Consider the following 142,622-nt stretch of genomic DNA (forward strand, 5'->3'; position numbering starts at 1 on the left):
GGAGAACCCCACATAGAATGATGGTATTGTTGAGCTAAGGAAACAGAAATTTGAGTTTCAAGAAACTAAGGTGGTTTGAATTTTTGGGACAGTACACAAAGAGGAGAAAGGTATGTGGAGAACTCCAGAAATTTGTATAGGGATTCCCTAAAGTCTGACTGAATACTAAGTTTCACATGTATAACGAGAGACTCCAAGAGGTCAGGAAAAGAACTCCCAGAAAAAGACTCCTGGGGAGCTGTAAAATTACCAAGTACCAGAGCTCACACAGGCTTGGGAGACATTTGAGTTCTGACCTGCCAGAGAGGAAAGAAAGACCTTGCTGAACACCTGGGGCATTCAGGAGAAACCCCTGAAAGCCTTGCCTCAGTAGGTTAGCAAAAAAAAAAAAAAAAGTAGCCTTAGAGATTAACAAAAAAATAGATAAAAGAATTACTACGTAATGAGTATTTTGGGAACAATTCTTTTTAAGTTCAGAAAAAAATTACCTTAGATTCTACACATAGCAACAAATTCCAGATGGGTTAAAGACTTAACAGAACAAAACAGAATAATATACATATTCTGGCTTTTGGTGGGTAAATACATTCAGAATATTGAAGATAAAAGAAATACTCTAAGAGAATATATTTCTGAATATATAAAAACTTAAAAAAGCTTTTCTACAAGAAAATGTTGAAATCAAGCAACAGAGTGGAGAAAAATTATAACATAGTAAGCTAATAATAAGGAAATGTTTGCTTTCTAATATATTTAGTAAATACTTGCATACACACATATATGTATGTGTGTATATATACATACAGATATAGACATAAATACATCTATACATAAGTATATAAATATGTGGTATATACATATATAAATATAAATTTTAAGATATAGTCTATACTCAGATCTAGATGATCCTTTGTTAAGGAAGAAATATTGAAGAAAATACAAACATACAAACACACGGCATTGTCATAGGGAAAAACATAACATCCCCTGGGCAAATATATTAATTCAAAAATGTACTGCACTTAGTAAAAAAATGCAAGAAACTTGCAAGAAAAATGCAAGAGCCTAATTTTGGTAGACAAGTGGCAAAAAGGTTACAAACATATTGCTAATAGGCTTGAAATGTCACTTCCAGGCCTGCGGCGATGAATTTCCCCGCGCTTGGGATTCGGATACACGGGGTTCAAACCCTTGTGGGTACAGCGCCGGACTGAAGGTAAAGACTCAGTCCTAGGGCAGACCTCTCCTGGGTCTGCTCTCTGCTAGTCCTTATGTGTTTCCAGATGGGATCATTCCTGATATTTTTACTTTTCAGCTCAAACTAACTTCTGCATTTAGGCTCAGTACAGGTCCCGTGATGTGGCTGCAATCGATTACTCAATCGCCCACTTGGAATCATTTGCAAACAGGGTCTTCATTTCTGTCATGAGACTTCAAAAGGCGTGGTGTATGCGTGCGTTTTAACGAACCTGAACAATTTGGAATTTATGATTTCTCTGGAAAGATGAAAGAAACTGGGGTATGCCAACTCGGGTAGGAAGTCTGTCTTTAAAATGAAAGCATGGAGGGGAGGGGCGGGGAGGCTCTGGAGCTTTGCCGAGGTCGATTCAATACAAAGGAAGGTAGTGAGATGTAGCAGCTGGACACTTCTGCACATGGACACTTAGATACGTGGACACGTTTTACACACGGACACAGGACATGTTCTGCACGTGGACATATGGGCGCAATTTGCATGCACACATATTTTGCACACGGACGCTGATTTTGCCCGTGGATACTTGGACATGTGGAAATGTTTTGCACACGGACACTTGTTCTGCACCTAGACACGTTTTGCACACTGACACACGGACGCGCTGTGCACATGGACATACGGGCACGTTTTGCATGTGGACATATTTTGCACCTGGACACGTGTTTTGCAGAGGGACGTATGGACATGTTTTGCACACTGACACCCTCTGCACATGGACACACGGCACGGTTTGCACAAGAACAAATATTTTGCACACGAACACGTTTGCCTAGCAAACACTAGCAGCGAGCGCGGAGTCGGACACAGGTGTCTGCGGCTTGGCGCAGGCCCAGAGCTGGGGGAGCCGCGCCGGCCGGGCCTGGAACTACAACTCCCGGCGCGCGCGGCCGCCTCTCCTGGACGCGCGGCGACGCCGACTGGCCCCGCCCAGCGGGCGGTGCTAGTGGCGGGCCGCAGAGCCGGGACGCGTGGAGCCGGTGGCATGGAGACCCGTGCCGCAGACGGCAGCTTCCTGGGCGACTTGGGTATGTGCGGGTTGCCGGGAGTGCGGGGCCGCCTTCGCGGACCGAGAGCTGCATCTGCTGACATTCGCCCCGAGCGGGGACAAACCCGCTCCGAGGGGTTCGTCAGGGGCGTCTGGCTGGGCCCGGGTCGAAGGGCCGTGTCTTTAAAGGAGCAGGTCCGGGGGTCCCATGCAGCTCAGACGCGGTTTCTGCGTCCGGCTCCTGGTCCCCTGCCGGCTGGGTCATCCTTGTGACGTCAGAACCGGAGACCCACCGGAGCGCTGCGCACCCTGGGGAGGATGCGGGACTGTGCGTGGTCATTGCCAGGTTCCGAGGAGAACCTAGTAAATGCCCACGCGGGACCACTCGTAGGGCAGCCCTGGCCCGGGCCCGGGGTGGGAGCTGGACCGTCTTCCAGGAGCCCTGTGGGAAGGTCGTGCGCAGGGTCGTTCGCATGCAACGGATACACCCAGGAATCCAATCCGGAAGGAGCATGTGCCCTTGTCGCACTGTGTGAGACATGCGATCTCGCTTCTTAACTGAACCTTCTTTACCGTTTGGGCAACCCGAGAATAAAATGGATTCGAGGGCAAAAGGCCATTCTTTGGGGAAGCAAACTTTCCCGCCTACGGAGTAATTCTAGGGCAAATGAGCAGTGAAAACACTTCCAAAGCCTGCAAAGAAAAAAATAATCTATAAAGTATTTTTACACTGATAAAAAAATGTAGTGCGAATGAAAGTGAGAAGTCTTAAGGGTTAATTTAGCTTAAGAGGAACTGCAGCCCTAGCAAAGCTATTTTAGTTGATTTTGCAAAACAGCCACCTGCCACAGGATCAAAGGCATTTAATAAGCATCTCTGTTTTTACTTGGCATTCCACCCCAGGCAGGCACAGGACTTTGACCCTGCCCGTGTGTGCTGTGTTTGGTTGGTTCAATTAAATAAGCAATAAACAGCTCACCATGGAAGCCTTTTAAACACATTTTAATATTTTTGTTCATGTACAAGTTTCAATAGCATAGCATCACTTCCGAGTATGTTTTTTATAGTTTAAGGAATGTATCTTTAGAAGAAAAACATATTCTAAACTAATGGACGCACAGTTTCTGGGGTTCGTGGCTATTTTTGACATTGTCATTGTTTTATTTCATATATTTCTCCCAATATACATCCTGCTGACAGTTTTATTCTCAACGCTAATGAATAAGCTCAATGTGTTGAATACAGAGCGACACTGCTATCCCAGCAGAAGTAGAGGCCCATCATAGGAACTTTAACACATTTTATCATTCTGATCTCAAATTCTATATGTGTGGTATACTCTAACCAAACCGTGTAGCTTTATTTTTATTTTTTTAAATTAAAAAAAAATTTTATTGGAGTATAGGTGCTTTACAATGTTGTGTTAGTTTCTACTGTACAGCAAAAGTGAATCAGCTATACGTATACATATATCCCCTTTTTTGGATTTCCTTCCAATTTGGTCACCACAGAACACTGAGTAGAGTTCCCTGTGCTATACAGTAGGTTCTCTGTAGCTTTATTATTCTTTTTTATAAATTTATTTATTTTATTTAATTTTTTTTGGCTGCGTTGGGTCTTCGTTGCTGCGTGCGGGTTTTCTCTAGTTGCGGTAAGCGGGGGCTACTCTTCGTTGTGGTACGTGGGCTTCTCACTGAGGTGGCTTCTCTTGTCGCAGAGCACGGGCTCTAGGTGCACCGGCTAAAGTAGTTGTGGCTCGCGGGTTCTAGAGTGCAGGCTCAGTAGTTGTGGCGCATGGGCTTAGGTTCTCCGCGGCATGTGGGATCTTCCCGGACCAGGGCTCGAACCCGTGTCCCCTGCATTGGCAGGCGGATTCTTAACCACTGCGCCACCAGGGAAGCCCTGTAGCTTTAGTTTTAATATAACACCTCACAGAGGTAAAGGTTGCAGTCTTATAATATGGCCTTATCAATAAGAACCAAGAATTTAGGGCAAGTCACATCCTAAAGTGAATCCAGTGTTTGTTACTTAGCAAATGTAATTCATATCATTATTGACCCTAGGTTGTGTCTATTTGTAAAGTTGAAAACGTGACTCTTGTATTCAGCATCTGTGCTCAAGGGCTTCTGACTTGGAAGCAAGAGGCTGGCAGAAGATGAAAGGGTGCCTTAGGGATCTGGGCTCTAAGCAGGGTGAGCTGCTGGTGTTCTTCAGTTATCCTCAGCCACAAAGTCTAACCAGTTCATTGGCCTCTGGGGTGTTGGGAAGATGGGATGGAGAGAGAAAAGGAGAGGCAGCCCCTGGGACCGTGATGAGAGCCACTGAGCTGCTTGGCCGTGTGCCAGGCGCTGGCCACGAGCCCTGTGACAGCTGCAGGACAGTCATCATTATCGATTAACTTAGAGGTGAAACTGAGTTTGCACAGCTAGGAAGTCACAAAGCTGAGGTTTTAACACAGGTGGTTCTTTTTTGTTTTGTTTCTTTTTGTTTTGCTTGTTTTACGTTAAAAATGCTTATGTCCTTCCTATCAGATAGGTTCATCTGTAATCAATTTGTAGGGCTGCCTGGAGCGCTGAGCTGGTTTTGTGACTGGGATGGATGAGCCATGTCTGCTGTGGGTTCTCAGGGGACTGGGGAGCACTGCTACCACCCATCATCTCTGTACTATAGCACCTTTCGGGCTCTGAGAAATGTCTTTGCCTCCGGGGGTCCACAATCAGGATGGTAGATTGATCTGAGTCCCCGTGCCCGGGAACCTATATCCAAGTTCATCCTTTTGTTGAGTCTGTGGAATTAGATATATATATATATCCCCGACCAGGGATGGAACCTGGGGCCCTGGCAGTAAGAGCAAGGAGTCCTATCCACTGGACTGCCACGGAATTCCAGAATTTGATTTTTTAAACCTAGAATTGTATGGAAAGTACTTTGAGACATCTAGATAATCAGTGCCCTGGCTGGGAGGTCAACTTCCTTAAAATCTTCTCAAATCGTGCTTCTGTTTCTGCCTTAGCGAAAGCTGCATTCTAAAAGTGTCTAGATGTGTCCTTTAGTGGAGAAGCCTCTGGGCACTATACTACGCTGCTAATAAAAACGTTTGAAGGAAATGAGGCTGATTTTAACACCAGCTGGGATTCCGGGTAGTCACTGCGGCCAGGAGTGGCTGCCAACTATAGCAGTACAAGTGAGTTTTGATTTTTTTGGTATAACCCTCCTGCCCTGGTCATCAGCACCGTGGGGTGGGAGGGAGGCAAGGGGAGGGGTTGGGTGGCAGAGAATTGGATGAGCGGTTAGTAGGGGCTGCTGAGTGAGGGCGAGAGTTGGATTCGGGCGTTTCTCATTAAGCATGTTGAGGAAGATCTTTCTTTCCTTTTCCCTCGCTGTCTGCTGCTTCGGGTAACCTCTTCCCACTTTTCTCTTTTGCTTTCACTTATTCTCTTTCACTTTCCTTTTGCCTCTCTTAACTGAGCTTTGACTGTCTTGCCCCTGTAGGAAAGTAAACCTTTTCTCTTTAATTTTTATCCCATTTAACAGATCTTAAAACCACGTTTGCCAACCTCAAGTTTACTGACAAACAGTATTTGGGGTATTCATAATTAAAACGCTGAAATAGAACTTGTTGAAAAATCTCTTCAAGAGTAACAAAATTCTCAGCCCCAATTTCTAAATGTGTTTCTACATATAAAAATGATTTCCATTTTCCCTTAGAATCAAGGTGACTGGTAATATCAAGCTCACTGAACTTTAATTCGGACAGCACGTTAAAGATGGGTGGTCACCACAAAGCATATATTAAGCACCACCTGTGCCAGGCACTTCGCATGTATTGTGTCTTTGGTCCTTACAGCATCCTCTGGAGCAGGTCTGTCATTCTTAGGTGCTGGTTTCTTTGTCCTTGTGGGTTTTTGCCCCTATTTTGTTTTTTCACTCTGTACTATCAGATGGATGGGTACACTTTGCCATGATTTCTAGGTCCTTTTAGCTCTTCAATTTGTTTCTGCTTTGTACACACAAATCCTTGGCCTTCTGGGACCTTGGGGGACAAGTCACTTGGGACCCCTGACTTTCCCGAAAGCTGAGTTTAGCCTGCTGAGAGCGGTGCTCAAAACACCAGCTCCACTGGGGCTTCAGCAGCCGCTCCCAGCGGCTACATCTGCACACAGGTGCCCCGTGGGCATGGATGGGGTATAGGGAGGCTATCCATCATCATTTCAAGAATATTTATTTACTGGGGTATTTGGGGAGAAGGGCTTATTTCAGAGCTGCAGCTGTGGCCGAGAAGGACATGTCTGCAGCGAGGGCCCTGGGCCCCCCCTTCATGACATACCTGGAGCAAGATTCCTGGCCCAAGCAGCATTGAAGGGTGCCTGGTGGATACTGAGCACGTTGGATCCGTTTGTGGTGTAGGTGTTCTCCGTGGCGTTTGGAAAACACTCTTTGTTAGAGCGGGGCTGCTGTGTGGAGGGGCCCCCCAGCTGGGGGAGGAGTGGTCAGGGTCAGGGTCTGCACGGGGGCCAGGTTCTAGACTCTGGACAGGTGGGTGGGGCCGATGAGTGCTCCGCTCTGCATGTGGAACGGGAGCCCGGCAGGCCCTGCACTTCGCAAGGACAGGCTCTCTAGGAGGGCCGGTGGGGCCTTGGCTGAGAGCTGCTGTTTGGGCTCAGAGAGCAGGATTCTGGGCTCTGGATGACTAAGCAGGATGCTGGTAAATTGGCTCTCTGGAGAAAAAAGGAAAAAAAAAAAAAAAAAAAGGAAACCTGATCTGATTTTCTGCTTTCCCTGGTGTAAATACTCACCCCACGCTGATTTCAGCTCCCAGGGGTTTCCGCCTGGCGGAATTGCTGAATATTTAACAGTCGGCCAGGGGAGCTGGTCTGGAACACCCACTGCTGGACACGCGTAGAGAAGGCGGGCGCCAGGGCCAAGGGGCTGGGACTCCATACGGGGGACTCATGCGGGATCCAGATGCTGGAGCCGGCGTCCCAGGTGGGGCTTTGGAACATGAGACAGTAGAACTGGAGGCTGGGACCCAAACAGAACCAGCAGAAATAGAATGATGCTAAAAATCCCATCATGGTCATAGTGTGTGCTGTCGTCGTACACTTGCCTGGCACTGTGCCGGTAATGCCCAGCAGGATTTCACTGTCATTACCGCCACCCCAGGGGAGTAGGCAAAAACATCGCCATTTTATATGAGAGAAAGCTGAGGCTTAAAAAAAATTGATGTGTAATTGAAAACTGAGGCTTTGAGAGGGTAAGTGACGTGCCCCAGGTCACAGGGCTAAGGGACAGACAGGCGTCGGACTCATGAGCTGGGTGGTTCCTGAGGCTCCTCACCATGTATCCTGCTCCCGAGGGAAGGTTGACGCTGAACCACTTGAAGTGTTCAGCTGGGGCTTCTTGATTCCCGAAGGCTGGGCCTGGGCAGGGCAGGGCCAGCCCTCAGACGTGAGAGTGTCAGGGCCCAGCCAAGGTACACAGGGGTGTCGGGCTGGGAGTCAGCCGGTGCACATCTGGGACCCAGGCTGGATCAATCAGGTCAGGTAGGGGTGCAGAAAAGTGGCAAAAATGTTCTCAAGCACCTGTCATTCCTTCTCGGGGTGACCTCGCACTTGTCCGGTAGAAGATCTGTAGGTGGTGTCGGTGAGACTCTAGTTTTGCAGATGATGGTTTTCACTTAGTCCTTCATGAGCTTGGCTTGACAGCAGCCGGTCAGCAGGAGGAGTGACACAGGTTCTCCGTGACCTTGAACCGAAGCACGGGCAAGAGGCAGGAGGGGCCTGGACGCTGCTGTCTGCCCTGTAGCACCAGCGCCCTGGTGCTCTGTCTTCTGGGGACTGCGGCCTGGGCTCTGCTACAACAAACTCCTGTTTAATTGACGCCCTGGCACCTGGCACGGCCGGAGTGGGCAAGGCCAAGGTGTGGCCCAGGTCAGTGTCAGGGCTGGGCAGGCCTGTAAGGGGCCGGTAGTGCGGTGTACTCTGGCGGGGGCAGACCCAACTGCAGTAGAAGTTGTCTGGCAAGTGGAACAGGCTTCTGGAGAGTCTATTTATTTGATACCTGTGTATCAGGCGCTGTGCTGGAACAGGAGGTCGGCGGTTGTGGTCCTGTCCTAAAGATGCTCGTGGAAGGACGGAAGAGGCATGAAATCAGATGCAGCTGTGTGTACAGAGGTGGCTTACAGGAGGGCATGGGTGGGCAGGCTGTACGCTGGAAGGCGTCCTGAAGGCGCTAAGACTCGGTCTCGGTGGGGAGGATGGAGAGTGGGGGGCTGAGTGGGGCACAGCACCCCCGAAGGAACAGGCCCTGGACCACCCGACCCTATGTCAGCTACATGAAGCTCAGCGTAATTGGAGACAAGGGGGTGTGTGTGAGGGTGGTGATGGGAGGGTGTGGGGGGAGACTGGAAAAAGGGGCTGGGACTCCATCCTGGAGGGTCAGTTTGCCTGGCTTGCAAAGGAGTGTGGATGTTTTTCTGGAATCAGGAGTAATCTAAGGGTCCTGAGCAGGCCCCCCATGACCCACTGATGACCTAGCTGCATTAGGGAGGGGATGAGGGGAGGGGGTGCTGGGGCAGGGGAGCACCAGAGGGGGCTGTTGACAGGAGGAAGAGAGGGAGGGTGATGGGAAGGGGGTGCTAGGAGGCCACTTATGTGGCAGGGCTGGGATTTAGGGGAAGGCTCATCCCCGAGGGAACTTGCCAGAGGGAGGGTCTCAGGTTTCCAGGGCGGCCCCTCTCCCAGGGGGGATGGTACAGGGGTGGCGGCATCTGGTCACAAGTGGGGTCCAGGCACAGGGCCAGAAACAAAGCCTGAGGTCAGTGGGTTGACTAAAGTACAGCGTTTTCCTGCCTCTCTTCCCTGCTAGCAGATGTCTTTTTGCTTTAAAGTTGATAAGTACATGTCAGCCGTCCCCCATCCTCTCTCTGGTGGGGGGAGGGGGAGGGGGAGGGGGTCGGGGGTAGGTGCCTCTGAACTTCCCACTGAGGACCAGCGCTCCTTCATGCAGCTGCAGCTCCCTGGGCCACCAGGCACCCCGTGTTCTTTATCTCTGGGGTGGCTCTCCCCTCCCCCTGTGCTTCTCGGGGTCTCCAGAGGCCATTGAGGCTACCACCTCCCCCTGACCCCCACTTCCCACTGTAAAGCTGTCCCCCTGATGACAGCCTGTGATTGGTACCAGCTGTGGGTGACAACCTCCCCCATCTCTGGGGCCTCCTCCATCTTTGTTACTTCTTTAAAAAATAATTTTTAGGGCTTCCCTGGTGGCGCAGCGGTTAAGAATCTGCCTGCCAATGCAGGGGACACGGGTTCGAGCCCTGGTCCGGGAAGATCCCACATGCCGCGGGGCAACTAAGCCCGTGTGCCACAACTACTGAGCCTGCACTCTAGAGCCCGTGAGCCACAACTACTGAGCCCACGTGCCACAACTACTGGAGCCCACACACCTAGAGCCTGTGCTCTGCAACAAGAGAAGCCACTGCAATGAGAAGCCCGCGCACCACAACAAAGAGTAGCCCCTGCTCGCCGCAACTAGAGAAAACCCGCGTGCAGCAATGAAGACCCAACACAGCCAAAAATAAATAAATAAATATATTAAAAATAAAATAAAATAAAATAAAGCCCGTGCTCCGCAACAAGAGAAGCCATCGCAATGAGAAGCCCGCGCACCACAACGAAGAGTAGCCCCCGCTCGCCGCAACTAGAGAAAACCCATGTGCAGCATCGAAGACCCAATGCAGCCAAAAATAAATAAATAAATAAATAAATAAATAAAATTTTTTTTAAAGTGACTTTTTAAAAAAAAAAATTTTTATTTATTTATGGCTGTGTTGGGTCTTCGTTTCTGCGTGAGGGCTTTCTCTAGTTGTGGCAAGCGGGGGCCACTCTTCATCGCGGTGCGTGAGCCTCTCACTATTGCGGCCTCTCTTGTTGCGGAGCACAGGCTCCAGACACGCCGGCTCAGTGATTGTGGCTCACGGGCCCAGTTGCTCCGCGGCATGTGGGATCCTCCCAGACCAGGGCTTGAACCCGTGTCCCCTGCACCGGCAGGCAGATTCTCAACCACTGCGCCACCAGGGATGCCCCAAAAGTGACATTTAAAAAAATAATTTTTAAGGTTTTAATTGTGGCTAAAGTTTTAATTGTGGCTAAAAACATAGAAATGGTTAAGATGGTAAACTTTAAGTGTGCAGTTCAGCAGTATTAAGCACATGCACATTTTGGTACAACAGAGCTCCAGAATTTTTTCATCTTATAACACAGGAAACTCTGCACCTGTTCACCTTCCCATTTCTCCCCTTCCCCACCCCTGGCAGCCACTATTCCATTTTCTGTCTCTACGACTTTGATTCTAGGAACCTCATATAAGTGGAATTGTACAGTATTTGTCTTTTGTGACTTGCTTATTTCACTGAGCATCATGTCCTCAAGGTTCATGTACACTGTAGCCTGTGACAGAATCTCTTTCGTTTTTAAGGCTGAGTAATATTCCATTGTGTGTATATATCACATCTTCTTTATCCATTCATCCCTCCATGGACACTTAGGTTGTTTCCATGTCATGCCTATTGTAAATAATACAGCAGTGAATAGGGGTGCACATATCTTATCGAGTTAGTGTTTGCATTTTCTTAGGATAAAAATTGCTGGATCGTATGGTAGTTCTGTTTTAATTTTTGAGGAACCAGAATACTCTTGTCCAAAGTCCTTGCACCACTTTACATTCCCACCAACAATGCACAAGCGTTCCAATTTCTCCACATCTTTTTTTTTTTTTAATTTTTTTATTTATTGGCTGTGTTGGGTCTTCGGTTCGTGCGAGGGCTTTCTCTAGTTACGGCAAGTGGGGGCCACTCTTCATCGCGGTGCGGGGACCGCTCTTCATCGCGGTGCGCGGGCCTTTCACTATCGCGGCCCCTCCCGTTGCGGGGCACAGGCTCCAGACGCGCAGGCTCAGTAGTTGTGGCTCACGGGCCCAGCTGCTCCGTGGCATGTGGGATCTTCCCAGACCAGGGCTCGAACCCGTGTCCCCTGCATTAGCAGGCAGATTCTCAACCACTGCGCCACCAGGGAAGCCCTCTCCACATCTTTGCCAACATTTATTTTTTGTTTTTTGATAGTAGCCATCCTAATTGGTGTGAGGTGGTATCTCACTGTGGTTTTAATTTGCATTTCTCTGATAATTGGTGATGTTGAGTATCTTTTCGTGTGCCTGTTGACCATTTGTATATCTTTTTTAGAGAAATACCTATTTAAGTCCTTTGTTAATTTTTTAATTGGGTTATTTATGTTGTTGAGTTGTAGGCATTCTTTATATATTCTGATATACATGGTTTACAAATATTCCTCCCCATCCTATAGGTGCCTTTTCACTGTTGCCTATGCTCTTTGATGCACACAAATGCTCTCCTGTGTTATCACACCTGCTGCTTCTGATCTCTGCCCTCAGTTGCTGCTAAGACAACTGCAGCTGATGTTTATTCACTAGAAAATATGGTTCCCAGTAAGTTGCACTTCCTCTATAGACTGGTCATAAAGAGATACAATTAGATTTTCTTTAAAAAATTTTATGTCTACACTTTATAATTCACATTAGTAATTCCTTCCATTCATTCGTCCCTTATGCACTCAACAAGCAAGTGACGTGAGCATCTTTGTTGGGCCTCGCACTGTGCCAGGTGCTGGGAATAGAGCCAAGCCAGTGACGCCTGGCAGGCTCACTGCAGCCCCGCCTCCTCCATGATGCTTTCCTGACGGGCTATCTTGCTTCTAAGTTCCTGTAGCTTGACCTGTTCCACCACTATTGCAGTCGTCCTGTTGTTTTGAATTGTTTCCCCACCCTCCCCCGCCCATGACCATGACCTGCTGATTGCCATGTCCATCCGTCTCTGTGCACCGCGGTGGGAGAGGCTGCATCTACCTGCATGGGCTGCTGAGGGATGCTCAGGCCTTCCCTGCACCGCCTTCCTGAGCTGCACTTTCCTCCTTCCTGCAGGACCCAGGACTCGCCCTGCTCCCCTCTTTTTACTCAGTCTGCCCTTGGGGTTCTGCTCCCCCCAGACTGACTTGAGAGTGATCCACAGCTGCTTTCCACTACCCACCCCGCAAGACAGGCATGCAGGCGGCCATTCATCGCGACTGGGAGACATACTGGGGTCCCCAAGCTTGGCTTACTTACTTACTCCTGGGACAGTAAGTAAGAAGTTCCCCAAGCTTGGCTTTTACATTTGTGGGGATCAGATCTCCCTCTGCGTTCCAGTCCTCCGTTCACTTCCCCGGCCCCCCATGACCCCTGTGCAGTCGCACAGTTAGGTGCAATGAGGGGGTTAAAATACCACAAATAGACTGCATTTATGGAGCACTTACTCTGTGCCCGGCCCAACGCTAAGTGCTTTTACTTTCATTCATTTAATTTTCATAACCCACCGATGAATGAACTATATCATTATCCCAATTTACAGGTGACAAAACTGACAGTCAGGGAAGCTGTTTCTCGCACAAGCTAATAAATGGCCGTGCTGAGTTTTAGCCCTGAGCGGTTTGGCTCTGGAGAACCCTGAGCCACGCACCACACGGCTCCACTGCGGGGGTGGGGTAGGGCTGTAGGTCGGCGGAAATGAGGGGATCTCCAAGAGGGGACAGTCATCAACACATAACCCAGGAGGTTATCCATCTGCCAAGGAAATACATTCACCCCAGATATGGTTCGTGAAAGTGCTTCTGATAAGACTTGGGAACCATGTGGTTGATCAGAAGGTTTTCTAGGGAGATGTGATAATAAAATGTAGTTATAATAAAAGGAAACTGCTTATTATGAAGAGGTGTGTAATGTGGTCGTCTGCCGAAGTTGGGGCTTGACAATAAGGATGTGTCAGCATAATCCAGCACTGTTGTCATTTATGACGTTTTAAAAGAGTGTCTAGAAGACTGCCCTGTATCCCAGGTGCTCTGACGGGTGTTGAGAAAACATCCTGTAGTTTCTGCATCTGGGGAGTTTACACTCTGAGTTTGCATGCGTTTGTCTGCACCTGGCTTAAACTGTAAAGAAACATCACCCTCACACCACAGGAAACCTGGCTGTCAGGGCTGCAGGCCCCACGTGACCAGTGACTCACCTGGTGCTTCCCATCCTCAGAGCCGACTTTAGGCAGGTGGCCCGACGGCCTCGGCACTTCCCAGCTCACGTCTAGGCAACATCGGGGGCGAGGGGTGTGTCGAAACTGTGAACGCTCTCAGCAGCCTCTCCCTCATGTGTCGTTCACTGGAGTTGGGTCAGACGTCCTACGGGAAATGGGAATCCTGTGATTAACTTAGACCGCTTGTCTGGGTGGGATGGATGGCTCTGGGAACCCACTACTAGTCTACTTCTGCCGCACGGCAGGCAACCAGGTGGGGACCACAGCACAGTAAGGCCTGGTGGAGGCACAGACGAGGGGCTCACCCAGCGCAGATGGGGCTGAGGCTGGGCAAGGCCTCCTGCAAACCTGGCCACTGCACTTCAGTCAGGAAAGGAACAAGTAGGCGTTATCTAGGATGAGCAGGGAGGGGTGGGGGGTGAGATAGAGAGGCCAGAGGTGGGGAGAGAAGGGAGCTTTGTTCAGAGGGAGAAGTGGTGTCGGTTCTCAAGTGTGGTCCCCAGACCAGCTGCATCAGCATCGTCTGGGCACTTTTTAGAAACTCAGATTCCCAGGCCCCACCAGGACCCCTGACTCAGCTTTGGGGGTGGGGCTCAGCAGCCTGCGATTTCACAAGCCCTCCAGGCGAGGCTGATGGAAGCTCCAGTTTGAGAACCATTGGCTAAAACATGGGAGGTCAGGGTGCTGCATCTCGTGCACCTGGTTCTCTAGAGCTGAGGGCAGGGGAGGGGGGGAGGGGGAGAGGTAAGGCATTGTGGAAGAAAGGGGGGATGTTAGAGAATTTTACTGCTTTTTGGGAGAGGAGTCGTGCCTTTGTTTATTTCTTAACACATCGTTGTTGAACATGTATTTTACGAGGTTGGAATGCAAAAATAAATAATTATAGTTTGAGATGAATGAAAATGAAGAGGTAACATACCAACACTTATAAGCTGCAACTCATGCCATACTTAGAGGAGATTTATAGCTGTAAACGTTTACATTAAAAAAAGAAGAAACAGCTCAAATCAATAACTAATAACCTTTCATCTTAAGACATTGGAAATAGAAAAGCAAACTAAACCTAAAGAAAGCAGAAGGAAAGAAATAATAAAGATTAGAGAGGAAATTAATGAAGTAGAGAATAGAAAAACAATGCAGAATATCAACAAAACAGAAGTTGGTTCTTTGAAAAGATCAACAAAATTGACAAGCCTTTAGTTAAACTGACCAAGGCGGGGAAAAAAAGACTCAAATTACAAAATCAGCAATGAAAGAGGGGATATTATGGACATTACAGACATAGAATGATTATAAGGGAATACTATGAGCAATTGTTTATTAGTCTGCTTGGGCTGCCATACCAGAACACCACAGACTGGAGGCTTAAACAACACATTTATTTCTCAGGTTCTGGGGGCTGGACGTCCAAGATCAAGGTGCCAGCAGGCTTGATTTCTCCTGAGGCTTCTCTCCTATGCTTGCAGACAGCGCCTTCTTGCATGTCCTCACATGGTCTTTCCTTTGTTCATACTCATCCCTGGTGTCTGTGTGTCTTAATCTCTTCTTATAAGGGCACCAGTCAGATTGGATTAGGGCCCACACTAATGGCCTCACTTTAACTTAATTCCTTCTGTAATTAAGTTACATCTCCAAATACAGTCACATTCTGAGGTCCTAGGGGTTAGGGCTTCAACATATGGATTTTGTGGCAGGGGGCACAGTTCAGTCCATAACAAATTGTATGCCAACAAATTAGATAATGTACATTAAGTGGACAAATTCCTAAAAAGACAAACTACCAACTACCAAAACGGACTCAAAAAAAAAAAGTCTGAATAGATTTATAACAAATGAAGAGACTGAATTATTAAAAAAACTTAAATAAATGAAAGCTCAGGCCCAGATGTCTTCACAGATGAATTTGACCAAATATTTAAAGATTTAATACCAATTCTTCATAAACTCTTCCAAAAATTAAAAGAGAGAATACTTCCCAACTCATTCTCTGAGTCCAGTATTACTTTGATGCCAAAACCAGACAAATACATCAATCACAAGAAAAATGACATGAATGTAGACCCCCAAATTCTCAAAATATGCACAAACCAAATTGAGCAATGTATAAAAAGATTATACACCATGACCAAGTGGAATTTATCCCAGGGATGCATGGTTGGTTTAACATCTGAGAATCAATCAGTGTAATACAGCATTTTGACAGAATTAAGGAAAAAAAGCCAGCATGATCTTTGCAATAGATGCAGATAAAGTACTTGACAAAATGCAACACCCTCTCATGATAAAAACACTCAACAAACTAGAAATAGAAGAGAACTTCCTTGACCAGATAAAGGGCATCTGTGAAAACCCACAGCTCACATGATGGTTCGTGGTGAAGGACAAAGCTCCAGGACCAGGAACACGGCAGGAGGTGCCTCTCGGCACTTTTGGTCAATGTGGGGCTTGACGTTCAAACCAAGGCAGTTAGGCAAGAAAAAGAAAAGGCATTCAGATTAGAAAGGAAGAAGCAAAGCTACCTCTATCTAAATGCATATGACATGATTTTGTATGTAGGAAATCCTGAGATTTCTGCTAAAATTGAATAATTAAATCAAGTCCCTACTTTGAAGGCTCTCCCAGGCCAGGAGGGGGAATAGTACAAGTTGCTGCATTATAAGCATGTAGATGTCAGTGTTGTGGGAGACGTGTCTTCCGGAGAAGGAGATATTTCAAATGGGTCCACGTGGATGACATAGCATCTAAACAGGAGATGCAAAATGGATGATCGGGGTGGGGGCAAAGGTGGGCTTCTCAGGCAGAGAGAATATATGCAGAGATGCAGGTGTGCAAGGGCAGGGGGCCACGGTGAGCCAGCTGTGTGGCTGGAGAGCGGGCTTGTGTAGGGCAGTGGTGGCAGATGGGTCAAGGAGGTGAGCAAGCTCCAGATCATGAAGGACCTTGTAGGCCTCACCAAAGACTTGGACTCCACCCATGGTCAGTGGGGATCACTCAAGGATTTTGAGTAGGGGTGTTTGGACCAATTACACCATCGTGTATACAATGGCTTGGGTTTCGTAAAGGGTCCTGGGGTTCATCTGACCTGGACAGAAGTGGCGTGCTCTTAGCACCGCATGTGTTTCTTTCCAGGTTTCTGGGTGGAGCGCACCCCCGTGCACGAGGCAGCCCAGCGGGGGGAGACCCGGCAGCTGCAGCAGCTGATCGAGAGTGGGGCCTGCGTCAACCAGGTCATGGTGGACTCCATCACGCCCCTGCACGCGGCCAGCCTGCAGGGCCAGGCGCAGTGCGTGCAGCTGCTGCTGGCCGCCGGGGCCCAGGTGAGCCACCCACAGCATGGTCCCCAGACTGGTGGGACCAGCTCCACAGGGAAGGAGGCTTGGGAAGAGCGTTCTGTGTTATGCAACACATGGGAAGAAAGGAAACCACCGCAGGAGGCTGAGAAGGAGAGGAAGGGGGAAACCAGAGTGGGCTGTAGCAGGGGCCGAAGGAGGAGGGAGGGCTGGTCTCCATGGCAACCACACCCGGAGGACCAGTGAGGGTGCTCGTGGACCTGGCTGTCGGGAGGTCACTGGTGGTGGAAGAGAAGGCCGGGTTAGCAAAGCGATGGCATGCTCTGCTCTGCACGTGGGCAGGCAGGCTGTGGACACAGAGGCGGGCTGCCTACCGGGCTGGCGGGGCCTTGGCGGCAGGAGTCTTTTGGGCTCGGAGAGCAGGATGACTAAGTGGGATGCTGGCAGACTAGCTCTGGAAGGACAGGTAAAACAAACAAGAACATTCGCTGCTTTCCCCTAGTATATGTACTCACACCACAGCCCATGTGGAGCCCCCAGCATATGGTATCTGGTAACCAGCTGGTGGAATTTCTGGGTATTTACCAGTTGGCTGGGTGAGCTGATAGGAGCTGCCGTGGGACAGCGGTGGGGGGTGAGGAAGAAGGGAAGGCTGTGCTCTGCTCACTCTTCCCAGAACTTGGCTATGAAGGTGGTTTCACAGGAAATGGAACAAGCTTCAGCATGAACCCAAGTAAACAGCTGAATTTGGACAAATTCTAAGCAGAATCTGCCAGTTTGGGGAGTTGCCTTTTCCTGCCTTATGATTTTCCAACTAGAGGAGGCACGTTAAACAGTTTCAGGCACTCCTCCTAGCTGAGGCTGGAGTTAAAGCCCGTTTTCATACCCTGCCTGTGCTTATTAGGTGTTGGGGTGGTGGCCGGAGTGAGGCTGAGTTAAAAAAAGGCCCCCAGTTGCACACCCGCTGTACTCAGGCGGCCAGTAGACATGCCCTACTTTCTGTCTCTGAACCCCCTTTGCCTGGCACGGCACCTCGGCACGTAATAGAAAACCTAAGAACTTCGAAAAACTACGTGGTGTCTCAAAGATGAACGTGCATCAGGATGAGAAGGCGAATGGCCTGTACCTTGCCCTCTGCCCTCTGATGCTCGTTTCCTCCCCCCTCAAGGTGGACGCCCGCAACATCGATGGCAGCACCCCGCTCTGTGACGCCTGTGCCTCGGGCAGCATCGAGTGCGTGAAGCTCCTGCTCTCCCACGGGGCCAAGGTCAACCCGCCCCTGTACACGGCATCCCCGCTGCACGAGGCCTGTATGAGTGGTGAGTCGGGTAGCGGTGATGGCCAGGAGGGGAAGCCATCCGCTGGTGAAGCGGGGCTCCCAGGCTGGGTCTGGCTCTTGGTCCGTCAGCCGTGGAATCTGACGCTTTTCCTCCTGGAGATACAGTCCTCACCCAGGGCTGGGGGCTGAAGGTAGGGTTCTATTTCTAGCTGATTTGGTGCCTTTCAGATGCTAACCCTGGAAATGGGTGCCCTTGGCAGCCGCTCACTTAGTGGCTGCTGTCGTTCTGCCCTGCAGGCCCCTGATCTTGTGGGGAGATGAGGCCCAGACGCACCCCCAGGCAGGCACTCTCAGAGGAGCCGAGAGCTGGTCCTCGAGGCTCAGGGAGCAGGTGGGTTTTCACCTGCCCTCTGAGAACAGGTGGATTTCAGACAGTGGGAGGATAAGGCTGCTCCAGCCTTGCTGGGTCAGACGCACCCAGTAGAGGAGCTATAACAGGCAGAACTGGAAATTTGGGGCGAGGCCAGCTGGTGGGCAGTGTTTCAGATGACAGACCAGGGATTTTGGGTTCGACTGTTTTGAGCAAGGTTTGCACACTTGTGTCTTGTGCTTTGGTCGGCGCAGTGTTCGTCTTCGCTGCATTTGTTAGGGTGCGGGGTGTGGGCTCTTCCACGGCTGCACACAGGGCCAGTCTTTGCTGCCCTCACCCCGAATCCCACAGTTAGGTCACCTTGGTCGCCCACAGGCACTGGGAATTGCTACAGACAGCTCTGAAGGTTTTTGAGCAGATGCTGAATGATAAGAACACATTTTTGAAAGGTTTTAGTGGCCATCCATGTACAGAGTAGTGGAGGGAAGTTTATTTTTCTTCCTTCACCTATCTTAGGTTCATTGGGGGGGGCCCTGCCGATGAGACTGACAAGGGACCAATTAACAAGAGAAAAACAAGTGGAAGTTATTGTGTGCATTGCACATACACACGGGAGAGCTCAGGCAAAGGGTCGTTAGAATTGGGGTTTATGTAGCATCTTAACAAAGAGCAGTAATTCTGTCGAGCAGGCACAAGACCAAGGAAAAGGACGATGAGCTTCTAGGGATGGTAAGTTATATGAAGGCAAATACAGCGGGGAACTCCTGGGAGACAAAGGCCAGTTAGTAAGATTTGCGGTGTGGACTCCTCTGGTGCCGGCTCTGGCCTGATCAGGGTCTAGAGTTGTCCCTGGTGGTTAACTTCTGTCTTTCCTGGTAGAGACGGGAGGGGACACCTTTATACATTTATGTCCTGCTTTTAGACAAATGGGGGAAGACAAAAGAGCTTTTCTTGTATCTGCTGCTTCTTGTCTTCAGCTCCAAATAGTCCTTATGCCAAAGTGGCATATTTTGGGGTGGCATATTCTGCTGCCCTTCAATATGAAATGGCGGGGGGGATATCCTGGAAATGAAGAGATGAGCTGGGGGCCATCGCAGTGACCCAAGTGCAAAGCTCTTGGAGCCCAGGTGGGATGGATTCATGTGCAGAGCTTTGAGGGAAGAATCAATGGGATTTGACGTGAGGGAGAGGAGAGCACGGCGTCAAGACCAACTCAGGGTGAGGAGGAGGCTGGCTGGGGAGTCGGGGGAGGACCCTGTCGTGGGAGGCATGTCCACCCGAGAAGGGCCAGCGCCCGGTGGTGGAGGTGGGGCTGGGTTTCAGGGCTGGAGGTGGAGAGTCGGTGCCAACAGCCAAGCACGATCAAGGGATGAGAGAGGATGGAGTCTGGGATGGGATGAAGCCTGACCCCAAACCGGAGTTAAAGACGCCGTAGAGGAGCCGGGAAAGAGGCCAGAAAGGCGTCTGCTGGGAGTGGGGTGGGGGGGGGACCCGAGCAGTGGGGAAGTTTAGGGAAGTTCATCCAGGTGGCTTGGCGTTCCTGACACAGCTTGGGGGCAGCTGGAGGTGGGGAGACCCTTCCTTTTCCCCCGAAGGCTGGAGAGCAGTGAGGAGCCTTCTCTGCGTCCACAGCTGGTGAGCCCAACTTTGTGTTCTCCCAGCACGGGTGCCGGCCGTGCCCTCCCTCCGTTTCTCCCACTGCCTGGTGAGCTCGGGGGGCCACTGAGCTCCCCGGGGAAGGACACCCACCCCGTGTCCAGGACCCACTGCTCCTGGTCAGGATGCAGGCCCACTTCCCTTCCCTCCTGCTGCCGCCAAGCTCGGGGCTCACCTGCTCCAGCAGCCGCGTGTCTGCCAAGCCTGTTACTTCAAATATATGTGATACGATGCCTTTCCTCCGTCTCCATTTCTTTTAAGGAAGTTCTGAGTGTGTGAGGCTTCTTATTGATGTTGGGGCCAACCTGGAAGCGCACGACTGCCACTTTGGGACCCCTCTGCACGTGGCCTGTGCCCGGGAGCATCTGGACTGTGTCAAAATGCTGCTCAACGCAGGTGCGTCATGTTTATACCTGCTCGGCTCACTGCAGGTGCATTGTGTTCACCTGTGCTGCGAGCTGGCAGAGAGCTGACTGGTGCAGTCAGGCAGCCCAGGTTTGCAGCTGGTTCTCCCACTTGTCAGCTGAGTCCTTGGGCCTCAGTTTCTGCATCTATAAAACTGGACAATAAAACCTATTTTGCAGGACTGTTGGGAGGATTCATGATAACATTTCCACAGTACTTGCTGCACAGTAGGTGCTCAACGAACGCGAATGATTATTTTTGGCAGCCGCAGGGGATTGTCCCCAAGGCTTGCCTGGTCTGAATCAGGAGATGGGGACCAGGGGAAGCGAGTCAGCTGCGTCAGGATCCAGGAGGCTGTCAGGTGTCCTAAGGATAGAGAGGTTCCCACGGTGAAAAACAAAAACAAAATAAAAATAACCCAAGAGACTTCCCTCGTGGCACAGTGGTTAAGAATCCACCTGCCAATGCAGGGGACACGGGTGCGATCCCTGTTCTGGGAAGATCCCACACGCCACGGAGCAACTAAGCCTGTTCGCCATAACTACTGAGCCTGCGCTCTAGAGCCTGCGAGCCACAACTACTGAGCCCACGTGCCACAACTACTGAAGCCCATTCATCTAGAGCCCGGGCTTCGCAACAAGAGAAGCTTGCGCAATGAAGCCCGCTCACCACAACGAAGAGTAGCCCCTGCTCGCCACAACTAGAGAAAGCCCGCGCGCAGCAACGAAGACTCAACACAGCCAAAAATAATTTATTAAAAACAAACAAACAACCTGCCCAACTGAAGCTAGAGTCAGGACCTGTCTACCACAGAAGTTTTAAAATGTAGCCAAAGTGGCTATGGGCAAGGAGTTATTATGAACCCAACTTAAATTTTTTTTTTTCAAGATTCTCTTTATAAAGTAGGGTCACATCTAATGCATTCTTTTTTTTCTTAAATTAATTAATTTACTTACTTTTGGCTGCATTGGGTCTTCGTTGCTGCACGTGGGCTTTCTTTAGTTGTGGTGAGCGGGGGCTACTCTTCATTGCGGTGCGCGGGCTTCTCATTGCGGTGGCTTCTCTTGTTGCAGAGCGCGGGCTCTAGGTGTGTGGGCTTCAGTAGTTGTGGCACGTGGGCTTCAGTAGTTGTGGCTCGTGGGCTCTAGAGCACAGGCTCAGTAGTTGTGGCACACGGGCTTAGTTGCTCTGCGGCATGTGGGATCTTCCCGGACCAGGGCTTCAACCTGTGTCCCCTGCACTGGCAGGCGGATTCTTAACCCCTGTGCCACCAGGGAAGCCCCCAACTTAAATGTTTTGTTGAGGGAACATTTTAGCTCAGCCATCTTGTCCATTCTGGGGGCAACCTAGGGAAAAACCAAAATGGTTCAGAAATAGAGGATGAATTCTTTCCAGATGACGGTCTTTTGAGCATCAGTTATATACAGTTTTCTACTACTGAGTCTTTTTCACTTTAATGTGCCACTTCTAAGTCTTTTCAGTGAACACGCTTCATTTTGTGTAAGGTTAGTCACTGGGGTAGTTTTTGTTTTTTATGCAAAGATTAAATATCTAGATTAGAAACAGTGGGTCTTCCAGCCGAGTCGCTCATGGCATGGATGGATCCCGTTTCTGTCCACGGCATCTACCTATTGTTTCTGTTGAGCTTATTAAAATAAAAATTTCATAGCACAGCCACCCTCTGCAGGGTGCCTGGTGTGCATATGTACAGCACACCTTCATCTGTTTTCTCTCTGGTTCCTTTCTCGTGGTTGGAGGGGAGAGGATCAAGCGAGTGGTGTAACCCACTGTCCTTTCTGTGTCCTGAGGACCCTGTGTAAGTGATGACTCCTTTGTAGGAAGGAGGAAACCAGCTCCCCCGGCCCCTGGGTGAGGGAGTTTCCAGGTTCAGTAACCGAAAGGATCAGAACTAGAGCAGATTTCAGAGTCTCTCTGACGCGGGGGGTTCAGCAGTGTCAGCAAGAACTCACCTCCTCTGAATCTTACATCTCTGCCTTCCTCACCGTTCCCTTTATCCCATGCCTGGCGTCCCTAGTAGGGGAGAAATGGCTGCAGCAGCAGAGTTTGGCTAAAATGCAGATTCTTGACTCTTGAGGCTTCTGATGGCTTCCTCACCTCAGAAGAGCTAAACTCCCCCCTCACACCTCCCTGTGTTCCATCGGCCTGAACTGGGTTCGAGTCCAAAACTTATCCCGTCCCTTTGGCCGGATTTTGCCACATTCTGAGTGGCTGGGGCCTGGGTTGAGGAGAGGGATTCACCCAGTCAGGGCCCAGCCCTGCCCCAGGACCCCTGCCCCGGGACCCCTGCTCCACACCGCAGGGTGCAGCTCCTGGGTGGGAGGCAGCCATGATGTCCACGACGGCCTTAAGCAGGGGATCCGATGGTTACAAAGGGAGTTTCCATCCCCTGGGAGTGAGGGCTGAGGAGATTTCCCCTGGGGCAGGTTCCTGAGGTGTCAGTGTCTACCACCAGCTCCAGATTTCATCCCTGATTCTGTTGTAATCTCAGATGGTCTCCTTGACACCCCTTCCTAGATCACATGCATTCTTCTTTTCTTCTTAAAGAAAACTACTTTTTAATTATGGAAAATCTCAAACATACAGAAAAGTAGAGAGAAGAGGACAGCATATGCTTTCTTTTTAGAGTAGTGATTTGTCACTTTTTGCTGGAACATCTGATGAAAGCATGGACCACATCTCTAGAAAAACACACGTGCAGGTGCTTTTGCACGCGATTTTGGAGAGGGTCCTGGCCCTGCAGGAGGAGCAGAGCCGTCGGGGCCACGTGGTGCCCCCCGGGGTGGACACAGAGGCTTTCTGTTGGCAGCGAGGTCAAGCTGCCAAGCTGCGGATTATTTTTGCAGAGGATTGCAGCCAAGGGGGTGAAAATCCAGTTATTTCTGGTGAAGTAACTTTTAATCTGGTCCCCGGCAGTAAATATTTAACCGTGCTGGGAGTGTTCAGAAGGGGCGTCCACCTTCCCAGCAGTGCTGGTCCCTCACGTCTCTGCTGTTGTCTCAGCGAGCAAATCCCAAGCCCCTGTGCTTGCCACCCTGTCCCAGGCATTGTGTCGGGTTCTATTTTTATATATATGTATATTTAAAAATTTTTTTATTTGAGTGTAGTTGATTTACAATGTTGTTAGTTTCAGGTGTACGGCAAAGTGAATCAGTTATACATATACATATATCCATTCTTTTTTAGATTCTTTTCCCATATAGGCCATTACAAAGTATTTAGTAGAGTTCCCTGTGCTATACAGTAGGTCCTTATTAGTTATCTATTTTATATATATTATTGTGTATGTGTCAGTCCCAATCTTCCAATTTATCCCTCCCCACTCCCTTTCCCCCTGGTAATCGTAAGTTTGTTTTCTACATCTGTGACTCTATTTCTGTTTCTGTAAATAAGTTCATTTGTATCATTTTTTTAGATTCCACATATATGCGATATCATATATTTGTCTGTCTGACTTACTTCACTCAATATGACAATCTCTAGGTCCATCCATGTTGCTGCAAATGGCATTATTTCATTCTTTTTCATGGCTGAGTAGTATTCCATTGTATGTATGTACCACACCTTCTTTATCCATTCATCTGTCAATGGACATTTAGGTTGCTTCCATGTCTTGGCTATTGTAAATAGTGCTGCAATGAACATAGGGGTGCATGTATCTTTCTGAATTAGAGTTTTGTCTGGCTATATGCCCAGGAGTGGGATTGCTGGGTCATATGGTAGCTCTATTTTTAGTTTTTTGAGGAACCTCCATACTGTTCTCCATAGTGTCGTGCTGGGTTCTTGGTGGGCGTGTGACAGCCCCTGTCCTTGTTCCCTGAGGTTTTACTGAATCCACTCTAATCCTGTTTTGCTTTGAAATCAGGCTTTTGATCATGAGCAAACTCTGATCCCTTCTCTCTGATGCGTGAATTGAGAATTTTTAAGGCCCAGGTGGTGTTGGGTGTTTTGCTGGCTCTGGCTTTTGTCCTCAGTTCCAGGCAATGTCATCGTTAGTCCCACAAAGCCACTTTCTCCCTGGCTTCTCCGTCCCTTCTTTCCTCTGCCCCCCTCGCCATCCCACCGTTCTAATGAGTATCTGTGTGTTATTGGTTGAGACATGAATTTTTCACCGCGGTAAATGGTGTTGTTATAGATTTGACTCTCCTTCCTGTTTGCTCACCCATTCCTGAATTTTCGAGACCCACCCGTGTTGCTCCAGGAAGCTCTGGTCCGTTGTTTCCAGCTGCCCCTCTTAGTCACCAGCCCTCTCTCTGTGCCCAATCCAGTGATACCAAGGCACATTTTAAACAGATCCCGTGTGTCCCTTGGAACAGTCACGCCGCCAAGCCTTGTGTACCGAGAACCCACAGTGGGCGGGAGGGAAGAGCTGTTCAGTGCTGGTTCTCCTTGACCTTGAGAGTGACTCTGCTTCCCCACCCACCCTTCTCCATCCCTAAAATAGAGACAGCCTTTTCCCTCCCCGATTGGCAAGAATATTGAGAGAATTAATGACCTGAGAGGAAGCCACAGGGGCTTCAGATTCTGCAGACTTTGCAACTTATTTTTCATTACAAGTTTAATGTTCAAATTCATATTTGCATTATGACTGCAACACTATAACATTACTTATTCGTATCAGCAATATTGGAAGAAACCCCTGATGTGGTATATTGGTTAGATTGTGGGGAAAATGCTTCTTTTATTTCATGTATTGATTTTTACTATTATTTTTGTAATACGTATCTGCCAAGTTAAATAATTAGGTAATTTATCCTGCTTCCTAACTGAGGGATTCTTTTTCCTGACCTGCCGTCTGAGTTTTGGCTCTGGGAAGTAGGGTAGCTTTTCTTCACGTGTGTTGCGTGTTGGCATGCTTGCTATTTTCTTAGCATCACACAGACTACTTTAGGAACACAGTTCTTATATTCTACTAGGGGATTAAAATGATTTTAAGTCAGAAACCAGAAAGCAGAAGTTTTTAAGTATTTTTGAGCTGTGGGACTAGAAAATCTAATAGCCTTATACCCCCTCATTTCCTCTTGTTCTGACCCTCAAAATTTCTTATTACACAGTGACATACTGGTGATCTGATTTTTTTAAGCCTCACCTTGATAATATTTTATGATTGTGATTTGAATCTGTTATTTGAGGGAATATCTTCACTGATGCTGGGCTCTTTGCTGGCTTCTTGAAAATACTTTTCTCCTATCCCCTTTCTCTTGTAACCTCCTTATCCACTTGGGAGCAGACCTTAAAGAAGTTGGTATTTTCTTAAAAAAAATTCTGAGGCTCCAGGGGACCCCACTGTATAGAATGGTGACGGTCGTACCCTAAGAACGGTGTTTTACACAAATCATATTTTTATCAAAATCTTATTTTGAAAAAGCGTCTAAAAATGCTGTGTTTAGCTATTACTTGTTTGCATCTTTCTGAATGTCTACTATCATCCCGAGAGTGAGGTGGATGGCAGAGCTGAATTCACAGTTACTATACTTCCTCTCTATCTGAACTTCAGGGAATTTGGGGGGAACATACCCTATTTTCCCTTTGAGCTTCCCTTTTGTAAAAGATTTCTTATATTTAATGTTCATTCATTCATACAACACACATTTTTAGAGCCACTGTCCTGTGTACGTGGTGTGTGCATGCACATGATGTGTGTGCCTGAGTGCATGTCTGTATCTGAGGTGTGTGCAACTGTGTACCTATGAGCACATGTGTGTGCCTGTGTGTGTGTGTCCATGGTGTGTGTGTGTGTGTGTGTGTGTGTGTACACGTGGAGGACGGCAGGAGAGCTTGAGCAACTCACCTGAGCTTCCAGAGCCTCAGGACCTGGGGACAGACAGCATAGGGCATTAGAGCAGCCTCTGAACTCACAGGGAAGGTTTCTGTCTTATTTTTCTTCTTTTTGGTTGTTTCCAGTTATAATTCTTTTTTAGCTCTCTTTTCCTAAGGAAAAATAAAAGGAATCAGTGCTTTTGGATTTTGAAGAAGGTTTTGAAAAGGCTGCAGCAGAGTCTTGATTTTGTTCCTGGGGAGGGGTTGCTCCTTTTGTGTCCTGTGCTCCTTGGTGACGTTTGTTCCTGCTCCGGACCTGCATGCAGGGGCCAACGTGAATGCGGCAAAGCTCCACGAGACGGCGCTGCACCATGCAGCCAAGGTGAAGAACGTGGACCTCATCGAGATGCTCATCCAGTTTGGAGGCAACATCTATGCCCGGGACAACCGGGGGCGGAAGCCATCCGACTACACATGGAGCAGCAGTGCCTCCGCCAAGTGCCTGGAGCACTATGAGAGTGAGTGTGTGTCGTTCGTGTGACGCCTGCACTGAGGTCTGCAGGGGAACCTCGTGCAGGAGGCTTTGTTGCGATCATGTATCAGTTCATCTCTGAGTCAGTCGTTTCTTGACTCAGACTGGGTCCCTATGAGGCCGTTGATATAGATGCAGCCCTCACTCTTCAGGAAACAAAAGACAAACCATCTGGCTAAGACAAGACCTCCTCTCTGGGACACATTTTTAAATGAGTTTACATAGAATTACAGTCACAAGAGGCCTTCAAACACTTATCAGTTGAAAAAAAGCCCATTAATTCCACATTTTGCCAACCTTACCCAACCAAAATCCATCATGAGTTTAGAGGCAATTACCATCCACGTCTATCGGGGAAACATTTCCTAGAAGGTGTTTCTTTTCCTGCATTCAAATAATTTGGGGGAGGAAGTAAGTGGGAAAATGAATGTCACTAGTAATTCTGTTTATTTTTCTTTCAGAGAGCTTTGTCTTTCATAATGTTTCATAAGTTGAGAATACTCTCTTTGGTTGATTTATACTTTGATCAAACACAGATGGTCCTAAAGGCAGCCTTCGAGGCCAGGCCCTGCTCTGTTCACATTCCCGTGGCCCAGCTGCCAGGGACCTCCAGGCACTTTCCTTCTTTGGCCCTGGTGTGCATCCCTCGTGAGCTATAGCTCCAGGCTTCATCTTCAGGCCTGTGGCCCTGACTCTCTGCCACCAAGATGTGCATTTGTGGACTATCTGCCCCTGTGGGTCAGTTCTCCGTGGGTCCCTGTGGCCTGCAGCGATCAGGAGCAGAGCAGAGCCTGTGGCCTGGAACAGCAGGGGCGGGCAGCCAGCACTGCCCGCCCGAACCCTCCCCCAGCCCTCATTTGTCTGGAAGTTTGACAAACAAGCCTACTAGCTGTAGATTAGTGCTTTGCTGGCAAATCTGTGTGCTGAGTTATAACGTTATGGGGAAAAAAATAAATCACAAAACCCCAAAAGCCAAAAGCTCACAAAATGAAATCCCAGTGGCCATGACCTGAATTCCATTTCCTGATCTTCCGTCCTTGGTCCCTATTTGTCCTTCCTGGTTGCCTTCCAGAGAAGGTACTCAGGGTTCAGCCTCTTTTCAGGAAAAGGGAGGTGTTTTCAGTTCCATGTTGGTACTTGTTAAGTTGAAGTGCTGTGCTTCTTCCTTAAGCTAACCTCACGTGCGTCTTGTCCCCTTTTTCCAGAGACACCTCTGAGCCTGTCCCAGCTCTGCAGGGTGAGCCTGAGGAGGGCGGCTGGCGTCAGGGGGCTGGAGAAAATTGCCAGGTTGAACATCCCTCCCCGGCTCATTGACTACCTTTCCTACAACTGAGCTGCAGACACGGGGTCAGGGTGGGCCGGTGACACTGGGCTGCTGGCCTTGCTGAGCCCAGCGTTGGGCCACGGGGTCGCTCTGCCCTGGGTGCCTGAAGTCATGTTGTTGCTGTAGAGGACTGGAGTCCCTCCGGGCCGTCCTGTTTCGTCTTCTCTGCAGACCCTTGGCAGGTGTTTCTGAGGCCCTGGGAAGGCCCTGGGCTGGCCCTTCTGGGACTTCAATCTAACTCTGGCATCCTCCTGGCCGTGCAGTTGTCTCTCTTCACAGACCTCCCTCGGAGGGATCGTCAGGAAAGACTCTCCCAGGAGCACAAGGGAGCCCAGCGGGGCTGGGGGTCCAGGGCCCTGATGCTGATTCCACACGCCCGGGAGGCACCATCTCTGATTCCTTCAGCACCAGGTGGCCCTGGGTGTTCAAAAGGAGGACCTGTGCTGAAGAGGGGTGGGCCTCTGGGAGGGGGGTCCTGACTGCGGCCGGGACGCCACTTTGGGGACAGCCTGCCACTTGGGTGCTGTTTTCTGAAGCCACAGTCGGCACTTTCCGAGACCCACCTGTGCCCAGGTGTACCCACCGCTCAGGGGGGCTTTGTACGGGTCTTAGTGGGGAAGCCTCAGGCTTTTTATTCCCCACAATAAGCTCAGTGTTTCTTAGGAAGTTTTTCTTTATTTTGTGGTCTCAATTCTTTTAAGAAGTGTATAAAGCAAAAACTTTTAGACACATACGCTGTAACACTTAGGTTTCGTTAACAAGTCTCTAAAGCAACAGGTAAAAGGAAGGCATCTCAGCACATCTTCCCAGGGGTAGTGATCCAATGTGAAGCACTGTTAGGAAGCTCTTCAGAGATTGTTTTTCATCTCTTTCTACAGCTACCAAATGAATCCTTTTCCCACCCTAAGTTTTGCTCATTCCTTGAAGCTCTGCAATTGGCAGAAGAGGTCGCCGGCACCTGGTGGGTACTGTCAACCGTGGAATCATGCATTTTGCGGACACTTAAGGAACATCTGTTATGCTTCAGGCACTGCCTCAGTGTTTTGAACTGGCTAAGAATGTGACTCACCATCAAGGCAGGGAAAGAAACTGTTTCACAATCTGTTTCTTTAGTAATAGAAACAAGTAATTCTACATGATAAACCATGAGGTAACATGACGTAGTATGTTCAGACTGCATCTGTCTGCTTAAGATCTATATCATAGTTTAAAAAACAAACCCAAAACCCGGGAGTTAAACTAGAGGACTTCTGTATAAGTAGTTGAGGTCTATTTGGTTTCAGGGGAAATGGAGAAGGTGCCGCTTGTGAACCCTCTTGAGGGTCAAGCCTGAAGCCATCGTCCCCAGAAATGTGACCTCACCAGATTCCCCCAGGAGTGTGGGGAGTAGAGTGAGCCGGGATGGGCCAAGGTCACGCCAGTTGTGCTCACAACCAGAGGCACCTCTTGGCAGGTCTACCTGGGTGGGGCCCAGATCTGGTGGAAAGTTCCACGCTGGCAGCCGTGGGTATTTTCCAGCTCCTTGGTTCTGGCTGTTGTTACGATGGTGCTTCATCGTATGTGGAGATAAGAGCCCCTCCCATTCGGCTGCAGGTGTACATGCATGTTCTGGGTAAATCAGTGTATCTGCGTGTACTAATAAAATTAAAAAGAGCGTTGGGTTCTGCCCTTTCATCTCTAACAGGAACTTGCCTCTAGCCATGAAAGTTGCTAACATTTCCACACGTGGAGTGCTCAGGGCAGAATCTGGTCCCCATACTCACTGCTCAATAAAGGTTGTTGGAGAGAGTCCATCCTTGTGTTCACATGGCCCTTTTCTTACTGGGGGGTGTGTGTGTGAGCGTCGTCCTATGGGAGTTAGAGGGGCCACTGTCATCTCCTCTGGGTTTTGGACGGTCAGGTGATGTCTGTCTCACATTCCCATCTTCCCACCTCTCTGTCCCTGGTGCTGGTCTCAATGCCACCCACGTGCGGAGAGAACCTGCCCAAGGGATCAGATGACTAAGATTCTAGGGCCTCCTGTACCTACCCCTCCCCACCTTTACTGAGATGTAATTGACATAAGATCCTTCAGTCTAGACCCATCTGTAGGGTGAGGCTGAAGACATCTCTCCAGCCGTCTGAGCCTGGGTCTTCCCAGCTGCAGGAGAGGGATCAAAGGTCAGACTTTGATCATTGAAAGGATGTTGATGATCAACCACTGAATCTTAACAATGAGAAAATGAGGCCCCGCTAGGCTCAGATGTTTTTGTGAGGCCAAAATTAGGTGATTAGAAGATGCCTGAAAACTGAGACGTGCTCCTCAAATGTAAAAGTTGTATGTGTGACTGTTCTGTGGCTTTGCTGATGTGTGTAGATCTTACAGCCATGTAAAAGATTCTCTTCTGACTTTGGGATAGGACCACCTATTTCAGGAGTAATCGATTCAGAAGTCCTCGCAGTTTACATTTTAAAACTCAATGTGCACATAGGGAACTATATTTAATATCCTGTGATAAACCATAATGGAAAAGAATATGAAAAAGAATATATATATGTGTATAAACGAGTCACTTTGCTATACAGCAGAAATTAACACAACACTGTAAATCAACTATACTTCAACAAAATTAAAAAAAAATTCAACATGCAGCTAACAGATTTGGAGAAGACATTTGCAACATTGATATGGTGATTGAAATATATAAGGATGTTTTATAAATCATTCAGAAAAAGATTAACAACCCAGTAAAAAAACAGGCAAAGACTATGAACAAGAAATTTACAAAAGAGGAAACCTCAAATGTCCCATGACAGGAAAGGATGGTCACTAATGATGAGAGAAATGCAAATTATTGAATACGCAGTTCAACAAAATGATACTGTTATATACCAACATCTTGACAAAAATGAAAAGGTCTGACACTTACTTAATGTTGATAGATCGTATAGGTAAATGGGAACTCACAGACTGCCAATGGGGATATAAATTGGTACGTGTGTTTTGGAGAGCTGTTAAATGGTACTGTTCAAAGTGCTTATACCACATGTGCACAGCATTTCTACTTGTTGGGGTTTTTTTTTCCCTTCCAGTTTTGTTGAGATATAGTTGACATACAGCACTGTATAAGTTTAAGGTGTACATCGTGAAATGATGACCACCTTAGATTTAGTGAATATCCATCATCTCATACAGTTACATTAAAGAAATAGAGAAAAAATATTTTTCCTTGTGATGAGAACTCAGGATTTACTCTCTTAACGACTTTCATACAATGCACAGCAGTTAATTATCTCTATCACGTTGTACGTTACATCCCTAGTACTTATTTATCTTGTAACTGGAAGTTTGTACCTTTTGACCGCTTTCATCCAATTCCCCCTGGTATTTCTACTTTTGCGAATGTACCTTAAAGAAATGCTCAGATGTATCAAAAGGAGACGAGTGGGGATGTTTAGTGCCGCAATGTTTGTCATAGTGAAAGACCCCATCAGTAGGGGAGAAGTTGTAGAAGATATTCATATATTCGCATAATGCTTACACTCCGTGACAGTTAAGATGAATTAGAGTTACATGTCTTACCACTAATGGATCTAAAAATTATAATGGCAAACGAAAAAATGTTGCCAACCTTATTTACATGTAGTATGAATCCATTTGTATAAACCGAAATACAAAACAGTCTATCTAAGAATACCCGTGTGTAGTGAACACACATCATGGAACCCACATGCCAGTGTCACGCGGTGGTTACCTCTGAGGAAGGGACATGTGACTTGGGGATGGGAACAAAGGGAACTTCAACTCTGTGAGGTTTCATTTGTTTAAAAAGAAAAAGACATGAAGCAAATATGACAGTGCTGCTATTTGTTCATGTTGGGTGGTGAATATGTATGTGGCATTAATATACATGTAATAACACATGGGTTAACATACATGTAATAACACACGGGTGTTATTCTCCATGTGTTTCAGCATTTTTATTCATAACAAAAATTTAATGCAGAGGAGGGACAAAGGGTAGAATTGTCTTAAAAAAAGAGAGAGATCTGTGTGACTGTTACTAAGTGGATTCTGTTTAAGAATCCCTCTCAGCTTCCTATTGGCAATGAGGTCGTGTTTTGGGTTCTAAGATCTTGTATTCATTCCACAATATGTGCTGACACATTTTTAAAAAATTAATTAATTTATTTTTGGCTGTGTTGGGTCTTCGTTGCTGTGCGCGGGCTTTCTCTAGTTGCAGTGAGCGGGGGCTACTCTTTGTTGTGGTGCACGTGCTTCTCATTGCGGTGGCTTCTCTTGTTGAGGAGCACAGGCTTTAGGTGCGTGGGCTCAGTAGTTGTGGCTCGCGGGCTCTAGAGCGCAGGCTCAGTAGTTGTGGCTCACGGGCTTAGTTGCTCCGCGGCATGTGGGATCTTCCCGGATCGGGGCTCAAACCCGTGTCTCTGCATTGGCAGGCAGATTCTTAACCACTGTGCCACCAGGTAAGTCCCTAACACTTCTTTTTGACCCACCTCGTTTATGGATGAGGAAACAGGCTGCAGCTACTTCCTTAGATAAACTAGGCTTTAAAGGCCCTGAGCGTGCTGTGCGCTGTGTGGCTCCCAGGGCTGGCCTGCATCTCATCGGAAGGAAAACGTCGGGTAAGATCCCTTCCATTGCTTGGCCTCTCCTGCTTTGGTGTGACTTACTCCCTGGATGACTGTGAACCTTCCAAAGTCCCCAGCTTCCAAATCCCAGCCTTTGGAGAGATCAAAGTGTGTTCCTATAACCGGAGGAACCATTTCACAGCAGGAAGACTGGCCTCAGGTTCCTGGGCACTGCCCAACCTCTGCAGGTGGGAACGAGGGGAGGGGCAGGAAAGAGTGGGTCTCCCGGCTGCTTCTGTGTCCTCGTCTCCTGAAAAGGAGGTGAAGTCTCCTCCCTCCCTCCTGCCCTTCACTGACGCCTGCACAGAGATGCTACATGGGGTGACCCATCGATACTCCTAGATGAGCTTTGGCATTTGTTAAAAGCAAGACAACAGACCCCAATAAAGCCACTTATGCTAAGCCCCACATCACCAAACCGAGACATAATTACAGTTTCCACTCTCCCAGAACTGAACCCAGAGGAGTCAATCAGGAACCACCTGATCAGCACTAGTTACACAATCTGCCTGATAGACCCCTGTACTCCCTAAAGAAAAGTGACCTTGCAGTAACCAACCCGCTTTTTTTGCCTAAAATAACTTCCTTAATCTGGCTCCCCCTGGCCTATCAAAGTCTCTCATTTTGTACAGCTAGATGGATGCTGCTAGATTTGACTCAGTTTCCGCAAATAAACTCTTACAATTTTTAATATTCCTCAGTTTATCTTTTAACAAGTTCTTGCAGACACAAAGGATGCCTTTGCAAGCCCATTTCCTCTCCTGGGCTGCTTTCTTTCTGGGGGTAACACCCTTCACGTTTAAGCATTTGAGTTCCTTTATTCGGGAAAATGAGCCTAAACCTGGCTCCCGGCACAAAGCTCACCAGCTCACGCTGTGAACAGTTATGCTGTCCCACGGGAGCGCTAGCAGGCTGACTGCTTTCCCACCCTTGGCAGCCCTGCAGCATTGACTGTTCTCCCTGTAATGGCCTGGAAAAGACTTCCAGATCCCGGAGACTTTGCTTCCTCTTTCCTCAGTGTGGGTACCATATGGCATCGACAGCTAAGCCCATGTTATGTTGGAGTCGAAGTCTTGTGATCTCTGGCAGTTTGAATGCAAATATGTCTTAAGTTGGCCCCATCTAAACAGGGTGCCTCCTAAAAGCCTAATGTCTCAAAACCACAAATAAAGGGAGGAGAGATTCGTGACAAGTCTCTCTCTCACAAACATAGTTTCTTCCCCATATAGAATTTGACTTCCCAACAGCTGGTCTCCAGGTGTGTAGTTCTCAGGAACCACAGACCTCAGAGATGAGAACTGGCAGCTGAACTCTGAGCTGGGTGTGTAAGTAACTTAGCTCTCTGCTTTCTGCATGATCCACAGAGAACACTCCCACTGCTTCTTGTTCTTCACCAAATCCCGAGGCTCATTCTACTGTGGTAGAGGCAGGGCACTGGACGAGATGAGAAGCAGAACATTCTCTCAGCCCTTGGTCCACTTTCCCCTCCCTCCCTCCCTTCCATCCAACTTTCCATCCATTCATCCATCCTTCCTTCCCATATCCATACATCTATCCTTTTTTCTTTGTTGTTTTAACCAGTTATTCTATTTTCAGTTCTCTGCTGGGCACTGAGGATACCAAAAAACCCACCAAAACCCAAAACCAACACCCCAAACAAACATAAACACAAATCCTGGCCCTGAAGGATCTGAGATCACTTCTCAGGGAGCAGACACAGGAACTGCATCTGGAAACAGGGCAGGTGAGGGTCATGAGCCCCAAAAAGGAAGGAAGCTCCAACTCTACTCTTAGGAGGGAAAGAGAGAGATGACCTTGCTTCTGTTTCTCAAGTCTGGGGTTAATAAATACAATTGCATTCATTTTTATATCCATGGTGCTGTATAGTTTACAAAGCTTTATAAGGACTTGAATTACTGGCAGGACTTTTCCGGAGTGAGTGTGAAGATGCAAAAGACTCATTGATGCAGTTTCTCTTTTGTTTCATACTTTTCTCCCAAACACAGAAACAAGAGAGTGAAGTTTAATTTTACATGTGTGAAGCGTTTACTCTAATCCCTTCTTATGCTTACTGTTTCCAGAGACCTGGAGGAGACTTTTCCAAAGGGCCAGATTGGGCCACGCAGGGAGCAAGAGATTTTGCCTATGAGCCTCTGGGGATCTATACCATGCAGAACACGAACAGGTGATTAAAAAAACTGAAATTAATTGAGCTGTAGGAAAAAATTCATCACAAGCTACCTTCAAAGAATCTAATCATTACTTTTTTCCCCCCCTTTTTATTCTGGAGAGTCAGAGGGGTCCCTTGCTTCTTTTAAAAAAGCAAAGAGTGTACAGCAAAAATAGGATTTAGTTCTACCTAATAACAACTGAAAAGGGATAAGGGTAGCACAGGGAGGGGGGTGGAAGGTGGAGGCATGGAGGAGGGGAAAGGAAGAGAGAGCTGGTGGAAGATGGGTGGGGCACTGGGTCCTGCTTGTCGGGATTACCAGTTCTGCCAACTGCCCTTGGTGGCATCTCACGAGGGAAGACTGGCTAAAGCCCACAGAACAGGCTGACAGTAGGGCGCTGTTTCTGACATATGTGGCACTGATTACAGCAGTATTACCTGCAAGGCTGGAGGACATCAACCTCCACACCTGTAACCCAGGGAGCCACACCTGAAAGGCAGCCCCAGGATCAACTCCACATGCCTCTAAAACAAGGGCCGCACAATCGCGGAGACCTGATAAAACCGAATGACATTTCTAATCACAAGGAAACTAATCACAAGGAACCAGACGGGGGACTTTGGTTCTTAGCTGAACACATTGCTTTACAGAAACAAATATGACAAGTTTCCAGGCCAGCCTGCAACAACGTATTCCTTTGTGTTTTAGAAACATGTAATCGGTTTAACTGATTGCCTATGATGGTTAGAGCATCCTGCTAGGGCCTGCCCTGGTCACAGAGGAATAAAACCCAAAGCAAGGCAGCCAGCTGACTGCAAACTCGAGGGCTCTGCTCAGGGCTGTGGGGACACTGCTCGGGGAGGGGCCATCACCCCCAAATGGAAGCATGACGGAGTCCAAAGGCTGGACGGTAAAGGATCAGGACCGAATGCACTCGAGACTAAACAAAACACAATTTCAAAGACAGGCATTTGGTTTATATTGAACTTGAGAGAAAGCAGGAGGAGGAAACCTTTACCAAGATGCCCAAGGCACTTTTGGTTTTAGAAGTTTGTAACGTGGGTTGTCCCACCGATGTGACTTTAAACGGAGGTGGTGCCTTTTGTCACAGGTATGCCTCCAGGACTCCTGTGAGTCACCTGAAAGTCCAGTTTGGTGCCCAAAATGGGAGAAGAGTGTGAGAGATAAAATGAATAATGAGAGAGAGGAAAATCAATTTCTAAGTTATTGGGCAAAAGTTGGATGAGAAAGAAACAATTTAGGGGTGAAAGAGATGTTGAAAACTTGTCCCAGCAGAGTTTGGTTACTACCTGGAGTAACATTCAGGGGTGGGAGGCCTCGGGGTGGATTGGGAGGAAGGGATTCTATGAAGAATGTGATGGTTAATTTTATGGGTCAGCTTGACTGGGCCAAGGGATGCCCAGGTAGCAGGTTAAACATTATTCTGGGGTGTCTGTGAGGGTCTCTTTGCAAGAGATGAGCATTTGAATCAGTAGACTGAGTAAAGAAGACCACTGTCGAGTAAAGAAGATGACTGTCATCAATGTGCGGGCGCCATCCAAACCTTCGATGGCCTGGAGAGAACAAAGACGGGGAGGAGGGGATATCTACTCTCTGCCTGACTGCTGAGCTGGACGTGGGCTTTCTCCTGCCCTCGCACTGGGACTTACACTATTGGTGTCTCTGGTCCCCAGGCTTCCAGGTTTGGACTGAACTACACCACCAGCTCCCTGGGTCTCCAGCTTGCAGACAGATGGTGGGACTTTCCGCCTCCATAATCGAGTGAGCTCTGTGTGATAAATCCCCCACTCTCTGTCTGCATGGATATGCATATCCCATTGGTTCTGTTTCCGGGGAGAACCTTGACTAACACAAGAAAGGAGTATTTTGCAAATCTGATGGTCGTGATTCAACATGGTGGTGTCTATTGAACATAAACTTAGGACCCACCATTTGCCAAGCAAAAATGTGGCTTAAAAATCGGCATTTATTAAAATATGTAGCATAGTCTGCTACCTACTAAGCATTGTCTTCCGTCAGGGGGTAATGCCTGAGAGCAGCTAGGCTGGGATTTCCAGGGTTGGGGTCAAACGGACCTAAAATAGCCAATCCCACACCCTGATCTGCCAGGGAGGAGATGAAGGTGGTCATGGGGCTTTCCTCAGCTTCTGTTCCAGTGGTTCCCAAACTTTTGCATGGATCTGAGTCACCTGGGAGGTTTGTTAAAACAGACTGCTGGGCCCCACCCCCAGACAACCTGATTCAGTGGGTCTGGGGTGAGGTCCAAAAATCTGCATTTCCAGTAGGTTCCAGGGGAACGCAGCTGCTGCTGGAGGGGTGTCGGGAAGACCCACACTTTGGGGACCACTGCTCTGCCCGCTGCGGTTTCCCCTTCACCAGGCTCTCGGATTTTAGCTTCTAGGCCCCGTTTAGTGAAATGTCCTTGACGTCCAGTACTTTAGGGAGATGTATGCAGCCTCGCGATGCCAGGCACAGCCGAGGCCATTTGCCGTCGTGGACCCTGCTCCGTGCTTCCTGGAGGAGTCGCAGGGAGCCAGGCTTCTGAGGCTGGAGTCCTTGGAACGCTGCTTCGCAGCTCCTGGCTACAAAGAATAGCACTTTCTCTCTGCTGCCGTCTTGTGTCGACTTCCAGATGCAGCCAAGCGTTTGAACCTCAGGAAGTGAACACTGTAATTGTATGGACTTGGTGCGGACAGATGGCTCTGATCACAGCCCTGGTGTGAATCATTATTTTCCTCAGGATGTTCCTTCCGATGGCTGAAGGAAGTGATGTATGACCGGAAGAGATCCAGAGACGTTGCATAAATCTCTGTCTTACCAGTGAACGAGGGCAGGCCACCGTGGATTGAGTTTCCTCTGGTGTTTTTTATATTTCCAAGTGAATCCAGGCCCCTGGTAAAGTTTGGCCCTTGAGCAGCTTCATAAAGTAAAGGAGAGGGCGTGCTGCCATTTTCTGCACTGAAAACAGCAGAATAAAAATGTAACTTGGGAAGTGGCTGCATCCGAGTGCATGGCAGGATGGGAATGCTTCTCTCCCTTCTAGGGATTTGCTAGACTGAACCCTCAGCTGCACCTTATTTCCTCAGGAGGTCCTTTTGCCCAAACTGGGACATCTGATCCCCTTAGGAGATTAGAATGCCCACCTGGGCTGGTTCCCGGGCGGGACACTGAGGAAGGCAGGTACCTGGGGTCAGGAGTGTTTCTCATGGTGCTCAGGAAGCTACAGACAGAGTGGGGACCCAGCCCTTGCCCAGTGCAGCCAGGACTTTTTTTTTTTTTTTCTGTTACAGTTTTTTTTTTTTAATTCAAACAGAAAGTCACAAAAATTATAATCATCCTCATCAGTTCACTCAGTCCCATGTAATTAATTTTTTTTATCTTGATCTTTTGTTAGCACTTTTATGAATTCATCAGTTTTCCATTAGAGTTCTGAAAATGCTTATTCATTCAGTTCAGCAGTATAGTCAGTTACCAGAAACCTGTACTTGTCAGTCTTTTCCATGAATTCCTTGAAGATGAAACCTTTTATAGGAACATTTTTGCAAAAGCATCAGAGTACACCCAGAACTGTCTGTAAATGACAAAAGACTTAAAAATGACCGTGGTTAAAGATTTGATGAAAGTTCATAATAATGCAATTGACAAGGAAATTTAGTTATTTCTGATATACATTTTAAAATAATAACTAGAATTATGACTTATAACATTATACCAGAACATATAAGATTTTTAGGAATTTCATGTAATGTCTGAAACATTTATATTAACATATTTCCATACAAATAACCCAATAACCCAAAGAAAGTTTAGTATTAGTTTTTGGTTTTTTAAAAAATTTTTAAATTTTATTTTATTTACTTTTTTATACAGTAGGTTCTTAATAGTCATCAATTTTATACACATCAGTGTATACATGTCAATCCAAATCACCCAATTCATCACACCACCATCCCCACCCCCCACGGCTTTCCTCCCTTGGTGTCCATACGTTTGTTCTCTAAATATGTGTCTCAACTTCTGCCCTGCAAACCGGCTCATCTGTACCATTTTTCTAGGTTCCACATACAGGCGTTAATATACGATATTTGTTTTTCTCTTTCTGACTTACTTCACTCTGTATGACCGTCTCTAGATCCATCCACGTCTCAACAAATGACCCAATTTCGTTCCTTTCTATGGCTGAGTAATATTCCATTGTATATATGTACCACACCTTCTTTATCCATTCGTCTGTTGATGGGCATTTAGGTTGCTTCCATGACCTGGCTATTGTAAATAGTGCTGCAATGAACATTGGGGTGCATGTGTCTTTTTGAATTATGGTTTTCTCTGGGCATATGCCCAGTAGTGGGATTGCTGGATCATATGGTAATTCTATTTTTAGTTTTTTAAGGAACCTCCATACTGTTCTCCATAGTGGCTGCACCAATTTACATTCCCACCAACAGTGCAAGAGGGTTCCCTTTTCTCCACACCCTCTCCAGCATTTGTTGTTTGTAGATTTTCTGATGATGCCCATTCTAACTGGTGTGAGGTGATACCTCATTGCAGTTTTGATTTGCATTTCTCTAATAATTAGTGATGTTGAGCAGCTTTTCATGTGCTTCTTGGCTATCTGTATGTCTTCTTTGGAGAAATGTCTATTTAGGTCTTCTGCCCATTTTTGGATTGGGTTGTTTGTTTCTTTAATATTGAGCTGCATGAGCTGTTTATATATTTTGGAGATTAATCCTTTGTCTGATGATTCGTTTGCAAATATTTTCTCCCATTCTGAGGGTTGTCTTTTCATCTTGTTTATGGTTTCCATTGCTGTGCAAAAGCTTTAAAGTTTCATTAGGTCCCATTTGTTTATTTTTGTTTTTATTTCCATTACTCTAGGAGGTGGATCAAAAAAGATCTTGCTGTGATTTATGTCAAAGAGTGTTCTTCCTATGTTTTCCTCTAAAAGTTTTACAGTGTCTGGTCTTACATTTAGGTCTCTAATCCATTTTGAGTTTATTTTTGTGTTTGGTGTTAGGGAGTGTTCTAATTTCATTCTTTTACATGTAGCTGTCCAGTTTTCCCAGCACCACTTATTGAAGAAACTGTCTTTTCTCCATTGTATATCCTTGCCTCCTTTGTCATAGATTAGTTGACCATAGGTGTGTGGGTTTATCTCTGGGCTTTCCATCTTGTTCCATTGATCTATTTCTGTTTTTGTGCCAGTACCATATTGTCTTGATTACTGTAGCTATGTAGTATAGTCTGAAGTCAGGGAGTCTGATTCCTCCAGCTCTGTTTTTTTCCCTCAAGACTGCTTCGGCTATTTGGGGTCTTTTGTGTCTCCATACAAATTTTAAGATTTTTTGTTCTAGCTCTGTAAAAAATGCCATTGGTAATTTGATAGGGATTGCATTGAATCTGTAGATTGCTTTGGGTAGTACAGTCATTTTCACAATATTGATTCTTCCAATCCAAGAACATGGTATATCTCTCCATCTGTTGGTATCATCTTTAATTTCTTTCATCAGTGTCTTATAGTTTTCTGCATACAGGTCTTTTGTCTCCCTAGGTAGGTTTATTCCTAGGTATTTTATTCTTTTTGTTGCAATGGCAAATGGGAGTGTTTCCTTAATTTCTCTTTCAGATCTTTCATCATTAGTTTATAGGAATGTAAGAGATTTCTGTGCATTAATTTTTTATCCTGCTACTTTACCAAATCCATTGATTAGCTCTAGTAGTTTTCTGGTGGCATTTTTAGGATCTCTATGTATAGTATCAGGTCATCTGCAAACAGTGACAGTTTTACTTCTTCTTTTCCAACTTGTATTACTTTTATTTCTTTTTCTTCTCTGATTGCCGTGGCTAGGACTTCCAAAACTATGTTGAATAATAGTGGTGAGAGTGGGCAACCTTGTTTTGTTCCTGATCTTAGAGGAAATGCTTTCAGTTTTTCACCATTGAGAATGATGTTTGCTGTGGGTTTGTCGTATATGGCCTTTATTAGGTTGAGGTAGGTTCCCTCTATGCCCACTTTCTGGAGACTTTTTATCGTAAATGGGTGTTGAATTTTGTCAGAAGCTTTTTCTGCATCTATTGAGATGATCATATGGTTTTTATGCTTCAATTTGTTAATAGTGTGTATCACATTGATTGCTTTGTGTATACTGAAGAATCCTTGCATCCCTGGGTTAAATCCCACTTGATTGTGGTGTATGATCCTTTTAATGTGTTGTTGGATTCTGTTTGCTACTATTTTGTTGAGAATTTCTGCATCTATATTCATCAGTGATATTGGTCTGTAATTTTCTTTTTTTGTAGTATCTTTGGTTTTGGTATCAGGGTGATGGTGGCCTCAGAGAATGAGTTTGGGAGTGTTCCTTCCTCTGCAATTTTTTGGAAGAGTTTGAGAAGGATGGGTGTTAGCTCTTCTCTACATGTTTGATAGAATTCACCTATGAAGCCATCTGGTCCCGGACTTCTGTTTGTTGGAAGATTTTTAATCACAGTTTCAATTTCATTACTTGTGATTGGTCTGTTCATATTTTCTATTTCTTCCTGGTTCAGTCTTGGACGGTTATACCTTTCTAAGAATTTGTACATTTCTTCCAGGTTGTCCATTTTATTGGCATAGAGTTGCTTGTAGAAGTCTCTTAGGATGCTTTTTATTTCTGTGGTGTCTGTTGTTAACTTCTCCTTTTTCATTTCTAATTTTATTGATTTGAGTCCTCTCCCTCTTTTTCTTGATGAGTCTGGCTAATGGTTTATTGATTTTGTTTACCTTCTCAAAGAACCAGCTTTTAGTTTTACTGATCTTTGCTATTGTTTTCTTTGTTTCTATTTCATTTATTTCTGATCTGATCTTTATGATTTATTTCCTTCTGCTAACTTTGGGTTTTGTTTGTTCTTCTTTCTCTAGTTCCTTTAGGTCTAAGGTTAGATTGTTTATTTGAGATTTTTCTTGTTTCTTGAGGTAGGCTTGTATAGCTATAAACTTCCCTCTTAGAACTGCTTTTGCTGCATCCCATAGGTTTTGGATCGTTATGTTTTCATTGTCATTTGTCTCTAGGTATTTTTTGATTTCCTCTTTGATTTCTTCAGTGATCTCTTGGTTATTTAGTAACGTATTGTTTAGCCTCCATGTGTTTGTGTTTTTTACGTTTTTTTCCCTGTAATTCATTTCTAATCTCATAGCGTTGTGGTCAGAAAAGATGCTTGATATGATTTCAATTTTCCTAAATTTACTGAGGCTTGATTTGTGACCCAAGATGTGATCTCTCCTGGAGAACGTTCCGTGTGCACTTGAGAAGAACGTGTAATCTGAGAGAGGAGAAGATGGCAGAAGAGTAAGACGCGGAGATCACCTTCCTCCCCACAGATACATCAGAAATACATCTACACGTGGAACTGCTCCTACAGAACACCCACTGAACGCTGGCAGAAGACGTCAGACCTCCCAAAAGGCAAGAAAATCCCCACGTACCTGGGTAGGGCAAAAGAAAAAAGAAAAAACAGAGACAAAAGAATAGGGACGGGACCTGCACCAGTGGGAGGGAGCTGTGAAGGAGGAAAGGTTTCCACACACTAGGAAGCCCCTTTGCGGGTGGAGACTGTGGGTGGCAGAGGGGGGAAGCTTCGGAGCCAAGGAGGAGAGGGCAGCAACAGGGGTGCGGAGGGCAAAGCGGAGATATTCCCGCACAGAGGATCGGTGCCGACCAGCACTCACCAGCCTGAGACGCTTGTCTGCTCGCCCGCTCGAGTGAGCGGGGGCTGGGAGCTGAGGCTCGGGCTTCGGTCGGATCCCAGGGAGAGGACTGGGGTTGGCGGCGTGAACACAGCCTGAAGGGTTTAGTGCACCACAGCTAGCCGGGAAGGAGTCCGGGAAAAGGTCTGGAGCTGCCGAACAGGCAAGAGACTTTTTCTTGCCTCTTTGTTTCCTGGTGCGCGAGAAGAGGGGATTCAGAGTGCCACCTAAAAGAGCCCCAGAGAGGGGCGCGAGCCGCGGCTATCAGCACAGACCCCAGAGATGGGCATGAGACGCTAAGGCTGCTGCTGCCGCCACCAAGAAGCCTGTGTGCAAGCACAGGTCACTATCCACACCGCCCCTCCCAGGAGCCTGTGCAGCCCGCCACTGCCAGGGTCCTGTGATCCAGGGACAACTTCCCCGGGAGAACGCACGGCACGCCTCAGGCTGCTGCAACGTCACGCCGGCCTTTGCCACTGCAGGCTCGCCCCGCATCCGTACCCCTCCCTCCCCCTGGCCTGAGTGAGCCAGAGCCCCCGAAGCAGCTGCTCCTTTAACCCCGTCCTGTCTGGGCAAAGAACAGACGCCCTCAGGCGACCTACACGCAGAGGCGGGTCCAAATCCAAAGCTGAACCCCGGGAGCTGTGCGAACAAAGAAGAGAAAGGGAAATTTCTCCCAGCAGCCTCAGAAGCAGCGGATTAAAGCTCCACAAACAACTTGATGTACCTGCAGCTGTGGAATACCTGAATAGACAACGAAACATCCCAAATTGAGGAGGTGGACTTTGGGAGCAAGATATATTATTTTTTCCCCTTTTCCTCTTTTTGTGACTGTGTATGTGTATGCTTCTGTGTGAGATTTTGTCTGTATAGCTTTGCTTTCACAATTTGTCCTAGGTTTCTGTCCGTCCGTTGTTTTTTTTTACTTAAAAAATTTTTTTTTCTTAATAATTATTTTTTATTTTAATAACTTTATTTTATTTTATCTTTATTTTATTTTATCCTCTTTCTTTCTTTCTTTCTATTTTTTCTCCCTTTTATTCTGAGCCAGGTGGATGAAAGGCTCTTGGTGCTCCAGCCAGGCATCAGGGCTGTGCCTCTGAGGTGGGAGAGCCAACTTCAGGACACTGGTCCACAAGAGACCTCCCAGCTCCACGTAATACCAAATGGCGAAAATCTCCCAGAGATCTCCATCTCAACACCAAGACCCAGTTTCACTCAACGACCAGCAAGCTACAGTGCTGGACACCCTATGCCAAACAACTAGCAAGACAGGAACAAGCTCCATCCATTAGCAGAGAGGCTGCCTAAAATCATAATCAGGCAACAGACACTCCGAAACACACCACCAGATGTGGACCTGCCCACCAGAAAGACAAGATCCAGCCTTATCCACCAGAAATCAGGCACTAGTTCCCTACACCAGGAAGCCTACACAACCCACTGAACCAACCTTAGCCACTGGGGACAGATACCAAAAACAACAGGAACTACGAACCTGCAGCCTGCGAAAAGGAGAAGCCAAACACAGTAAGATAAGCAAAATGAGAAGACAGAAAAACACACAGCAGATGAAGGAGCAAGGTAAAAACACACCAGACCTAACAAATGAAGAGGAAATAGGCAATCTACCTGAAAAAGAATTCAGAATAATGACAGTAAAGATCCAAAATCTTGGAAATAGAATAGACAAAATGCAAGAAACATTTAACAAGGACATAGAAGAACTATAGAGGAACCAAGCAACGATGAACAACAAAATAAATGAAATTAAAAATACTCTAGAAGGGATCAATAGCAGAATAACTGAGGCAGAAGAACGGATAAGTGACCTGGAAGATAAATAGTGGAAATAACTACTGCAGAGCAGAATAAAGAAAAAGGAATGAAAAGAACTGAGGACAGTCTCAGAGACCTCTGTGACAACATTAAACGCAGCAACATTCGAATTATAGGGGTCCCAGAAGGAGAAGAGAAAAAGAAAGGGACTGAGAAAATATTTGAAGAGGGTATAGTTGAAAACTTCCCTAATATGGGAAAGGAAATAGTTACTCAAGTCCTGGAAGCACAGAGAGTCCCATACAGGATAAATCCAAGGAGAAGCACACCAAGACACATATTAATCAAACTATCAAAAATTAAATATAAAGAAAACATATTAAAAGCAGCAAGGGAAAAACAACAAATAACATACAAGGGAATCCCCATAAGGTTAACAGCTGATCTTTCAGCAGAAACTCTGCAAGCCAGAAGGGAGTGGCAGGACATATTTAAAGTGATGAAGGAGAAAAGCCTACAACCAAGATTACTCGACCCAGCAAGGATCTCATTCAGATTTGATGGAGAAATTAAAACCTTTACAGACAAGCAAAAGCTGAGAGAGTTCAGCACCACCAAACCAGCTTTACAACAAATGCTAAAGGAACTTCTCTAGGCAGGAAACACAAGAGAAGGAAAAGACCTACAATAACAAACCCAAAACAATTTAAAAAATGGTAATAGGAACATACATATCGATAATTGCCTTAAATGTAAATGGATTAAATGATCCAACCGAAAGATATAGACTGGCTGAAGGGATACAAAAACAAGACCCGTAAATATGATGTCTACAAGAGACCCACTTCAGACCTAGTGACACATACAGACTGAAAGTGAGGGGATGGAAAAAGATATTCCATGCAAATGGAAATCAAAAGAAAGCTGGAGTAGCAATTCTCATATCAGACAAAATAGACTTTAAAACAAAGACTATTACAAGAGACAAAGAAGGACACTACATAATGATCAAGGGATCAATCCAAGAAGATATAACAATTGTAAATATTTATGCACCCAACATAGGAGCACCTCAATACATAAGGCAAAAACTAACAGCCATAAAAGGGGAAATCGACAGTAACACAATCATAGCAGGGAACTTTAACACCCCACTTTCACCAATGGACAGATCATCCAAAGTGAAAATAAATAAGGAAACACAAGCTTTAAATGATACATTAAACAAGATGGACTTAATTGATATTTATAGGACATACCACCCCAAAACAACAGAATACACGTTTTTCTCAAGTGCTCATGGAACATTCTCCAGGATAGATCGTATCTTGGGTCACAAATCAAGCTTTGGTAAATTTAAGAAAATTGAAATCGTATCAAGTATCTTTTCCGACCACAACGCTATGAGACTAGATATCAATTACAGGAAAAGATCTGTAAAAAATACAAACACATGTAGGCTAAACAATACACTACTTAATAACGAAGTGATCACTGAAGAAATCAAAGGGGAAATCAAAAAATACCTAGAAACAAATGACAATGGAGACACAACGACCCAAAACCTATGGGATGCAGCAAAAGCAGTTCTAAGAGGAAAGTTTATAGCAATACAAGCCTACCTCAAGAAACAGGAAACAACTCAAATAAACAACCTAACCTTGCACCTAAAGCAATTAGAGAAAGAAGAACAAAAAAACCCCAAAGCCAGCAGAAGGAAAGAAATCATAAAGATCAGATCAGAAATAAATGAAAAAGAAATGCAGGAAACAATAGCAAAGATCAATAAAACTAAAAGCTGGTTCTTTGAGAAGATAAACAAAATTGATAAACCATTAGCCAGACGCATCAAGAATAAAAGGGAGAAGACTCAAATCAATAGAATTAGAAATGAAAAAGGAGAAGTAACAACTGACACTGCAGAAATACAAACGATCATGAGAGATTACTACAAGCAACTCTATGCCCATAAAATGGACAACCTGGAAGAAATGGACAAATTCTTAGAAATGCACAACCTGCCGAAACTGAACCAGGAAGAAATAGAAAATATGAACAGACCAATCACAAGCAGTGAGATTGAAACTGTGATTAAAAATCTTCCAACAAACAAAAGCCCAGGACCAGATGGCTTCAAAGGCGAATTCTATCAAACATTTAGAGAAGAGCTAACACCTATCCTTCTCAAACTCTTCCAAAATATTGCAGAGGGAGGAGCACTCCCCAACTCATTCTATGAGGCCACCATCACCCTGATACCAAAATCAGACAAAGATGTCACAAAGAAAGAAAACTACAGGCCAATATCACTGATGAACATAGATACAAACATCCTCAAAATACTAGCAAACAGAATCCAACAGCACACTAAAAGGATCATACACCATGATCAAGTGGGGTTTATTCCAGGAATGCAAGGATTCTTCAATATATGCAAATCAATCAACGTGATACACCATATTAACAAATTGAAGGAGAAAAACCATATGATCATCTCAATAGATGCAGAGAAAGCTTTCGACAAAATTCAACACCCATTTATGATAAAAGCCCTGCAGAAAGTAGGCACAGAGAGAACTTTCCTCAACATAATAAAGGCCATATATAACAAACTGACAGCCAACATCATCCTCAATGGTGAAAAACTGAAACCATTTCCTCTAAGATCAGGAAGAAGACAAGGTTGCCCACTCTCACCACTATTATTCAACATAGTTTTGGAAGTTTTAGCCACAGCAATCAGAGAAGAAAAAGAAATAAAAGGAATTCAAGTTGGAAAAGAATAAGTAAAGCTGTCACTGTTTGCAGATGACATGATATAATACATAGAGAATCCTAAAGATGCTACCAGAAAATTACTGGAGCTAATCAATGAATTTGGTAAAGTAGCAGGATACAAAATTAATGCACAGAAATCTCTTGCATTCCTATACACTAATGATGAAAAATCTGAAAGAGAAATTAAGAAAACACTCCCATTTACCATTGCAACAAATAGAGTAAAATATCTAGGAATAAACCTACCTAAGGAGACAAAAGACCTGTATGCAGAAAATTATAAGACACTGATGAAAGAAATTAAAGATGATACAAATAGATGGAGAGATGTACCATGTTCTTGGATTGGAAGAATGAACATTGTGAAAATGACTATACTACCCAAAGCAATCTGCAGATTCAATGCAATTCCTATCAAACTACCACTGGCATTTTTCACAGAACTAGAACAAAAAATTTCACAATTTGTATGGAAAAACAAAAGACTCCGAAGAGCCAAAGCAACCTTGAGAACGAAAAATGGAGCTGGAGGAATCAGGCTCCCTGACTTCAGACTATACTACAAAGCTACAGTAATCATGACAGTATGGTACTGGCACAAAAACAGAAATATAGATCAATGGAACAGGATAGAAAGCCCAGAGATAAACCCACGCACATATAGTCACCTTATCTTTGATAAAGGAGGCAAGCATATACAGTGGAGAAAAGGCAGCCTCTTCAGTAAGTGGTGCTGGGAAAACTGGACAGCTACATGTAAAAGAAGGAAATTAGAAAACTCCCTAACACCATACACAAAAATAAACTCAAAATGGATTAAAGACCTAAATGTAAGGCCAGACACCATCAAACTCTTAGAGGAAAACATAGGCAGAACACTCTATGACATAAATCACAGCAAGATCCTTTTTGACCCACCTCCTAGAGAAATGGAAATAAAAGCAAAAATAAACAAATGGGACCTGATGAAACTTAAAAGCTTTTGCACAGCAAAGGAAAACATAAACAAGATGAAAAGAGAACCCTCAGAATGGGAGAAATATTTGCAAATGAAGCAACTGACAAAGGATTAATCTCCAAAATTTACAAGCAGCTCATGCAGCTCAATAACAAAAAAACAAACAACCCAATCCAAAAATGGGCAGAAGACCTAAACAGACATTTCTCCAAAGAAGATATACAGATTGCCAACAAACACATGAAAGAATGCTCAACAACATTAATCATTAGAGAAATGCAAATCAAAACTACAATGAGATATCACCTCAAACCAGTCAGAATGGCCATCATCAAAAAATCTACAAACAATAAATGCTGGAGAGGGTGTGGAGAAAAGGGAACACTCTTGCACTGTTGGTGGGAATGTAAATTGATACAGCCACTATGGAGAACAGTATGGAGGTTCATTAAACAACTAAAAATAGAACTACCATACAACCCAGCAATCCCACTACTAGGCATATACCCTGAGAAAACCGTAATTCAAAAAGAGTCATGTACCAAAATGTTCATTGCAGCTCTATTTACAATAGCCAGGACATGGAAGCAACCTAAGTGTCCATCATCGGATGAATGGATAAAGAAGATGTGGCACATATATACAATGGAATATTACTCAGCCATAAAAAGAAACGAAATGGAGTTATTTGTAGTGAGGTGGATGGAGTTAGAGTCTGTCATACAGAGTGAAGTAAGTCAGAAAGAGAAAAACAAATACAGTATGCTAACACATATATATGGAATCCAAGGAAAAAAAAAAAAAGGTCATGAAGAACCTAGTGGCAAGACGGGAATAAAGACACAGACCTACTAGAGAATGGATTTGAGGATATAGGGAGGGGGAAGGGTAAGATGTGACAAAGTGAGACAGTGGCATGGACATATATACACTACCAAAAGTAAAATAGATAGCTAGTGGGAAGCAACCGCATAGCAGAGGGAGATCAGCTCTGTGCTTTGTGACCACCTAGAGGGGTGGGATAGGGAGGGTGGGAGGGAGGGAGATGCAAGAGGGAAGAGATATGGGGACATATGTATATGTATAACTGATTCACTTTGTTATAAAGCAGAAACTAACACACCATTGTAAAGCAATTATACTCCAATAAAGATGTTTAAAAAAAAAAAAGAAAGTGTAATCTGTTTTTGGATGGAATGTCCTATAAATATCAATTAAGTCTATCTGGTCTATTGTCTCATTTAAACCTTCTGTTTCCTTATTTATTTTCATTTGGGATGATCTGTCCATTGGTGTAAGTGAGGTGTTAAAGTCCCCCACTATTATTGTCTTACTGTCGATTTCCTCTTTTATAGCTGTTAGCAGTTGCCTTATGTATTGAGGTGCTCCTATGTTGGGTGTATATATATTTATAATTGTTTTATCTTCTTCTTGGATTGATCCCTTGATCATTATGTAGTGTCCTTCCTTGTCTCTTGTAACATTCTTTATTTTAAAGTCTATTTTATCTGATATGAGTGTTGTTACTCCAGCTTTCTTTTGATTTCCACTTGCATGGAATATCTTTTTTCATCCCCTCACTTTCAGCCTCTATGTGTCCCTAGGTCTGAAGTGGGTCTCTTGTAGACAGCATATATATGGGTCTTGTTTTTGTATCCATTCAGCAAGCCTGTGTCTTTTGGTTGGAGCATTTAATCCATTCACGTTTAAGGTAATTACTGATATGTATGTTCCTATGACCATTTTTTAAATTGTTTTGGGTTTGTTTTCGTAGGTCCTTTTCTTCTCTTGTGTTTCCCACTTAGAGAAGTTCCTTTAGCATTTGTTGTAGAGCTGGTTTGGTGGTGCTGAATTCTCTTAGCTTTTGCTTGTCTGTAAAGCTTTTGATTTCTCCATCGAATCTGAATGAGATCCTTGCCAGGTAGAGTAATCTTGGTTGTAGGTTCTTCCCTTTCATCACTTTAAGTATATTATGCCACTCCCTTCTGGCTTGTAGAGTTTCTGCTGAGAAATCAGCTGTTAACCTTATGGGAGCTCCCTTGTATGTTATTTGTCGTTTTTCCCTTGCTGCTTTCAATAATTTTTCTTTGTCTTTAATTTTTGCCAACTTGATTACTATGTGTCTTGGCATGTTTCTCCTTGGGATTATCCTGTCTGGGACTCGCTGTGCTTCCTGGACTTGGGTGGCTATTTCCTTTCCCATGTTAGGGAAGTTTTCGACTATAATCTCTTCAAATATTTTCTCGGGTCCTTTCTCTCTCTCTTCTCCTTCTGGGACCTCTATAATGCGAATGTTGTTGTGTTTAATGTTGTCCCAGAGGTCTCTTAGGCTGTCTTCATTTCTTTTCATTCTTTTTTCTTTATTCTGTTCCGCAGGAGTGAATTCCACCATTCTGTCTTCCAGGTCACTTATCCGTTCTTCTGCCTCAGTTATTCTGCTACTGATTCCTTCTAGTGTAGTTTTCATTTCAGTTATTGTATTGTTCATCTCTGTTTGTTTGTTCTTCAATTCTTTTAGGTCTTTGTTAAACATTTCTTGCATCTTCTTGATCTTTGCCTCCATTCTTCTTTCGAGGTCCTGGATCATCTTCACTATCATTATTCTGAATTCTTTTTCTGGAAGGTTGCCTATCTCCACTTCATTTAGTTGTTTTTCTGGGGTTTTATCTTGTTCCTTCATCTGGTACATATCCCTCTGCCTTTTCATCTTGTCTATCTTTCTGTGAATGTAGTTTTTGTTCCACAGGCTGCAGGACTGTAGTTCTTCTTGCTTCTGCTGTCTGCCCCTCTGGTGGATGAGGCTATCTAAGAGGCTTGTGTAAGTTTCCTGATGGGAGGGACTGGTGATGGGTAGAGCTGACTGTTGCTCTGGTGGGCGGAGCTCAGTAAAACTTTAATCCCCTTGACTGCTGATGGGTGGGGCTGGGTTCCCTCCCTGTTGGTTGTTTGGCCTGAGGCGACCCAACACTGGAGCCTACCTGGACTCTTTGGTGGGGCCAATGACAGACTCTGGGAGGGCTCACGTCAAGGAGTACTTCCCAGAACCTCCGCCGCCAGTGTCCTCATCCCCACAATGAGCCACAGCCACCTCCCACCTCTGCAGGAGACCCTCCAACACTAGCAGGTAGGTCTGGCTCAGTCTCCCCTGGGGTCACTGCTCCTTCCCCTGGGTCCCGATGCGCACACGACTTTGTGTGTACCCTCCAAGAGTGGGGTCTCTGTTTCCCCCAGTCCTGTCGAAGTCCTGCAATCAAATCCCACTAGGCTTCAAAGTCTGATTCTCTAGGAATTCCTCCTCCCGTTGCTGGAACCCCAGGTTGGGAAGCCTGACGTGGGGCTCAGAACCTTCACTCCAGTGGGTGGACTTCTGTGGTGTAAGTGTTCTCCAGTCTGTGAGTCAGCCACCCAGCAGTTATGGGATTTGATTTTACTGTGACTGCGCCCCTCCTACCGTCTCATTGTGGCTTCTCCTTTGTCTTTGGATGTGAGGTACCCTTTCTGGTGAGCTCCAGTGTCCTCCTGTCGATGACTGTCCAGCAGCTAGCCGTGACTGGCGTTCTCACAAGAGGGAGTGAGAGCACGTCCTTCTACTCCGCCATCTTGGTTCCTTATCTAGCCAGGACTTTTAACTTGGCTCCAACAGCATCCCCACAAGGCCAGAGATAACAGCTGTCCATGTTATTGATGTTCCCTCCTTCCCCCTCTCCTCCCTCCCTTCTTCCCTCCCTCCCTTCCTTCCACCTAGCCAGCCAGCCAGCCAGCCATCCATCCATCCATCCATCACGTCTATGTGTCTATGTATCTATCTATATATCTATCTATTGTCCATCTATCTATTTCTATCATTTATCTGTCTATGCCTTATTTAGTAGAAATGTATTAGATGTCCAATACATGGTTCTGAGTTGGGTGTTGGGAGGGGAAAGCAAAGATCTTAGCTCCCCTCCAGGACCTAAGTGATATCATCTCTTTTCTGGGGTTCTCTTTTAGGATGGGGGAAACTTTCCCTAAATCTCCCTAGCAGACATCCCTTATCTTTCCACAGCTCCCCAAACCCTGCCCCATCGCCCACTCAGCAGACATTGGGCAGAGTTGGACTAATGTTCATTCCTGAACCAATCGCTGGCAATGAAGTGATGGAGATTTGCTTAGACTAATCATTGGGGTGAAATGGGTGTTGGGGGCCCACAAAGGGACCACCAGGGAACACAGTAAAGGCCACCTACTGTGGCCTAGGACATGTGTGATGTGGCATCAGGAAATACAGTGGAAGGGAAGGAGGGCAGGGAAATTTATTCTGGAGGTGGAGGGGACATTCTGAGGGATTTTAGTCAGGGAATAACAGGAGCTGGGAGACAGACAAACAGATGCAGAGGTTGGAGGCACGAGATGCGAGGCCCGTTCAAGTTTCTTTGAGGAGTGGGGGAGAGGTAAGGAGAGGCGGCAGTGAGGGACAACAGTGAGGAAGGTTGTGCCCGCCAGCTCAGATGTAAAAGCAACTGGACTGACAGAATGACTGCATTAAGTCTGGATGGTGGTCTCGTGAATTTAAGCCTGAGTTCCTGGGAAAATGGCAGAGTCTCTCTCTCTCTCTCTCTCTCTCTCTCTCTCTCTCTCTCTCTCTCACACACACACACACACATACAGTAAAGGGATCAAGAGATGGAGCTGGCTGACCACCCCCTTCACTCAGCTTAGGACCCTGGTTCCACCTGCAGCATTCCCTCAAGACCAGGCTGAAACATCAGCAAGACCCTGTGCAGGTTTGGGGATAAGGTGTGCAAAATGCAACCTCCTTCTAGACTTTGCCCCAGCTCTGCTGGCCAAGAAGATGCATCCTCATCTAAGGCTTGGACCAGCCTCCCTGGGCACCTGCTGTGCACGTAATACAGGAGGGAGGAGAAGGACCTTTCTGCCATGAGGGCCGAGGCGTGTCTGTGTCCCTCTTGGAGCCAGATGTCACGTCCTTGCTCTCTTGTCCTCCTTTGGGACAACCTAACCTGACTCGGTTCTGGCCCTGCAGGACACTAGACTTGTAGGAGGACTGGCCGCTGGGCAGAGCAGAGGCCACATTTTCTCTGACACGGCCTCACGCCAACACTTAACGAGCGGGGAGACAGGAGGGGCAGCAGAAAGAGTTCCCATCTGAGGTGAGGGAAAGAAAACACTATTTTCCAAAATAGTATATTTTCAGGAAATCAAGCATTCAAAGGGAGACGGAAGCTCGAAGTCCAACACACTTCACCTGGAACAGGTCAGGTACGCAGCCTAAGTGAGCCCAGAGACCCATCAGGGCCTGTCAGCATTTTACTCCCCCAGATAGAAGAGGGCCTTTTGATTTAGACCAGAGAGAAGAAATCTGGGCAACTGGGACTTCCCTGGTGGTCCAGTGGCTAAGAATCTGCCTTGCAATGCAGGGGATGCGGGTTCGATCCCTGGTCAGAGAACTAAGATCCTACATGCTGTGGGGGCAACTAAGCCCACGTGCCACAACTACTGAGCCCTCGAGCCACAACTACAGAGCCCACGTGCTGCAAACTACAGAGCCCACGTGCTCTGGAGCCTGCACATCACAACTAGAGAGAAGCCTGTGCACTGCAATGAAGTAAGACCTGACACAGCCAAAAATAAAAATCAATAAATATTAAAAAGAAAGAAAGAAATCCAGGCAACTGTATTCACATCTCCCAGGTCTGTTCCTGCTTCTCAAACAGCACACCAGTCAAGGAAAATCTCAGGGTCGGGTGCACCTGCCTGAACTTAGGGAAGGTGCCAGCCATGGCTCACCGTACGTCTGAATGTAGACTGGCAGGCCAGCGTGTCCTTGTCCCACAGGCTCAGAGCTAAGCTACGTGCTGAATTATGTTTGCCTCTCAAGGACACTTACCCCAAAGCTTGGTTAAAGACCCCATCTCCAAATGCAGTCACGTTGGGAGTTATAGATTCAACATGAACTGGGGGTAAGGGGGATATAGTTCTGTCCCTAACATATCAATATTTGGTTTACTTCCTCTGTACTGTAAGATTCTAAAGATCTGGGACCATTTTTTTAAAACTAATTTTTATTGGAGTATAGCTGTTTTGGGGACCATGTTATATTCACCTTCCCCAGTATCTGGCACAGAGATAATCCACACATACTGGTTGAATGAATGGATGAAGGCAGGGCTACAGGACTGCCATGTACAGCTGCCCAGGCTGTGTACTTCACAACTGCACCCAGACTATGGTGTGAATAGAGCCTCCTGGAGTTATGTAGGACTATGTCCAGTTGGATGACTATGCTCCTTCTTCTAATGAAGAGAATTTGGGATGTGCTTTTTTCTTAATTTCCCCGAAGTTGCTATGCTATGCTCCCTTAGCTGTGTAAACTCTATGTACCTCAAGTGTAAGTATTATTTTATCAATTAGGCTGTGAATAACAGAAAGCTGACCTCTTGTCTAACACATAGGAGGATTCATTATTTTTACATAATAAGTCTGGGGGTAGATAGGTACTGCCTGTGGTTTAGAGCAGAGGTTGACAAACTTTTTCTGTACAGAACCAGATAGTAAACATTTTCAGTTTTTTCGAACGTATGTTGCAACTACTCTACTTTGTCATTACAGGGCAAAGTCAACCACAGATGAATTGCATGGCTGTGTTCCAATAAAACTGTATTTACAAAAATAGGTGGTGGGCCAGAATTGGCTCATGGGCCACAGTTTGCCAACCCCTGGTACTACGGAAGGTTGAAAAGAGAGAATGCCAGGGAGGAATGGTCGGGAAATGGTCAAGATGGTCCTGTGCTGCAGAAGGTTCCTAAGCTCGCAGACCACACCAGCTTGTCTCCACAGTTGCCACAAGTTCAGCTGCCCTTTGGGGTTTCTGACCTTTGAACCAATAGTGATCAGGGTGTCTGACCTGTGAACCAACAGTGATCAGGGTGTCCTGGCAGATCGGCCCGGCCTCACGACCCGTCCACAGTGCCTGGAGGGTGAAAGAGGCCGCAGCACCCTGTCCTCAAGCCAGAGAGTCAGCGAAAACCAGAGATAAATCAGGGCAACTTCCACCTCAGCAACCAGCCCCGCCATGCTGGTGGGTCGGCGATGGACTGCCACCCAGAGGGACACAGAGTAGACCCTCCGGGCCCTCTGTGACTCTCCCTAAGGCTGGTCCTCTCTCCCCTGCAGAGGGAGACGTCCTCCTTCCCCCCGCACCGTACCTCCCACGGCAGCGCATGGGCCTGGGCCCGACCCTTAGTGGAGGCTCTAACCACCCACCCACCCGGCCATGCGGGACTGGCCACTTCCAGACGGCGTCTGTCCCCTCTTTGCACAACTCAGGCTTTGCTCTGAGATGATGGTAAAGTTCGTACTCACTGGCCTTCATTTTCTCCTTGGGATCGAAGCAAATGAGTCTGCTTTTCCCCCCGCCTAGCAGTCAGTCCTGCAAAGAATAACGATGGAGGTTATTCGTCTCAGCTCGGGCTGTCACAACGCAACACAACAGCACAGGCCAGGGGCTGAAACAACACACATTCGTTTCTCACTGTCCTGTGTGCTGCCAGGCCCAGGTGAGAGCCTGCTTCCCAGCTTGCAGACAATGGTCTTCTCCACGTGTCCTCACAGGGCGAAGGGAGGGAACTCTGGTCTCTCCCTTCTTGTAAGAAAACGAATCCCATGACCCTCATGGCCTCATCTACCCCTAATCACCTCCCAAGGCCCTGCCTCCACGTACCATCACAGTGCGGGTTAGGGCGGCAACACAGGAACCTGGGGGGACACAAGCTACCGGTCTGTGACATTATTATTAAGCTCCCATTTCTTGAGCCTCAACTGTATATCACAGGAGCTGTATTGGGGACATATTCCTTTCCTCTCTGTTTTTCAGATGAGAGAAGGTTCTGAGAGGTTAAACCATTTATTCAAGATTGTCTGCATGTCTCAGAGAACAGATGAGCCAATCCACTCCGTGTAAACAAACGAGGATGGCCTAATCTTGTTCCTTCTCTGGAAATGTATTTTTTTGCCTTCATAAGAGCTCCAGGCCGCATTGTGACTGTCGTGGGCCTGAGGGACTTCTGCGTTCATGGTCTCCTCCCCCATTAAAAAAAACAACACACACACAAAAAAATTATATTTCATGATTGTGTTTGTAGGATTATTACATATTCCAGGCTGGATTATTATATATTCATCATTATTATATTCATTTTTTTCCTTCTTCAGTTTTGGAAGAACTTCAAGTTGAAATGTTTTCACGGACTCTTAGAAGCACCACGGACCAAGCACTGCAGCATCCCTGCCTGGAAAAGTCAGCCTGATAACGAGCAGGCCAGGGATTTAGCCAATGGGTGGGCTGCCGAGGGGCTGCTCTGGGGGAAGTGGCACCTGGGCTCTGTAACTACTGAAGCCTGAGCCAGGAGAGATCCCCGACTTAAGCTTTTTAACCTCAGCAGGAACCTCCCTTAAGCTTGGGGTCCTCCGCGTGTCTGCAGCTCTCATGGATGAGCTAAGGGTTCACCCCAAAATTCTGGCCAGCCACTTGAGGAGTCGCCATACCCACAGACCCCCTTAGCCTCACTGGCTGATGGATGACCTGTGGGGTGAAAGGTGCCATGGGGGAAAGCCTGGCATTCTGGTGTTTGGCCACAAGGGGGCACCGATGGTCCGGCCTGCTGCCTGGCACCCAGGCCTGGTCCTGCCCGCCTGGATCTCAGCCCTGTCAGCCTGGCCGCCCCCCTTCTGGCCCAGGTTTGCTGAGCTGTGTGGCCCTGGGGCAGGAGTGTCACCTCCCTGGCCTCAGGCTCCTTACTGAAACACTCAAGGTGGACTGTAAAGATCTCTGCTGAGGTCACTTCTGCTCTCAAATTTTAATTCTGCAGGAAATACAGCCAGGCCAAAGCACAGCTGTGTGCCCCAAGGCCGGTTTCGCTTTTGCTCTGCAGTTACCCTGGCTGGGCGACCTGGGCCAAGTGACTTTCCCTCTCTGGTTCGCACTCGCTTGCTGTAAGAAAGAGGCCTTTCAGTGGGCCAGCAGCCTGTCTGGAGTGTCCCCGGTGACCTTTGACTTCTCCTGCTGAGAAAGGGCTGGGGGCTGGGCCACTGCAGAGCAAGGGGGCTGGACGCAGGCTGCTGGGGGCAACCCCACACCTGGAAACCAGAACCTTCTGCCTTCTGCCTCCAAGGCCCAGAGGAACTCCTGGTTCTGGGGCTGCAAAACCAACCCCAGATCCTCCAACAAGAGCTTTCACTGGCTCTGCCTGGACCCCACTGGGATGAGGGATATTAGATGGTTGCTTTTTGTGGGAAGTGTCTCCACGGGGCTGTGAATTCCCTGGGATTTGAACACCCGGTGTCTCCAGCGCCCGGCTCAGTGGCTGGCAGCAGGCCCCACGATGAGCAGATGTGCTGAACAAGAGTCAGCTGGGTGCCAGTTAAAAATACAGAGTTCCAGGCCTGTTCCTGTGATGGATTTTGTAGGTTTGGGTGGGCCCTCCAAAATCAGCATTCTTTCAACGGGCTGCTGGGTAAAAGCACTCCACAGCAATGCTGGAAGAGCGAATAAGTTTCATTAGCGGGTGGCTTTTTTTCACCCTATCCTTTTTTTTTTTTCTTCTGGTTTCTTTTTGTTTTAAATCGTATCTCAGCATCTTGGAATTTGGGGAAGAGGGATGTAAAAATAGCCATTTTTCAGAGGCAGGCTTTCCCGTCTCATGTTTAGTCTGGGACCGCATCCTCAGCCTCTCCCGGGCTGCGGTCACCGTGGAATGCTGGTGGCAGTGCACGCCGGGCGCCCCCCCAAACCCCTGGCGCTCAGCCCCCCGAGCCTGCCCAGGACAGCTGGGCACCACCAGCCGCCTCCTGGGGCTGGCCGAGGGCACGCCTGAAGCTTCCCTCGTCCTGGTGGGCCTCGACTGCCCCAGCACAGGAGAAACAGTCGAGCGGGTAAATGACGTCTGCACCAGAGAACAATAACTCACAGACGCAAAGTACTCGCAGCTGAGAGAACTACCTCCCCACCTCCTACACCCCAACCCCGGCCAGGTGGGACTACGCCACCGCCCCTCCTCCTGCCCTTGGGGAGGCAGCCCCCGCCCCCTGCAGGGGTGCCCGGCCTCCGCAGGCCCCCTCTGGGCTGCCTCCCCCTGTCAGGGCCCCGACACCCGCACAGCCTGCACACTCTCCCCGCTCCGTAAGCCAGGCTCCAAAACCAGTCATAACAAGCTCACCAAAGAGGAAAGGGGGGGGGGGAGTTAAAAAAAAAAAAGTATCTTGGCCTCAAAACCCAGAACCCGATTCACTTTCAAACCACATAAAACAGCCAAGTGACAAGGCTCCCGCGTGTGGGCTAAGGGCTCTGCCTCGGGGTCCCCCCCGCCTCGGAAATGGGCGTCTGGAAGAAGCGGGTTGTGGTCAGACCCGCTCTCTCATCGCGCCCCCTCCTCGGCCCCCCAGCGACCCCCAGCCTCTTGGGGAGCAGAGAGGAGACTCTGGCTGGTGGGTTTCCTGTTAACTCTTCCAAGCGTTCCTGCCCCAGGCCTGTGCAGTTCAGCCCCTTCGTCCCTCCCTGGGAGGGGGCCCAGCGCCCAGCCCCCAGCCCCCGGCCCCTCACCTCCCTTCTCTGCTCACCTCTTCCCGGAGGCAGCAGCCGGCCCTGCGCTGGGCCTCGGGGCCTCTGAGTCCGGGCGTGGGGCGCGCAGGGGAAGCGCGAGCGGTCACTCGGACGACGGCTCCGGGTGGTCAGCCTGCTGCTTCTGCTGCTACTGCTGCTGTGCTCCGTGAGGCTCCAGGGGCCGGGTCCTCCCACACCGCAGGCCCCTCTTCTCAGCACCGCGCTGCTGAGAGCGGGAGCCGCGCCACGGGGCGGGCGTCACCGACGACGCCCGGCGCTCATGCACGCGCCCACGCACCGCGCATGCGTCGTCTCAGCGTCCAGTGAGCCCTGAGCACCTACTCTGCTCTCTGTAGACCCGCAGGCGGGCGGTTCCAGACGTGGGGCTGGAGAGACCCAGGCTCTGAGTTACAGCTCGGCCAGGCTGCAGAACCACAGGGAGCCGGGGCCTGAGCCTGGGCTGGCGGGCCAGCGGCCGCAGCTGGGACCCATTACCTGGCATGGAGCGCTCGGCCGCCTCGGGTCAGGTGTCTTTCCTGCTTGGAAGACGAGATGAGGGTGCCTCCCTCGACCCGTGGAGCAGCGCAGGCCTGTGTGGTTGATGGGGCCGGCTGGGGTCCTGCCTCCACCGCCGCCTTCTCTGATCCTGCACCTCCCCCCAACCCCAAGCCCTGTCTGGGAGAGGCCCTCCAGGCCCTCCAGGGCATGACAGCCGACAGCCTATAGCCCACATTTTTTTTTTTTTGTCTGCGTTGGGTCTTCGTTGCTGCGCGCGAGCTTTCTCTAGTTGCGGCGAGCAGAGGCTACTCTTCGTTGCGGTGCACGGGCTTCTCATTGTGGTGGCTTCCCTTGTTGCAGGGCACGGGCTCTAGGCGCACGGGCTTCAGTAGTTGTGGCTCGCGGGCTCTAGAGCGTAGGCTCAGTAGTTGTGGCGCACGGGCTTAGTTACTCCGCGGCATGTGGGATCTTCCCGGACCACGGATTGAACCCGTGTCCCTTGCATTGGCAGGCGGATTCTTAACCACTGCGCCACCAGGGAAGCCCGACAGCCCCCAAATTTTTGCGCCTCTGAACTAGATGCTCTGTGAAGCTCAGGCTGGCGTGTCCCTCCTCCTGGCCAGGCTGGGTGATGAGAGGTATGGACAGCCTCCCAACTGCGCTTTGCCCCTTGTTCAGCTTTGCGATGCTGCACGGTATTTAACCTTCTGAGGTTCAGTTTCCTCACTAGGAACATGGGGAGACTCGTACTTCCTACATCCAAGAATCCCAAAAGGCTCCTTATTATTCAATCTTCCCAGGATGGTTTCAAAGCAAAATGCTGGAGAAACAGTCCTCATAAAGGCTCATTTTATGGAAGCCTTCTAATGTGTCAGGTGCAGTCCAAGTGTTCACACGAATTATCCCATGACATCCTCAGACTAGGTCTGTGGGGTAGATTTCACCATGATCCCTAGTTTGCTAAAGAAGAGCGGATGCCCAGAGGATTTAGGGAACGTGCACAAGGTCACACACCTATTGGTGGTGGAGCTGAGACTCCAGCCTGGGCGTTGTAGCCCAGAACCCCCGTTCTTTGTTTTCCGACTTTATTATGGTATAGTGGACATGACATAGTGGAAGTTTGAAGTGTACAACCTGGGAACCCACATGTGTAATCACCACCCTGTCCCACCTTCCAGCGTGGAAGCGTCAGCCAGAGCGCCTCCCCTGCTTTTAGAGCTCCTGGCATCTCCTTTCAGAGCTGGAGGAGCCCTACCCTCCTGCTTTTGGATGAAGAGGTGATGTGTGCAAAGTGACTGCCCAGTGGTGGGACAGGGAGCTTGCTCTGAAGCACACACGCTTGCCGCTTTCAGAAAATTTCCTCTGGCTTGAGTCTGTCCAGAGATCTCAAGGCTCCTTCAGGACTTGGAGTCCCTGCATTCCAATGGGCCTTCTACTCACTACGTGTGTCCGAGAGGTGCCCTGCTGCCCCAGCCCGAGGGATGAGTTGGCAGAATCTTCTGCCTCTGGTCTTGCCAGCTCTGCCCACACCTGCTAAGAACACTTGGTCCTCAGGGCAAAGCCCAATCTCCTTGGCGTGCTATTCAAGGCCCTGCCCACCTGCCACCTGCTCCATCCTGTGTGGAGAAGTCAGCTCTAGGGTCTCCCTGGACGCCCCTCCCCAGTGGCACCTGTACCCTTCCTCACACTCATGGCTCACACATCTGTCTGCCCCATAAACTCCTTCACGTCTCTGTCTCCACTTAAGCATCCCATGTTCTCACGGAAAGTTGTGGATGCTGGATGGCGACAGCCATCCCTCAGATAAGAGGGTCAGAACTCAGGATGGAGAAGGGTTTTCCGTCCACCCCCAAGAAAATCAACACAAGAAGCGGAACCAGAACCCAGATCTGAGGTGTCCTGGGTGGAGTTGTTTACGGAGGGACAGGGCCTACCCGCCCAACTCTACCCCAGGCACCGAGAAGGAGCCCATGGGGGGGGGGGGTGGGCTCATCACACACAAGCTGCGGGCTGGCAGAGCACCCCCCAAGCGTATATGACTGTGCTTCCAACAGGTGAGCATCTCCTACCACGAAAACCTACTCCCCGGATTCCTCCTTCCCCAGACCCCTGTACCCAGAGTGAGAGAATGCATAAAAATGAAACAACAAAATGAAACATGTTCCCCCAACCCCCAAACACCCTTTGTTAGAGTGATCCAGAGGATTAAATAGCTGGTGGAGACCACAGGATTTTAAACTCAGGCTCCTGTGGACAGATGGGCACCTGGCCTTGAGGGGAGAACCCAGAGGAGAGGCCGGGAGGGCAGGCAGATGGAAATCTGGCAAGAGCAGGAGGCTGCTGTGAGCGGCGGTTAGGCGAGGAAAACTGAGCTGGTGTGAGCAGAAACCACGGGAAGGAGAAGGCTTTTCCAAGAAATTACAGCGGTATCGCCTTCCAAGTGGCTGGGGACCTCTGCAGACATGATCTCATTGCCCCTCCCCCCAGGGCCTCTGGGGGAACCCGGGGCCGGGGGTCTCTGCCCCGTCCTGAGTTCAAAGAAGACTCTACCTGCCTACTCTCCCAAAGAGGCCTGAACCTGGCGTTCCCTCACTGACAGCGGAGGAACCAGAAAACTCCCCTCACAGCTGATTCGACAGAAGTCTCCTCAAGCTTCAAGGGTCCTTAAAAGCACTTGAAATCTCTCAGGACAAAAATGACTGTAAAAAAAACAGTTGTTCAAGGAGAACTGTTTCATTCTGTACCAAGGGGATTGATTGTCTATTTGCTTTGTAAGAGTGGGCCTAGGACCCAGCCACTCTGCTCAGGCTTCTCTAGAGGAACAGAATCAATCGGATATATAGACATACAGAGGAGATTTGTGATAGGAATTGGCTCATGTGATTATGGAGGCTGAGAAGCCCCACCGTCTGCCATCTACCAGCTGGAGGCCCAAGCGAGCTGGGGGTGGGGGGTGATTCAGTCCAAGTCCGAAGGCCCAAGAACCAGGAATATCGGTCGATGTCCAAGGGATGGATGTCTCAGCTCAGAGCGAGCAAACTCCCCCCTTCCTCCATCCTTTTGTTCTATTCGGGCCCTTGATGGACTGGATGGTGCCCACCTGCGTGGGTGAAGGTAGTCTTTCCTCAATCCACCAATTCAAATGCTAATCTCTTCTGGAAATACCCTCATAGCCACACCTGGAAATCATGTTTACTGGGCATCGCTTAGCTCAGCCAATGTGACACATGAAATGAGCCATCACACCAGTAGTGTGGATGGAGATGCTTGTGTGCCTGGTGCAGTGGGTAGAGAGCATTTGGGGCATCAGCTAAGTGATGTTTCTGAGCCTCTTCTATGCCATTAGCACTTTGCTAGATGCTGGAGGATACATGAGCCCGAGTGAGACCTTATCAGCAGGTGGCCATGTGGCAGTGGGAGCAGAGTCAGCTCAGAAGAAGAGAAGTTTGGTGGCCCTGGGCACTCTGGGAAGGCTTTGTGGGGCCATCATTATGAGCCAGCCCTTGTCTGTCAGGTACCAGCTGTGTCCCAGCTCTGTGCTAAGTGATCTCTAGACACCATCCCATAATATAATCTCCATAACAACCCTGGGGGCTGTATAGCTGCAATTCCCATTCACAGCCCTTAGAGCAGTGCCAGGAACTGTCCATTGATGTTCTTTAGTGAATGGTTGACAATAATGCCATTGCAAAGTAAGGAGACTGAAGCCACCAAAGAAAAGTAATTTGTCGCTAGTTGCCAAGAATGAGAACAAGGGAATGGGCTTCCCTGGTGGCGCAGTGTTTAAGAATCAGCCTGCCAATGCAGGGGACACGGGTTCGAGCCCTGGTCCAGGAAGATCCCACATGCTGCGGAGCAACTAAGCCCGTGAGCCACAGCTACTGAGCCTGCACTCTAGAGCCTGCAAGCCACAACTACTGAGCCCGCATGCCACAACTACTGAAGCCCGTGCGCCTAGAGCCCATGCTCTGCAACAAGAGAAGCCACTGCATTGAGAAGCCCGCGCACTGCAACGAAGAGTAGCCCCCACTCACCGCAACTAGAGAAAGCCCGTGCGCAGTAACAAAGACCCAACGCAGCCAAAAATAAATAAAAATAAAAATAAAGAAATTAAAAAAAAAAAAAAAAGAGCAAGGGAAGAAGACCCAGACCCCCAGGGTCCCGGCAGTTAGAGCCCAAGCCTCAGAGCCGGACAGCCCCGCCTGGACCAGGCTCTGCCTGTGAGTGGCTGACCCTGGGGAGGACATGGACTCTGAAGGCATTGACTGGAGTATGGAAATAATATTTCTTTCAGAGGGCGGTTGGGAGGATTAAATGATACAATGAATAAACTTGCTCAGCACAGGACTGGCCTAGAGTAATCGTTCAATAAATTACTGTTATTTCATGAGCTTCACTCCAGCCCTGGGTGTATGAGAGCCTCTTAGAGTAAGGCTTCACCTCCTGAGACTGTGTTTTATCAGCCCTCCTTTGATGCAACGTCTTCCTGAAACTTCGGGCTAATCATCCAAATCTTCCCACGTCAACACAGAATGACTCATACAGGAACCTAACTAAGGCTTTTTAGTGTAGACATTCACATTTTTGAGAGAAAACAGGCCTGTTTATTTTAGCTGCCAACATGATTTAAGTTAGAACTTGGATAGAACTTGCTGACTGTGGTCATTGAAGGACACTAGCATAAATGACCAAAGGCTTTTTGGAACTCTCTTTACCTAAATACTTTGAAGAATAAGGATATTAGGGCTAACAAATAAAAGAAAGGAAAGAAGGAAGGAAGGAAGCAAGGAAAGGAGGAAGGAAGGAAGGAAGGGGAAAAGGAAAAAAGAAAGATAGAAGGAAATAGCTAAAATACCACAACCAAGAAGAATGAAAACCAATTGCTAATCAAGCTCCTATTTGAGTGTCAGTTGTGAAAAATATTTGTTGACTTAACGAAGATCCTATATCTTGTGTGGGGTTGTTATAGGAAGGTATTGATTGCATCTGAGCCATGGCTATGAAATCTGTGAGCTGTGACACCTCAGCCATTTATCCTCTATGGATGAAGGGAAAGCAGAACTCGTATCCAAGGCAACCAGAATGTCTGTGGGGCAGAGGTAGTCACATTGGGGACGGTTGGGGGAAAGGGAAGAAATCAATTTCTCCATCTCTGTGGTCACAGGGCTGTGGTCTGAGGCGGATGTAAGAACACGACGTCCTCCAGGGCAGCAGCATCCAGTTCCCTTTGCTGCCAACCTAAAGAAACTTGAGGAGTCCCAGCAGCTGGGGCCAGGGCGGTGCCGGAGCCAGCCGTGGTGTGCAGATGAAACGCAGGTTGGGTGGGGTGTAGACCCTACAGAGAGACTCGTGGGAGCCGCTGACTTTCAACCCTCCTCTTTTCCAGCTCCCACTATTTATTCTGGCTCCTGGCAGCAGACCCCTGTGGGGACAGAGGGACCTCATGGAACAGGGGCAGGGAGGAGGCATTCAAAAACCACAGGGTTAGTGATGAAACAGGGCAAAACAAACCCAACCAAAACAGGGAGCTTAGGGCGGGTCGGGCATGTGGATTTCAGGACTATTCCATGACTGTCAAGGGCAGGGCGCGGGGCTAAACACACCCAGATTCCTGGCTCCCGGCAGACCTTGATTTCCTGAAAAACCTCCACAAAGTGATCCCAAAACCATGATGCACTGCCCTCTGCCTCGTAATCACAAGCAGCAGCTTTGAGGTTGATGAATTCGCCTGTGATCCCCCTAGAGACCACCAGGGTTTCTGTACACCTTCCCCGCCCCACGCAGCTCCTTGGGCTGGGTGAGCCCGGCACCTCGTGGCCCCAGCACAGACTGAACCAGCATCCCTCTCCAGCATCCCCAGGGATGCCACCCCAGGTCCCGACTGGCTGGAGTCGTGGGCCCATCCCCTCCAGCTACAAAGCCTCCCAGAGCCGGGGGTCCACCTGGAGCTCTAGGACGGAGCAAACCTTGTGGTCCTAACCGCTTGGACTAGAGCTTTCAACCTTGTGTTCGTGCCTCTTTTGTTCGTCCTACTTGCAGGGGTGAGGGAGGTGGAGTACAGAACCGGACGGATCTCAGGTTCAGTCTCGGGGAGGGGGCGGGCACTGAAGAGGCATCTTCCTGGTGGGGGGCCTGTGAATGATTGAAGCCTCTCCCAGCCTCCCCCCCGTCTCTCTGCTGGGACTGGAGACATGCTTTTCAAGGATGTCACGGATTGCCTGTTTGTCTGCATTTGTTCCCTGATCAGTGGGGCCGTGGGGAGGCGGTCTGCATGTGTCTGGCTTACTGGGCCCTCCAGCGCCTATTCACACGTTGGGTGTTGGGACCTTAGGACCTTAACTGGTGAAAGGTCAACAGTCACCTTGATTGTTTCCAGGCTGCCCCACCTCCCCCTCCCATCGAACAAACAAAACACACTAGCAAACAGATCCTTCTGATGGCCCAGACCTGACCTGCTTGGGAGGAAATTCTATCCTGGCCAGTGGGTTCAAGGGGATTGTGGACACAGGCCTTCTCTCTGCTTCCTAACTGTACAGGTCATCCCGTGAGATGGTTTGGCTCATGAACTTTAAAAAGGAGTCAGGACAAAGGTAGACTGGGTTCAGGATGCCTCCGGAACTCCCCTTGTTCTTTCTGCTTCTGCGCAAAGGCGTCAGATCTTTCCAGTCCCATCCTGGTCTGGTTTCACCATCTCTAGGGGGTCTGGTTGTGCAGGACCAACCACACACAGGCCATGTCTTCGAGTCTATGCTGAAGAGAGTACTTCCGGGGGACCAGGGGTGCGTGGTTAGGAAAAAGAGCCACCACATACTGTTAACATGGCAGAACTGTTTGGGAATGTGGATACCCACACCAGTCCTGCCTTCCGGTTTCCAAGGATGACCCAAAGCGGTGAAGACTTTCCTCTCTGAACTGCTCACCTGCAAGGAGAAGTGGTCCAGGACTCAGCTTCTCCTTTTCCCCCTCACAACACCTGCCAACACTCGACTCAGAGCAAGCTTTTTCTCCTGGCTGATCTCAGTTTTTACCTTCAGGGCAGGGATGCTGCCTGATCCATCCTTGTATCCTCAGGGCCAAGCATAAAATCTAACACAGAGTAGGTTCCTAAAGCGTTGAGTGAATGATGAGTAAGAGTCAGGAAATGCCAGGAGGAGAAGAAGGACAGAGAGGTTATCTGCAGAGCCAGAGGTGGGGGAAATGCAGAGGAGACGGTGGATTGGTGATCTGGATGGGAAGGTATGGGACCCGTTTTCTCTCAGACTTCTTTCTGCTGTTGTCTGAGACCTGACTGATTCCCCTTCTGGAATATTTACTTAAGAAGCTAAAGAGAGAGGGTATTACCTGGAGAGTTAGCAGGTTTCTCTTCTCAGGGGCCAAAAGCCAAACAGATGGTTGAGGGCGGAGGCCGGGGCGCCGGCTCACAGTGAGCTGAGCATCCTTCACCATGAGACCTGGGCTCTGGGCAGCTCCAGACAGCCCTGTGAGCTGGCGAGGGCTTCTGTGGGGAAGTGAGTCATTCATTCTTCGTGGCATAGCTGTGGCCTTCCAGGAAATGGTATTGGACACGTATGCATAGATACACACATGCAATGTGTGCACCCAAGGGCATGGACTGGCTGCACCAAGTTGATACTACAAGCCTTGCCCACCCACAGTTCCTCCAGCTCGTTGGTCCAGCAGAACCTGGGGCCTCTGGAAGGGTAGGACCAGGTGGAGAGGAGATTTGCCATGATGCTTCTTCTCTTTGGTGATGCTAAGGTGACCAGGATAAAGACCCTGGTCACCTGGGGGCTCCTGCGTAGTGAGCAGACCCGAAGAATGTGTAAGTCCACAAACATTTCAATTAATGGGATGCTGGCGAGACTGCAAACAAAGCCTGAGGACGTAGAGACTCCAGTGGATCTCCTTGGCAGTCACATAGGTTATACCTGTTAAAAATCACCAGTCACTCACGGAGGAAATGATCAGTGAGCTCTCACCACTCTGCACCAGGCCCTGGGCCAGAGTACAGAGTACCAGAGTACGCTGGTACAGCAGGGAGCAGGCAGGCGCGGTGCCTGCCCTCAGGATGTCAGCTTCCTTCCATGCCCACATCAGTACCCCAGCATTTCCCCAAAGCTTGTCCATTTTGAGTTATCCCACAAATAATGTTTCTATGTACCCAAACCAAAAGGCCCCAGGAAGGAGAGGAAGGGTGCTGCAGAGTGAATGTTTGTCCTCCACCAAATTCATACACTGAAGCACTAACCCAAGGGGATGGTGTCAGGAGGTGGGGATTTGGGAGGTGATGAGGTCACGAGGGTGGAGGCCCCCATGATGCGATTAGTGTCATGATGGGATTAGGGAGCCCAGAGAGCTCCCTCGCCCCTTCCTCCAGCTGAGGACACAGCTGTCTATGAACCAGGAAACGGGTCCTCAGCAGACACAAACCCTGGCCACACATTGATCTTGGACTTCCAGCCTCCAGAACTGTGAGAAATGAACGTTTGTTATTTATAAGCCGCCCAGTTTGTGGTGTTGTGTTACAGCAGCCGAGCTCACTAAGACAAAGGGGTGACATTAAAATTCCCCCAGCCCTGCTACCTACATTAGAGCCATTGGGGGCGGATGGGTTCTGGGAGGTCATGGGGAGACGCCTCCTTAGGTCTAAGAGGGTGTAGTGTCTGTACAGTGAACGGGGGAGCATCACTGCTGGTCCAAGTACCTGGGTTCAAATCTCACCTCTGCCTCTGCCTAACGGTGTGACCTGGGCCCAAAGAGCTAACATCTCTGGGCCTCCGTTTCCTCAGCTGTACATTGGGAGTAAAATCAGAATTGACCAGTGGCTGGCACGGGGCCTGACACCCAGCTTTCATGGTGGCTTCTGATAACTCGCACGCATGTTAGTGGGAAGCACCGTCAGACTGTTGATTGTCCATTTTCTGTTAGACCCCTCAGTCTGCACTGGCCGGGGTCACAGGCGCAGGGGTACGTGTGGAGAACTCAGGTTCCGAATGCAGACCCGGGCCCCATCCTGCTGTCGGGAGGCTGCCCGGGATGGCACACGGCATGGACGCCGAGATTAGTGTCATTCAGACGGTGAGCAGAGGGACAGACCGTGGCAAGGTCTTGCTGCCTCTTCAGAGACAGGCAGTGGAGGAGGTCCTGGCACAGAACGTCGGGCTTGACCCTCAGCTCTGGGCCTGATGGACCATTTGGGGAGGAATCACTGGTTTTCTGCTCTTTGGAAAGGATGCACCTGCCTTGCTACATTCCCTCCTCTCACCAGTCCACGGGGAAGTGAGGACAGGTGAGCAGACCGCACAGCTGCCCGGAAGAACAGCGAGGCCTCCAGGGGACTCTGTCCCCCATCTGTGGCCGCATTCCTGTGACTGTGAACCACACCAGCCTTCTCGCGCCTCTTCCCTCCTCCTCAGCTGTGCGTCCTGAGAGGCAGACAGCAGTGACCACGAGCAGACACCGCTGGCCCAGGCCAGTTCCCCGAAACTCTTGAGGACTCGGGAGATGGCGGCCGCTGCACTTGTGCTGTGAGAGCTCAGTACATAAACGAGCTGCGTGTGGACCGTGGGGAGGGACGCAGACGCCCTCGGCTGCCCGTGGTCCCCGCAGCGACGGTGCCTTGGTGGCCAGATGGCTCAGAAGTGAACCAGGAGGTTGCCAGGAGGAGAGAGCTGGATTAGCAGGCATTCAGGTGACTCACCGACTACAGATGAAAAGAGAGAAGTTTGTACTGCACACCCCGAAGAGAAGGGACCCCTTTTCCAGACCCCATGCAGAGCCCACCAGGCAGCAGGCAGAAAACTCAGGTTCTCAAACCCAGAGTCACCTCCGCTCAATCCTAATCTCCCGCCAGGCTCTCACGGTGACCAAGAAAAGGACTTGGTGACTCTGCATCCAGACTCTTCCACCCCATAGGTAGTGGACCAAATAATCGATGGTCCAAATCAGACCCTTTTCAGAGTGAAAGGGGAAACGCAGTAACGATGCAGGACTTGGATGGACCCCAGACTCTAGTGCAGGGACCAGGAGGCCTGATTGCAGTTCAGCACCACCGCTCATCTGTCTGGGCTGTTTCCTCATTGTAAAATGTTGTTATTTTAATGGGATACTTTCTGCCTCTAGTTACCCAGCAAACATCAGCCGCTTTACAGGAGTTTATCTCATTGTGTGTGTGTGAGGGAATCTACTCCACTTATTCTAAAATATCTCCTAGAAGGAAGGACCTTCTTAGCCGAACTTACCTTTTAAGGAACAAAGCAGAATTTCCTGCATGTCAGCCTTGGTGATGTTCACCCCACAGCCAACGAGGTTTTAACAGTGAAATATAAGCATTGTTTCCCTTCATCCCCGTCTTTACTTCTCTTAGCAGAGCAGTGATTTCTCATGCCCTCTTTCCCATAAACCTCTCACTCACCATGTGAACTCCCACACACCCCGCCAAGCAAAACAGAAACAAAACTGTAAATGATCTAAGACCAGAATAGGTGCTTCCTGATATCACTCCTGCAGACATCGCAGTTCATGTAGCCAAATCGCGAAGCTCATCTTCCCAGTCCCCACCCCCACCATGTCCCCCTCTGCCAGGCACTGCGCAGCTGCAGGTCCCTGCTGACCCCCGGTCCGTCTAAGTCCATCGGCCCTTCCTCCTTGGACGTGTCTCTCAAACTTCTCCCTTCCCCGCCCCCATCACTGCTGCTGCCTCCCGCTGGCTCTGCTGCTTCTCCATGTCACCAGACAATCCTCCTAGAATCTCTCGCTCATCACGTTGCCCGTTCTGCTCAAGGATCTATAACCTCAGCATGTCGTAGGGACAAGTCGGGATGTCACAATGGGACGTCTGAGAGGTTCCTGCTCAGTGGCTGCTGAATACCTGGACAGGGGGACTTGGTGGGTCAACTGGCTGGAAGGGAGGGATTAGGACTTGCCTTGGCGTGACCTTTATAGCAAGCACAATGTGTTTACTTCCTGTGTAATAATAGATGCTTGCAAATAGCAAAGGTTTCTAAAGATGGTTTTACCAGAGTGCTTCATGGGTCAAGAAAATCCACATCATGAGAATTCCCTGGCGGTCCAGTGGTTAGGACTCAGCGCTTTCACAGTGGTGGCCCGGGGTTCAATCCCTGGCTGGGGAACTGAGATCCCACAAGCCACGCGGCGCGGCCAAAATAGATAAAATAAGTAAAGAAAATACATATCCAACTGATGTTAACAGCAGGACACCTGTCAGCTTACATGATGAAAACATCCAGAGGTAGGGCCAGATTCTGGGGGATTCGCTCTGGAAATTCTGTCTCATCAGGACTAGAGGTCGATTTGTCTGTGCTTCTCTGAGCCCCGCCTCCTCCATGGGGCAGGTTTGTCCTCAGGCTGGCTTCCCTCACGGTGATGGCCTGGCTGCCACACCTCCCAGGGCATGTGCTCCCCTGTTCACCTCCGGGAGGAGGGAGGGAGCGCCTCTTCTCCCAAAGAGAGAACAAACCCTGCATTTCACCCTGAATGCGTGGACTGAGTCTTTGCATCCTTCCCTGAACCACACCTGTGATGAGAAAAAATCACCTGGAGCTTGGGTTGTGTCAGTTCTCTGCAAATGATGGATGTGGGGTAGTGGGGGAGGGCGGCCCCTGGTGTCCACAGCAGCATAAGGCTGAGCAAACGCATCAAGAATAACATCCAGGGGCTTTCCTGGTGGCGCAGTGGTTAAGAATCCGCCTGCCAATGCAGGGGACATGGGTTCGAGCCCTGGTCCGGGAAGATCCCACATTGCCGCGGAGCACCTAAGCCCGTGAGCCACAACTGCCGAGCCTTTGCTCTAGAGTCCACGAGCCACAGCTACTGAGTCCGTGTGCCACAACTACTGAAGCCCGCGCGCCTAGAGCCCACGCTCCACACCAAGAGAAGCCACCGCAATGAGAAGCCCGCGCACCGCAACGAGCCCACGTGCAGAGATGAAGAGCCAACACAGCCAAAAATAAGTAAATAAATAAATAAATTTATAAAAAAAAAAAAAATAACGTCCAGGGGCGGCTTGGGTGAGGGCGGCTGATGGGATCTTGTGTGCGTGTGGGGCGTTAAAGCCCCATCTCCTTCTGGGCTGCTCCTGGCAGGAGGGATGCGCCTGAGAACTAGTTGGGGACGGGGAGGGGGCTTCTCTGAAAGAACCTTTTCTTCTTTGAAAAAGGAGAAACAGTGGTTCTAGAAGGCTCTCCTCTTGGACTCGGGCTTGCATCCACGCACGGTTGCTGAGAACACGTCTAGTCTAGGGAGGGAAGGAGCGGGGCCCAGGGTGAGGGGCACCTCTGCACGCCGCTCCTGGGCCCGCTGGGCTGGGGCCATCAGCGAGCCTGCCCTTCGGGATGCAATCACTCACCCGGGCACACCTCTCCCTCTTGCTTTCTCACTTTGAAACCAGCCTTTTGTGTGACACTGTAGCCCCACTTGGTGTGGTCACGGAAGAGGTGAAAACCACCTGCAGGCCTCAGTCTCCCCAGGGAAGATGAGGAAATGAGTCAGCGGAAACCATGAGGCGGGCTTCCAGATACCAGCCTGAACCTCAATGGCCAAACCAGAATTGGGTATTGGTGTTTAAGTCCGGGAAGGGCCCTGCCTGCCGCTTTGTGGTGACCTGTGACCTCTCCACTGTGCTCCCTTTAGGCAGGAAATGGCCAGCGCACCTCACTTCGCTCGTGTCCAGGCAACAGCATTTCTAGGCTGGAGGGTGTGTGATGCTCTTGGTGTGGGAGCTGCCTTGGCTCTGGGGCACCTTTGTTCTATGTCCAGGCCACCCCGGCACCTGCCCATACTCTGTGCCTGTCCGTTTAGGTAGATAGAGGTGCATGCGCAGCTGCTGAGTTGGGGTCACACAACAACCATTCGGGGGCATTCAGTTTGGTGGACCCCGGGTTTTAGAGCAGTGAGACCCGCCGGTTGGGCCTGCTAGACCCCGTGGGCCTGACTGTTGGACACCAGGAGACGCCATGGCTGGGGGAGGCCCAACGCTCATGTGGGAAACCCAGGAGGAATTGAATCAGACTCTGGAGACCCAGAAGGGACCTAGTGACCATCTGATGCCCTCCTTTGAGCTTATATAGGGGACAGGGAGGGGGCAAGATCTACCCCCAAATTAAACCCTGGAAAGTGATGGAATTAGAACTCTTGGACCTGTTGCCTCCTGATCTCCACTTCTGGGCTTGTTACTACAAATACATCATGTAACTGGATACACTTAACGTTTTAAAGAACTTATGGCTTGAACAATGTGTGCTCTTAGCTCTTTTAAGAGGTAAAAGCAAAAGTAAAAGCCGCCTGGGCAGTCTTCTCACTTCCAGTTCCTGGCCTTCCAATCATGTTGAGATGCATTCTCACCTGTCCATGGCCGAGGGGCGGTGGGGCAGGGGGAGGGCCTGTCCAGATTTCAGGATTCTGAGACCTGACTCATTGGACTCTCTGGTAAAGAGGTCAGATCTCGAGTGCTGGTGGACAGGAGGTAATTGTCACAGGAGGGGACATCATGGTCCCTTTCCTAGGGGAATCTGGCCTTAAGATGCTTTAAGGTGACAGAGTGTGAGAGAAGCAGCTAAGTGAAGGTTTTAACTTGAGTCGGTGAGGCATGTTCTGATGAAGCCGTCAGGGCTGACGCTGGGGAAATCGGGGCGCACGAGAGGACCTCTGTAGGGTCTGCCCGTAAGGTCCGCGCCTGCTCGTTGGCACGATTTTTGTTTTTGTTTTTGAGAGTGAGAGCTCAGCCTCGCTGTTTCCCTGCTCCCTGCGCCTTATATAACCCTGTGGGCTGGATTTAAAGCCAGATTATATTTTTAGGTGGAGAGAGAGATTACTTATTAGGTCTTAGGAGGAGTGGAACTCAGTTTGGCTGATGCCTGTTCTGCGAATTAATGTGCTGTTTTCACCCGGGTTCTGGGAATGAAGCTGCCTCAGGAACAGAGCGTGGATCCCACACCAGCCCTGCCTCCCACCCCCAAGGCCTCAGTTTCCACCTCACCTTCAGGTCTTCCCCAGAGGAATCCTGGGTGAAGCAGGTGGAGACCCCTGAAGACAGAGCCAGTGGGAGGGAGCCTAATTCTGAGACAGGTGGGGAGGGCGTCCCTGTGTCCATGCAGCCCCTGGGGCAGCTGCCTGCCCCCAGGTCCTGCATCAGTAATTACATCACATCTGCCTGACGTCCTGGAGCCCAAGCATCATGTTCCTCACGGGGCCGTTTCCTGTAGGGAACAGGAAAGTGGGCCAACTTCTCCCTTCTGAGGCCAGAGAACAGACTCTTTCTGATTTGGCACATTAGACATCCGTATCACTTTTATGAGAGGGCGAGAAGGAACTCATCCCATGTAGAAGAAGACAAGACAGCTTGAAATCTGCAGAAACCCCAACATTTGGAGGGTACTTTGGCTGTGCTGGTGCCGTCTCGCCTCTCTGTCTCTGTCTGTCTGTCTCTGTCTCTCTTTGTCTCTCTCTGTCTCTGTCTCTCTGTCTGTCACTGTCTCTCTGTCTCTGTCTCTATGTCTCTCGGTCTCTCTTTGTCTCTGTCTCACTTTTCACTGAATGTACTGACAGAAAAATACACAAGCTGTATGCGTTCAGCTAGCTGACATTTTATAAACTGAGCCCACCTGTGAAGTCAGCCCCAGCTGGAGACACAAAGCAGAGCCGACCCCTAGGGGCCCTGTCGCCGTCCCTTCCACTGATCCCCAAGCCCAGGCCAGGGGCACACGGACGCCAGCAGCTTGGCGGTTCTGCCTCTTCTGGGGCCCCACGTGGAGGGTCCTGCAACCTGCACTCTCTGTGTCTGGCTCCCTCTGATCAGTGTTTTTGTTCCACGTCCCTTGAGGGGCCCCAGACGAAGTTGTGTCATCTGGACATTGGAGCCAGCTGGCAGCTTCCCAACAGGGCCACGTGGGGAAGGCAGGGTGGGTCCAACGAGACCTCCGTGCAAAGTGCTGCCTCCCAACGGCCACCATGACACAGCTGGGCGTGCTGACCGGCTGCCCCAGTGCTCAGGAGCCCCGACACCCAGGGAAGGATGCCCTGTCCTCGCCACCCAGAAAACCACTGAAAAGCAATGCTTTCCAGGGCCGAAACCATGCGTCACACACATGCACGCTCTCCTGGGAAGCCCGCGGCTGCTGCTTTTTAATTTTAAAGTCTAACCAAAGTCTTGACCCAGTAATTTAGAGAAGAGACAAATGTCTCCTGAGGGGAGCGACGTGGTCTCGAGTTGGCTGTTTACCATTTCTAAAGCAGCTTCTACATCACGAAAGCCTTGGACTAATTTCCCTTCCTTACTCCTCATGCCCCCAGTGCAGGAGGGAGTTTTCCTTTGCACGAGGAGGAAACAGAGAACAGGAAACGAGGTCACGCTGGGCAGAGGACTCAGTCTCCCTTGGAGGTGAGAGCACGGGCCATACCGACGGGTGGCATCAGCCCCAGGGTGACTGAGCCAGACGTGGGTCATGTCTCTCCCGCAGGCCCCAGGGTGGGCCCCCCCAGACACCTCACCACACAGAGACGCCCTGAGGAGCCCCTTCAGCCTCCAGCCGCCCCAGGAAGAGCTGCGACCTGTGTGTTGACGCAGGAAGTGTTTCTCCTCGTCCAACCCGATGGCAGCCTCACCCCCCTGCAACCCCCAATCCTCTCCCTGAACAGGAGCTGGACCACTCTTGATATTAAAATTTAGTCTGTCTAGTTTGAAACCATGACTTATGAGCCAATTCAAAGCTCTGCACCTCCTTTTCATACACTCTCCTAGGCTGTGGAAGGATTGTATTCGTTTTCTAGGGCCGCTGTTATGAAGCACCACACACTGGGCAGCAGAAACTACAGAAATGGGTCATCTCCCAGTCCTGGGGGCCGGAAGTCTGAGATCAAGGTGTCAGCAGGGCTGGTTTCTTCTGAGGCTCTGAGGGAGGATCCGTTCAGGCCTCTCTCCCCGCTTCTGGTGGTTTGTTGGAAAACTTTGGTGTCCCCTGGCTTGTAGAAGCATCACCCTGATCCCTGCCTTCATGTTCAATGGTGTTCTCCTTGTGTTCACGTCTGTGTTCAAATTTCCCCTATTTGTAAGGACACCGTCATGTTGGATTAGGGCCCACCCAGCTCTAGGATGACCCCATTACATCTGCAATGACCCTATTTCCAAATAAGGTTACATTCTGAGGGACTGGGGGTGAGGACATCAACATGTGGATTTTGGGGAGACATATTTCAACCCATGACGCAACTCTAGTAGGTGAAGGTGGGGAAGAGAAGGGGAAAATTAAGAAATGGTTTCAGTTAAAGCCAGGCCAAGCTACAGGGCAGAGTTGGAAGTCAGGTAGCAGGGAGGGTTGGGAGAGGGGAAGGTGGAGATTGGGATGGACCTGCAGGAGGATTCTGGGGGCCTGGCCATGTTCTGCTTTCTGCCTGCTTGTGTTATAGACTAGATGCTTGTGTCCTCCCAAAACTCACATGTTGAAACCCTACCCCTCCGCCCCATGTGATGGTGTTAGGAGGTGGGGCCTTGGGACAAGATGAGGCCATGAGGGTGGAGCCTCAGGGATGGGTTTGTGCCCCTGTAAGAGTCACGAGAGAGCCAGGCTCCTCTCTGCTCCCAGCCATGTGGGGACACAACGGAAGGCAGTCTGCAGCGGGCTCTCCCCAGAACCCCGACCACACTGGACCCCTGCTCTTGGACTCCCAGCCTCCGGCACTGTGAGGAATAAGTTTCTGTCGTTTAAGCCCCAGCCTGCTGTTCTGTTCCAGCAGCTGAACAGACATGTGGTTACACAGTTGTTAGCTGCTTCATGATAATTCACAGACAAACATTTCTGTTTTACACACTTTTATCTATGTGTGTTATATGCCACAATTTTTTCAAGGTTAAAAAAAGGGGGGCATAGAAGTCAAAACTAGAATGAGGTATCACCTCACACTGGTCAGAATGGCCATCATTAAAAAGTCTACAAACAGGGCTTCCCTGGTGGCGCAGTGGTTGAGAATCTTCCTGCCAATGCAGGGGACACGGGTTCGAGCCCTGGTCTGGGAAGATCCCACATGCCGCGGAGCAACTAGGCCCATGAGCCACAACTACTGAACCTGCGAGTCTGGAGCGTGTGCTCTGCAACAAGAGAGGCCGCGATAGTGAGAGGCCCGTGTACCGCAATGAAGAGTGGCCCCCACTTGCCGCAACTAGAGAAAGCCCTCACACAGAAACGAAGACCCAACACAGCCATAAATAATAAATAAATAAATTAATTTTAAAAAAAGTCTACAAACAATAAATGCTGGAGAGGGTGTGGAGAAAAGGCAACCCTCCTACACTGTTGGTGGGAATGTAAACTGGTGCAGTCACTATGGAGAACAGTATGGAGGTTCCTTAAAAACCTAAAAATAGAGCTACCATATGATCCAGCAATCCCACTCCTGGGCATATATCTGAAGAAAACCATAATTCAAAAAGATACATGCACCCCAATGTTCATTGCAGCACTATTTACAATAGCCAAGACATGGAAGCAACCTAAATGTCCATCAGCAGAGGAATGGATAAAGAAGATATGGTACATATATACAATGGAATATTACTCAGCCATAAAAAAGAATGAAATAATGCCATTTGCAGCAACATGGGTGGACCTAGAGATTATCATACTAAGTGAAGTAAGTCAGAAAGAGAAAGACAAATATTACACAATATCACTTATATGTGGAATCTAAAATATGATACAAATGAACTTATTTACAAAACAGAAACACTCACAGACATAGAAAGCAAATTTAGGGTTACAAAGGGGAAGGGGAGGGGGATAAATTAGGAGTTTGGGATTAGCAGATATTAGCTACTATATATAAAATAGATAAACAACAAGATTCTACTGTACAGCACAGGGAACTATATTCAATATCTTGTATATAATGAATAATGGAAAGAATAAGAGCATATATATATATAAAACTGAATCACTTTGCTGTACACCAGAAGCTAACACAACGTTGTAAATCAACTATACTTCAATTAAAACGGGGGGCGGGGGGTGGCGGTGGCATAGGAAGAAGTTTGCTTACCTGAGTGAGGCTGCGCTTGGTGGTGGAGGGTCCCGATGTCAGTCTGGTTCCGTGGGCACTGGGGCCTCTGATGACATGGCAGGTCCTGTGTAGATGGTGGGTCTGCTGTGTGCATGCGTGTGTGCACGTGTGTGCCTGTATGTGGGCGTGTGCACACATGTGTGCACGCATGTGTGTGTGTGTGTGTGTGTGTGTGTGTGTGGTGGTCCCAGGCTCCTTTTGTGACTGGAGGCTCCCCGAGGAAGGAGTCGCTGTGTCCCTCAGCCCTGCCTTGGGCAGACACTCCCCATCTGCTTCCTGAGCGGGGACCCCTGCTCCGGGCTCCTCTCTTTCCCCTCTGCTCAGGGGGAGCCGTGGGAGGTTCTGAGTCCCTCTCTGACCTTCTAGAGCCTCGTCGAACTGGGAGGATGTCCTCTCCCTCCTTCCAGGGCCCTGGTCTCCTAAAGCCCCTGCTGATTTGGCCACCGCAGAGACCTTGGCCCTCACGCATACCCCACACCTGGGGGACCGTGTCATGTACTCCTAGGTACCTCCACACACTCCGCCCCTGCTCAGCAGGTACGGCTGGGAGGGGAAGCCAGTGCCCTGCCTGGAGGAAGGACACCTGAATGAGCCTCACCTGACTTCAGAGAGGAGCACCCCCTCCCGTGGCTGGGGAAGAAAAGCCCTCAGCTGTAGCCCCACAACACAGTGTCGCACCCCAACCTCCTTCTCCCCCGACCCCGCAGTCATCCACCTGGGTGGGGTCGGGGTGGTCGCAGGCCGGTTGTGCCATCTCTGCCCTTTGGGGCGGTCCCTCTGCTGGGCCCTTCAGCCCCCTGACAAAGTGAGGACACGGGTTCCTCTTGTTTCCAGCACTGCATCCTAGTTGCCAAGTGCAGCGCTTGGCTGGAATCTGCTGTCGTGCTGGTGCCTCGGTGTCAGCGCTGTGCGGGGGCTGGAGCTGCAAGGCTGACCACCACCGGGTCCCCTCCTCAAGGGGTTCTCTGCTGCCCAGCGGGGACAGACGGGAAAGGCAGACGACTGAGGTGTGGCGGTGAGCGGACAAGCCGAGGGCTCTGTACACCAGCCAGACCACTGAGAACTCAGAGATGAGTCCGCCTCTTTGAGCCGTTACCTCATCTGTACACGAGAAAAGGCTTTTTGGTGATTAAATGAGACAATGCATGTCAAATGACAGGTAGATCACAGGTGCTTAATAAATACTAGTTATTTTATATTACTTACATTTAAACTCCTTTTCTGATGCCTCAAGTCACCCCAGTCTTTATCGTGGTCTTTCTCTTTTTCCCAGATTTCTCTTTTTTTCTGATTCTTTTGGGATCTGGAAGTTGATAACATCCTTCTATGGCTCACCCGCCATCTTGGGTCTTTATCATTCATGTCTACCAGGGTCAAGGAAGCATGAAAACCTAGACTATGTTGTTTTTCTGAATGTTATCAAAAGAGTTGGAAGAGAAGAGTAGAATCTTCCTTCCCACTTCTGTTTTTTTATTTCCTTCTCATTGTCTTCCTTTCCCTCCTTCTTCTCTCTTGCTGCAAGCTACAAGATGGTAAGATAAAAAAGCATGGAAACAGAAACTTAAAATTAGCATATATGTACAATGCTGCTGCTTTGGGCAATGGAAAAATAAACCATGCCTACATTTCTATTTTTCCCAGAATCTGAAGAACAACATTGGTTATTTGGGCAGTTGGCTATTCCTGGGTACATTTCAGAAATAACTTGTGTTTATTTATTAGTGGGTATTTATAACAGTGTTTCAGAGCATTTCTCCAATAACCCTGCAAAGGAGTGTGGGCTCCAGCCCTGGCGAGGGACAGGGTAGAAAGGAAAAGATGTCATGGCTGCTGGAATCACCACCCGCCCTCTCCTTAGCACTTCTGCTCACTGGGGCCCCAACACGGGGCAGTCATGGCCGTCTGAAAAACAAGGCTCTGAGCTTTGTTCCTCCACCGGGGCTTCCGTGAAAGGACGTTGTTAGAGCCTGAATCGGATTACTTCACACGCGCGCGCACACACACACACACACACACACAAACAAACACACACACACACTGGGCTCAGGCGGAGATTCTGGAGGCACAAAAGGATGGTGGATTCCTGAGAAGTCGCCCACAGACCTGAGCGGCCAGGAATGCTGCCGGCTCCTGGGAGCTGACATCATTCCCCCTTCTGGCTCTGGGAGGAGCCCTCTGACCCCCAGGTCTTGAGGCAATTATTTTTAGCCTTGAACCCACCCTGTGGCATTTCCATGGTGCACTCGAGGGAGACAGAATTTTGGGGAGGGCCCCGTTGGCTTTTTTGAGCTTCCATCTCTGCCTCTGCCTGTGAAATTAGAGACTGTTAAGGATGGAGCCTATGGGTCCAGCATCTTCATTTGGTGGATGAGCCTGGAGAGGTCGACAGTCAGCTGCAAATCTGCCTTCCTGTTCCCCAGCTCCGCCCCGACCTCAACCCTCCTGCTCTGTTCTGTTACAGCAGTTCCCAAAGAACCTGCTCTTGGGACCACCCTCACTCTCAAAAATTAGTGAGGACCCCAAGAGCTTTTGTTTATTTGGGTTATAGCTATCGACGGATGCCTATGTTAAAAGTTAAAGCTGAGAAATTAAAAATATATATTATGTATTAATTCATTAAAATACATTAATAAACTCATTGCACATTAACACAACATATTTTATGAGTAATAACTATGTTTTCCAAAACAAAAAAATTAGTGTAAAGAGTGGTATCATTCTCCATTTTGCAAATGGTTTTCATGCCTGGCTTCATAGAAGACCATGGGATTGTTATATCTGCTTCTACACTCAATTGTTTGCAATATCACACGTCATGTAGCCTGTGGAAACTCCACAGTGAGAGACTGAGAGGGAAACTAACAACTAATGTCTTTGGATTATTACAGAAAGAGCCTGGACACCCTCAGGCTTCCCTGTATCACACTTTGAGAACCACTGGTCTGTGATCTATCCATCTTTAACCCTCTTTTAAACTCTGGCTCATACAGTCATTTAATAAACATTCATTGAAAAACTGCTGAGTGTTGAGCTGGGAATTTAAAGACAATGTAGCATATGTGATTCTGAATGCAAAAAGAAACAGCCGACTTTATCTTTCTATTAACAACGTAATTATCTGATCTCACGCCCATCTTTCTCCAGGATGCTGGGAAAATTAACCTCTATCCTTCCCGGGCTTCCCCATCCAAAGATTGTGGCATATTCCAGGGGTCTTGAGTAGAGCAAAAGCTCTGGGGGACGGTCCTGTGGCCTGACGCCCAGTCTACACGGGAGCCGTTGAAATATTCACTGCTTACCAGTCGGCCCCGCACCTCCACGTCAGGCTTGAGGCTGGAGGAGGGTCTTGCTCGTGTTCCCACCTGCCCCTCTCCCCGAGAGGAGCCAAGAGTGTGGGTACAGGGCCCCACTGGCTCCCCCCTGGGAACCGCAGTCCTCTCTCTCATTCCTTCTTTCTCTCCTCTGGTTCCTTCCTTACAGGCCAGATTCTTCTCCCTGTAAGTTTCTTCAAGACACTGACTCTCTCCCATCCACCACAAAAAGCCAGGGAAATGTGCAGGCTATTTCTGCTTCCTGCCCACCTCCTGCCTCCCTTGGGATTAAGAGAGTTAATAATAAATGTGCCTGGTGTACACAGAGTAGCCGATAGATGTTCCTATTCTCATTCTTGCTGCTTTTACTCAGGGGACGTTGAGGCACAAAGTTTGAATTCGAAAGGGGAAAATTCAGGAAGAGAAACCCTCCAGGGTTCACATTTCCACGTGTCCCGTGAGGATGACACCGTGTCCCCCCCTTCACCAGCTGCCCTTGATGCCCAAGCAGAGGATGAGGACCATCCCCCAGCCCCCTTCTCCTCCATAGCCACTCTCCTGTCTCGGATCATGCCACGTATTTTGTTCATGGAGAAGCCTGCTCCTGGATCGTCCACAGATTGTGAGAATCAGCGGGGTCTGTGGAAGCTTCTGCAGAGCCCCTGGGTCACCCATCCTGCCTGTGTGCTCAGGCCCCCCGGGAACGGGCAAATCTGCAGAGACACCTGCTCCTCCCCAGCATGTCTGTCCTCCTTCAGGTGACCACCTGCCGCCCCACCTATTTTCAGTGGCGTCAGCTGTGAGCTCAGTGCCTCCTGAGAAGCCCCCCCACCGTGGTCTGACGGAGACGGTGGTCAGCCCCAGGCCGTTGCCATGGTGCAGGTCGACCATGTGGGCCCATCTTGTAGAGTCAGTTATTATTGGTGGAATGACAGGTGTGAATGGGCAGAGGAAGGTCACTTCCGTGTAGGCTGAGAGCATCCTCTACGGGATGCAGGCGGAGTTGCCACTTCCTCTCTCACCAGCTGGAGCCCATGGGGCAGCTCTATCTTGGCCAAAACCATTATGGTCATTGATCCCTTTGCCCATCCTGATGGGGCTGCTAAGGCATGGTCCCTACTAGTTGTACATGTACATGTGTGTGTGTCCCCGGGCACACAGCACTCAGAAAAATGGCACAGTATGGAGTCTTCTTGTTTTCTCCTAGGCTGTCAGCTGCAGGTCCCTCACCAAGCCTTGGGAGTAAGTCTGGAGGAAATGTGGTTGGTGGACAATTAAGGCTTTTTAAGTGGAAAATACCCTCTTCTTTTTTCTTAGGATGTGAACTCCGTGGATGTCAAGCCTGGTGAGAGCTGCTGTCGGACTCCTTTGTCAGACCAGGCTGGTGACTGCCAAGTGCCCCTGGTCTCCTGTGTGCTCAGGACAAGCGGGGCCTGGTCCCGACTGTGGCTGGGCCCCGAGCCCCTGTGAATCTGGCAGCCTTATCCTCCTGTTTCCCTGGCCCAGAAGCTGGAGATGAGCAGGACCCCTTCTAAACCATACCAAGTTCAGAGCAGAGAAACAGGGTTAGGACTCAGCCCCACAGGCCCCAGCCCCCAGCTTCCTGCACAAGCTCCATGACGTGGGGTGATGGGGGCCTCGAGTCAAGAACTACAACAGATCAGAGCTCAGGAAAATTGCCCGCGTTGTCTGGTTCTGAGCAGACTTGCTCGAGGTGAATCAGAGGTGAGTCAAGCGCCTTTGAGGAGGAAATGACTTCCCCGGCGGCCCTTCCTGGCCAGGGCACCATCAGTCACTCTCAGGAAACAGAAGAGAGCAAGAGAGGAGACAGTCTGCAAACTCTTGGTTGCAGACGTCCCTTTTCTTCTAGGATTTGGTGGAATTGTCGTGGCTGATGAGCCTCCTGTGGGGCTGGGATGTTTTTTGACCAAGTCAGGCCCATTCAGTGAGGTGTGGGAGTTCCCTGAAGACTATTCTCCATATACTTTCCAGGGTACCTGTCCCAGGGCATAACCTTGGCTCTTCTCCTGGGGGAGGGGTGTTCCCTGGAAGGCAGGACACGGTTGACAAGAGGCTGGAGAGCCTGCAGTCTCATAGCTCTGTAGTGGCCTCCAGGGTGGAGGGCTTTGTGGTGTGGACCCAAATTCCCGTGCCTGCGATCATGGCTGTCTTAGACTGTGGACTCTGGGAAGGCACTGGCCTTTCTGTCTAAGAGGCTTTGGTGTCTTTCAGCCCAGCAGTGCCCACGGCTAAGGTACGATGATTTCTCAGGTCAGGCATGACTTTTTCTGCTGACAATTTATTTCCACACCTCCTAAAGGTGCTTAGATCCGAGTCCTAGTTAGGGATAGAGGGAAATTTGGATCATCTAAACCCTTCATCTGACCGAAGAGGAAACTGAGGCTCCACGCCTGTGACGTACCCAAGGTCACCGAGAAATTCATGGAAGAACCAGGACAAACCCCAGGTCTCTTCTCTGGCTGGTCCACTGTGTGCTTTATAGTTTCCATGAGGCTAGTTAATAACTCAATTTTCATATGTTGTAATTAATACTAATATGACTAATAATAATGGCATGTTGTTTCTGTAACTCTGGAAGTTACTCCTTAAATTTGGGTCCTAGGTCTCCGTTGCCCGACCCTCATAAAGTTAGGTTTGAATGCAGCCTAAACTCCCCAATGCAATGATTTGCTGATCACGATTAGGCATCATATTTTGGGGGTTGATTTGCCTAGAATCTCGAGTTTTTTCCCTCCTCTGTTCTCACCATGAACGCAGGATTCATCTCCGCACAATCTGTGAACTGTTCCCAATAAGACTGTCCTCATTTCATCTCACACCCCCCCACTGGCAACACCAAGGGCTGTAACTGATGTGGTTCGGAGACCCGAGTCCAAGCCATAAAAATGAATCCCCTGTGACGGTCTGGACGACGCAAACAGATCCAGCGTCTGGTTTTAATGGGAGCGAGAAATTGCTAACAGATGACGGTGGGGCTCACGGGCTACGGTCTCTGGCCTCCAACGAGAACCCTTCCTGACGGCAGCTCCTCCCCGACATGTGCCCCAGACGTGGGTTATTTACAGGACACCACCCAGACCCCGCGATGCTAAATGTATAGCAGCAGAGGCTGCGTGTGTGATGGCTGAGGTCATGGTTATTCATTTTAGCTGTAAAGACATTTGGTTTATAAAACCCCAGTGACTCCACTGGGAGGGGCTTTCGGAGAAGAACAGCCCCCCAGTTCTCTTCCTGTCCCAGCACCGGTGGGATCAGCACTTACGTCACTGGCCCCCATTCAACGCTCTGGGGCCGAGGAAGGCCCTGGACTTGCTCTGGGCTATTTTGCCTTTTGGAAGAAGATGGTGTGAGTCACAGTGATTTACTACAAACTCACCAAAAATGTGTCTGATGTGTTTGTGTCCCAAACAGAAGGCACAGAAACTGCTAAGAAATTACATGAGGGCTCAGAAACAGACATTTTGGGGCTCTGCAAGAGGCGTTTGGACGAGTCTGTGTCTGGAACCAGTTTCCTCATCTGTAATGTCAAAGTTGGGGTGGGGGAACCAGGCTATTTCTCAGTCCCTCTCCAGCCCTTACAGTGTGCAAGCCTGTGAGCGTGTTCAATTGTGTATTACCAGGGTGTTTTTAATCCGCATGCCGCCTCTCCCAAGGTGGCTGCTTCCTGGAGGTCAGGGGCCACCTCTGGGTGTACATGGCTATTTCTCTACCTCTTCTTGCCCCTGTGGGTTCAATACTCTTGAACTAAAGAGGTTAAGTGAGAGGCAGAGAGGTTATTTAGAAGAATTTGAAATAAACCGCACGCCCCACACCGTGTCATAGGCACGCACCATGGAAAACGAAGGTGAAATGGGCGGTAACAGGCCATCCTACCTGGCAGGTAGAGGGCTTGCCTTTATGTATCCAAAGACGTCCAGGTCGATGGGTGACAAATAAAGGCCATTATTCCCAAAAGGGAACTCTTTTCAACGCTCTGCACACAAAAGAGGAATCACTGTCAGTGGGCGCCTTTTGAACACATCCAACAACAGCACAGACTAAGATAAATGTGCCCCAAATCTACGCTCTTTTTGGCAAATTGCAGTTTAGCAAAACTGTGCTCATGTAGAGAAAGATGAGTGGGACAAAGTGGTACCGTGGGTGAGGATACACGTGATGTACATTTTCTTCTGCTTGTTCATTTGTATTTTCTATATTTTTAACCACAAACACAGGTAAATTATTTCAAGAAAAAAATCTCAATCTCATTTAATCAGTAATTTAAGAATGATGGGGAGGTCCTGCCCCGCCCCCCCCCCAGAGCAATGGGCTTCCTGCTGCCCCCAGGGACAGAACCACCTCACTCTTCCTCCCTCTTGGTTGGGGTTTGGGCAATTCTGCACACTCCCCTTATATCAGCAACTCACATAGGATCACATGACTCCATCCTTTGTAACAGCCAGTCTTGTGGGACACCCATGGCCTGGGTGGATCCTCTCTCCTTTCCTAGCATTTCACTTCTGAATCAGTCTGTGGGCCCTGAACTCTATTCTTTCTCATGCCGTCCTTGCAGTATTTCAGGTCCATTTGTGAGCTCACCTCTCCAAATCTTCGAGCAGGTCCCTTGAGAGTGGTAATTGTGTCACCTCCCTCTTAAGTTTTCTTTCTTCTTCCCTCCCTCCCTCTGTCCCTCCCTCCCTTCCTTCCTTCCTCTTTTTTTTTCTTTCCTTCCTTCCTTTCTCTTTATTTCCTCCCTCCCTCCTTTCCTTCCTTCCTTCCTTTTCTTTCTTTCTTACTTTCTTGTTTACTTGCTTGCTTTCTTTTGTTTTCTGGCTTTGTTGAGCTAAAATTGACGTATAACATTTTGTAAGTTTATGGTGTACAAAGTAGTGATTTTTATGTATGTATAACAAAATCGCTAGCACAATAAGGTCAGTTACATCCAAAAACATGGAATGCCTCACAAATTTGTGTGTCATCTTTGCTCAGGGGCCATGCTAATTGCCTCTGGATTGCTCCAATTTTAACACTTACATTACTTCTAGTGACCTAGCTTGGTGCTTCATATCTATTAAGCATCGAGAAATAATTGCAAAATGCAATTGTGTTTGAACGACACTGACAGCATCCTGTCTGAATTCTGAGAATCTGTAAGTCAAGTACTTCAAGGTATCCCGATGAAGTTTGCCGAATACAACAGAGAAAGAGGATGAGTTCTGAACATCAGGGCATGACACCGTGAGCAGGCAAAACATGCAAGGAAAGCCTGTGAAACCTCCGTGGTCACGGGTCATTGCATTTGCCTTCTGGGTGGTTGAGGAGCAGTTGTGGCAGGTGTGGGCTGGAGGGGCTCCCAGAGCAGACCCTGATGGAAAGCACAGCTGTGGTCCTGCTGCCTCCACCATGTGTCTTTCCTGAGGTTCACGCAGCAGGAACTTGGTCCAAAATCCTGTGACAAGCTCAGCTTCGGGCCGTGGTGACATCGGGCCTTGGAGACTGTGAGTCCTGCACTGAAAGGCTGCAGTCTGAGCCTCAGGCACGTTCCAGAGGCTACGTTTGCAGTGCTCTGTGCGTGCACGGGGCGCACAGGGGCTGAACGGCCTCCCCATCGCCACTGGCCCATCTCTGGCTCATTCATCTCCTGCAGCTGTTGGCTGAGAACAACAGGTGAAAGCAGGCCCGGCTCATTGTCCTGGGAAGCCTTTAGCTACGCCTGTCACCCCCTCGCCTGGTGCAGACCTCCAGCTTAGAGCGGCTCACGCTGGGAGGCCAGCTCTCTGCATGATTGTGACCCGGAAAGACCTCGTTCCAGACCCAGCCTCGAAAGTTCCCCACGTCTGAGCCTGGGAAGTTGTCCCGGGGCCTCTTGAGGGGTGGGGTGAAAGGCAGGGACAGGTGCAGGCCCTGATGGCTGCAGGTCTGAGAGTGCATTCCGCCTCCAGGCTGGGCCCCTGTCACTGGCGGGGTGTCCCGGGGTGCCTGGTGTTTCAGGTCCCCTCTGTCTGCCCACCTCCCCAAGTCTTCAAGCAGGCCACTTAGGGGTGGTCACTGTGTGTCTTCCTTTTAAGTTCTTCCTAATGGATTAGTTGGGTACTTTATTGTAAATATTAAACCTCGAGAAAGAAAAGCAAAATGCAATTGTATTTGAACCGCACTGCTAGCATCCTGTCTGAATTCTGAGCAACTATAAGATGAAGACTTCAGGGCATCAGGATAACTTTGCCAAATATGACAGAGGACCAACAAGGAAGACTGAAGGTCAGGACCCTAATGAGGGAGGTTGTGGGGCGGTGACAGATGGGAGGGGCCCTCAAGCCTGGGAGCGGGGTGGGCTGGGAGGAGTTTGGTCTAATCCCGGCCTCAGTTACGGTTCTGTCCTCCTGTAGCCATGGCTCCTGCCCGCCTCCTTGAGAGGGAAGGCCTCCTTGCCCTGCTCTGATGGCTCAGACACGCGTCACCTCTTTGTTACCTCATTACTTTTTTTCCTTCTTTTTTTTTGTGGCGGGGAGTGGTGAGCATGAGGAGAAACAGAGTCACAGTAGGTGGGAGGCTTGGGAACAAGTTCTGGGGAAGGGAAGACCCCCAGATCATGAGCACAATGATGGAAAGCACAGAAGGGTGGTGAGTCTCCGTACGGCGCCAGTCAAACTTTAAGCGAAACGTGTGCTTCCCAGCAAACTGGGGTTGTCTGCGTCAGAGGGTCAGCAGGCCCCTTGCATGGACGCACATGATGGGGGCTCCCAAAGCTGGGCATGGGAGGGTGGATTCGGGGCTGGGGTCTGCCCGCTGGGTGGGGGGCTTTCTCCTTCCATCTGGAGGGCTCCTTCTGCCTTCATCCCTGGTCTCTGCAGCCCAGCAGGCAGCACCCCAGTCAGTCACAAATGAGGGTGGCGAGCTGGACAATTTCCCCGCAAACGCTATTCCTGTGTTTGGAATTCTGGGCACCAGCCTCACTCCTCATGGAACTGCTTACAAAGATGCCATTTAATTAGGCTGCTAAGTCATCGAGAGGGCAATTAGCAAGCATCTCTTTATTGGATTTTCTAGTCTGGAGACTGTGGAGTCATCATTTTCCCCTCCTGCCTCTCTCTCCCACCTCCCCGGGTCCCTGCCTCTCTGCCTCATGGCCTGCACTCTGCTCAGGACCCTCGAGGCTATTTCTTCCCTGCAGTCCAGCCAGACCACACCCAGACTGATCCTCTGAGAACCCCACTTGGGCCCCCGCCTTTTAAACTTTTGACGGTCGCCCACCGGCCACAGGACTAGGACTAAGCCCCTTACCCTCAGCTTTCAGACAGGTTCCTTCACCTGCCCCTGATCCTCCAATGACCCCTGGGAGGAGACCTCGACCCCCCACGAGGTGTGTTCCTCCTTTCCCGCCTGGCCTTCTGCCCACATCCCCGTGCCGAGACGGGGGTCCGAGTTCAGTTCAACCTCAAATCCCCCTCAAGCCTGGCCAACCTTGGGCACTGTGGTGTCCCTGTCTGGAACTCTTATTGTAGAGAGGCTTTTTTGGTTCTTACCACTGGTTGTGTTGTAACGTCATTCACCTTTTTACTCACATATTCTATCCAGCTAGATGATAACCCCATTTGGTCAAGGACTGTGTCTCACACGATTGAACTTCGGGACATCCGTGTAATTGTTTCTCAATCGAGTCAGTAGAATCTGGATTATTGTCGCAAAGCATCTCAGGGTGGGGGGCTGGGTGCTGGGGCAGCAGGAATTGTCGCGGGTAGGGGGCTGCAGCACAAGACCCTCTACACCTGGACTGTTCTCTTTGGAAACTGTGTCAAGGGACCTCCATGAACCCAGAGCAGGGCTGCGTGTGTGGTCGGCCACCTGCTTCAGCCAGTGGATGGGAACCACCCGCAGCTCTGGTGACGGCCCTCCAGGACAGACTTGCGGTGGCCACTCACTTGGGACATCTCGGACTTGCCTGCAGTCTGGAGTCCCGTGGATGCCCCCTTCCCTCCCAGTGCCCCTCCCCCTTCCTTCTGCTCCCATGCCGGCTGACCCAGCTTCTCTGAGCCATCATCCCCATCATTTCCCAGCACCAGTGCCCCCGGGTCAGCACGCCATCTTGGGGGAGCCCTCCCGGCAGCCCAAAAAACCGGCTTCAAAACAGCTTCACTAAGCCCACTGGGGACACCCAGTCTCCCTGGCTCCCAATCCCCCAGTCCTCCATCACCTGGTCCCAGATGTGCCCGTGGAGAGGCTGTCACTCAACATCCTGGAGTGCAGGTCTATTATTAGGCAGCTCCCAGTGCATGCCAGCACCCCCATCCCCAGGTCCCTCAGGTCCACCATCTGGCTGCCAGTGGCTGCATGTCCCTGGGTTTTCTTAAGGAAAGGCGGCTCTGGCCACGGGCGTCCTGGGGATGACCAGGTGACGGTGTCCGGAGAGAGGAAATGCTTGCTAAGTCTGGGCAGGCTCTCCTTGGAGAGGGTAAGGGGAAAACGGGGGCTGGTGATCACTGGGTCCTGGCCGCAACGCCTGCCTTTACTTCCAGGACACAGGGTTCTGCAGGGCTGGGACTGGGGGGAGGCAGGCAGGGCATCCTGCCCCTAATTCAAGGAGGAGCTCAGTCTCAAGTCTGTGCAATCCCTCGCCTCATTTCCCTCCCCCCTGCCTGGTACCATGCTCCACAGCAGAGGGGTAAAGGGAAGAGTACAGGCTGGGAGTGCCATTCCACTGATCACCTCTCTGGCCCTGAGTTTTCTCATCTGTAGAATGGAAGTAATAAAGCCCCAGCCCATCTGCTTTGCAGGGTTGCTGGGATCACATATCCTCAAGTGTGACGGGGTGATACTCGGAATGCCCTGCAGCCTGCTAGCCGATCGTAGAGACGCAGAGAGCAGTGGATGGCAAACGTCCCTTCCTGCCTTGCCCTTGGGTCACACATCTGTCCTCACCTGCCACCTTGCTGGCACGTGGGAAGAGACCTCGCACCCACGGTAGGAGTGGGCTCCAATCTGTGTGCTCTTCAGAGCAGACCTCGTGCTGCAAACCCCAGGCCTCCCAGAGCAAAACTCCCCATGTGCTCAGAGACTCCCAGCAGTGGGGAGGGGAGTAAACCTCACCAGGGCTGGGGAGAGGCATGCCCCCTGCCCCATGAGACACGGGTGAGAGCCGTCATTCTTCTACAGATCTGCGGGCAGGTATGGGTGTGGTCTCTGCTCACACCAGGCGGGTGTCACTTGTGAGAGTTCTCCTCCAGCATGGCAGCGGCAGCCGCCCAGCCCCGGGGCTCAGGCCATGCAAGCTGCTGGGGTTGTGACTGGGAGCCAGCCTTGTCCCTCCCAGCTCAGCCTCTCCAGCTACAGGGAGCGAAACCGGGCCATCCCTGAGCTGCAGCTCCGGCGGGAACTCCAGGGGCATCTGGGGGGGGCTCTTGCCCGGTGAGGCTCCAACAAGCCTGCCCGGGGGCCTGGAAGGAAGGCTGTCTGTGCCCGCTGCAAGACTTCCTCCAAGAACAATGGAAGAGAAGATGCCGTCTTCCGCTGGGGAAGCTGGACTGAGTGTGGTGGCTACAGGTCTCCGAGAGGTCAAGTGAGTGCTGCCGGGAAGCCGCCTCCCCTGGTGGAGCGGGCATCACGAGACTGCCCTCCCCGGGCCGGACCCTCGCCCCTTAGGGCATTTGGGCAGCGGCTCCCGCAGGGAGGAACTGCTTCTCCTGCTTCCCGGGGCCGCGGTTGCTCAACGGTGGATGGGTGGCAGGGTGTTGACCTTCTGGGTCAACAGCTTCCAGCATTATCACAAGTCATCTCTGACCACCTTCACTATAAGATCTTTTCAGGAAGACACTGTCTCCGCCTTCTAGAAGATCCCAGGCTACTTACGGACAACGCAGAAAGCATGGCAGGACGGGAGGCAGCACAAGACAAGGGACCCTGGAGCTCGCTGCCCCAGTTTGAATCCTAACTCAGCTACTCACTGTCTGTACACCTGAGGCATGTATGGAACTGCTCCAGGCCAAGGTTCCCCACAGCCCTGCCCCCAGCACATGGGGATGAAGACAAAGCATCTACTTTACGGAGCTGTTATGAGGGTTAAAGGAGTCACTGTTTGCAAAGCCCTTAAAAGAGCACCTGCATCACACACTCACAGTGTTGGCAAAATAAATAACCTATGACTATGTAAAGGGGTTTGTGGCGGGGGAGACGGTATTCCGGTTTTAAGACGCAGCCTAGTTTCGGTTGCTTCGCATCTGGTTTGGGTTTGGGGAAAGGCACATAGGCAGGAAGGCGGTTCCTAAACAGAGAACTTGACAAGCAGTTAAAGACACGGCCTCCTTGCCGGGGAGCCAGTCTCGGGGACAGAGGCCTGCACTGTCGCAAGGCACTGTGTAAATCACTTACTTCTCTCACCAGTGCGGGTGACAGCTCCCGAAATCAACATCTATGAGACAGGAGGGAAGGGGGCATGGCACGACCCTCAAAAGAATGACACAGCCGGTGAGGATATGACAAACTGGTCAGAACCCATTAGGCCCAAGACAGCAGAAGATTTGACTTCCAGTGGACCTTGAACCTCGATATATGATTATTGTAATGGTATCAGGGGCGACCAGGAGTTTGGAAGTTGAGTTGTCCAAACACATTGAGGCTGGCCAGCCATTCAGAGTCTAGGGCCCTCCAGGCAAAAGGAACTCATCAACCTTTTAAAAGCACACAGCTGAGTCACTGACACCAGTAGCAACCACTTAGAAACATTTACTAGGTGTTTTATCTGGAGTGATGGGCTCAAACCACAATGAAATCCTAGGAATGTTACCTCCATCGTATAGATGAGGCAACTGACACACAGAGAGATGAATAACTTTTTGAAGGACACACAGCTTATAAATACTAGAGTTAAGGTCCAAACCCAGTTAGTTTAACCACACCATTAAACGGCTCCTGGGTTACACAATTACTTACATTCTAAATGCAATACTGGAACCTGCATTCAAATGGCATCGGTCACCTTAACTTCCAAAATCCACACACTTTCCCTGAGGGATTCCCAGCTTCTAGGCAGTGGAGGGGAGCAGGCGATGGGCCAGCACACAGGTGTGTTCTGGTCACATCTGCTTTCCAAGATGTCTTGTTCCTACCTGCTCACACGGGGTTTGTGAGTGACTAGACCCTCCAGACAATTTCTGGGCAGTCAAACTTCCCCCATAAGGTATTGCTTAAAATGATTGGTTTTGGCCCACGAGTCTAATGTAATGAAGTCTCCTTTACCAGTTCAGTCCTCTGAAGCCCATTAGCTCTGCCTTGTAGCTTGGCGTCCTCCTCTGTGGATCTGAGCAGCATGATTTCATTCTGGTCTCTGATTAAACAGCAAAGGAACAGGCTAGGGACAAGACACTTTCTTCAGCTGCTATTACTTCGTCAACTACAGACCGGCCCCTGTGGACCCTCCTGCTCACTGATCCAAAGGGTGTTCTCAGAAAGCTCCTCACCCCGCCACCCCACCCTGGGGTCTTCTCCCCCAGCTGCACTGCTTTGTGGCCCCCTCTTTACCTTTCCTCCCAGATCCTGTTCCTGCACTTGGGGGGTGTCCTTGGGGACAGGTTCTGAAACCAGAGCTGCTGCATTCCCTCCTGTATTGTCTTCAAAGCCAGCGGAGCGAACAAGCCTGCCTGAGATTCACATTACAGCTGGGGCTTTGGAAGGTCAGGGGCCAGCGGCAGCCGTTGCCAAAGCAACCAGGGGTGCAGAAAAGAGCAGAGGCTCTGGCCTGGCCTCCAGGGGTCAAGGAGTGGAGGGGAGGGCCAAGGGTTGGGCCCAGTTGTTTAAGAGCAACTATCCCAAATGTCAACCGAGGGTCCCTCTGCCTGCTAAGGACGCCCAGCGCCCCCCGCAGCGAGCGCCCTGCTGCATCCCACCGACAGGTGTTCCTGAGTGTCTGCCACCTCAGGGGTCCACCTGGCCCTGCGGAGCCCTTCCTTTTGTACACATCCTCCCTCCCACCCACCTGTCTTCAGTCCCATCCTCCCCTTCTCTCTTCCTCTGTTGGGACTCTTTTAGCTCTCCTTTCCCAGGTATGAGAACACGAGCATCGAAAGACTGAAACAGTAAGACATAAATTTAAAATCAGATGAAAACAAGGCCTGGGGAGGGACGGATGGTGGCCACCTGGGCAGGTTCACTCTGCAGCCTCAGCACCTCGACCTCCGAAGGGCGTGTCTCACCAACGTTGGAACCAGCGATCGGTGGGATCACCCCCATGAGGACCCCTCAATAGTGTCCTCCCTGTGGAATCAGAGGGGCTTTGCCCTTTGAAGACCTTGAGAGACGCGGCCCTTCCTTTGCTCCCTGGGCCCCTCCAGCCCATCCCGAGCAGCCGTATCTCAGGAGGCAGGCTTCATGCGTGTCCAGCCCCAGCTCTTTTATCTTCTGGAAGAGGAAAACCCTGTAGGTCCAGGTAGTCATGGAGGCCCTTCACCTGAGCACAGGTTTAAACCAGGGCTCACTTCTTTAGGTGCTCTCTGCTTCATTCCCACCACCCTGCAGGCTCGTTTCTAATCCCTTGATTTTGCAATAGTTCTTTGGGTTAACTTGGTCTTTCTCAAAATATCCTGATCTGAGGAATCACGCAGAAGTGGAAATGGAGGGTCAGAGAAGGCTTTTCAAGAGGCAGGGTCATCCCAGTGAGGCCGCGGTGGCAGGTGCCGTGCAGAAGGCAGGCGTCGGAAGGGGATGCCCGTGGTGTCTGCCTTGATGGCAGGCCGGCCTCCTGCCGCCAGGGGAGTGTGGAGAGACGCCTGGCATCAGGAGGAAGTGTCTGAGCGTCCACCTGGTTGGCTGTGTGTCTGGACGTGCCTTGAGAGTCTACAAACCATTGTTTTTATGGTCACAGGACGTTTACGACCATCCACAGAACAGCAGGTGCTGGTGAGCTAGCGGCTGGGCACGCTGCCCGCACACTTTGGACCTGAGACCATGTTGGTCATTAACCAGGCGGCCCTCCTGGTGGGAGGCACAGGGGATGTGACAGCAAGAGCCTAACCAGGCCGGTGTGACCTGGGGCCAGTCTCCCGTCCCTTGCCTCTGTTTCCTCGTGTGTGACGCGGATGGCAGCAGGCCTGGCCTCACAGGGCCGCTGAGGGGAGTGGGTGAGTGAACAGCTCGGCCGGCCAGCCCCTGGTCGTTCTTAGTTCCCTGGAACATTCTAAGTGCTGGGCACTCTTATCATTACAAAGGTCAGAATCCTGGGCTCCAGTTTGTTTCTGACTCTCGCCCGGCTGGATGGCCCCCCCGACAACCTCTGAGCACCCCAGTCTTCTCCAAAGTCCCCGTGGTCCCTTATGCTGAGCTGGGACTGGTCCAGAGCAGCCTTCCCTGGTGGCCTCAGCCGGGCATCCGCTCAAGCGGGCGGGCCCAGCCTCCTGCCCGCTGCCCCCTCCTCTGCGGCAGGCGTGGGCAGCCAGGAGCTTTGCGTGTTAGTGTCCGATCACGAAGTTCCAGTACATGTGTCAGGCCCAGGAACGCTGTGTGCGGCCTGCGTCAGAAGGAGCAGCTGCGTTTTGTCCCCAGCCTCCTCCGGGCTGGCCTCGGCTCTGGGAGGAGGAGGAGGAGGAGCCACCTGGGCTGAGTGGGGCAGGTTGGGCGTTGCAGTAAGTCTGCAGGCGGGATGTTGTTCTGGAAGAGACGGGCACAGTGTCGGAGGCCCGGTGGAGGCTGGATGTGCTGCTGGGAGCGATGTAACGGCCCGGATGTACCACCCAAAGCCGGTCACCAGGAGCCCCTGGTCCTCAACCACACCCGTCTCCCAGGGCTCCTGTGAGCATTTTCTGCACAGAAGACCCTTAGCACAGGTCCTGACAGGTCGAATGAACACTCATTAATTTCCCATCTTTCCAATGGGAGACCCACCCACACTGACGTAAACATATACCAGCGTAGGCCACTGGCCTCCAGGCCCTGTCCCTCCCCGGCCGGCCTCTGTCTGTGCAGTTCCCATCCCGTGTGGGACCGTCTCCGATGGAGTGTGCTCCTCATGAGGGAGGGGCCCAGGGCAGCGCTGTGCATCTCAGTTTATTCTTTGGCTTTTAACCTAGCCACCTGCCCGGCGCAGGGTTTCTCTCTCCCTGCGTCTCATTTCTGTTGGGGGGCGCCTGGCCTCAGGCTCTGTCCTTGTTGAAACCATGCTTGTAAGGCCTCAGAATGACTCAGACGCCAGTCATCCGCTTGCGCTCGGCGATGTGTTTAATCTCCCTGAATTTTGGGTTTCTCATGCTGTAATGCAGGTGGGTGTGGTCAAGGTGACCAGGTCCGGGGTTTGTGGGCGTGAAAGCCACGTGAATAAGTGCTCCGAGAGCATGCACCCAGGGGGAGGCCTGGGGAACCTGTGAGTGCCCTGAGGAGAAGGAACCAACCCCGCAGGGAGGCCCAGAGCCACCCTCCTCAGTGTCAGGGCTGCAAAGAGCTTGTGGCTTTGGGATCCTGGTCTTTCTGAGGCCCAGCTCACCCAGGGAGGTGTGATTATTGCTTCAGAGGCCTGCAAAGTGCAAAGGTGGCCATGACAGGGCAGGGAGAGGGCTAACAAGGCCCCTCAACCCTGGGAGCCCTGGAGGCACCTCACACACTCAGAGCCTCCTGCCAGCTCAAGGCCAAGGCCACCGGGCAGCAATTCAGCGGGTGTGAGTCCTGCATCCAGGGAGGCCACCGCGAAGCTCTGTCCTTACCAAGTCCACGGCCCGAGGCATGAGGCCTGAGGCAGGAGAAAGAGGATACACAGATGGGATCTGCTTTCAGGTCCCTGTCCCTGTCCTCCACCCAGAATCTACTGTCCAGGCTGCGTTTCTCCAACTGCAGAGTTTCCGAACCCCACTCCTGGGCCCCAGGTGTGGAAGAGGTATGAGCAGGTGTGCCCACCTCCACGGGTGTGCAGGCAGGAGCGGCCCTTCTCCTTTGCTCCTGGATCCCACAGGGCTGGTGGAAACTTGGTCCCAATCATGGTCACAGCTAGATTTCCTCTTCCTCTGCTTTCAAAATCCCAGACACAGTAAGCATTCCATATGTTGTGTGAATAGATATCAAATTTATAAAGAAAAAATCTTGTGTCAATAACTTTGGCTCCCTGACCTTGTCCCCATCCACCTAAAGAGGATTCTAACCCCCATGCATGGTACACATTAGGTGCTTAGTAGATACTTGTTGAACAACTCCTGTTGCAAGAATCCTCCCCTCTAGCCCCGCCACCTGAGGAGTGACAGCTACACGACCCACGTCCCCCGAGGTCCTGAGAACAGAGGCTGTGACTCAGGAGCACAGGGCCCTCACGACAAGGTCCTGGGCCGTTGTACTGGAGGGACCTGGCCCTGGGCCTGGCAGTGTCCACGTGGGAGGGTGCACGTTCCCACCTGGCACGCACCCCACCCACAAGCACAAACACGCGTTTGCATAAACGCGTGAGGTGTGAGCCACGTCCTTATCGGTCAATAGAACTTTATCCAGAGTAATGGGCTCTGTGCAAGCCCTTCACTTGCTGAGCCTCCGCCCTACTGTCCAGAGAGGTTGAGCAGCTTGTCCAGACCCCTGGTAGAACTGAGATGCCCCATGGCCCCTCCCCAGGTCAGACAGAGGCAAGAATGTCCAGGGTCTGCTCCCCTGTTCACATGGAGAGGAGGGGTTGCAGAACAGCGTTGTCCCCTAGTGATAATGGCAAGTAATTCCACAGACACACAGAACCGATCTGACCCCGGACTAAAGGGGAGGGGGCTTGCAGATGCTCATTTCCACTCCAGAAGTCCAGCTCACACTGAGGACTTCCCATCTTTTGGGAAGATTTGTGATCGTGGTAACACATTAAAGATTGGATGTCCCTTTACAGCAGATAACCATCCTTTAAAGATGAATAAGCAAGCTCACTTGAGGGGCAGATGGCCTCACAACAGTTTTTCTAGAGCTAATTTGGAAGCTCTGCTCCAGACCTTTTCTGACTTCTTCCCTCTTTTCCATCAAAGCACACCCACCATGTGCCTGTCCTTGGTATGGGTGCCATGGATGAAAGGGAAGATGGACTAGAGAAATGAGTGCTGGGTAACCATTAGCTTAACAGGTTCTATCTTCCCTGGCAAAATTATTTGTGATCCCATTAAAATACTTATGTTGCCATCAAGCTTTTGAACTGGTGATCTTCACATTGGAAATGTCAGGTCTTAAGGCTGCTGGAGAAGGGACTTTGGGAAGGTGGGATTCTGAGATTACAATATTCGTTATTTCATTCAACCAACCAACTGATCAACAACAACCCAATGTTGATTGAGTACCCACTGTGTGCACAGACATCTGCAAGGCAAAGCTCAATATCACACCTGGGCAGGTGAGACCCGGGTGGGACTGGATAGGAATCAGGGCTATTGTTAGGGTATGGAGTTCAGGACGGGGTGTCTGTGCTCAAGCACTACTTGAAGTCGGTTCAGATTGGTTGAGATTCTTTGAAGATTCCATTTTAAGGCACCTTAAATGGGCCCTTTCTAAAGGGGCCCCTGACAGTGTAATTGTCACAGACTTGGAGTCCCACTGCCATGCTTGACTCTGGGGTCCACGTTTATGTACACAGGATGGTTGTTCACTTTCTGTGCCTCAGTTTCCTCACCTGTCAGTAGGATTGTTCTATGGATTGAATGAGATAGTGAATACAAAATGCTTAGAAAAAGACCTGGTATATGATAACTGTTAGCTCTTATTACCACCAGATTGTTGCCAACCGAGTGTAGAATTTACAGGGACATGGGCACCATCCGTGCCGGTGGTCAGGCTATAAAGCACATCTCTGGACAACAGGGCTCCACAGAGAAAAGCACAGCTGCTCTTGGGGTCACATGCTGGGACTTGAGGACAGTTGCCAGCTGTGTGACCTTGAGCAAATCACCTCCCCTCTCGGGGTTTTCATTTCTCGGCAGAAGGCAGAGTCAAAGGCCTTCCTTGCTTACCTCACACTCGGTAGCAGAATGAAATGAGGGGCTACACAGCTGTGAATCGTCCTCATCACCCTGCTTTTTTTTTTTTTAATTAATTAATTATTTATTTTTGGCTGTGTTGGGTCTTCATTGCCGCACACGGGCTTTCTCTAGTTGTGGTGAGCGGGGGCTACTCTTCGTTGCAGTGTGCAGGCTTCTCATTGCGGTGGCTTCTCTTGTTGCGGAGCACGGGCTCTAGGCGCGCAGCCTTCAGTAGTTGCGGCTCATGGGCTCTAGAGCGCAGGCTCAGTAGTTGTGGCACACAGGCTTAGTTGCTCCGCAGCATGTGGGATCTTCCCGGACCAGGGCTCGAACCCGTGTCCCCTGCATTGGCAGGCGGATTCTTAACCACTGTGCCACCAGGGAAGTCCCACTCATCACCCTGCTTCTAGGAGCCTGGAGCAACTCACCCGGGCAGGTGGGGGCCACGTTCTCTCCTGCTCAGGCCCCGACACTTCCTCAGTGGGTGTCCTTCCTGGGCAAGCCGAGCTCTAAGCTGCTAGCTGGCAGGTGTTGATCTGACTCAGCCAGAGAAAAGGGAAAGAGAGGAGAGAAAGGCAGGAACAGTGCAGGCAGGTATCTCTCTCTCCCTCCTTCTTCCTCCCTCCTTTCTTCCTGGCGTTCTCCATCTCTCTTTCTTCTTTCTTTCTCACTTTTCCTCTTTCCTTTTTAATTACTTCCTTTCTGATTAAAGGAATTGTATCAAACACCACCTGGGCACATCTTCTCACTCTGGGTAACAAACACTTGACCTTCTGTTTTGGAGCTGAAAGGCATTCTGGGCTGTTCAGAAAGGGACACAGGCAGGACTTTTGATGGGTCCCTGGGAAAGCGAGGCAGCGGCTGTGTCCCTTCTGGGGGAAACCCACGGGGCGGTGTGGCGTGCGGCACAGGGACAATGAGTGTCCCTCTCGGTGGGGATCAAGCAGGCTCGCCAGCATGAACAGACTGGGATGTGTGGGCATCAGCCTGGTGCCCTGATGCGGCTTCCTGGCCTCCGACCGTCGCCTGGCGGAAACCGATGTGATTCTCAGATCTGATGCCTTATCTCAGGTCCCTCGGATGTGCCCACCCCGCTCCCCATCCTTCAGACCATGACTGTCATCCAGTCCTCCCGGGAGGTGAGTGGCCCCGGCTTTCCTCTGGAGTCTCCCCAGCCTGTCGTGAGGGGTGAGCTCTACCCACTTCCTCGTGTGCCACCCCCTCCGATCATCAAAGAGCCTCTTCCGGAGGCGAGCCTCCTCTTGGAATCCAAAGTTCCAGCTCTCCTAGCTGTAGATTCTGGGTTGGGCATTGGTGGCTTATCAGGAAGTGAGAAATGGATCCGGGGCCCTTCTTCCTTTTTGCTTTCTTGTATGAAACTTGAACACTCTTTGAGGCAAAGTGGGCAACTCTGACTCAGTGGAGAATCTTGTGCAAAGGGACTCAGGGGAAACAGAAGAAAGACAGACATTTCAGGACAGTCTCTCATGATGGGGAGGGAAGTCGCCATCCTGGTGATGTCATCAACCCCCACCCCCCCATAATCTTACTACAGCAGGAGAGAGGCGTGTATGTGTCCCCCCACACCATCTCCATAGGAAATGTGCTCACTTGGGCACCTGAGGGCTTTCCAGCTTTGTCGGCCATGCCCCACTCTTTTGTGACTTCATATCGGCATTTCCCTGTGGACCCTGGGAAATTCTCAGCAGTGGAGGGGTGGGGTGGGTGGCATTTCTCACGGGCTGAGGGCCTGCCTGAGCAGACAGAGGCAGAGCAAATACGTTTGGATCTTACTTGGAATCCTACTTGAACCCAAAGACCCATGAGGAAGGTCAAAGTTAACATCAAAAGCCAAGCTCCTGGGCACCCCCTGCAGTCCTGCCCCTCCCTCACACCGGTGTTCTCCATCCCAGTAACCGATAGCTCCAACTTTCAGTTGTTCTGGTCAGAAATCTTAGAGACCCTGATCCCTTGCCCTTCCTCTCCCTACGTTCAGTCCTCCAGCACATTCGGCCAGCTCTCCCTTCCAAATATGTCATGAATATGAACACCTATTGCAATCTCCACTGTCGATCATCAGTAGCCTCCCAGTGGGCCTCTCTGCTTCCAGAACGGAAGGTCAAGTCCTTGTTACCCAGAGTGAGATGTGCCCAGGTGTCTGATACAATTACTTTAATCAGGAAAGACGTAATTAAAAAGGAAAGAGGAAGGGACTTCCCTGGTGGTCCAGTGGCTAAGACTCCTTGCTCCCAGTGCAGGGAATGCAATCCCGGGTTTGATCCCTGGTCAGGGAACTAGATCCCACATGCCGCAACAAGAGCTCGCATGCCATAACTAAAGATCCTGCATGCTGCAACTAAGACCCGGCGCAGCCAAACAAATAAATAAATGGAAAGAGGAAGAGTGAGAAAAACGAAAGGGAGAGAGGAAGAGAGAACGCCAGGAAGAAAGGAGGGAGGAGGAAGGAGGGAGAGAGAAAGATACCTGCCCGCACTGTCGCCACCTTTCTGCCCTAACAATACCCACTAAGTAAGGTGTCTTTACACAGAAACGCACAAAACAAGGTTGCGTGTTAACCAGCAGCTGCAGGAGCCTAATTCTGTCTCTCCGCCCCCCCCCGCCCCCCACCCAGGAGCGATGGTTTAGTGTCTGCTAATTCAGTGTTCGTGGCTATTTTAACGAACATCACTACTGTGAATAACAATAAGCAATCGTACTTTGTCTAATACTAAGTGAGAAATAAAGGAAATAAATGGAGAGAATCCAAAACACATAAAACAAATTAGCTTACAAAGTCCGAGAGAAGAGAAACTAGCATATCGTACTGCTTACTTAGATATGCATCTCCCAGCCCTCACAGGTTGCAACATTTTACAGGTGTGTTGTCTGGGCCCCATTCTCCTCCCTTCTAGCCTCTCTCTTCAGTTTGCGGGGGGCAGCGGGTATTCTGACACCTCTATGGTCAAAGCCAAGAGAACTGAGATGCTCTCTGAAGTTTGCCTTCGGCATGCCCTCTGATCACTTATTCTATTTTTCTACGGGATGTGAGGTGATATAGTTCCGTGTACGCAGCTGCACAGGTTGATGAATTTTTACATGTGGATACACTTGTGAAATCAGCACTGGATCAAGGTTTAATGATCTCTGATCCTCCTATCATCTTAGATCTAAGCCACCTACCTCCTCTTACCTGGTGAGTGATATTAAAAATGACCTCACCTGTCGGAGAGACCGCACCTACTACACCCACATCCAGGTGTGGCTTTTCTACTTAGGTTCAGTAACATGGCCATAAATTAATAAAATACATTTGATATCATTCCTATCACAGAACAAAACAAAATGCACACAGGTATCGGAAAAGGAGAGTTATTCCCTTCAACCACAATGAAAAATACTGGTATTATTTAATTAGCTGATTCTCTTAAAATGATTCCTTAAGGAATACAAGTTTTGAGCAGGGAGTATTCCCCCTTCGCACTGGGCAAACATTTATAGATGGTTACTTTAACAAAATTTATTTAAATCTACACCTGAGTATTTTTGCCCCACAAATATTTTCATAATATCTTGAGAAGTCAAATGTGTGCAGTATGTTTGCTTCCCACAAGATACAGCAAGGTTTGTGAGATGACTTCCATTCATGCCCATCTTTTGTGGATTTACGGCTAGCTTAATTTTTGAGCAAAATCACCCATCAGAGTAGTTTCTGATCATCTGTGTGAGAAAAATCTTCAAAATAGTTATATATATATATATATATATAACTATTGTGTGTGTGTGTGTGTGTATGTGTGTATATATACATATATTTATATTTAAATATATATTTAAAATATATATCTATTTATATTTAAACATATATTTAAAATATGTATTTGTTTTAAAAATATATATTTTAAGATGCTTTATGATCTTGCATTGTGGGATTTGTGCTGTGCAGGGACCCAGAGTAGCCCCATTTTATCACTGGATGAGCCAACTCCAAAGGAAGATAACCTACTTCCTGCTCCCAGGGAAGGATTTTCCTGCCTTACCCAAAGCTCTCCAGTGCTGGAGTCATCCTAGCTACGAGGAAACAAATGGGAGGAGCACTCATGGCTGATCCTGGTGGAAGCTGAGCTTTGACTCACTTTGACTAACACAGGACAAGGACAAGCCCCTGCCTGTGGGCCCATTCCTAAGAGGAGGTTGGCGGGGTGGGAGGGTTGTCATGGTGATGGCCAGTCATCATGCTTAAGGAGAAAAGAGAAATCTGGCTTAAGATGAAATATGAGTCTTAAAAGGAGGGATCTGGGAGACAGTGGGAAAGGAAGGCAGGGGGAGCATCTGAAGGCCTAGAGGAGGGCCTATCACACGGTTATGGAAATTCAGCTTCTAAAGTAACTGCCCAGGGGCCAGAACCATAGCCAGGTGCCAGGACCACCAAAGTGAGTCAGGAGATGGTCCCCTGAAGCTGGGTGAGAAGTCGGTTGGCATGTCCCCAGCTTCTGTGTTAGGGTTCTTGACGGTTTTGTCCAGATTGGATTTGAATGTGTGTGTGTTTGCATTTTGTGGCTTTTCTGGAGAAGTGAAAGGAAGATGGCCTGCAAGAAATGAGCTCCCCCCACACCTGGGTGCTCATGGCCAGAGCTGCCGCGTTCTGCCTCTTTTCTTAGGTTGAAGATCGTGGGGCCTCCTCACCTTCCAAACCCTTAGAGATGAAGGGAAAACAATCATCCCAAAGAAGAATGGATTCTCATGGCACTGTTTTCCCTGCTCTCCTCTTCTCCTTGCTGGGGGATTATAAGTGAAAAGCAGGTGTGGGAAGAAGGAACCCGAGGGGTCTGGAGGCCCCATCGGCACAGCCACCGAGAGGCCCAGGGACCTGGGGATGAGCAGGTGATGTGTCCCCAGGGAGCGCTGGGGAGCATGAGGCTGCGGGAAGGAGGTTGGCTGCCCGAGGGGTCAGCCGCCACATAACAGCTGCTGTTGGATGCTGCTGTAACCAATAGCAACGGGATGCCCAAAACCAAGATGAGAAAGTACTGGGGCTCCTCCTGGAAGCCGAGAACCTGTGAATCTCACAGAAAGCTCCCTCAGCCTGGCGGGAAGACTCTCAGAGACAACGAACCATGGGCCACGGTGGGGATGGGTTCCCCCACAAGCTGTGTTGAGTTGCTTCTCTTCCCTTTCTGTGCAACTGATTGTCTGCCAATACTGAGCTCCGTTTGCTCCCTGGAGGTGGTCTGAATCCCTGTAGGCCACCCATCCTTACCAGCACCTTGTCTCTGCCCCCAAGACACAGGGTCCTTGGCCAACAGCCCCCTCCATCCCCTCCCCTACTACATCAACAAGCCTCAGGTGAGGGCAGGAAGGGATAAAGGGGAGGTGAGGGAAGAGTCTGAGCCTCTGCCTCTTGCCTCCCCTGTGTCTCATCCCACCAGCCTCCCAGCATCTGCGGGGAACAGCTGACTCTACCCTGAGTCACACCTTCTCAGCCAGAGACAGCTCATTCCCTGGCTCCGTCCGCACTGACTCCTCGAGCCTCTTTAATCTTCACTGAGGAAATTCGGAATCCAGTCACCTGAGCCTCCGTCTCCTTCCGGAGCAGGACAGACGTGTGTTTGTGGCTGACGGGGTGGGTGGAGGTGTGGGAGCACACGTCGTCGTGGTCCGCAGCGCACAGCTTTCCAAATGTTCCGGAAAATCAGGGTGACCACTGCCACCCCCCCCCACCGCCGCCGGACACCCCTGGGCCTCTGATGACTGGCTAGTGCCGCAAAAAGCCTCATTAGCAGGTCCTTAGAAAAAGAAAAAAGACCTAGGGCTCCTCTACACACAGACATCATTCTAGAAACCGTCCAGCCCCAACTAACCACCAACGGCAAAGAAAGAAGGAAATTTATTATTTTGGCATCTACCACGGGCCAGGACCCTGTTCAGCGCCTCTCTGTGTTGTTCTGATAAACACAGTTCTGTCAGGTAGATGAGACAGAAGCAGTCCTTGCAGGTGTTCTCCAAATCATTTGGTTTTCCACGTTTCCTGCCCCTCCTCTCCCTACTTCCAGATGGGGGACGTGGCTGAAGCGATGTACGCCTCTTCCAGGCTGACCCCAGGGCCCCTCCTCTCTAGCTTCCTCTCTTCCCCAGTCAGCTGGTTAAGGCAGCAGGTCTGGTGGAGGACCATGTGCCGCAGGGCAGAGCAGAGCCGTCTGGAGAACCGCATGATCACTCTGCTTTGCCTGAGAGAGAGAAGTGCATGCTTTATTGCATTTAGTCACCAAGGCTGGCGGTGGCTTGTTACAGCAGCTGGTACTTCCTTGGACGAATACAGCAGGAATTATACACGCTTTATGTATGACACAAATGGCAGAAAAAGAATACGTAGTAAAAACTCAGATCTCCCCAACTTCAAAGTCCCTTCCCTTTGGGGAACTCTGGGCTACTGCCTTTGGTGTTCATTTCATTGAGATTTCAGTTGTGTTAAATGAAATGTCCATGTCCTTTCTTCCCAGGGGTCAGCCTTGGTCTGTGGGGTCATGAAGCTTCAGTGGCTGGGGCCACGAAGGTGGCGATGACAGGCCTTTCTGCTGCTGGGGGGCTGTCCCTTCAGGGCCTCCTCATTCCTTTACGGAGACATTCCAGGTGGGGAGGAAGTGTGAGGACAAGACTCTGGGGACAGAGGTACAGGGAGAGCAGAGGAATCTGGCTGCTGTCACTCGAGGGTTTCAAAGAAGAAAATGTCCAGATCCCTGAGAAACCATTTTGGGGCTGGCACGCTGCACTGGCACGGGCTCTATACCAGGACTCATCGGGGCCTGTGCTGAGCCCCGCTCTCTATGTCCAGGCAGCACAGTGTGAAGTAAACACAGCCCTGGGCCTCCGAGCTTACTTTGGGGGACCAAGGAGGTGGCAGGCGCTGCCGCTGATGGGAGCAGATGAATAGTTAAAGAGCATACAAGATGCCTCTATGAGATGTTCCACCTTTTGTGACAGGGGTGGGGCCATCAGACTGCTTTCCAGCCCTGAGAGTGGCTATGGTGAAGACGGGCTGGGTGTAGAGATAAACCTGGGTGGAGGGTTAGGACCAGAGCACGGGGCGGTGGTCGCGATCGGGAGCAAGGAGGGGGCCGAGGAGGTGACGTGAACTTGGGAGGGGACTGTCAGGAGAGGCAGAGTCGGGAGCCTCGCTCTGCCACTTGGAGCTTTTGCCTCTGGGAAGCATCATTAAACTTCCTGCACCTCGGTTTCCTCATCTGTAAAACAGAAATCTCTCCCCATAGAGTGTACTGAAGACTGAAGGATTAACTCACGCAAAATCTTCAAACAACGCCTCATGCTAAGCTCGCAGGCAATGCTAGGTATTGCTGTTGTTATTTGCATTACTATTATCACTGATGGGACGCTGACGGTGATAAGAAGCCAGAAGGGACATTGTCCACCGAGTAAAGTCCAGCATCCTGGGCACCTGTTTGAGCCCCATGTGCTCTGACTCACCTTTCCCATCATCTCCTAACAGAACTGGACGACCTGTCAGCAGATGCTCAACCAGCAGGTTGCACAAAGAAGGGAGTGAACCCAACGCAGACTCTCCCAGACCCTCCCCAAATGGCTGTGCACCGGGACTCGCAGCCAGCCCTTCATCCGGGATTCATACGACATGCAGGGTCCACTTGGGTCCTTTCCCAGGCTGGTCACAGGGTTGGGATGCGCATGGGTCAAATGGATTCTAACTGCAGGTGTGGATGTATCTCCCCACTCTGCCCGCCCATCCTTCTGGGTCCTCCTCACGGGCAGGAAAGGAAGCTGGTGGTCATCTCACTGTAAGGCCACTGAAGACATTCTGCAGCCCTGCTCTGGGGGCGGCCTGAGGACCGCCCCCTTTCCATCTCGAGTCGCTCACTGGGATGTGGTGTCCAGGGTGGGAGGGGAGGCCAGCAGAACAGAAGCAGACGGCCCCAAATCCCACCCTTTACAAGACAGCCATCCCGTCTGGCCAAGACTAGAATAAACCAAGCCTAAGGAGGAGCGAGGGTCGTGGTTGGGATGTTTAGTGACCAGATCTCTGAAATCGTAGTCACGGCTAAACGTTTTCTCTGTGGACACCGTCCTCCCTCTCTGTGTCGCCCCGATCTCTCTACCACTGAGCTTCCATGAATTTAATGACGGTGCCACTTACTTGCTATGTCACCTGGTACCTCGGAGCATTATTTATGGGTGACAGTAATAACCCACCTTTATAGGGAACTGGTACGTGCCAGGCCCCTGGGTACCTCCACACTTAACCTTCCCAACAAAGCTCATCCCCATCTTACAGATGAGGAAACCGGACCTTCAATAACTTGTCCAGCGAGGCACAAACTCTAGTACATGGCAGGGCTGGACCTTGACCTCTCCCCAGCCTCGGACCAGTAAACTCAGCTCTTCACCTCCGGAAACTGTATCACTGGCTCTTTGAGAGCCATTGTTGGGTGGTCATGTTCCCGCTATTCTCAACAACCAGCCACGGATGGATTGCTTGACTTGCAAGACTGTTTTAAATAAAATAGAATGTGTTTCTCTTAAGGTGTCCAAATCCTTTAGAAGATCATTTCCAACTTGTTTCCAAAGAATCTCTGGATGGGATCAGTCCATTACTCCCAGCCTTGTGGTCAAGACCCCTCCCCTTGCACCCACGCCGACCTTTTCCCATCAGTGCAAGCTGTCTGGAGACAAAGCCACGAGCAAGAGGCAAAGACTCAAATCTATTTCAGGGAAGAATCTGAAGGCACTTGAGTAAAAGTTCTGCAAACAACACTACATTTAATTTTAGATGAGAACCCGACTAGCCCTTGCCCGTTAGTTTTGGTGATGTGTCATTGTTTAAAGTTTAAATATTCTTTGCATTTTCCTCCCAAGGCTGCAGTTACATTAGAGGCTGGCTCGAAGGACCAGATATTTATGGATGTGCATGTCTACTGATTAGGCCTGGCTGTCTGTGAGTTTTCCGAGCCACCGGGGAAGGTGTGCTTTGTACAGAGCGAGAGGGTATGTGTGAAATGTTCTTTGAATAATGAACGCGAGGTGCTCTGAGAAGACTTGACTTTATTTAGACATTCCGTTTCTTCGCAGTTTCCTCCCCGGAGGTCCCTTGGCTCTCTCTCCAGACAGTGTGTGTGTGGTAAGAAAAAGGCAGTGTGTGTGTGGGGGGGGGTGGTCTGCAGGGGTGGTGGGTTGTGACTGCAAATCAGGGGAACATAGATTTTTCTTACGATGGAGATTGCATCATTCATACTTGAAAATCCCACGTGGAACAACTTGGTTAAATATTTATATGGTCCAGGTTACCCAGAGGTATTGCGGATCTTGGGGAAGAGTAAAAAAAAAAAAAAAAAAAAAAAAACCCCACTTGATCAAAGATCAGAAGTTCACCCATGGCAATGGTCAGTGCAAAACTGCACCAAGGGTCTACACTCCAAAATATTTGCTGACATGGTACTCTCAATTTATTAAGCACTTTGCTGAGGCATCCTCTGTGGAGAGGAAGACCCATAAAAAAATTTCGTGCACTTACCAAAAAAAGTGCATCTATGTACTGAGTTATGGCTGTAGGACGAATCTCCCATATAAGGACGCTTGGGAGAGATTTCAGATTGTATCATCTTTGATTTATCTGGGCCCCAATACACTGAAGTATGTAATGATCTTGACTTGGAACTGCACTTCCTTCCTCCAAAGTCTCTCCCGCCTCCAAGACAGTGATTTCAGGCAGGATGCCCTTCTCACTTGTAAAGGGCGATAGAACCAGACAGCTGGCTGATTCTGTGATGCTGAAAACACCAGAGCTGTCCCCAGACACTGGGCTCCTTGTTAAACTCAATCCAGTAAATATCTTGGAAGCACTTTCTTTGTGCCAGACATTCCAGGGCATTTGGGAATCAAAGGTGAGATCAATACCACACACAACGAGTTTCAAGTCCCCTGGGAGGAGCCCAGGGGAAACCTTCCCTAACAGGTGGTGTTGTTGATGGATGGTTAGGATGGTGCCTCCTTCCTGTGTCCAGATGGAGACCGTCGCCTTGCCCCTCATTTCTGCCCAGGACCCCTCTTCTGAAGTAGGCAGCTGGAGGGCACAGTGTCCTTCCCCATGCCAGGAGGGGGCCCGGGGCTCCTGTCAGCGTTGGGGCATGTGTGCCCAGAAGTGTAGGAGCGAGGTCCAGCCCTGTCCAGCCTTGGCCACTGCCCTCCCAGGTTTGGGCTGGAGCCTCCTGCCTGGGCCCCGGGCTCCTCGGGGTCGGGATGAGAGGAGGGATGCAGGGGGCAGTGGTGCTGTGGTCCAGAGTGGTCTCTTCATGCCAGGCACCGTTGCTGGCCTTCTCCAGGGGTGAGTCCCTAGCACAGCAGCTTTCCCCGACGTGGGGGACACCCTCGCCAGCTGGGCTCCTGTCTCCTCCCCTTAGCTCTGCTCCGGCTGTGCACCCCTGCACCCCAGGAGCTGCCTTCCTTCTGGGTTAGCCTGTCCCTCCTGCCGTGTCCGCTCAGCTCATGGGAAGGCTCGTGCCATCCTCCCACGCCACGATGCAGAAGTGCCATCCGAACGTGCTAGCTGGCTCCCCTTGTCCTGCGGGGAGACCCCCCACCCCAGGCAGGCGCTGAGTTCAGTCTTCTTCCAGGCCCACGCCCCCCAGTGCTGTGGTGCAGCAGCGGCACCACGAGGGTCTCTGGGGTGTGACCCCTCAGCCAGAGAACTTAGTGAGTTCTCTGCGACCCCGCACTTAGCTTGTGATCAGAATGTGGGGCTGGGGAAGGAGAAACGCTCTGTCTACTCAGACTCTCCTCTCCAGGAGAAAAGACGCCTGGAAAGAGCACGTGATGAAGTGTCTGATGGACGGTGCGGGCAGTGAGAAGTGTCTGATGGACGGTGCGGGCAGTGAGTTAAGCTCTGGAGGATCTCGGGGAGGGAGAGGTCAGCTGGGATTTCCTCCTGGAATGCCAGGTGGAATTTGTTGCTGGATTGTAACAGGGCAGTTGCTACTTTCAAAAGGAGCTGCCTTTGATGTATTGTTTGCTCCCAGCTCTAAGATCAGATGTACCCACGACTTCCCCTGGTGCTCAAACAGGACATGCATGGAGATGAAACACTTGGCCTGGCTGAGCTCAGGGAAGGTCTGATTATTAGGGGAGAAAATGTCCAGCCTGAAAGATGCCGGGTGACTCATAATGCAGAGAAGTTTCTTTGATGTGAGATGGGCATTTTTTATCTCGTGAGGTGTCAGCGTACTGCGTGGGGAGCTCCTATACGTGTGGGGCCCAGCAGATGCCCCAGGGGTTGTGCACAACCTGGGAAGAGGGTCTGGGCTCCCTGTGAGGGAGGACTTCCTGATTATCAGGACCTTCTTCCAACGCAAGCTGGAGAGCTCCCCGTCACCAGAAGTGTTCAAGTAGAGTCTGCACAAGACAACGTGTGGTGCTGGACTCGATGCTTCTTGCCAGTCCTGATAAATTCAAAGCTCCTGGAAGCATAGGTCTGTAGAGACCTCAGACCCCTGGTGGTTTGGAAGCTCTGATGATTATTCAGCCCCGATTGCCTGGTGTTCATGAGCTGGACCATCATTTCTTCATCAGGGGATGACTGATGCTTTTATGGTTTGGTTTTCTCCCTGCGGGGTCAGATAAAGGTTAACCCTTTATCTCAGGAAGGCAGCAGGAGCAAGTGACAGGCTCAGAGTTGCACTTGTTTAGGGAGTGAGGGTTGGAATTCATACAACCCTATGTTTTATGAGCCCCCAGGAAAGGCTGTCATGGCAGCACCTGTAAGACAGGCTGGGCCCTGGGACCCTTTGCTGCAGTGCTGCAATGCTTGCATCTGGACACACCTCTCCTCGTCTCCTCGAGCAACAAAACACAAAGAAACTATAAGGGACTAAAAATAACTGCGTAAAACTGCGTGCCTGCCTGCTCGCGAATTGGGGCAAATTCTGGACAAGATACAAAGAGACCAAAAAACCCAACTGCCACCTCCAAGAGCCAGGGAGCAAAACAGGGTGTCGGGAGCAAAAGCAGGGTCCTGTGTGTGCCCCCTGCACCCAGCACCACCAAAGGGGTGGGCAGAACACCTAAGCCACCCCTCCAGCCGGACCCGTGGACACACCCCTACCCTCACCCCACATAAGGAACCAGCTCGCGCCCCACCTTGGGAAGCAAGCAAGGGAACTTGTTTGTTCTCTCTCCTCCCTGCTGCAGCAGGGGCCCCAATAAAGCCTTGACTGAATCTCTTGTCTGGCCTCTGATCAATTTCTATTGATTAAGGGGACCAAGAACCCTGGTCAGCTGCACCGGCACAGGCCAGAGCCCCAGGAGGGTGGAGGTACCCAGCTCTCCTGGCACGAATCGCCAGACCTGCCAAGATGCTTGTCACTTAAGTACTGCTTTATCCCAGGCCTTGGATTTGGAGGGAGAGGAGAGGGGGAGTTTTCACCTCTCTTGCAATGTATTTCTATGGTATAGCAGTTGCTTATAATATTTTTAAAAATGCAAAAAATATATTTTAACATTTCTCACTTGGAGCAAAGTGATTCCCACTACTATGCAGCTCCCTTAGGGGCTGGACTGGGTCATTAACCTAATAACACCCCCTGAACCCTGAAGCATGGCTAGTTCATCAGTTCACTACAATGGAATGATCTGGAAAGAAGGAATGCATAACTAGTCAAGCGAGTGTTGGTTTTATGGGTGACCGGTAGTGGGATGGCGGGGAGGGGGGTGTTTTAGATCCAGAGTCTCTGATCATAACATTCCTGGGCTGCAGGGCACTTAGGAATCTCCTAGTCCAGCATTTTCTAACTGTGCTTCCCAGAGACCTAGGGGTCAGTGGGGGGTCTTCTCCCACCCCCTCTTCAACCGGAGCACCTCTGCTTTGCTCTGCTTTACAGACCTGGTTCAAGAGAGGAAAAAGTTCACGGGCATCGCTCCTTCCGTGCAGCCAGGCCTGGCAGGTCTTCATGGGGATGGGGCAGTGAGAAGCTCAGCCTTTTCTAAGAAAAGCCAGTGGTCCCAGGTGTAAAGGGTGGCTCAGGGTTTGTGGGGACATGGCAGTGGGAGGCTCTGGAGAGCTGAGCGCTTCCAGTCAGGGTCTTGCGGGGGCAGAAAGAGGACAAACTCTTTCCCATTCAGGGACCAACTGCTCCGGCACTGGGATTCTGGACCTGCCATCAGCGGTCTGCTTTTGGCTGGCCTCAGGGTCCTGCACTTCCTGACCTGGTGCGGAAACGTGATGTGTGTGGACATTTCTCTGGGAGGCAGGGGCTGTCAGGTGAGGGGAAGCGGGCGGTGACTATGATAATTACACTCCCAAAGGGGTTCAGAAGCCCTGCTGATGTTGGCTACATGGAGACCTTGAACCTCATCTCCTAGCTCCTTTCTCCAAGTAACTTCTTGAGCTGCCCTCGCGCTTCCTTCAGGGGGAGAACAAAATGCCCTCAAGCCTCGGAATTTGGAATCGTTATTGTGCCCTAGATTGCTTATTTGTGTGTGTGTGTGTGTGTGTGTGTGTCTGTGTGTCTGTGTGTGTGTGTGTCTGTGTGTCTGTGTGTGTGTGTCTGTCTGTGTCTGTGTGTGTGTCTGTGTGTGTGTGTGTCTGTGTGTGTGTCTGCGTGTGTGTGTGTGCCTGCGTGTGTGTGTGTGTCTGTGTGTGTGTCTGCGTGTGTGTGTGTGTGTGTGTGTCTGTGTGTCTGTGTGTGTCTGTGTGTGTGTGAATGAGCTGGCATCTGTAAGCTGGTTGTGACTCAGGGCTGGAGCATCCGTGCTTCCTCCCTCGCCCTTCTTTCTGTTTGGACTCAGACTCCTCTGCTCTGAAGACACGTCTTTTCTGTTGCCCCCAGAGCTCTGTCTGTCCCCTGATCTGTGCTGTTCCTCAGGGCACAGGTCCAATGGCGTGCCAGCAACTGGGGCCAACGGCGGTAGCGGAAACCGAGACCGGTCTGGAAAAATATTTGTTTAATTAGCAGAAATGATCTGTGTGAGCCTCTGAGGGACCAGCATCCACTTTTAACTGGCTGGCCTGGAGCCGAGCCTGATGAGTTTTCCTGCAGGGCTGTTTTTGGTTTTGAACTGAGCGATGGGTGTTGGGCTCCAGCCTGAATGCCAGCCCGGAGAAGGCTGAAACGTGGCCCTGTGCTTGCCCTTGACTGGCAGTGCCAAGTGCACTTGAGGAGCCTCGAGGGACATGCAAAGGGGCGCTGGGTAATGTCGGCCCCGGGGGGCAGTGCCACACAGACTGTCCTTCTTGGGCGAGGGGTGCTGCTCTGTGGGTGTGGACTGCTAGCTGGAGAGGAAGATGACTCCAGGAGAATGACCTGTGGGTCACTGACCCCATCAATTACGGGACCCGTGTTCCCTAAGGCATTTCTTGATATGGGGGAGGGCAGAAGCCTCAGGTCCTCAGAGGGAAATCCATGGGGGTCACCGAGCCACACAGAGCGAGGCAAGTGGATGGTCCCACCGGGTCATCTCAGATTTGGCTTTAAATCAAAGCAGCCTATGGAAATCCCAAGGTTCCACAGAGAATGTGCTGGAAAGAGAGGGGATAAGGCCAGGGAAACCCACTCGTTCTCAAGCCCAAGATCTGGATCGCTAGGGACCCACAGAATGGTCCACATCGTTCTCAGACCCTAAAACCACCCTTGTCTCCCTAGGACTCCACTCGGGACTCTGGGCTGTCCTGTGTCCATCAGGGATTTTTGGGTGAGAGCCCTTGGGGTCACCTTGGAGCAGCATTGCCATTTTCCAAGAGGTATAGTTTACAGAAAGGTAGATTTTCTCCAGGGACCTACCCTCTAACCCTTCATAACCAGTCCCTTTATCATGCCCTCCTCGAATTATCCTAATAGGAAAACCATCCTTTCTGGACTTTCCTATAAGTGAGGTTTGACAGTCTCATGCTCTAAGAACAAAGCTCCTCAAACACATGTGCTGGAGAGCAAACAAGCGGTGGAGAGTTAAAAAAAATCCTGGGGCTCAGGGCCACAGTATTATATGGAATTACGGCCCACACTCGCTGGACTGGTGCTGGGTAGGACACGTGGGCACATGACCGGGTTCACAGGGGCATGGATGAGAACAGGATTGCCAGCCTATCTCCTGGGATCCCTCACCGAGTGCAGGCGACTAACTGGAAATCATTTGCCCTGGGGACCCAGCCCGGATAATTACACTGAAAACCTCCCATGGTCCTATGTGTACCCAGCCTCCCAGCCACAGGTAGGGGGATGTCAGACCAGAGAGACCCTGCTGCATGACACAATACTATATATAGAAAACCCTAGGGGGCTTCCCTGGTGGCGCAGTGGTTGAGAATCTGCTTGCCGAGGCAGGGGACACAGGTTCGAGCCCTGGTCTGGGAAGATCCCACGTGCCGCGAAGCAACTAGGCCCGTGAGCCACAACTACTGAGCCTGCGCGTCTGGAGCCTGTGCTCCGCAACAAGAGAGGCCGCAACAGTGAGAGGCCCGCACACCGCAATGAAGAGTGGCCCCCGCTCGCCACAACTAGAGAAAACCCTCGCACAGAAACGAAGACCCAACACAGCCAAAAATAAAAATAAATAAATAAATTAATTAATTAACAACAACAACAACAAAGGCAGATGCTTGCTTTAAAAAAAAAACAAACAAAAAAACCCCTAAAGTCTCCAAAAAAAACTATTAGAACTAGTAAATGAATTCAGTAAAGTTGTAGGACACAAGATTAATATACAGAAATCTGTTGCTTTTCTATACACTGATAATGAACTATAAGAAAGAGAAGCAAGAAAATAATCCCATTCACAATCGCATTAAAAAAATACCTAGGGGGCTTCCCTGGTGGCGCAGTGGTTGAGAGTCTGCCTGCTGATGCAGGGGACACGGGTTCGAGCCCTGGTCTGGGAAGATCCCACATGCCGCAGAGCAACCAGGCCCGTGAGTCATAATTACTGAGCCTGCGCGTCTGGAGCCTGTGCTCCGCAACAGGAGGGGCCGCGATGGTGAGAGGCCCGCGCACCGCGATGAAGAGTGGCCCCCACTTGCCGCAACTGGGGAAGGCCCTGGCACAGAAACGAGGACCCAACACAGCCATAAATAATAAAAATAAAATAAATAATTAATTAAAAAAAAAAAACAAACCTAGGAATAAACTTAACCAAGGAGGTGAAAGACCCACACTCTGAAAACTGTAAAACAATAATGAAGGAAATTGAAGATGATGCAAAGAAATGGCAAGATATCCTGTGTTCATGGGTTGGAAGAATTTAATATTGTTAAAATGCCCATACTACCCAAAGAAATCTACAGACTTAATGCAATCCCTATCAAAATACCCATGACATTTTTCACAGAACTAGAACAAATCATCCTAAAATTTATATGGAACCAAAAAGACCCCAAATTGCCAAAACAACCTTGATAAAGAAAAACAGAGCTGGAGGTGTCACAGGCCCTGAATTCAGATTATACTACAAAGCTACAGTAAGCAAAACAGCATGGTACTGGCACAAAAACAGACACATAGATCAATGGAACAGAATAGAGAGCCCAGAAATAAACCCACACTTATATGGTCAATTAATCTATGACAAAGGGGGCAAGAATAATCAATGGAGGAAAGACAGTTTCTTCAATAAGTGGTGCTGGCAAAACTGGACAGCTACATGTAAAAGACTGAAATTAGAACATTTCCTCACACCATATACAAAAATAAACTCAAAATGGATTAAAGACCTAAATGTAAGACCTGAAACCATAAACTCCTAGAAGAAAACATAGGCAGAACACTCTTTGACATAAATCAAAGCAACATTTTTAAACAATCTGTCATCTAAGGCAAAAGAAATGAAAGCAAAAGTAAACAAAATGGGACCTAATTAAAATTAAAAGCTTTTGTACAGCAAAGGAAACCAAGCAAAGCAAAAAAGACAATCTACTGAATGGGAGAAAATATTTGCAAATGACATGACCGATAAGAGGTTAATATTCAAAGTACATAAACAGCTCATACAACTCAACACACACAGACACAACCAAACAATCTGATTAAAATGGGCAGAAGACCTGATAGACATTTTCCCAAACAAGACATACAGATGGCCAACAGGCACATAAAAAAATGCTCAACATCATTAGTCATCAGAGAAATGCAAATCAAAACCACAATGATATACCACCTCACACCTTTCAAAATGGCTATCATCAAAAAGTCTACAAACAACAAATATTGGTGAGGATGTGGAGAAAAGGGAACCCTCTTACACTGTTGGTGGGAATGTAAATTGGTGCAGCCACTATGGAGAACAGTATGGAGGTTCCTCAAAAACCTAAAAATAGAACTACCATATGACCCGGCAATTCCACTCCTGGGTATATATCCAAAAAAAAAAAAAGAAAACCAAACCAAAACCACTAATTTGAAAAGAGACATGCACCCTAATGTTCATAGCAGCATTATTTACAATAGCCAAGAAATGGAAGCAACCCAAGTGTCCAACAGCAGATGAACGGATAAAGTGTGGTATATATACACAATGGAATACTTGTCAGCCATAAAAAAGAATGAAGTGTTGCCATTTGCAACAACATGGATGGACCTAGAGGGTATTATGCTTAGTGAAATAAGTCAGAAAGACAAATACTCTGTTACCACTTATATGGGGAATGTAAAAAACAAAACAAATGTACATAACAAAACAGAAATAGACTCACTGATATAGAGAACACACTAGTGGTTACCAGCAGGGAGAAGAAAGCAGGGAGGGGTGAGACGGGGTAGGGGGTTAAGAGATACAAACTATTAATGTCTAAAATAAATAAGCTACAAGGATATATTGCATAGCACAGGGAATATAGACATTATTTTATAACTATAAATGGAATATAATCTATAAACATATTGACTCACTATGTTGTATACCTGAAACTAATATAATATTGTAAATCAACTCTACTTCAATAAAAAATAAAATAAAATCAACGTCTTCAAGGCAAAGAGAGATGCTGCTGGCGTATTAGCCAGGGTTCTCCAACAGGGTATATAGAGATATAGGAGATTCATGCTAGGAATTGACTCACGTGATTATGGAGGCTGAGAAGTCAGAAGTCCCACCATCTGAGGGGCCCAGGAGAGCTGGGGTGTGATTCAGTCCAAGTCCAAAGGCCCGAGAACCACAAGCACCAACGTCTGAGGGCAGGAGAAGCTGGACGTCCCCGCTCAACAAAGAGAGTAAATTCCCCTTCCTCCACCTTTGGTTCCACGTGGGTCCTCAAAGAATTGAACGTGGTCCATCACCTTGGGGAGGGGGATCAGCTTTCCTCACCCACTGATTCAAATGTGAATCTCTTCTAGAAGCGCCCTCGTAGCCACAGGCAGAAATCATATTTTACCAGCTACCTGGGCATCAGTCAGCCCCATGAGGTTGACACCTAAAATCAACCATCACACAAGCTGAAGTAGCAAGAGAGAAAAAGGGTCAGGGTTGGGTTCAACGGCCATCCTGTTAGATTCCAAGACTTTTCACCCTTGGCTGAGACAGGCCGGTGGTGATGCAGGAGGAAAGAGTTCGGGAAGGATGTGATTCTCTCCGCGTGGATGTGAGTTGTGTTTTTATGAAGAAGCTGTGGAAACACTCAGTGTCCCAGAGGCAGAGGGTCGGGGTGGGGAGCTGCATCCCTTTGTGGCTTTTCCAACGCTTGTAAAAACAACTTCGTGGCACCTCAGACACGCCAGCACCTGCCAGACCCCCTCCCTCCGAGGTTGGGGTCCAAGGCCCACGTTTCCGCGTTTTAACAATCCCAGCTGTTCCCTTTGCTGCCTCAGCCTCTTTTTACCTTTTGAGTCACCAGTGTAGCAATTTTATACCTTATGTAACTATAGGTATTGAATCTTCTCCATTCGTGTACCTGGCGTGGGCTGTCTTCTGTCTGAAACCCGCCCTGCGCCTTTGCAGTTTGTGGGTGTGAGCGAGTCCATCCCGGCCTGGAGGAGGGGGGAGGGGAGCCCAGTGGAGGCTGGAGGCTACAGGTCCGCGAGGAGGGAGTCTGGAAGGCAGTCTGTCACTCCTGCTGCCTGAGGCTCTGGGGCCCTGAGTGGTCAGGGGCCTGGGTGGTGTCGGGAGAGGGAGGAATCAGGAGACCTCTCCTCTCTCAGTCCTGGGCTGCATTGGGGGCTGCGTGTTGCATGCTTTGCTGCCTCTTCTGCCCCTTCCGTGTCAATGTCCCTGCAAAGAGCAAGTCACCAGAGCACGTCTAACTCCCGACCCCGCTGCCTGCCACCAGCCACTGCTGCTTGTTCCCTGGTGCCTTCAGCGGCCCTTGTTAGGACTGGGAGAGTGGCTCTGGGGTCTGGCCTGCGAGAGACTGAGTTCCTCCGTGCCTGGTGCCTGGGTCCTGTCCTGACCACCAGTCCTCAGGGAACTCCGGTCCCTTCTGCAAACCCACACCCCCTGGACTGCCCCGACCGGTTCTCCTGGCAGCTCCAACTGGTTCTACAGGCTGAGGCTGCCTGGGCTCACGCTGCGTCCTAGGGAGGTCTGGAAGCTGCCAGAAAAGTGAGGGCCTTGTGGGAATGAGGCAGGCTTGGAGGCTCCCTGTTACGTGTCCCCGAATTCCCGTGTTGAAGCCCTAACCCCTCCCCCAGCACCTCAGAATATGACTATTTGGAAACAGGGTCTTTACAGAGGTGATTCGTTAAAATGAGGCCCATAATCTGGCTGGTGTCCCTATAAGAAAAGATTAGGACACGGGGAGAAGCCAGGAGTGCGTGTGCCCAGAGGGATGGCCACGTGAAGAGGGTGCCCGTCTACACAGCAAGGAGAGAGGCCTCCAAGGAGACCAGCTGTGCTGACACCTTGATCTCGGGCTCCCAGACTCCAGACTGAGAGGCAGTGCCTGGCTGTTGTTTCAGCCCCCGTGTGGTGTTCTGGTATGGCAGCCGGAGTGGACTAAACTGGTCCCCAGCATCTTCTCCAGCTGATTTGAGTCCTCCTTGTGCTGGTTTCCCTCTGTATTAGTTTCCTGCGTGTGACAAATTACCACAAACTCAGTGGCTTGAAACAACACAGATGCATTCTCCGATGGTCCGGGCAGTCAGAAGTCTAGAACCAAGGCTTCGAGGGGCTGGTTTTTTCTGGAGGTGTCGGGGAGAATCCGTTTCCTTGCCTTTTTCTAGAGGCTGCACAGTCCCTGGCTCGTGGCCCCTTCCTCACCTACTCCACCATCCGTGAGCTCCTGCTGCTGATCTGACCCTCCTGCCTGCCCCTTGGAAGGAAAAGCTGGTGGTATAGTTTCAGTCCAAACCCAAAGCAGGGGAGCTGCTGTCCGAGGGCAGGGAAGACGGAGGCCCATGTGCGATGACCCCGTGGTCACACTGGCTATAATCCAACCGCATAACCCAGGGATTCTCCCAGCTCAAGACTTTTAGTTTAGTCATATCTGCAAAGTCCCTTTTGCCTTGTGAGTCCCAGGTCCTGGGGATTAGGATGACATCTTTGGGGAGGTATGGTGTGGTTCAGCCCCACTCCCCTTTCCATTCCGGCTCCCTAACTCATGCCTCCTTACAAATCTTCAGGAGCTGCTGGGGAAGCAAAAGATACGAGGTGTCCCGGCCTCCCACCCAGCCACTGCTTCCACATCGTCCCCACTAGGCCTCCACAGTGGGGGGCCAGTGAGAAGAAAGGCCTAGTCCTGCTCTGCAAGTCCATCCACTGTGGCAGAGAAATGCTGAATGGCTAAAAGGAGTGATTTAAAGTCAGGGTCTGGGCTCTGGGCATTGCCCTCTGAGTGCAGGTGCTCAGCCGGCAGGGGCTTTCACGGTGCCCGAGAGGCCCCGCAGGGGAGGGACGAGTGAGCTGGTTACCAAGTGGCTCTCTGGCCCCTTATCAGCGGTGGGAACTTGGAGGAGTCACCGGAGCCCTAAGCCTCAGTGGCCTCATCTGGAAAATGGGGACAATGGTGCCTACCTCACTGGGTTTGTCATGGGAATTAATTGGAAATTTCTTTTTTGCATGGAAAGAGCTCGGCAGAAAGCCGAGCACTTACTGAGGGTTCAGTGAATGCTGGTCATAATGCTGATATTCAGAATCTCCGCTCTTTCGTCTGTTCAGCCCTGCAGCATTCAGGGAGCTGACCAGGCCGTGTGGCTGCTGTGTGAGTGTGCATGTGTGTGAGCATGTGTGCGTGTGTACAGGGATGGGCGCTATGAGGCCGCTGAATCTCCCAGTGCAGTCCTGATTTCCTGCAAGGGCCCCTCACAGACCCCTGCCCCAAATGTGGGGTCCTGACGGACCTTCCTTCCCTCCCCCTTAGTTCAGGCACTCCACTCCGATGAGCGGAGACTGCATGAAACTGACTTCATCCCTCCACCCCGAGGCCCCCGTGTATCCTCGGGGTTGACCCAGCATTAGTCACCCTGCGTGACTGCTGAGCCGTGCACCGGCCGCGACGCACCCCACGTGCAGACAGAGGCTCCGCGCTCCTGGAAGGTGCCTGTGTGTCAGCGCCCCGTGGTGCGCTGGGAGGGGTGTGTGTGTGTGATTGTGGGTGAGGGGTTGTGTGCGAGTGCACGTAAGTGCGAATATATGAGTGTGAGTGAGCGTGAGAGTGTGAGCGTGCAGCGGGCAGGCCGCGCAGGGCCAGCCCCCCTCCGGCACCGAGTGGAAGCAGCCCCGGGGCGGGGGCGCGAGCAGAGTGCGCAGGGCTCACAGGGGCTGGAGTCTGAGCGTGAACCTGCTCTCCTCCCCGGTGCTGGGGAACTGACCCCAGTCTCAAGAGACTGAGACGTGATTTCAGGCTCGGCTATCCCGCTGCCTCCGTGGAGGCCCCGGTTCTGGGTTTGCGAAAGATGAGGGAGGCTGGGACTCTCTGGGGAGCGGACGGCGGCCATGAAGGAGCAAAGGCCGCGGGGTGAGACTCACCTGGTCCGTGTGGCCTCCGGCAAAGGCAGGCCGCCCTGCGAGCTTCGGTTCCTGATGTGGAACCGGGCCGTGGTCCCCGCCTCCTTGGGCGCAGGAGAGGATTCAGTGAGGGGATGTCGGTGGGTTCCCATCACACAAGGAAGGGCCCAGCGCCCTGCTTGCTCAGCACTCAGAAACCCCATAATTACCAGGTCTCTCGCCTGGCACAGCACCTGCAGGCCTGCTCTCCCCGCACGCCCATCCCGTGCTCCCCTCCCCCTCTGCAATCTCTGCACGACGAGGCCGGGAGAAAGTCCTGCCAAAAAGCTCCCTAACCAGGGCGGAGGCGGCCCGGCCAGGTTCCTGTTTGCCTAAACCAAAGCCGCAAGCCCTTCAAAGGAACCTAGCAAACCCGGATGGAACGGCTTGTTTTTTCCCACACAGAAGGAGAAGGAGACAGAAAAGTGTGCGAAGTCAGGCTCCACTAAGCTCACAAAAGGCTTTTTGTTCCAGCTGAGACGGGTGAAAAAAAATCACAGAATTGGGAGAGGGTGTGTGCTTGTTTCTCTGCTCTTAGTGTTTAGGTAAAACCAGCCCCACCTGGCTTCCCTCCCCATCTGCCACCCCCGAATCCTCTACCAATTAACCCTCTTCATCTGCCTTAGAGAACTCTAGAGCCACCCAGCCAGCAGGGACTTCTGAGGTCTTTAGTCCAGCTGAATTTTAATTTTCCAAATAATGATACGTGATACTTATTAAATTATATAGCTCTGCAGTACTTGTGCATGTTTTGTATTGTTGGGAGTGATGCAACTAAGGCTCCTGCCTAAGGTTAACCAGCTGGTCCCTGGCTGAGCCGGGGCTGGAAGCAGGTCACTTGGGACTCAGCTCGGGCTTAGCCTGTGATCCTCCACTGTCATTTCTGAACTGATGTGGACAGTCTGCTTGTTCCCGACCCTTTTGTCTATAGTAAAGAGAGATCTATATTAAGATTTGTTTGTTCCCATGAAATCATAAATCCCTCTAGGCAGGTCACTGTGTGCCTGGCACCCCTGCAGTTGTGCAGCGCACAACCTGTGAGAGGGAGCAGGGCGGGCCTGCTTCCAGGGTTAATCCAATAGTGTTAATTCATCCCTCTGGCATGCGTGGAACAATGCCCTTGGGGGGAAATTATGCCTTTGCTCCTGAGACTGGGGCTCCTAATGCACATAATCTAGTATAACTGGGCCCAGCTGTGTGGAAAGAAACCAGGAAGTAAGTAAGGGCTTCTCAGTCCCAGACACCCTGGCTGGGGAGGCCCTTGTGCTCTTAGCCAGGCTGGGCTTAGGGGGAGGTGGGTGTGTGGACAGGGGAACCATCCTTAGGGGCAGACAGGAGGGTGTTTCTGGGGGGCTCTGATGGGGCAGAGCTCTCAGGCCCAAGGCAGCTAGAGAAGGAAGAATTCAGTAGTTCCTGTCTTGACTCAGAAGCAGCCCTGTGAGTTTATGAGCTCTCCTCCCTCTCCATTATAAGCTCCATTTCTTCATCTGTTAAAATGATCAGAGCTCCCCTTGGGCTCATGTGCAGGCCCACTGTCCACTGGGCCATGGAGGAAGGCCCTGGCCTTGTGGGAAGAGTCTCAGAAAGGCAACCTTGCCATGGCCGCAGGACCGAGGGCAGAGTAAGGACTAATGGTGAGAATTTCTGGAGGGCACATTTTATCCCAATGGTGGGAAGAAGTTTCTATCAGTAATAAGAAAACCCTACAATCGAGGTACGGACTTCCTGGCATCTTGGCCCTCTCTGTCCCTCCCTAACTGAGCTACTGCTGGGAGTGTGTGTGTGTGTGTGTGTGTGTGTGTGTGTATAGCTTAATGACACATCAAAAGTGTGCTGTGCAATCACATTCATGGTAAAAAAAAAAAGGAAGCTTTTTTATCCTCAGGTTCTGTTGAAGTAGATATATCTTGAGCCAACCAATCACTGACCCCTGACTACCAAGTTCCACCCCAAAATCAAGGCTCAGTGGACAACCCACTTAAGCAGCGCTTCTCAAAAAGTGATCCCTTGGCCAGACTCACTCGTGTCTGGGTGTGTCCACATTGGAAAAGCATGCCTACACCGAGTTGCTACATTGATCTGCCAACGTTGAGTGGCGTAGGCAGACGAGCATTAACTTCCTTTTGCAAAGGAGGAAATAAATACCTTGCTGGAGGTTGCACAGCCAGCAAGTAGCAGGCCTGGGAGAGGAAGGCGGGTCTTCTGGTTCCTTCTACTAAGCCTTGTCCGGGAACGGAGTGGGCTGCCTCGTCAGTTGCTGCAGCTCCAAACACATCAGGTAACTGTGGGACCAATCCTGGAAGAGCCTTTGGAGCCCGGATTTGTACTGTCAAAGTGTCCTCCTGCTCTGGTCGGGGCAGAATTTTTAGGAGCATAATTTGGCACTGCACACCAGAAACTTTAAAGATGCACTATGATTTGACCAGTTATTTTCATGGCTAAGAATGTACCTTAAAGCAATAATCAGAAATGGACACTAGGTTAAAAAGTTAGACATAGGATTACCATATGACACAGCAATTCCCCTCCTAGGAAATAAAAACATACGTCCATAAAAAAAAAGTTGTATGGGAATGTTTATGGCAGCACTATTTATCTCAGCCACTCAAATGAAAACGAGCCAATGTTTGTCAACCGTTGAGTGGATAAATAAAATGTGACATATTCATACAAGGGAATATTATTCAGCAATAGAAGGAATGAAGCCCTGACACTTCCCACAACACGGATGACCCTTGAAAACATTAAGTGAAAGAAGCCTCTCACAAAAGACCATATACTGTATGATTCCATTTATATGAAATGTCCAGAACTTGTCTCTATAGGGAAATTGATAGAGACAGAAAGTAGATTAGTGGTTGATTAGGGCTGGGGCAGGTGAGCGGGGAGGAACAGAGATTGCCTGCTATGGGTATAGGGCTTATTTTAGGGGGAACAAAAACATTCTAAAATTAGATTGTGGCGATGGTTGTACAACACTGAAAATACTAAAAAACATTAAATTGTACACTCTAAACAGGTGACTTGTATGGTATGTTATTTGTATCTTGTTAGAGCTGTTTTTAAAAAAATGGACACCATGATGCTATTCTCAGCAATTTAAAATAATAATAGCAAAATATTAAAAAATAATCCAGATCCCTAGGAAAAACAAATAATTAAAAAATTATAATATATCCATAGATGAAATATAAGCAGTCAACAAATATAACATATAAGACTACTTTAGACCAAGAGAAAATGCTCATGATATATTATAAAAAATAAAGTATAAAACATATGTAAAGCATGATCCCAGTTTTTTCTAATTTAAAAAAATTAAATGTTTTATTTTGAGATAATTGTAGGTTCACACTCAGCTTTAAGAAATAATACAGAGGGCTTCCCTGGTGGCGCAGTGGTTGAGAATCTGCCTGCCAATGCAGGGGACACGGGTTCGAGCCCTGGTCTGGGAAGATCCCACATGCCGCGGAGCAACTGGGCCCGTGAGCCACAACTACTGAGCCTGCGCGTCTGGAGCCTGTGCTCGCGACAAGAGAGGCCACGATAGTGAGAGGCCCGCGCACCGCGATGAAGAGTGGCCCCCACTTGCCGCAACTAGAGAAAGCCCTCGCACAGAAATGAAGACCCAACCATAAATAAATAAATAAATAAATAATTTAAGAAAAAAAAAAAAAAAAAAAGAAATAATACAGAGAGGTCCTGTGTACCCTTTACCAATTTTCCCCAATGGTAATATTTTGCAAAACTATAAATTGTACAACACCACAATCGGATACTGACATTAATATGTAAGGCACAGAATGTTCCCATCACTGCTAGGATCCCTCAGGATGCCCTCTAAGGGCTATGCCCGCTTTCTGTCCCCATTCCCATTTTAACTCCTGGCAATCACTAATCTGTTCTCCATATCTGTAATTTTGTCATTTCAAAAATGTTATATAAATGAAATTGTACAGTATGCAACCTTTTGGGATTCAATTTTTTTCACTCAGCATAATTCTCTGGAGATTCATCTAGGTTGTTACATGTATCAATCATTCATTCCTTTTTAGTGCCGCGTAATAGTCCATGGTGTGGATGGACTGCATTCACCCAGTGAAGGACATCAGGCTGTTTACAGTTTTAGGGCATAACAAAGCTACTATAAACATTTGTGTACTTAAAATTTAAATATAATTTTTATTTCTCTGGGATAATGCCCAAGTGTGCAACTTGGGTTGTATGGTAGTTGCATGTTTAGGTTTTTAGTTTTTTCTTAGGAAACTGCCAACCTGTTCTCCAGAGTGGCTGTACCATTTTACATCCCTGCCTACAATGCATATATGATCTAGTTTCTCTGCATCATTGCCAATGTGGTGTTGTCACTCTTTTTTATTTCAATCATGAAGATACATAATGATATCTCATTGTGGTTTTAATTTGCTTTTCCCTAATAAATAATATTAAGCATGTTTTCATGTGCTTATTTGCCACCTGTGCATCCTCTTTGATGAAATGTCTCATGTTTTTTGCCCAGTATTTGCTAATTGGATTTTTTTTACTGTTGACTTTTGAGGGTTCTTTACAGATTCTAGATACTAGTCCTTTGTCAAATATGTGGTTTGCAAATATTTTCTCCCAGTCTGGAGTGGACATTCCTGACCTTAGGGAAAAGCATTCAGTCTTTCACTGTTAGGTATAATATTAGCTGTAGGCTTTTGCAGATGCTGTTTATCAAGTTGAAGAAGTTCTTCTCTACTCCTTTTTTTCTGATAGTTTTGAAATTATAAATGAGTGTTGAATTTTGTCAATTTTCTTTCTGTATCAATTAATATGATCATGTGAATTTTCTTCTTTTGCCTATTAATATGGTGAATTGCACCAATGGATTTTTTAAAAATTTAATTAATTTATTTTTTTATATGCACCAGTGGATTTTGAACATTGAACCAGTCTTGTATTTCTGGAATAAACCCCACTTGGTAACTGTGTATAATTCTTTTTATATATTGTTGAATTCTATTTGCTACTATTTTAAAATGGATTTTGCATCTGTAGTCATTGAGGATATTGGTCTATAGTTTCCTCTTTTTTTGTACACTTCTTTTGGTGTTAGGGTAATGCTGGTTCCATAAAATGAATTGGGGAATGTTCCCTCTCTTATTTCCTGTAAGAGATTGTATAGATCTTCTGGATCTGGAGATTTATTTTGGGGGGAGTTTTAAAATTACAAATTCAATTTCTTTGATAGTTACAGGGCTATTCAATAGGGCTATTCAAATTATCTATTTCATTTTGGGTAAGTTGTTGTAGTTTGTGTTTTTCAAGGAATTGGTCCATTTCATCCAGTTGTCAAATTTATGTGGGTAGAATTGTTTGTAGCATTCCATCAATATCTTTTTGATGTCTCTAGGGTCTGTGGTGGTATTTTATTTTATTTTGTTCCTATTTGTAATTTGTGTCTTCTCTTTTTTTCTTTGTCAGTCTTGCTAGAGGTTTGTCAATTTTATTGATCTTACCAAAAAACTAGCCCTTTGTTTTGTTGATTTTCTCTATTTTTCTGTTTTTAATTTAATTGATTTTGGCTTTTCTCTTTGTTATTTCCTTATTTCTGCTTTCCTTGGATTTATGTTGCTCTTCTCTTTCTAGGTTCTTGAGGTGGGAGATTAGGTTATTAATTTGAGGTTTTTCCTCTTTTCTAACATATTCATTTAGTCCTATAAATTTTCCTTGCAGTGCTGCTTTAGCAGTATCCCACAAATTTCAAAGTACTGTGTTTTTCATTTTCATCCAGTCCAATGCGTTTCTTTAAAATTTATTTTGAGACTTCCTCTTTGACCCATGGATTGTTTAGATGTGTATTTAGTGATCTGAGGTTTTCCTATTATCTTTTTGTTATTGATTTCTTTTTGTTATTTGATTCCATATAGTTGGATAACATATTCTGTAAGATTTTTCTGAATATGTTGAGATTTGTCTTCTGGCACAGAATATGATCTATCTTGGTATCTATATCTTGGACTATAAGAAAATGCTCATGGATGTACTGTTACATAAAAAATATAAATTATAAAATGTATGCACAGTGCGATCCCAGTTTTATTTTTTAAATATATACATATCTTCATGAGAAAAATCCTGGAAGGCTATGCACCAAATGTTGACTGCTATTTATTTTCTTCCTTATCTTCTTCTGAATTAAAGTTTAAAAAAAATCTCGCTTTTATGATCAGAAACTTTTTTTTTTTTTAATAAAAAGAGCAGTGGCTTGTGTGTAGGATATAGGTTCAAAAAACTGGGCTATCATTTACTTAACATAGCAATCCGGCCATCTCAGTTATTCTTACTGAGCTTCATTTTCAGCATCTATAAAATGGGAATAATAATATCCAAGTTGTTGTATTCAATAAGCCAGAGCCAACATTTGTTAAAGCCCTTGGCAAATGCTAAGAACTGTGTACATGTTAGAGTGATGTTCTTCTCCTCGTGAGGGAGCTGGGCTTTTTAATCTCTTGGGTCACTACAATGATTTGCTTTTAAGCGTCTGTGATTCTCTCACTGAAGAGCAAATAGAAGGACAATGGCATTAAAAGGAGTTTGAAGCGTACTGTGCCCGTGGGCAAGGTTTTGCAAAGACTGCTCTTCTTCAGGTATTTCTGGAAGCCTTTGCATAAAATTGGGATTATTAGGTAACTAATTTGGATTTTTTCGGAAAGTTCCAATTTGTTCTTTTAGTGTAAGAGTCCTTACCACACCATGTAATTTCATTTCCGGTGAGGAAAATATGGATATTAAATCCAAAGATTCACCCGAAAGGGGAAGACAAATCCCTGGATGTCTGTCATACACCTTCCTCCGGGCTCTTCCCCTCCCTTTTGGGTCTGTAATCCCCAAAGCAGGTGGTTGTAATCAAAGATCCCAAGAATCAGGATATCGATTGGATTTTATAACCCAATTTCCTAGTGGCCGGAAGGGAGTGGAACCTGCAGGTGTGTCAGGGAGGGACCGAGAGCTCTGGTGGTGAATGGGTTCACTCCACTATCACTTAGTTTAAAGGTCCTTCTCCTTGCCTCTCTGTGACTCCCAATCCCCCACTGAGCTGGCTCCCAGGGGACCTGCTGCCCTGTCTCTCACTGTCTCCTTGGGAACCTCCAGTCCTGAGGCTCAGGCTGGGTTCTCCCCTCCCTGACCTGCACCCGTATGGTCAGATTGTACATTTTATTACTTAGATGACTATTTATAGGTGATAGTTTCGTGTCCATAGACCCTGGACAGTACATTTCTTGAGGACAGGGACTTTGTTTTGCTCTTTATGGCTCAGAGAGGGTGTTCTAGTAGAACTTGTTAGTGGAGTGATGAACATATAGGTATAGGTTTCCGTAGAAAGTCAGACAAAAACAGATAGAATTAGAGGAAATTAGAGAAAAAACAGAGTTAAGAGGAATTTCCAACTAACTGACATGTTCTTCTCCATCATGTCTGAGACAGAGGACATCCCAAGAAACCCTTCCCTCTTGGGCAGTGCCTGCAAACACAGGAGCAAGGGGGCCCTGGACCAGCTCCTGCTGTTCCTAACCTTGCTCCCGTCCTGCAGCCTGAAGGGAAAGGCTGCTCAGGGCTTTCAGGCCACAGGAAGGAAAAACAGACTGCAATAAGGCTGTGTCCCGAGAGCAAGTTCTTAAACAACTACTGAATAGAGGGGAAAAAATATGTCAGGATGAAGTGGAGGTTGGTTGTATTTGGAAAGAAGTGAAAGCTCCAGGGAAAGATGGGGGCAGGCGGGAGAGTCCAGAGTGGGATGTGAAGACCAGAGACAGAAGTAATTGAGGGAAAGCTTAGAGTAAAAGGAAGGAGGGATGGAGGGGGCAGATCTTAAAGTAGAGAGATGCTGGTGACAGCAGGGGAGAAGAGGAGAGAGAAAGAGATGGAGGAGAGAAGACGGGGCAATACAGGTCTAAAAGAGGGAAGAATGGAAAGAAAACGATGAGAAGGCTTCCAAAGAGAGTTAAACCCATAGAGAATCAGAAACAGAAAACCGACAGCAAGAGAGGTCTGGCAGAGAGAAGCCCACACATCGGGGGATGGGGGGGCACGGAAGGTGAGAGGAAGTTAGATCTAAAAACAGGGCACAGGATTGGCATCACCACATCTTTTCTTGGCATTTAGGAAGAGCCTGATTTAAATGTTTGTGACTCTTGGACACAGACCCGAGGTGACCTGCGGGGCCGAGAATCTCGACCACCAAGATGACTTCTCGGAACATGTAGACCTTCCCCCAGACCTGCACTGACCTTGGGGAAAAGTAGACTCAAGCTTCTGCTTCCGGACCCTCGTAGGGCGACTCCCTCCACAGCCAGGGAGTGTCCCTGCAAGGTCCTCCCGTGGCTGTGTGTTTGCAGACAATTTGTAGGTGCGGTCGGTCACGGCTGCCCTCACTTTCCTCCCTGATTTAGGCAGGCTGCAGTCACTCCGTGTACAGTCACGTTATCCACACACATTCTGGTAGAGAAACGGCCTCGGGGATGCTTCTCCCACCACTGGCCTGTGGTCTCAGTGCCACGTGAAGACATCCAGTGATGCCGGGGCATGGGAGGATGGGGTGGCGAAGAGAAATGAGGCTCGATATTTATGGAGCTTGAGGCTGTGCTGGAGAAAATTCTTGCAATCATCAGACGTAACACAGTAAGGGATGGACTTGGTTCCTCTCAAGGCCTAATCAACACTGAGGTTTTCATCTGTTGGGAATACACACGATGATGTAGCTTGGGCAGTTGTGATGCACCCCACATCTCTTGGGTGACTCAGAATCTCCGGTCCTGGAGATGTTTCAGTTCTGCAGCCCACCTGTTGGTGCTTTCACTAAACAGTAGCTACCTGAAGGTAGGTGTTTCTCATCTCCAGTAAATAGCCTAGTGCCTGGCAGGGAGCAGACAGTCAACAAATAATTGTAAGATTTATAAATGAATGAATGAAACTCACGTTGGAATCAGTATCTGGTAGTTCCTTCTCCAAGCACCATGAATGGAGCTTTGTCTGCACAACAGCAGAGAGCAGTCCTGATGAAGATGCGATCCCAGATGAAGGAAATGTCCTTTTCCTCACCTACCACCTCCCTCCAGCAGGTCGACGAAGGTTAGAATTGAGAATGTTGGTGGGGCCAGATTCCAACATCCAATTTCCTTCGCCTTGTTGAAGTCCCCATGTTCTAGGTTAAAGAAATCTTGTTTTTAGCCAGTTCTTTGGAGTTTCCTGACGTCCCCGCATTTTTTTTTTAAACAGAGCGCTTGCCTGTTGCAAAACCTCTTTGCCTGTTTTTGTTCCCTTTCAGTGGAAACCTCTCTTTGGCGCCAGAACTAAAGTTTCCTCACAGGTTTTGGGTTACAAAGAGTCCTCCTCCAGCCCTGGAGCGTCTCCGCTGGGAACACTGTATTATTTTTTGAAATTGTGACTGTGCAGAATCTGAGACTTGGATGAGGCCACAAAGCCTCCGGATCCAAGAACTGAAAATTCACTTTTAAAATTACGTAGAGGACTTTGGACCCAGATTTTTGTTTGGAGAGCCTGGTTCTTGGAAATGCAGCTGGTATCTCTTGGGATATCTTAAAAAAGCTTTCATGCATAACTTCAGGCGTTTACTTACCAACCGCCTATGCAAAGCCTGCGATAGGGGCTTCGTGGAATACAGAGACTCCCCCCATGTAGCCGGTGCTCCTGCACAGGTAAATTTTCTCATTTGGTGTTCTCTGTAGGCCTCTCAAGATCTGTGCTATTGTGAAACTCTTTTTCACCCCTGATCAAAATCTTCCCTGTGGATGTTTAAGACCATTTCTTGTGGCTCAGTTCTTCCTGGAAAAGAAGACCATCTTTTTTTTGGCCACGCTACACGGTTTGTGGGATCTTACTTCCCCTACCAGAGATCGAACCCGGGCCTGCAGTGGAAGCGCAGAGTCCTAACCACTGGACTGCCAGGGAATTCCCAGAAGACCATCTCTTTACCAGTTTCTGCCTAATCCCCCTCTTTCTGAGATGAAAGGCCTTAATCCAGTCCCTCTGGAGTATTTTCTTTCCCTCCTTTGGTGGTGCCGATGGTGATGGGGGAGGGGTCCGTGGGGAGAATTTACAATCTCAGCCCAGGCTGATGACACATTCTGGGCTGTTAGCACCTGTTTTCCAACCAGATCTGTCGCCTTGGCTGTGATGTCTCAGGGAGAAGTTCTGGGGCTTCCAGCCCGCTATGCGAGGGGTACTGAGGATGGGGCCTGAGCTGGCCCGGCTGGAGACCTCCCCTGCGGGGGTGAGGAAGTGGGGTCATTTGGGGTCTGGGTCCTCTCCAGTCCACAGGGATTGATATCTTTAGGGTGGTCATTTCCCCCAGTCAGGGTGTAATCAGTACCAGCAGCGCTTTCTGGAGAAAGAAGCTCCCAAAAGAAAAATCCAAAGTTGTGTCAACGAGCTGGGTGGAAACAAACATCAGCCCCTCATCAGAGACCCTGCCTCGTCTTCAGTGTGGGAGGATGGACGGGTCCGAGTGGAAGAAGAGTCCGGGAACAGCAGCCGCTCCGCTCGCGGGTGGGCATCAGCCTCAACTGGCAGGACCGCACGCCTGGGGGCAAATGCTCTGCCATCCTCACTGTGGTCCAGGGCAAAGAACCCAGGGATGCACCTCCCCTCTGAAACCCTCTCCTCTGCTTCCGCCAGTCTGCTGGCTCCTGGCACCTCTTCCATCCGACCACGTGTTTCCGTCTCCGTGGGCACCTGGTCCCCGCCATGTTGCAGCCCTGCCCTAGGAGCGAAGGACAGCGTGGGGAGCAGGACTGGACACGTGGTTCGGGGGCCCAGTGCAAAATGAAAATGTTGGCCCCTGATTCTTAATAACTGAAAAATCGGTAGGAATTTCTGAGAAGGGTGGCGACAGCATAGCATCAAACCAAGCTCGGGGCTCTTCTGAGCGTGGGCTCTGAGCGATGCCTTGACAGGTTGGATTCTGTCTCTGGCCCGTTTCTCCCCGCACTGCGTCCTCTCCCAGCTGCCTCGTTGATTCCTGCAGCTTCCTAGGGGCACTGATGGCCCCCAGAACTTCCACCCAGCCTGGCCCCAAACTCATGCTTCTGGAATGAGTTTGGAAGGCCCATTACCTGAAAATCAACAAGACCGAAAAAAAAAAAAAAGAATTTATTATCTTGTCCCTCCTCCAGTGTCCTCCAGCTGTCAAAATAAAACGGAAATCCTTCTCTCTCTCATTTCTCACTTTCAGACAAGGATTATGCCATCAGCTCAGTTGCCCGAGTCCTTCTGGCCTCTTCCTTTCCTGAATCCCACCAAGCTCCGTCTAGTTATCTTCTAAACCCATTTCCCTCTGTCTGCCATTCACTCCCTGTGGTCACTGCCTTGTGTCACGCCCTGTCCTCTCTCGCTTGGGCTGTCACCCAGGTTTTATGACTTGCTTCTGTTTACTCCGCCTCTAATCTTCATCTTCGAATGGCTGCCAGCATGTTTTCTCCCTCAAATCAATCTCCTGCGTAAAAGTAACCCTTGCCTCCCCACTGCCTGCGGTGTGAAGACCAGACCCCTGAGAAGGGCGGGCAGGTCTTCATCGCCTCACCATCCTGCCTCCCCACAATGAGCTCCAGTGTCTCTGGTTGGGACACACTTGGTGTCCCCATCCATCCATCCATCCATCCATCCTTCCACCCATCTATCCATCCATCTATCCATCCATCCATCCTTGCATCCATCCTTCCATCCATCCATCCATCCTTCCATCCATCCATCCACCCATCCATTCTTCCACCCATCCATCCATTCATCCACCCATCCATCCATCCATCCTTGCATCCATCCATCCATCCATCCATCCATCCATCCTTCCATCCATCCATCCATCCATCCATCCATCCACGCACTTGTTTTGAACAATGACCCTCTGCCAGTTCTCTGCGAGGCATTCGGAGATGAAGTTGGTGAACTCAAAGAGGTGACAGCTCCGTGGGGAGATCACAGATCATGACAATATCACGGGGTTAAGTGCGGAGGTCACAGGTCTGCAGCAAGTGTCACAGAGGACAGAGCGAAGGGATCTGACCCAACCTGGAGGGATTGGAAAGTCAGCCTTCCTGGAGGATTGAACAGTATTAGAAGGATGGACAGGAGGTGGTCGCTCCTTTGTGCCTCTGTGCCTTCTCCCATGCTGCACACTCAGCCTGGGAACAGCAAATCCAGGCCTGCCTACCCCCCCACCCCATCACACTGCCTGGCTGCCTTCAGGACTCAGCTGGCGAGTCACCTGTGTGTAGTCCTTCCCGGCCCTCCCCCGCCCCTCCACTGGCTGGATGGCTGAGGCATTTCCTCCTCCACTCATCCCACTTTCTCCTCCACCCCCCGGCACTGTCTTGTAACCACTTCTTTACTGATCTTCTCTCCATTTGTGGTGAGGTCCTGAGTCTTAATCATCTTTGTGTCCCCTGAAGTCCAGCACGTACACACACGCACACACACGCTCAACAATATTTGTCAGATGAGCAGCATATCACTTGCGCACAAGTCCGGTTTGACCACAAGCTTCATTCTTAGAGGTGCCGTATTCAGCACAGGGAGATGTGTCCCCACCGCCACTGGCATTGGTCACACCTGGCTAGGGCCCGGTGACACATCGACAAGAGAGACTTTGAAACGCTAAAGCATGTCAAGAGGTGAGGCGGCCTGAACGTGTGTCACATAAGAAACTCTGGAGGGAATTAGAGCTACTTTGCAGAGGAGAGAGTGTAGGGCAGGACTTGATGGTCTCTATAGCTGTTTGAAGAACTGACACAGAGAGAAGGCGTTCGTCATATTTTCTGGGGCTGTGGAATCTACCCAGGATGTAGGTAGAAGAAAGACACATTTCAGACCCACATAAGGAAACACTTTCTAAGGATAAGAATTATCCAACTGTTGGCCAATTGACCTTGAACTCTCTAATGGACACTTTCAAGGAGATGCAAACCAGCCATCTCTCCAGGGTGCTGTCATGTTTAGGCCTTTCATCCTGGATAGGAAATCAGGCCAGATAACTCCTAAGGTGGTGTACAGACCCAAGATTCTTCAAGTCTAAAATTTTATCTCTACCTCAGGCTCCGTGGTAAGAATGTCATGTTGCATTCAGTCGGGGGGATGGAGAGAATGCACCCTCAGGTTTTGAAGCACTGTGCATTGTCACGCCGACTCCAGTGACTGTTTTACTTCTCAGAGGTGCTGAGGTTGGGAGAGGTGAGTCTGCAGGACCAGAGTCTGGGAAGCCACAACAGAGTGCATCAGAAGGTGTTTTTCCATGTGGCAAGATCTCCTTTCTCCTTGGATTCTCTCAGAGTCTAGTGTGTATGGCTCATGAAATCAGAGCTGGACCAGGAGAAAACCAGTTCGGGGACTCAGACTAAGACAAGAATCTGTGAATACCCCTAACCCCGCCTTATACAGGGAGTATTATGCACTTGCTGGGCAGCTGTAACCAAGCGCCACAAGCTGTGGGGCTTAAACAACAGAAATTATTCTCTCCCAGTCCTGGAGGCTGGAGGTCCAACATCAAGGAGTCAGCAGGGCTGGTTCCTCCTGAGGCTGCTCTCCTGGGTACGTAGACGGCCGTCTTCTCCCTGTGTCCTCACGTGATTGTCCAACTGTGTCCAAATTTACCCATCTTGGGAATTCCCTGGCAGTCCAGTGGTTAGGACTCTGCACTCTCACTGCCCTGGCCCGGGTTCAGTCCCTGGTCAGGGAAGTGAGATCCCACAAGCCGTGTGGCATGGTCAAAAAAATAATAATAATGAAATAAATAAAAACTGAAAAAACCCTCCACAAATTTCCCCTTCTTAGAAGGACGTCAGTAATAGTGGGTTGGGACCCAACCTAATGGCCTCACTCTAACTTGATTGCCTCCATAATGACTCTATCCCCAAATAAGGTCACACCCTGAGGTTCTGGGGGTCAAGACTCCAACATATGAACTTTGGGGGACATAATTCAACCCATAAGGACATGAGTCTCTTATGATTGCCCATCATCACCCCACGATGTGAGTCTGGGGGGAGGCAGGGTTCTCCCACAACAGAAGCTTGGAGGTCCAGACATTCCCGAGCTCCTCTCTCCAGTGACAAAGGCCTGGGCCCAGCTTTGGCCAGAGGGATGCCTGCTCAGCACTGCGAACTGATTGGCATCTACTGTCACAAAGACGTGGGCCAGGGAAGAACTCTCTCCTGGTGATGGTGGCCTCCTCCAGTTCCTCGGGGCAGCAGGTGCCCCACACTGCATTGCCCTCCAGTGCCCGGACAAGGGCAGGGGGCCACGCGGTGAGGACCCCATGCAGGGCCCAGGGCTGTGGAAGGCTTGACAACACTCCCTCTGCAGCCATCCAGGCGCTGGCACAGCGGCTCTCAGGGCTTCCTCAACACCGGCTGATGTCTGTCTTCTCTCTGCGTCCTGGCTGCCCACACCCTGCCCAGCAGCTGTTCCCACTTGCAGGCCCTTCCCATCAATGTGCCTTTCGCAGCTCTGCTGCAGCCTCAAGACTTCTGCAAGGTCAGGCTGCCGTCAGTCTCAGGCTGCTTGCTCCGAGAAGCTTCTCTGTGATGGTGGGAAGGATGCTGGCTCTGGAGCTGGTCAGACCCAGGTTCAAACTCTGATTTACTAGATGCATGATTTTGGGGACGCTATTTAGACCCTTGAGGCCTCAATCTTCTCTAAAATGGGCTCATTAAAGCAGCTGCCACACTTGCTTGTTTTGAGGATTTAAGGAGCTGATAATGCAATGCCTGGTGAGCAGTTCACACGGTCTGGTCCCGGCATGGAAGCCTGCCCTCAGTGAGACCTGAACATCTATCCTGAGAGCCCTCCAAACCAGCCTGCAGGGCACGTGATGGGCGAGAGATGGGTCAGCTCGGTGTCCAGGGAGATGAGCTTTACCCACGGGCTGGCAGTGTTGCACGAGGTCCGTTTCCCCGTGGCGGGTGGGGGAGGGAGGGGTCCCTCCACCGATGCTCAGCTATCCCACGCCTGCAGGGCAGCACCAGGTGATCAGCCAGGACAGCCTGGGCCCACCTGAGGCTAGACTCCAGATGCCACCCCTCCTTCTGTACCGAGGGCCTGGCTCCTTCCCCTCTCTGGAGATTCTGAGGCCATTAGAAAGGTGGGAAGACTGGAGAAGGTGCTTAGGGGACAGTGTGAGATTCCTTCACTGACTGTCCCCATGGGTACTGTCTCCCCAGGCATGGAAACCCACCATCCTTTCCAGGTTAATTCAAGCGCGTCTCCCAGGACTAGCCCCTGACGTTTCCATTCCCCATACTTGGAGGAAGGTGCCCCAGCCCCCCAGCCCCTGGCACCTGATCAGAGGGCCAGGGGAGGCCTTTAACCGGTTGCTTCCCCTCTGGGTGGGGGGACGGTGTGTCCGGGCACCTGTCTGAGAACCTGGTTGCTATAGAAACAACCACACAAAAAGCAGGATGGTGGGGAGGTTGGCAGGTGAGTTGGGCCCAGACCTTTTTCAGAGACAGGTTTTTTTTTTTTGCTTTGTTTTTTGGTGGAGAAACACATCTTGTATTCCTCATTCATATTCATCGTGGGCAGTCTCCACCCCACACGTGAGCTTTAATTTTACATTTCTCCAGGGGAACAACGGAGTCATTTTTAGCCGGCTGGTTCGGGGAGCCTTTGAGCGGCCCCTGGAATCCGCAAGGATCAACAGGAGCCTTCGGGGCTGAGCTGTGTTTGATTTAAAATTGGAAACAGGAGGCAGAAGAGTGGCTTTATATAGCCTGGGAGGTCCAGGAGCCCTGCACTGATTTATGACAGGCCTGCCGAAAGCACATGGAAGCCGAGGTAGTATTTATAAATTCCTTCCCCAAGGATGGATGGAATGTTCTGAGCTGCAGTCAGAAAGCACCTTTTTGGGGGATGAAGGGAGGTTAAGTCCAGTTATTCGCGGACTGAAAGGAAAAGGGAACTTGAGCATGGAGGGGCTGCTCCAAGTCTGTTCTGGAAACACGGGCTGCTCTGCAGGCCTGGGCTCCTCGCTCAGGTCCTCAGGGCCCCCCTCCCATCCTCCTCCCTCCCCCCGGCCCCGTCCTACTCAACGAGGCCAAGGACCTACACCTGGCAATTGCAGTGACTGCACTTTACCAACAAAACGTCTGTCTAGGTGTCTGAGGACAGGACAAGTCCTGGCGCTGTGCGGAGGGAAAAGGAAAAGAAGATGGAGCGGGGCGGGGTGGGGGGGCGGGAAGGGGGAGAGGAGGCTGAAGACAGACGCGGGTGTGGCCCAGGAGCCCGAGTCCCTGGCCGAGGCCCAGGTGTGACGACGGGACACCCGGAGTGGGAGTGGCCGGTGGCCGGCACGGAGGTGGGCACTGTGAGGGGTTCGCCTGGCTGTCGGCCACCGTGAAGGACTTGCAGCCACTGCAGTTTGGACACACCGACCAAGGCAGGGGACCCCCCAGATTCAGAGAGTGCCACCCTGTGTGCCCCTTGGGCTTGCATCCCTGTCCCTAACCTAGCAGTTTGGGAGAGCGGCCAGCCATGTGGCCGAGCTGGCTGATGGCCTTGCTTGAATGAGAAAGGACAACAGAAAACATTAAAAAAAATTGTGTCAGGAAAGTAAAACCCAGGGGGGCACATTCAGCTCTGTGGTTCCCCTCAGCCTTGATGCCTGATTCCCATCTGCACGCAGAAGAGAGGCCCGTGTATCACTAACCTGTGTGTGCCGGTCCCCCATGGGGTGCACTCCTCCCAATGCTCAGGGTCACGAGAGCCAAGCTGGAAACAGCAGGCGGTGGTCTGAGGGGCTCTGCTGTCTCTAGGGACGGGGGAGAAACTGTCATCTTGGTTCCAGTCTGCCCAGAACCCTCATCCGCAGCCTGGTTCCTGGGTGTCACCGGCACACCCACGGGAGGGACAGGAGGTCTTCCCAACACCAGCTGCATTCCTGCCCTGGCCCCAGGGGTTCTCCACGACAGGTTCTAAAGCTTGTTAAATGCAGGCAGGGTGGTTCCGGTGTGATGCCAGGAGGCTGGACAGAGATGCAGAAAGACACCTCACCCTTTCCAGCTTAAGTGCTGGCAGGCACGCAGGTCCCCATACTTCAGGGCATCCACCAGGACAGAGGGGATTGAATGCCAGCTCCCCAGCCAGGCCCACACTGGCAACTGCAGACCCGTGGACACTGTGCAGGAAGACCTGGAACCCCCCTTCCTTACCTCTGCTTCTTTCCCTCCTGCAGCACTGAGCACACGTCCCATGAAAGACACAAGGTCCCTGGGGATGACGTCAGTGCTTCTTTTGGCAGATGGGACCATGATGCACATCTGAGCCTCTGAGGTGACAGCGGGCTTGGCTCTCTGCTCACGGCACTGGGGCAGCCACGTCCATGGCACCTAGACGTTCCGTCCGCTCTTCCGGGCTTGCTCCCAAGCCTGCACCTGCAGGAGTTCAGCCAACCCCGACTGTTGAGGCTGCGGCAGGATGAGCCCAAAGAGGCTGAGCCTGCAAGGCCCCGCGGTCAGAGCACCAGTTCCTCCTCCTGCACGAAGGGGGCTCTGCAGCTGCCCCGCCGGGGCCAGTTCCCAAATGAGACCCCGGCTCTTCCCTTGGACTGTTCCGAGGGGTGGAAATACAGAGTGTTGGTGCTGGAAGGATGATAGCAATGGTAGCTGTCATTTATTAAGCACCTACTGCATGCCAGGCATGTTAAGATGATTTCTGATCCTCAAGTGCTGGAGGAGGTGCGATTCTCATCATCAGGTCACGGTGGAGGCCACGGAGCTCTGGGGAGGCTGTGAGTGAGATCAGGGGCACAGACCTGCATCCAACTCCAGCTCTGCCCCTTACCAGCTGTGGGACAGGCTGCTTTCTTAAGCTCTTGGGGTCTCGGCTTCCTCATCTGTAGATGGGGAAGCTGCAAAGGGTGGCCCCCCGAAGGGTGGTAGTGAGTCACTGCACAGGCAGTGTGCTCACAGCAGGGCCCGGCGCCCAGGAAGGGCTGCCAGAGTGTCAGCTGTCACCACGGGGAGGACGAGTGATTTGGGCCCAATCGGCAGGGCAGCAATAACTACAATCCCAGTCTGTCCGGCCCCAGAGCCCATGCTCTTCCCTTTACATATGAGGAAACGTGCATGGTGGGGAGGGTGTCAGGAAAGAGAACTTGTCAAGATGGGCCAGCTGCTCCGTGACTGTCCCAGGGCTGGCAGCCCTCTCTGATGACCCCAGCTGTAGTGTCCACCCCACGAAAACACTGAAATAATCTCTGACAAGCCCCTTCGGCCTTTGGGTTATCTGATGCCACCTCTGGGATCCAGGGTTTAATGCGGGAAGCACTGTCTCTTGCTTTTGCACCACACGGGCCCTCTCCAGCCCTCACTTTCTTCAAGCCGCACTTCCCAACAACTCGATCATGAATGTAAGAAATCCATGAACACAGACCAGTGTTCCTTCCCCACCATAATCGACTCAGATCTTAGGAGCTCTACATGGATTTTTAACCACCCTTTGCTGCCAACTTCTCCATTTTATTTGACATAAATACTCAAGATTTATCTTGCCTAGACTCCTCTCTGTTCGCTATGCCCATCAATACAAGATTTCACCGCACTTCCAAAAAGCACAAAAAGAGAGATTCCTGCCTCTTTTAAACCCTGGACTTAACAAGGATCATTTCCGTTGGAACCAGAGAAAAACAGACGCTTTCTCTATTCCCCTGTGGCCTCTCTCTCCCTTTCAAATTTCCCTCCAAGAAGGTGAATACAAACGTGTTACAACTGACTCCCAGCTTTAAGAGAGAAATCACTGCGGTTTGGCACAGAGACAGAAGGGAACAAGGGAGTGCAGGGGAATGGGGGGCGGGGAAGGGAGGTGGTGTTTCTCAGGAGGCCAGACCCTGGTTGTCAGCCTCCAAGAGCGCCCCTCACCCCAGGGCCCTGGTCCCTCCCTCCGCCCGAATCCACAGCAGATGGAGGTGCCCGGTGCGCTTTAGGGATTCCACGTGGAGGGCCCCCGGAGGTCACACTGCGCCCTCCCTGGGGCATGAGCGGCCAGTGAGGCTGTGACCGTCCTCCTGCTCTGGTCGGTGCACAGGGACGTCCCTGAGCTTCTGCTCCCGAGGGATGTAACATCTGGGGTTTGCTGGGCTTGGGAGCGGCCTGTGTCATCCTCGGCAAGGAGAAGGTGGGGGAGGTAGGCAGGAATGAGGAGAGGAAAGGGGGGCAGACAGCTGGATCAGGTCAACCAGCAGAGAAGGAGCAGTGCCCGGAGGGGCGGGGGGAACGGAGGCAGGTCCTCCAGCGCCACGCGCGGAGCCCGGACACCCTGGGTGGGGGTGGGGTAGGGGGCTGCGGCCTCCCTTGGAGACCAGCAAGCGCACGAACTCCTCGTAGTGCACCAGCTCGTCCCCGTCCACGTCTGCCGCCCGGATCATCTCGTCCACCTCCTGGTCGCTCGGCTTCTCGCCCAGCCGGGTTATCACGTGCCGCAGCTCGGCCACGCCCATCAGGCCGTGGCCGTCCTTGCCGAAGACGCAGAAGGCCTCCTGGATCTGGTCCTCGGCGTCCCTGCCCTTCACCTTCCGGGCCATTAGGCCCAGGAGCTCGGGGAAGCCCACGGTGCTGCTGCCGTCGCGGTCCAGCTCGCCCACCAGGTCCCGGAGCTCGGCCTCAGTGGGGTTCTGGCCCGGCGACCGCAGGACGGTACCCCGCTCCCGCGTGCTGATGGCGCCATCCCCGTCCTCATCGAGCAGGGAGGAGGCCTCCTTGAACTCGGCCACCTGCTCCTCGGGCAGCTGCTCGGCCCTGACTGTTGCGGGGAGGCGGTCCTGCACACGGATGTGGCCGGGCGCCGGGAGGCGGCCGGGTGCGGGGCCGGCGGCTGGCGTTCTGGCCCCGGCTTGACGTGCTGGCGCCGAAGAAGGAGCTGGGATGTCCCTCACCGTGCACGCTCCCCGCCCTGCGGTTGCCTGAAGTCCGGGTCCTGTTGGAACAGGAGCCCAGGCCCAGGCAGCGGGCCGGCCGTGTAGTTGCACTGACGCCAGCAGCTGTGGGAAAGGCCGGGCCCTCCTCCCCACCGCCCAGAGCCGCCGGGACCAGTGGGGACACCTCCAGAGAGGCTGGTAGACAGCCTCTAGAGAGATGAGTTCTGGGTTTGCCTACGGGAATCCCAACCCCCCCAGTCTTCACACCCTCCACTCAGTAAAACCACCGGCTCTGAGCTCTTTCCTGCCTGCAGCTGAGGCTTTTGGCAGGAGGAAGAACAGACGTTGTCTTTGCCTGAAAGTAACTCCCTTTCCTTTTCTTTGGCTTACAAAGTCTGAAAACCTTATGATTCCCAAGAGGGTTTTCAGAGGAGGAGAAAAGAAAAATATTTTTTCTTCAGATAGAAGCAGGCTGTCCCCAGATCCTCCAGAGGCTATATGTATTCCATCCACAACACAGCTAGTTAGCGAGGAAACTAACAGAAACAAGCAAGATAATGAGATACTTTCAGTAAATGCTATCAAGGAAATAAAGGGTGGTGATGGAGAGCATGTGGGGAGGTTACTTCTGCAGCGATGGTCGTGGAAGTCTTCTCTGCAGAGGTGGCACCCGAGGGTGACCTGAGGGGGAGAAGGGGCCTTCCAGGTGGAGGCCAACAGGTTCCAGGTCCAAAGGTGGGAGAGGCTCGGTGTGGCCAAGGGACAGAAAAGAGGCCGGTGCAGCTGCAGCCCAGGGTGAAGGGGAGAAAGCAGGAGATGAGAAAGGGTAGACAAGCGAGGTTTGTCAGAGGCGAGAGGAATTCACGTTAATTCTCCGATCCATGGGAACCCCTGCACATTTTAGCAAGGCCGTGTCTGAAAGTCTGAGCTTCTGGTTTCGGGAATAGGAATGGACAGAGCTGAAGAAAGGGTGTTTTTAAGAGGCGGTTCTCGAGAAGGTGAAGTGGGATGCCCACCAGGCACACACGCTCAGAGCTCGACTCCCAGGAAGCCTGGGGAAGGACCAGCCACAGAGTGAGAAAAGGTGGCTTTGCCTGTGGGAATCCATGCAAATCCAAAGTGGTGAGACCCAGAGGAGCCAACGAAGGACTGAAGGAGAAGAATGAGGCCGATGCTGCCCGACTTCGAAACTTACTGTCAAGCTGCAGTGATCCAGACAGTGTGGTGCTGGCTGGAGAGCAGACGAGTAGATCAGTGTAACAGAATAGGGAACCTCAAGAGAGTCACCTGAGCTTTGACAATGGAGCAAAGACGGTCTCTTCAACAAATGGTGCTGGAACAACTGGACGTCCACCTGCAAAAAAAAAAAGGAATCTGGGCACAGACCTTATACCCATCACAAGTAACTAAATGGACCATAGACCTAAATGTAAACACAAAACTAGAAAACTCCTAAAAGATAACATAGGGGAAAATCTGGATGACCTTGGGTTTGGTGATGATACAAACCCAAGGTTTGTAGTTTGAATTTGGGTTGGGTTTAGATGATGATCTGTGAAAGAAAGAAATGACAAAGTGAATGCTTTAGTCCGAATGTGTCTCCCCTCAAATTCACATGTTGGGGGGACATATTCATGAAATGCTGCAAGGGCAGGAGGAGAAGCACTGGACAGAGGCGTGTAGCTGACAGCGTCCTGGGGAACCAAGGGCCAGCATCACGATGAAACTCGGGCCTGACTCTGTCCTGCTGCTGGACTGCGTCCTGCCTCTACGAAGGGTAAGTGGACAACAGGTTTATGCAGGTTTCTGGGTCATGGCCTGTGTTCTTCAAAAAGACACGTTGAAAGGGAGCTCAGTGAGGGTTTTAAACAGAGCTGCTCATGACTCACAAGGCACAGGGCTGTGACAACTAAATTGTTGCAACTCGCTGGTTAGGAAACTATGACAGAGGGAATGTTTTTCATTTCCTAGGCTTCTGTATTCTCCCCCTGCGGCCTCTCAGTGCACTGATTCCTTTCCCTACAGCATATACTTGTGGTCTTAGGACCCATTTAAACATTTCAAAATTACTGGGGACTCTAAAGAGCTTTTTAAAATGTCTGTCAATATTTACTGGGTTTGAAATTAAAACTAATAAAATTTTAAAATATTTAAATATATTTTTATGTATTTATAACTTTTAAAAAACAAAAAACCCATTACATGTCAACACAAATAACGTAGTTTTATAAAAAAATTAATTATACTGTATAAAAAATAAGAGTGGGGCTTTCCTGGTGGTGCAGTGGTTGGGAGTCTGCCTGCCAATGCAGGGGACACGGGTTCGAGCCCTGGTCTGGGAAGATCCCACATGCCGCGGAGCAGCTGGGCCCGTGAGCCACAATTACTGAGCCTGCGCGTCTGGAGCCTGTGCTCTGCAATAAGAGAGGCCGCGATAGTGAGAGGCCCGCGTACCGCGATGAAGAGTGGCCCCCGCTTGCCATAACTGGAGAAAGCCCTCGCACAGAAACGAAGACCCAACACAGCCATAAACAAACAAACAAATAAATAAATAAATAAAATTTAAAAGTTAAAAAAAACCCAGAAGAGTGGTACCTAAAAACATAATTTTGCAATCTCTTTAATGCCTGGCTTTATAAAACATGTCTGCTTTTGCACTTGATCTGTGGGAAGATGTTTTGATTTGAAGTGCATGATAATCCAGCTTCACACAGCTATGCACAGCTGGCAAAGGAGAGAGCATTTAATGACCCTTTCAGGTAACTGTGGTTATTCTTCTTTGATACCATATCAAAACTTGTCAGGCGGTAGCTTCTTTAAGGTTGGTTGTAGTGTGAACTCTGAAACCATGCCAACGAACTTTTCATCCGGTTACATTAAAATCCATTGGTCACTCCTGTGCTTTGAATGGATCTTTTACCCATGCATGATTCTGTGATGCTATGCATTGGTCATTTGGAAAATATTGATTTACTGAGTTCTGCAGATCTTCTGAATGTTGAATCATTGTATGTATAATTTTAAAAAATCACATTCATTAATATTACCACCAATCCCATTAGAAAAGTCTTTAAGTACTGGGAAGTCTCAAGCTCACAGTGGCAAATACAAAATCTAGAAAGTTCTAATTTTCATTCGGACGCTGAAATTTTATTATTGCAACAAATACTGTCAGTTATTTTCCTTGAAGTGCCAGGCTCACTTCATCGCTTTTTGAGAAAATGCCAAATACCAAGTCTTAGTAACCATAGATTGTCTATCAGCTGTTCTTTCCCAAAAACTGGTGTTCCATGAAAAAAGCTTACCTTGTGACTTATGT

The 142,622-nt window shown here is 49.7% G+C and overlaps 2 protein-coding genes, 1 long non-coding RNA gene and 1 other non-coding gene across 10 annotated transcripts in view; 1 reads left to right on the forward strand and 3 right to left on the reverse strand.

Annotated features, from left to right (window-relative positions):
* The first annotated feature begins 2,194 nt into the window (after positions 1–2,194).
* ASB13 (ankyrin repeat and SOCS box containing 13) lies at positions 2,195–43,629 on the forward strand. Of its 7 annotated transcripts, XM_057543272.1 has the most exons (8): positions 2,195–2,283; positions 16,507–16,694; positions 17,836–17,986; positions 20,234–20,368; positions 26,482–26,673; positions 27,893–27,924; positions 28,275–28,422; positions 28,890–28,918. In XM_057543272.1, exons 1-8 carry the CDS (start codon positions 2,241–2,243, stop codon positions 28,898–28,900), a joined length of 900 nt encoding a protein of 299 aa, XP_057399255.1. In that variant the 5' UTR covers positions 2,195–2,240; the 3' UTR covers positions 28,901–28,918. The 7 variants fall into 7 exon arrangements, with proteins under 7 accessions (XP_057399255.1, XP_057399254.1, XP_057399252.1 ...); XM_057543271.1 differs by lacking the exon at positions 28,275–28,422 and having other exon boundaries at positions 28,890–30,329; XM_057543269.1 differs by lacking the exon at positions 28,890–28,918 and having other exon boundaries at positions 28,275–28,641.
* On the reverse strand, positions 35,647–59,318 carry LOC130707614 (uncharacterized). The gene is made up of 3 exons (XR_009007539.1): positions 58,685–59,318; positions 55,433–55,499; positions 35,647–42,131 (listed from the first exon to the last, which is right to left on the reverse strand). It is a non-coding gene; the product is annotated as an uncharacterized LOC130707614 (long non-coding RNA).
* A 26,171-nt stretch (positions 59,319–85,489) lies between these two features.
* Positions 85,490–85,593, reverse strand: LOC114236031 (U6 spliceosomal RNA). The gene has a single exon (XR_003622074.1). It is a non-coding gene; the product is annotated as a U6 spliceosomal RNA (small nuclear RNA).
* Positions 85,594–136,993: 51,400 nt separating this feature from the next.
* Positions 136,994–142,622, reverse strand: part of LOC103011186 (myosin light chain 1/3, skeletal muscle isoform-like) — a 7,521-nt gene continuing 1,892 nt past the window's right edge. Inside the window, exon 2 of the mRNA XM_057542044.1 lies at positions 136,994–139,537. Coding sequence (XP_057398027.1) covers positions 138,545–139,537 — 993 coding nt within the window. The 3' untranslated portion in view covers positions 136,994–138,544. The remainder of the gene's footprint in view (positions 139,538–142,622) is intronic.

The sequence above is a fragment of the Balaenoptera acutorostrata genome, chromosome 3, assembly GCF_949987535.1.
Source record: "Balaenoptera acutorostrata chromosome 3, mBalAcu1.1, whole genome shotgun sequence".
NCBI lineage: Eukaryota > Metazoa > Chordata > Mammalia > Artiodactyla > Balaenopteridae > Balaenoptera > Balaenoptera acutorostrata.

Coding starts and splice junctions, on each gene's coding strand:
- ASB13 (XM_057543269.1), top strand. CDS start 2,241: ATGGAGACCCGTGCCGCAGACGGCAGCTTCCTGGGCGACTTGG. Junction 16,695..17,835: donor TGCTGGCCGCCGGGGCCCAG/GTGAGCCACCCA, acceptor TCCCCCCTCAAG/GTGGACGCCCGCAACATCGA. Junction 27,925..28,274: donor GCCTGTCCCAGCTCTGCAGG/GTGAGCCTGAGG, acceptor CTGGCCGTGCAG/TTGTCTCTCTTCACAGACCT.